The sequence below is a fragment of the Bombus vancouverensis genome, unplaced genomic scaffold, assembly GCF_051014615.1.
Source record: "Bombus vancouverensis nearcticus unplaced genomic scaffold, iyBomVanc1_principal scaffold0045, whole genome shotgun sequence".
Lineage (NCBI taxonomy): Eukaryota > Metazoa > Arthropoda > Insecta > Hymenoptera > Apidae > Bombus > Bombus vancouverensis.
Window position 1 is genome coordinate 1 of NW_027468936.1, and position 144179 is coordinate 144179.

Here is a 144179-nt window from a genome sequence, read left to right on the forward strand (position 1 = left end):
GAAACCTAAGTAGAGATTTGTTTTCTCATCAAGTATAACGAGTTTTATACTTTGGATAGATTGCCTCGTTGCGAGAAGGTCTTAATCGTTTATAATTGCGATTAAGTAATTGCAATAAGTCATATTTTTAAGAAACGTTCTCACATGCTGTCACACACTCTAATTAGAAAAGGATCATGAAACATTCGGTTTATGATATTATTTGTTTGTAAATCTTCCTGCTTCCGGAAACTTTTCTAAATATGAAAATATTTATATACAAAATTAAATATTTTTTTCAATATCAACACTTCTTGCGTTTATGTTGTCCTAGTCAGAATTATATTATTTCGTGTATCCTGTTGCTTTTTATATGATAGTCCTCCCGTTGGCCGCGGAATCGTTATCAAGCCTGAGGCCCTCGTCACTAGTGTCACTATCGACAATAAAGGTACCCCACCCGCGACCGGACGATGGAGAACTCCAACACGGAATCGCAATCTCCCGCGAGCCCTGCCCGGGAGGGCGCCTCGAGCTCGGACTCGGAATGTGACTCGAGCTCGGATTCGGATTCAGACTCGACATCAGAAGTGGCATCCGAACACACGTTGTCGGCACGGGATCGTAAGAGTATCGTGCGCGCACTAAAGCGGTCGCTAGGGAAGAAGAAGAGGAAGAAGAAGAAGAAGAAAGGACACCGGGCAACCTGGGTATCGCTACCGCGCTTCAACCCCGAAGCCGCGGACGCAGATCCAGCCGCCTGTGCACAGCCGTCGGCCTGCTCATGAGGGACCACCGCCTGAAAAACAGCGCACTGTATTCTGCCCTAAACCGTGCCCTAGAGGGTCCGGCAGCGTATTGGCTTACGCAGATAATGAACGGCGACGAGCTCACCTGGCCAGATTTGAAGGAACAATTCGCCGCGCACTTCGGTGGCCAAGAAGTAGCAGCCGCGTCGCTAATCAAGGTAGCCGAGGAACTACCGCGGGACGGCGAAACACCAGGAGCGTACGGAAATCGTATCATCAGCCCCCTGGGGTCGAAGTGGCGAAATTCAACCAGGGAAGAGGTACTCGCCGCCACCGCCCTCCATCTGCTGGGCTCGCGCGATGAACGTTTTAAACGACTAGCGCTCACGAGTGACATCATGTCGGTGAAACAATTCCAAAGAGAAATGAAGCCCTTCCTATACACGGAGTGGCCAACGCCCCCGCCGTGGAGGTCATTAGCGAGCTCCGGAAACAAACGAGGCAGGACACCCGCCCCCTGGACCAGGTGTGGCCACTGCGGTATTTACGGACATCCGACATTCGAATGCCGCAAGAGGGCGAAGTGGTAACCGAAGGAGGACCCCCGACGCCCGGAGGAAAGCCGACCGGCTGCACCACCAAAAGCGTTGTGCTTTCACTGCCACATGCCGGGACACATCGCGTCTCGCTGTCCATCGCGGCGAGAAGAAAAACATTGCCCCGAGGACGAGCGCCGGGTCGATGCCTGCGTGGTGGAAGCCCCGACGGGTAGACTAAGCCAGCAGGCCGCACACGAGGACGTGTAAGTGTCAGGATGGCCGAGTCGGAGACGAAAGGACGCCGGGGCCCCTCTGGAACTTCAGGACAACACCCTAACCTTGCAACCTAGAGCCTAATATAGCCATAACGAAACAATCGCAAGTATCCAAACCGATAGCAATCGTACGTCGATCGGAGGATCGTGTGTACTGAGACACTCGACCGGAGTCTTGTTTCGGTGGCGTCGTTGGGATGACGAGCTGTCTTGCTAGAGAGCTGATCGGTGAAGGAAGTCGAGTGCCTTACGAGCAGGGAGTGGTGCACGTGTGAGTTAGAGCAAGGGAACCTGTCCTCCTGTTGGTCACGGATTCGTTATCAAGCCTGAGGCCCTCGTCACTAGTGTAACTATCGACAATAAAGGTACCCCACGCGCGACCGGACGATGAAGAACTTCAACGCAGAACCGCTACCTCCCGCGAGCCCTCCCCGGGAGGGCGCCTCGAGCTCGGACTCGGAGATTCAGACTCGACATATATATTATTATATATATTATATATACTATTATATCTATATAATATATGTATTTATATCTATAAATATACGTATAAATATATCTATTTAAAAAAATAAAGTTGACCTTCATATATCGCCAATAATATCGCGTGCGTAAAAAGAAACTAATTACATTTAATTCTTTTTTTACATTTATTTATTTTTTATTATTATTTTTTTCACAACTAATTACATTTGATTATTACATTTACATACATTTAACTATTATTACATACATTTACATACATTTAATTATTATTTTTTTCATAATTATATCTCGTTTGAAATATTTTTCGACATAATTAATTGTTTCAAAAACACATACTCCAGCCTTCTAAATGATTTATTTTGCGTATCATACGAATTATTCCATCTATAAATAAATTGTTCTCTATACACACAAACACGCACACAGTCTGTTAATTACACGAGTTAATTGTATCATTTTTCTCGATAAGTTGACAGAGCAAGGAAAATGAGCGACGAACCTACCTACAAACTAATCTACTTCAATGCCCGTGGTCGTGCCGAACATATACGGTACATATTTGCATATACTGGCATCGAGTATACCGACGAGAGGATCCCCGAAGAACTCTGGCCTGAATACAAGGATTGTAAGCGTGAAGAATCGATTTTTACTTTCATCGTTCAACTCTCAGGTATCTACCATTTACTCAAACTTTTCTGTATATAAAACTTTCGTTTCACGTGCAGGCTAAACTTACTTAAAGTAAAATTTCATACGGAATAAAGTCGAACTTTTCATTAAGTTTTGCTTCCGTAATATCGTGTTTATCGAATACCAACTTAATTCACTTACGATTCTCGAATTTTTGTGTTGCAATCTTTATTGTTTTCAATGAATCGAAGCATTTCGAATATTTTGAGAAAACCGTAAATAGGTGACTTAAAATAGGAATACAAAAATACTTCTACGTTTCTCGTTAATTTAAAAACTTTTTAGGACTTGTCGGAAAAAAAGGATAAAAAATTGAAATCAGTTCGGAAATGAACAAGAACACAGCTAAAAAGCCGAAAGAACAAAGCAGACATAAAATTCGATCTTCCGTTGCGACATTTCTATCGTAAATAGTATAATAAAAGTTTTACGCAGCATAGTCTTCGATATAATCTTATATGTCGCTTGCAGATAGAGAAACCAAAAATCAACGTAAGTCTGTAAATCAATCCTGTCGGTGTAAAACACAAAATTACGTTCGCAAGAGACATTCGATTTATATTCCTTGCATTTCAATTTTCATTACAAGAACCGTGTACATTTTCTAATATTTTTTCCGTGTCTGGTATTATGCGACGTGAATTTTTTATTCGCAGTTGTAAGTCCACTATCATTGCATAAGGTCTTCCCGCAAAACGATACTGATCGTTCCTCGTACATTCAGTACACCGCATCAGACAGATTCGTTCCTTTCCGTGAGAATTACAAATTTTATACTCGATCTTTTATCCTTGATTTTAAAAACTTTAGATTCTTCCCAACAGTCAAAAACACGCGATACCCTGTCCATCGTAATCGTAAGAAAAGAAAAAAAGGAGAAAGAAGACATTTCTGTATTTCTTTACTAGGCCATGTTGATTAAAACCGAAATGATTTCGATTCATCTATTCACAAGAACGCAACGGCCTCGGAAGCTGTGTTGTGATTTCCTATCGATCGTTTCCCTCTACACAGTGTTCATATGAGCCATGTTTGTTCTTAGCAATGCCTTATAAAATGCTGCCTGTGCTGGAGATAGACGGGAAACCGGTAGCGCAGAGTAACGCTGTGGCGCGATACTTGGCGAAGAAGTACGATCTAATGGGAAGGAACGAATGGGATGCGATGATATGCGACGTGCTCGTCGATACTCTTGGAGATTTGAAGCAAGGTGAGTAACTGATGAGATGACTTTGCATTTGTCTCACCACAGAGACAGACGTTCAAGAATTCATTGTGAAAAGACGAGTACAAACAAGATACGTATGTCTTTCCGTTAAGCGAATGTTACAGTTTGTTTGCAAAAGTCAGTTTTTAGATTATAGAATCGTAGATAGAATTTAGAGGATAGAAACTTTTAGTAGTCACTTTTAGTTTAGTAAAGTCCTATCGACAATAAGCAGACTACGTTATGATACAACGATTCCAACTGAAGATTTCTATCGACATCACGAATTCGATGGCTTCCAAATTTTCTTCTCTGCAATCTCAGACGCTCAACTCGAAAGAATCTTTTAGATCCCCCGACAAACACTCGACTCAGGTTATCTATTATCGTAATCTTCCTACGGGATTTTTTTTTAACTGCGTTGCGTTAACGAATAACGGGATAACATCACGTTTCTCTCAACGCCTTTCAACGTTCTACAACTTTTATTCTTTGCAGATCCCTGTCTCTATATGATAAACGCTGGTTATCCGCGGAATTTACGATTTCAATTTCTTTAACGAGATATTTATCATATTACACAATTCCTGTAAATGTATTTGTAATTATATCGCCGAAGAATTGTATTTAATTAAGCTATGAAGTTGTGGAATCGTGAGAAGGATTATTTTTATAGAACTGTCTAATTTCCATTCGACATTGATTCAGGATACACATTGCTCTTTTTTACATAATACCAGTTTTGTCATTTTTAATTAACAAATACCTCCAAAGGTTGAAGTTTCTAAAATTATCCATTAAATTCTGACAATAAAATAAAAATCCAAATTCTTCCTAAAAAGCTAGTGATCTTTAGTTAAGAGTTCGATTTTTCACATTTTTCAAGGTAAATTAAAAAAATTGTTTAATAGAGGAGGTACAAAATAAATGTATACAAACCTTTTTTCAGACGACATGGGCGGACTTCGTGTTTGCAGCGGCCCTTGAAAATTTCGAGTATATGTTTGGGGCATCAGCTTTGGATAAATATCCAGCTCTTCGAGCATTGAAGAGAAGGATTCATAGAATACCGGCTATTTCTGATTGGCTGATTAGGCGCCCATACACAAACAGCTAAAAAGCTAAAAACGTGTGGAAAAAAGATGACCAGTACACCAGTATATATATATGTAGTATCGTGGACGAAAGGCCTAAGAAATATCGGGCGAACTATGAACAATGTCGCGAGAGCCGAGGCGCCGTCGGGCCCATCAATGTGTCATCGGTTTTTTCAAGTGCATAGTTTCGTGGAAAAGACCTACGTGACCCTGGCTACGAGCGTCTGCAGAACACGTGTGCGGTGGGCCTAGGAAAAAGGCAATAGAATGCGACAACGGCCAGAGTGTGAGTCGAGAAACAGAGTGTGAGTCGAGGAGCCGAGTGCGAGTTGAGCGGAGACAGAGTTTGCGAGTGGCGTTGCCGAGAGAGTGTTGATTGCGTTTTGGTAAAAGTCGAGTCGCTATCTAGTTATTTAGTTGCGCTGTTTTCTGTACGTTTGGCGTGAATAGTTCAGGTTGAACAACAATCGTCTTTTTCTGTCTGATTAACATCTCTATTGTCCATTCCTTGTAAATACATTATATCACGATATTACATATTTTTGGGGGCTCGTCCGGGATTGGACAAGACAGAGAACGAAACGGTTTAACAGAGCTATTCGAGCTAGTTGTGAATTTACCGGTACGCGGTGCGGTAAAAGACGATATCGTTGACTGTTTAAGTTTGTGTAGTGTGAAAAATGGCAAACGTTGGGGACGAACGATTGTCGGGTGAAGAGGGTTCGACGCTGGAGGAGCTGAGGAGTAAGCTCGCGCGAATGAACCTCCCTATATCGGGTGCGAGGTCAGTGCTGATTGCAAGGCTGAATCGGGCGTGTAGGGCTGGACAATCGTATCCTAAGGGATCGACGGGCGGTGAAGAGCTAACCGGTCAACGAGATTTAGGAAACGTACAGAGAGCTGAGCGTGATTGTAACGAAGATGAAGATGTTGAGAAAATGAATACGAAGGAGTTGAAGGAGCGCCTCGCTAGTTTGGGTTTAAAAACGACGGGAAGAAAAGTAGAGTTACGCGCACGGCTACAAGCGGCCATGGTTGGTAACGACATATCGTCGGAAGAAGAAAGCGACGACGAAAGTGAGGATGAAGATGACAAGAAAAACGCAAGAGGATACAAGAGAGATACGCGAAGGGTGTATCAGGACCGTGATGAATATTGTCGAAGGGCATGTGTTGGTTCGACACTGAGTTTTGGAGACGTCGAAGATGCATTAGAGTCGTTTAGTGGCGACAAAGGTGAAAATGTCGAACGATGGTTCGAGTCGTTCGAGGAAGTCGCTGATACGTGCATGTGGTCGGATGGGCAGAAGGCAGTCTACGCCAGGAAGCTGCTGAAGGGATCAGCGAAAATATTTGCGAGCTTCGTGTGTCATGCCAGGACTTGGCATGAGTTGAAGAGGGGGCTAGTGAAAGAATTTTCGAGGAAAGTCAACTGTAGGCAAGTACATCAGAAACTTGAAGAAACAAAAAAGGAGAGTGATGAAGCATGTTTAGCTTACATGTACCGCATGCTCGAAATAGCCAGCCATGTGGACATAGAGGAGGAAGCAAAGGTGGAATACATAGTGGATGGAATAATAGACGACGAGAACAATAAGGCTATATTGTACGGTGCTACGTCAATCAAAGAGTTGAGGAAGAGGTTAGTGATGTACGAAGAGCAGAAGAGTCGCAGAGCAAAGTCGATTGTGAAGCCGGCTAAAACCCAGAAGAACGGGAAGCCCAGTCAATCTGTAGATGCAATGAAGAAACGATGCTTCATTTGCGGTAGTGAGGATCATCTAAGTGTTAAGTGTCCGGAGGGGGGAGAAGGTGTTAGGTGTTCCGAGTGCAGCGGATTTGGACATATTGCAGCGAGGTGTACGGCACGACCGAAAGAGACTTGCGTAGTGTCAAGATCCGAAAAGGGGAAGTATGTGAAGGAAGTAATCGCAGGAATTAAGCTTCTATTCTCTGAAATTACTCTCAAATCTCAGAGTCAACCCTTCAAATTCTCCACACTGGATCTTCGATTCTTAATATTTGTAATATCGTAGAATAGCTTTGATTGCAGATCGGCTGAAATTAGAATACACCGTGTACGTCGTCTTTCGTGGTTTGTTTACATCCAAGAGCGCCTAGTAACAGTGACGCGAGAAAAGATAAGCAGCGTCAAAACAGAAGTACGGTTCCACATTTCAAGGAGTGGCAATCGAGAGGCCAGAGTATGTGAGCCGAAAAGTGTGCGTGTGTGTGTGTGTGAGAGGACGAGAGCAAGAGCGAGCACGACCGAGCAGGAGAGTATTGGCGAAGATCAGAGCTAATTGAGTCGTCGAAGAGTAGAGTCGTTAGAGGTTTCGAGTCGTCGAAGAGTAGAGTCGTGAGAATTGATAGAGTTGTTAGAGAGAGAGAGTGTGTGTGTGTTAGATTCGCTGTGACGAGAGTGATCAAATAACTGTAAAGTTATTTGATATAGATACGAGTATTGCATTTAGTTTCCGTTAAATAAATATCGTTCTCTGTCCAATTTATATTTGTATATTCAATTTAATATTAATAAATTGTAAGTAATCGGAAAAAAATTTCTATCCTTATTTTCCGATATTACATATTTGAAGCATAAATTAAAAATCGACACATTGACTACTTCAAAGAAATTAGCCCGAACGAGACATAACTCGTTCATCGTGGTTTTCGCGCGAAGTAAATCGTAAATTCTCAATCGTTGTGAGATTCCAACGACGTTAATTCTGTCGAAACGGCGACGCGCGACGACGATCGCACATTCTGTTGCTAGCGAGTGCTTGCAAATCGCGACGATATCGAGCGTAAAGACTAAGCGCAAAAATGGAGGACACTCGGCGGGGAATTGGAAATGCTCGATGACGAAAGGTATTTCAAGGTGTAATTACATCCACATCCAATTGGATCGCACCTTCGTTCGGTTGCTAGGTCAACAACCTTCGATGTTATTCAAATAATGCAACGGCTGGAGCAGCCGGTAGCGAGTCGTAAAAGTTTCAATAAAACACGTTCCTGCTAGTGAACGTATGTTAAGACTTACACCGAGTTTTATTTCGCTACGCCGTTTACTAGTTCGAAACGATCGATTGCATAATAGTAGCTGTTTCTTTCATCTCGGAAACACGATCGTAAACGGTGACAACGATCCAGCTTATTCCTGATCGTGTTAATTTCCACGCAAACGTTGTAAACATTATACGTCGCGACACTCTCGTTAACGCGTCATTCCCTCCAACTCGAAAGTCTTGCAACTTTAGTGATCCGTTTTCTGTGTAAAATTGGTTACGAGCATCAGGGGACTTATCGTCGTAATCGGTAAATTGTTTATTAAGGATCTACAGCTTTTAAGGATTTCTCTCTAGAGATTTAGAGATTAGAAGTTTCATTAACGCGTTATCGTGTCCCTAACTCGATCTTTTTTCGTGTAAATTGGTCACGAGACTTACGAGCTTCGTTGTAAATAGAAGATTAGTAATATTTCGTAGTTTCGTGATAGTATATAGACATTTTAGTGCTTAAACGCGCAATTTTTAGTTCGCTTTTCGCTCGCATCGGCGCTATGAAACGGATCAATATCTCAACACTTTCCTTTAGTTCTACGAATCATCTTTCGACCGGCTTTTCTTGGCCTACCGTTTCCTAACGCTGTCCTAATACTATCGTCTTGCTGAGATCCTTTTTCCGATTGTATCTTCTGCTTATTTTATTATAAATCCGAACTTTCATTCACGTCGTATGTTTTACAGCGTAAAATCCGTAAAATCCTAGAGCGTTCCAATAAATGTAACCAGTAGGTGCTCTAATACTCAAACGCACCTGTGCGTATCTCTGCATATTTGCTGAAAAAAAAGATGAATCTTACGTTACATTTTCAATATGCGTAATAAGCCGAAAATTTCTCTGATGCTAAGCCTTCGTAACAAAAGGATGGCATCACTATATGCATGAAAATAGCATTTGGCAATCGTTAGAAACACAATACATGGATATATATGTAGTTGCCAAATTAACCTTCGCGGTGTTCAAAGTGAACGGCTAGAAACGATTGCTTTTTGCTATACGCGCATGGTTCGATTGCACCATAATTCGTTATTAAGACGTTTCGAGAGAGGCAAAGGATGTGGTGTCGCAACGTGTTGCGCTCGCACAATGCTCCTTGGATAAAATTCCCGGAGCGCGTATTATCGCGTACGCCGCGCGAACGCGTTGAACCTTCGCGCAAACAATAAGAGCGTGAACGCGAAAAAATAGCGTTGAGCACGTAACATTCGGCCTGATATCGTTGATTGGCCGCGAATCGTCAACATGCACGGGACAGTTTTACGTAAAGACATTCGATCCGTACAATTATGTTAAGACGTCGACCATAGAACGTACTACGTTGATGCAATTAAAATTTCAATGAAACAGGAGAACGCGCTAATAACTAGTCACCCCGTTGTTGACCATAACGTACAAATACTTTTGTTTAAAAGCTGCTCGTTAGTGTTTACCGCGTGCAGCGATTAAGTGACGAACAAATTACGTTCAAAGGGTATAGAGCTCGTTCTCGATTAAAATTCTCCTAACTTTCTAATGGTATTAGAAATTATAACTTGAACGTATGTACGCGACTGGCAATAAATATCAGGACAGCCGCGGATATTTAGTATAAATCGAATATGTGTTCCATTGTCCTTAATTTCTTTTATTATCGATTATTATTATTATAATTTTTATATTAATATTAATATTATTTAATATTTTAATATTAATATTATTTAATTTATTCTATTATTGATTCGTTCCATTCCGTTTACGTCATAATACGTAGCCTGCGGATTTTTACGCATATTTTTCAGAATATAAAGGAAGCGAAAGAAAAAACTAGAAGCTGGATAAAAAATTGTTTTACCTCGATTAAACGTTACAAAGCGTGCTACTTTCCGATGTTTTATATATTTCCACGTGTCACACGTGTACTTTGCAATTTTGCCCTTTCAGATTTCACAGAAATGCATAAAACTTCCGTGACCTAATTTTTTGGCACGTGCACGTGCTTCAAAATAAATTCGATGATATTAAATACCAGATTATAGGAACCCGAAATGAAGAGTTCTACAACGATGGAATGGGTAAATGATTGTCGATCAGACGAAAGACAATAGCAAACAACGATATAGCGATGATTAATTAATGGAAGATTTTTTCCTTTCAGCAAACAAAAATAGAACTTAACGAACTCAGTAATTGATAAATGATTACGTATAAGATAAGTGCATTTTCCAACTGTGAGTCATAGTTAACGTTTAGTTTAGCCTAGGTAGGATCTTAGCTTTGGAGTAAATAAGTATAATAGTAGCAAAAAATCGATAGAATTGTTAAAAGGCTGTGACTAATCCTGGTCGACTGGTCAGTTATCATCTGAATCTATTGTTATTTTGCTAATATACTTTTCGAATCATTTTCAGCTATTCTATGGGCAAGCATTCGTTTCTTTCGCGCATGCCACGTATCATTCGCTCATTAACTCGTTTTTGAAAGCTTTTACCGGCGAATGAAAAACGTAACGTACACTTGCATAATGCGTTCGAAGTGTTCGTTCGTTCAATATTCATGTAAAGGTTAGGCGATACGCGTGATAAGTCGCGATGCTACGAGATGTGATTAGATGCGGATGTTAATATCTTGTAAATACCTTTCCTCGACTATGATAATCATCGAACACTAAGAATTTCGCAAATCGATGCAATTAATCGGTGATCTTGTGGGAAGAAATTTCGATATCACGATAATGTTAACGATAGTATGTTAATTACGACTAGTACCGTTACTGTTACATTGTTTCATAATTAGTATTAGTTTAATATAGTCAACGACTCCTCCGCAAGCATCCGTGCAAGTGTTATTTATTATTATGCTCACCTTCTATTGGAAAGTTCTTGCCTTGCTCAGCAAGTCTTTTTGATTTTTTTCCTGTAGAACTTCAGCGTGTTACCGATTTTTATGCTATGTACGTGTTTGTAGGAGAACTTTCTCTGAGCCGCGAAGTTTTCTTTCGACGATTCAACGATCGAAAATCAAAGAGAACCAATGTTCTCTCTTTCGATAAAGTATGTGATGATAGCCATTGCCAAAATTATTGATATATTTATCTGGTTGAAGACAATCTAGCAAATTATACAGCAAGCCTAATGAAATAATAATAATCTTTATCATTAAATTGCGCCATTATTTCATAATTTCATTGAAGGATAATAGAAATTCACGAAGCCTTCAAATTGGATTTCATATTATAATAATGTAAACATCGTTTGACGGTATTATCTGGTTGTGAATAGGGTTGATTTGATTCAGACAGCGCCAGTCATCATGACATCGACTTCCTATCTCGTTATGTAACATTTATCAGAATAACAGACGCAATTACCGTCACTGAATTATCTTAATGACATTCGTTATTAATGAGTAAGTGTTTTCGACATACGTCGGAGGTCGCAAATCTTGGATCATCTTTCTTTATTATCTGTTTAGATCCAACCCGGTTCCTTCACAGAACTTCTTTCCCTTCAATTTACCTAATTTAATAATTCTTCAAAATTTTCTCATTTTCATTTCTCATTGCATTGTTTATTATATATTCTACAAACCCGTATGAACACAACGCAATAAATTGACACGATAAAAGCGTTGAGATAATAACCACGAGACAATACTCGACAATAATAATACGAGACAATAATAATCGAAAAGGCTGATGAAACAAAGGAATGAGTAATTTGTAAAGACAGGAAAACAGCAATTAACGTACATCCAGCTACAATTGAAAATAACTTTCTTCGCTTTAAATGAAATTCCAATCAAATACGTTTTATCAGACTCGACTAACAATCAATATTATTAGCTCAACAAATACTCGAGATTCCCAATGTTTTTTGTCGAGTTTCAAATAGAACGTTAATTACTCGCTTGTCGGAACGTCCATCGGCATCGAAGACCGTGAACCAATCTACGTTATCTTTTCCTTCGTTTCAGGCTGTCGCTGGCGATACCAGTCAACCGCGAAGGTTACTCGAGATGCAGCATGTACGATGTAAATTACACGGAAATTTTGCTAAATGGAAGCCACGTACCGGACCCATCGTGGCCAACGAAAGATTGCCAACAAGGATGGGAATTTAATTATACCACCGTCCCTTATGCGTCTGTGGCATCCGAGGTGACAGAAAATGTTCGACTTGTAATTTCCTGCTTTTTGAATATTTTATCTGTTCCTATCAATCAATCCCTTTATACTGTGTATGTCGTATTCGATTATTTGCATGATCTATTTCGATAAAAAATAAGCGTAGTGTACAATTTTTGGAAAGAAAGAAGAACGATGAAAAGGGTCGAATAAACGTTTGTGGAAAGATCGACAGTTCAGGAGTGGGAAAATTAACAATGTCGATTTCCACAGAGGAAAATTATAGTACGTAACAGAATTACTAGTACATATTGCAGTAATAATTAGTGCATGTAGTGAAATTACAGAGTACATTCTAAATTCAAGCGTTACATTGCCAAATAAAATACAATCTGAAAATGAAACTGAAAATGAAAATACCGGATTGAAAAGAAACTTTAATAAAACGTTATAACGAGCAACAGCGCGAACACACAGATTTGTTCGACATAAATTGCAAGACTTTTTGCTCCAGTGGATTTCCATGAACTTTGCGTCGCTCGTCAGGAGGAGAATTATTCATCGAGGGGTAGGAAGCATCCAGAAGAAGGACGCGAGAACGCGCAGGGTCTTAAGCTTCTCCTTCTTTTTTCCTCAAAGGGAAAGGAAAAAGGACAGAGGCGCGCTTCATTAGGAATTTCGAAACTTTGATCGAAAATTCGTTTAATCGAGGCGTTGAAATTGCTATAAGATTCCCGTGATGCTGATCGTGATCAGAAGTAAATCATTCGACTGTAGTTTTCTGTTGCAGCTGGGATGGGTTTGTCAGTATGATGCACTGCCAACCATAGCTCAAAGTATCTTCTTCATCGGCGCTATCTTCGGAGGATTAATTTTTGGATGGGTTGCTGATCAATATGGAAGAATACCAGCTTTGCTCGGAGCTAATTTAATGGGATTTCTCGCTGGGGTGGCTACTGCGTTCACGGGTAGCTTCTGGCAGTTCACTTTGTGTCGTTTTTTCGTTGGATTCGCCTTTGATAATTGCTTCACTATGATGTACATATTAGGTAACCGTTTTTCAATAATTTCTTTTTTGCCCTGGAATTGAGTTTGAAAGCCACACAGTGGCTACAAAAAGTACTTGTACGTATGTATCCTTATTTCCCAATGAAGCGTCTCTCTTCCTTTTTTTTAAATCAGTTTTTACGTTTCATTTTGATAGCATTAATTATTTATAAGCATGTATGAAAGTATTACAAATGATACGAAAGCTAATATTTTAATCAGTCTTATCTTAAGACTTAGTCTTAATTAATCGGTATATATATAAATGCTGTTCTAAATACGATGGTGTACAGTTACTTTTTGTAATTACTGTAAGCAGAAAGATCTCTAAGTTTAAATAACAAAGTAATCTCTACAACATACTGTAAAACTGTTGTTATGCTTGATTTACGACTGACGTTTCTACAAGTATATGAATTTTGCAACAGAACTCACGTTGCCATGCAACAATTTAAATGAAATTGAAAACCATTCAAAGTTACGAAGAAAGATGCTTAAATACATATGAATATACATGAGGTCATACATATTTATTTTTTAACTGCGGCGTTTATATCAAAGAGAGGGAGAGAGACAGAGAAAAATTAATTTTCCTGTTTTATAAAAATTTCATGCAAGATAAAAATATGAAACTTTAAGATATTTGGATTTATATATACCATTGAATATTTATAATATTTAAAGGTAGTTAGTTCGCAATCATTTTCTATACTAATATTTTCCCTCTATACTCGCGATCAATTATGTTTTCGCGATCAGTTATGTATTAATTTTGTTTTCTCTTTTAACGAGACAATATTCTGATTACAAAGGATTAGTTGTTCAAAATTGCTTTTCATTTCTGGACAACTATAGCATACCAGGGTTTTCATAAATTTTCACTTCCCAACGGAAAGCGAAGGTAACGAATGAATGGTTCTACAACGAACGCTTCCACAACTATAAATCTATGTATATATATACATACATACATGTATATGGTTTTAATTAAAATGAACATCTTCTTCTAGCAAACTTATTTAAAATTCGTAAAAATATCACATAATAATATAAAACAATCAAGTAACATTTTAAATATTCCATTGAAAATTCTAATAAATTGTTTAATATAAGATCGATATAATTCATGCTGAATTCATTGTCTGATATCCATAATACAGGCAATTTATAATACAAAATTTTATTATAACTCTACATGAAAAAATTTCAATTATAATACTGTAGAAATATATTTTCCAGTTATTGTTCTAATATCAATATACTGAAGAGAAAATCTAGACTAGTCTCTGTCTTGAAAGATATTTTATACCCTGAAAGTACAGCGTTAAGACCCTGATTGAAACTTTTGAAGAGACTCTGTTGAAACGTAAGAACGCTGATTGAAAGTTCATCAGACGAGTCATTGAAACGAGTTTTCTTGATCGAATAGCAAGTTTGTCCTGCAGAAAGCATTCCAATTGTGAAAATCGAGACCAAAGAAACTCAGGTGACGTGCATTAACCCTGAATCGATGACTCAAGCCGAGGTTGGAAAAATTTACAATTTGTTCGACAAAACAAGGCCAAGTTGACGAGATTCGTGAGCAAGTGGCTGGTTCGTTAATGATTTGGCGTTCGAATTTTCTTATTTCTATTCTAATTATCAAGGTCGATTAAACGATTGATCACGAATATTCGACGGAAATATTGAGAGAGAAGGCTCAATCTGTACGAGTGTAAATCGTATTTTAATCAATGACTTGAGAAAGTGAGATATTGATTGAAACTAAGATAAGTGATACTAATTCGTTTCGAGCGCGTAACAAATTACATCATCGGATTCATTGATTTGCAAATAATTCTATATTCAGTTCCGTATTTATAATCGAGCGTAGCGAAGATAAAATGAAAGGGACGTGATTATCCGAGGGTCTCACAACTAGAGGAAAATCGATGGGAACGAGGAAATCCTTAATTGTAGAAACTGCGTAGAAAATACCGTGGAAAATATCATATATATTTTAATAGAAATATTTTTGTACTTTTTTTTAAACATTAAAACTTTAGAGCTTTAGAAGATTTATGTATTAATATACGTATTTATACAGACTTTGAAATTCATAACAAATTTCTCTAGATAGATGCGAATTTTTTGTATTGTTTCGTATGTATACCTGTGTCACTTTTCTTTCTAACGATATTTAGTTAAAAAGTTCGTCTATATCATTTATAATAGATTTTGTTTTTATTTATATTAATGTTAATTTTATATTAATAAAAATCACTGAAATTTTCAGTATCATCATTATTTAGTATCATCGAATTTCTTTCTTCTTTATGTTCCATATTATTATTAAAATTCTCTAATAAACATTCAAATATCCTATAGAATATTTCCATTATTTTTCACGTATTATTTGCAGTCATATTTTCCATATTTTATTATCGATAAAGTTTGAGTTGGTTCTTTAAATTCCTATTCAACATTCCAGCTAACCAGTCGATATCAATAACACGTGCCTTTCTTCCTGCCAGGATTTATAACTTATTCAAGCAGAACCTCACTCGACCAGCTCGTTGAAAGCGTAGAATTCGATCAACTTCATACAACTCACATACAAACTGCAGATAATGCTAACAGTGGGAGGAAAATATGAGACTGCAAAGCGTATAAACCTAGTAGTTTATAAAAGCATTTACATATTTGCCACAGAAAAATTATATGTATGTAGAATATGTGTTATATAAAACATTCTGAAATTTCATTAGCATTGTAATGATTATATTGGTAAAGTTTGAAGCATTTCTGAAGATGCACATAGAAGTTACGAGATATTTAATGCAAACATTTATTTAGTACAAATATACAGCATAAATAGTTATCTTAAACATGTAATAAATGGTTATCAAATATCGGGATTTATTAATATAATAAATGTTTGACTATTTTTATAATTAAATATTTTTGTAATTACTGTGAAATATATAATTACGCTAAATAATTTTGTATCTTGTATATAGATTTTTAAATTTACTTAATTGAAACTCTGCATTATAATAACCGTATTTATAATTCTGACGTCATATTCGATATAATTATTATATGACTTTATTACGATCCTAATGAAATTCCAATATATTCATGAATATATAACAGAAACGTAATAATACTTTGTTGTACTAATTATGATACCATCATATATAATAAATATAAATAAATAAAAAATGTCTATAAATGCTAAGATACTTTTACGAGCCAACAGGCGAGAAGGAAGAAACGAAAGAAAAGAAAGAAGAGAACGAACGTTAATCAGTTTCGAAACGTTAACAACGTCCTTGCGTTGGACGGTGCTCGCGTTTATCGATTGGTCGCATTGCGAGATATCGGTCAGATTATTATTATTAATACGATCGTCTGTAATTTATCTTTGCTAACTGTGCCGCACGGAATCTTCGTTTACAATAAATGAGTTGTCGCTTTTGATCGAACGGTAACACGATATGAAATAACAGGGTGACGGAAACAGCTGGGAGAAAAGCGAATACTTTTTCTGCGCGAATAATGTAATGTTAAAGGCAGTAAACCTTGAGAGGCGAAGTGATGAAACGAGTGGTCTCAGAGAAGCTTCTTTACGTCTTCTTCTCCTTTCTGTATCCTTTCTATGAGAATAATATCTCGTCTTCAGAAGAGATCTCCTCGCCCTATCTACGCGTTGTAAAGGCAATACAAACTGAATGATACATATATTTAAAAAACGATATTTTGTTGGTTTTATGAATGTTGATTTTTATAACGTGAGGTTCTTCTACTCTTATTTTCTATTAAATTAATGATACATATATTTTAGAATGGCTGTCGCAATGGTGATGATGATGATGGTGATGATGATTTGCGAAAGAAGATGTTGAAAATTACAGACAGCATAAATAATATTTAGATTTCATGGAAGTTGATTTTTGTAATGCGAGGTTCTTCTATTCTTGTTTTTCATTAAATTTCTATGTAGAAAATTATTAAACATTTGGATATAACTGGGAGATTATTTCCGTTCATGCGTACCGGAGTTACTCGATGGTCTCGTACCGAAGCTGATAACCAACCCAGATTTTCAGGAAAGCGATTAATAGCTTAAAATTTATTCGTGCGAGATAATAATCCAAAATGTAGTTAAAGTTTTTAAGCATTGTTTGTTAGGATTACGAGAAAATGATGAATTAACAGTTATGTATAGACACGTTATATATATGTAGGAGGTCCAGAGCGTATTGGGAAAATTTACGGCGAATTAAACAGGAAATTCCGAGATATTTGCTCAAAATATCTGATTTGTGGAATTATCCTATAGCTATTTTATTTAATAAAAATTAATTCAGGTAATTTTAGAGAATAGAAATATCTGAAACTCGTGATTTAAACGAACGTTCGTCATTTTGGTTTATTATGAATTATAAATTGGTTCATTATGAAGCATGAAAAGTAAAAATCAATGGTACAAAGTGATCTTAAATAAGGAAGCGAGTTCCATGGTAAACATGGTTCGAGCATCGCAATTATAATAAAGCAAAAAAAAAAAAAAAGAAACAACCACTGAGCGGTAATTATCAGGAAGCCACTAGTTACAACTAATTGAAGGTGATTCCGGATTAGAAGCAAGCCACTATTAAGTGGCTAACACGGTTGCTTCATTAAGAGCAATTACTCCCTATTTTACGGCAACTACAAATAGATGTTGTTCACTATGATATATTTCCACGTGTTTATCGCATCTTGTCCTGTTATGCGATTAAAGAGTTACAACCTTGCGTTTCTAATTTATTGGACGTATACGCACCAGACATTAATTTCGTCTACGTATTCGTGAAATTGCGAGATTCATTCATCGCGAAGGTCAGTTCAATTGTTCAAGATAACTTCTCATCGTTTTAATCTGTTTTCTTGTACGAAAATAGAGTAATATTTACTTGTCATTGCACTGTGGATATATATCGATATGTTCGTTCAGGAAGTCAATTGTTTTCATCGAATTAGACTCGACTTTCCGTAGAGAATGTTCGTTTCGACATAAATATGTATCTCAGGCTTATCGATCTTTCAATATCTACCACAAATAGCTTAACAAGGTAACACACGCTCGTGTTTGAATTATGTAAATGATCCTTTGACTCTAACGATCCGTTTATTCACAGTTAATTTATGATATTGCTAGTTACGCGTGATTCTACCTTTTGTATCCTTAAGAAATACAGGGTGATTGGTAATTGGCGGTACAAGCGGAAAGGGGGTGATTCTACGCGAAAAAAGAAGTCGAAAATATAGAATAAAAATTTAAAAATTTAAAAATTTAAAAATTTAAAAATTTAAAAAATTTTAAAAATAACGTCAATTGAGACAACGATCTACAGTGAGATCCGTTATAACGAGACGTGATAAAGTGCACGCGTACCGAGCGAAAATTCAAAGTCGATTTTCTCGAAAACAAAGCCTCAAACGAAAAATTTTTATTCTATATTTTCGACTTCTTTTTTCACGTAGAATCATCACCTTTCCGCGTGTACCACCAGTTACCAACCACCCTGTATGATTCGTAAATAGAAACGTATTCTTGTCGATAAGTATCGAAACACTTACGGAAATTTAAATGGGCTCGAACAATCATCGGGAAATTATTAAAGTCCTTGTTATTAGATCTAAACACGATTTAATCGTAGAACTAAACACGTTTGTTAAATTAATCTATATATTGTATATCTACTTTTTATATATTTGTAACTCAAATTTTTCTTCTTCATATTGCGTTAAGTTGCCCCAAAAGTTTCTTTCGTTTTATATTATTTTATTGAATTACGTGTGATCTATTTTGTCCCAATGAATATAATTCAATAAAATAATATAAAACAAAAAATAGTATGCGTCTATTATCTCCTTACGAGACGAAAGAAATTTCTGCGACAACCTAATATATTGTTCCATTCTTTATTCACAGAATATTTCTTTCACAGATGATTCTTCTAAATATTATGTTTTTTATTCCAGTATTAGAATACGTTGGACCAAAGTGGAGGACATTCGTGGCGAATATGTCGATCGCAATATTCTTCACATTTGCAACTTGCATTCTACCCTGAATCGCCTATTATTTGGCCGACTGGAGGATGACCTGTATTGTCACCTCAGTTCCTCTTGTTCTAGCTGTAGGTACGCCATGGTTGATACCGGAAAGCGCTCGATGGCTGGTCAGCCAAGGTCAGATAGACAGGGCCATTAAAATCCTTGGTAAATTCGAGCGAATCAACGGCACCAAGGTGCCCGATGACATCTATAGACGATTCCGGGTAAATAAACCGATTACCGCAATCTTTTCCGTATTTTCTACTTTTATGATCTTTCCTGCTTTATGTGCGTTCTATAAATACCAATTTATATGCCTTTAAGCATATCATATAATCATTTTCTTTGAATAGAAGTCTAATTGGGTCTTTTACGTAATGAAAATTTGTTTACAACCTAGTAATTTTATATCTTATTCATCACCTAAATTGCCAGCGATAAATTGCTGTCAATTTCTGTTGTTGTCTGTTATTGTCTATTTCTGTAATGTTATTTATTGAATTTGTATATTGTTTTTATCTTTGAAAATTTTTATACAAATAGATTAAACATTTGGAAACTGCTCAGTCTATGAATAGATCATGACAATATTAACATTAATGTACGATATAAGGAGATAATCGACTTTCAGAGGTTTGATGTTTTATAAAGTAAAATGAAAAAATTTGCGAACGTCCAAGTAAACTATTTCGAAAGGATCGTCTCATACAAATATAACATAAACTTTCTTCCGGATTTTATCGTAATCTTTGTACACATAACAGATTCACATAAATTTGTAAGAAAAACAGACAAACGACATTAACTAGTTAAAAATTTGCTAATAACAGGAAACCTGTGCCAGAATCTGCAAAGAGGAGGAAGCAGACAAAACGTACTCCGTGTTGGATCTATTTAGAACGCCACGACTACGGAATATCACGATTCTATTTATTGTTATTTGGTTCGTATCGCTATTAAACAGATATCAAATAGATTGACGTAAAATCGGAATTGTATCTTGTAAAAATCTCACGAACAGTTTTATATCTTTTGTCTAAAAATACTTCATTTCTGAAGCAAGGAATTTGCTTCTCACATGAAATATGATAGCGTGCATTTCTTTATCATATGAAATTGTTTTACGAAATATAGGATGGCGATTTCTTTGGTGTTCGATGGTCACGTACGAAACGTCGATAATTTAGGCCTGGACGTGTTTGTTACGTTCACGATTGCTGCAGCAACCGAGCTGCCTGCTGACACGTTCCTCACGCTCGTTCTTGATCGATGGGGCAGAAGATGGCTGGCGTGTGGTTCCCTCGTCATTTCTGGTATCTTCAGCATCTGGGCTTCTGCCGTTTCCAATAGTTCGTACATTTCGTTTTTATATATTCACCCTTCTATATTACTGATCAATCTTCTAAACAACCTAAGTCGATAATTCTGACTTAATCAGACGAATATTTTTCATTCGTATAACATTGTGCTTTTTGAAAGGAAGAAAATGTATATTTTGGAATATTTATAACATGCAAATGCTTGTAGATTATTTGCTACATTGCTAGAATAGTTTCCAAGCCCTATCATGTATCCGTTGTATAGATATTTTATTTCCCCTTCTACTGCTTTGATCATAAGATCGCTTCGTATTTCCGCATATATCAAAGGGCGTTGGCAATAGTCCTCAAAATGATGGGCTTCAGTGCTCCAGCAGTGCTATATGGCTTTCAGTAGCCGTAATCCATAATACAATCCCTTAGATTCAAATTGGCTAGATTAACGTTTTATAGATAAGAAGCTTATTGCTTATGCTTAGCTTAGAGCTAAGCACGCTTATATTAAGCTTAGCAAATGCTTGTATCAACTATTGCAGACAACCAGACAAATTACAGACAGATAAAATAATTTCTTCCCTTTTTATTCCTTAAAATTTTCTAAAATTATTTCATGAAAAATTAGAATTAAAAACTAATGCTAAAATTTTTTCTTCAGGTATATATACAGCTTCTCTGGCAATTCTCGGTAGATTTTGGATAAACATTTCATACAATATCGGTCTCCAATATGCGGCTGAAGTATTACCAACTGTGGTTAGAGCTCAGGGTGTAGCTTTGATACATATAATGGGATACGTTGCTAGTATCCTCGCACCCTTCGTAGTCTATCTCAATGTTGTGTCCTCGTTCCAACCTCTTCTTGTGCTGGGCACACTCGGAATTATGGGCGGTCTTCTGACTCTCTTTTTGCCGGAAACATTGAATAAGGATCTTCCGCAGACGCTGCAGGACAGCGAGGATTTTGGAAAAGATCAGAAGATATGGGATGTACCTTGTATCGGAAGGTAAAATCACATAAAGGAACTTTCGGTCTCCTTTTTTCAAAGATATTCACAGATCTTCAAGCTCGAAGTTCAAGATTCTCAAGCATTCTGTTAGATCTACATCTTCGTATGCTTTCGTATTACTTTCTTCTTAAAATCTGTTAAATCTCTCAAAAGAAAACTGGACTATCTTCTTTCTTCAAATGCTTTTTAAATCTTTTGAACAGAAGAGAAGGATCGAGTTGGGAAGTTATTCAAATCTTTAAGCGATTGGATTCAATATTTTTAAACGCAATGTTTTGACAGGAAACGCGAGGACGAGGAGACACCACCGGTCGCCATGTTCCGATCATTTTCTAGATGCAGTGCGAGGAATTCGATGAGAGCGTCGCTTCGCGGTGAACCTTTAAGGAGTAGCATGCTACGGAGATCGAGTATAAAATCGAGGAAAAGCGAAAACTCGATCACAGAGGTCGAAAGGCTGTAGCGAAACGTTCACCACGAAGTACAATATTTGTCGCGTTGATCTCGAGCAAAGAATCTTTAGTCTTCCAAAAACGTGCAATACATGTATTAGAGTAAGACAAGTTACTGAATCCAGGGATCTTAAATTCCACCGTCATTAATATTCATTATCACAAAACAGCGGATTTTTATGCAATTATGGGTGATTCGAAGATACGAAAATTTATAGAATGCGTATGACGCAAAATTTTGTAAAATATCCAAAAGTACAGCACTATCGATGATATTTAATGGATAGAAACATACTTTTGCCCAAGTCCTTTCGATTGTATCAAATCTTTCAATTGTATTATTGTATCCACGAAAATATGCATTTGCATAAAGATCCGCAATGCAATTATCATCGCAATTTTTCATCAACAATGATTGATTAAAAATTCAATCATTAGGCGAGCGAATAAAAATTAGAGTAAGAACGTAGGTTAAAATAATTGTCGTAAATTGTCGTGGGTAGTTAATGTTAAAAATTAGTACTTTCCTTTGTTATAAAAGTTCCTGAAATTGTTCGTACAAAAGCTCCATCTTATAGAATATAGTGCAATAATCGTTATACTAGTAAAATAATAACATCATAAATGTAATATCGTGATGTAATATGTTTACAAAAAGTGGACAATATAGAGATGTTAATCAGACAGAAAAGACGATTGTGGCTTAACTTGAACTATTCACACCAAACATACAGAACACAGCGCAATCCACACTCTCTCGGCAACGCCACTCGCAACCTCCGTCTCCGCTCGACTCGCACTCTGTTTCTCGACTCGCACCCTGTTTCTCGACTCGCGCTCTGCTTCTCGACTAACACTCTGGCCGTTGTCGCATTCTGTTGTCCTTTTCCTAGGCCCACCGCACACGTGTTCTGCAGACGCTCGTAGCCAGGGTCACGTAGGTCTTTTCCGCGAAACCATGCACTTGAAAAGACCGATGACACATTGATGGGCCCGACGGTGCCTCGGCTCTCGCGACATTGTTCATAGTTCGTCCGATATTTCCCAGGCCTTTCGTCCGCGATACTACATTCGGCCATCCTGCAATAACATCTGCCCTCAGATGTTGCCTTCTATCTCGCTGTCATCAGATGCGTCACTTTCGGCGTTTATGACCCAAGGTTTCATAAAATCGAGGTGTGTGTGGGTCCTTCCTTCGGTACTGCTTCGCACGCTTTCTTCTTTTCTTGTAATTTCGCAGGTTCCCTTCTAGCTTACCTATGTTTCGTTGGGTTAGGCTACAGTCAAGGCAGTTGGATACCACGTGTTCGACCTTTTCGCGTAACCCCTTGAACCAGAAGTCCTTCTTGACCATAGCTTCTGTTTTGGTAACCTCGAAATGCCCACGCTCGTGCGCTTGCCTGACTACCTGAGCCCGCATCGCCTTCGATACTACTATTAGCACATCGTCCTCACACTCCTTATACAAAATATTGTTTCTTACTACCTGCCCATCGGCCTGACTGCACGTTGCGGCGTCCAAAATCCTACGGACTTCAAAGTCCTTGTTCTGTGCCCTTCTCAACCGTGCAATCAGCCCGTCTTCACTCTCCGTTACATACATAGTGCTCGGCAGGGGGTTCCTACTCGGAGCATCTACATACTGCATACTTTTCCCCGGCCGATGACACGCCTGATACTTAAACTCGCCTAGTAACAAGGCCCATCTAGCCACACGCACACACAAATCTTTCTTTCTAATTACACCTATCGGACTCGCATACTCCGAGTCTGACGATTTGATGACACCCTCGTTTGCCCACGCTTCCATCAAATCATCTTCTTCCTTTCTTTCCGACGGCGCCAGTCTTCGCGGTCTTCGCGCTACCGGCTTGTCGCTTTCCAAAACTACTTTTGCGGTTATTCCGACGTCTCGCTTCTTCTCCGGCCTATACCCCCTAACGATATCTCGAATCGCTTCACGATAATGCGGTTCCTGTACGTGTGTTAGGTCTGTTTCGTCGGTCTGTTCTACCACGTTAACTCTAAACACATCCGACACGTCTTTGTTAGTCTGTTCGTCAAGCCGCAAGAAAGTCACTTCGCCTCGTTTAACCCGTAACTCTACCTGATCCAGAAAAACAGTGCCTAACAACAGGCCGTGCTTCGTCAATATTTTGTTTGAGACAACGTGCAAAGTGATTGGCAGTTTACACCCATCAACCGTCATTACCTTAGTGAATTCACCCCAGGTCTCATTGCCAGCGGAACCAACACCGTCGAACTTAAGCTTGCATTTACCTAGCGGTGGCGACCCTAACCTCGCATACTCGTCTGATCGAATGAACGTGAGATCACTACCCGTGTCCACTAGTGCCACAAACCTGCATTCATCTATCGCCACTTCCTTCACATACTTCCCCTTTTCGGATCTTGACACTACGCAAGTCTCTTTCGGTTGTGCCGTACACCTCGCTGCAATATGTCCAAATCCGCTGAACTTGAAACACCTAACACCTTCTCCCCTCTCCGGACACTTAACACTTAGATGATCCTCACTACCGCAAATGAAGCATCTTCTTTTCTTCATTGCATCTACAGATTGACTGGGCTTCCCGTTCTTCTGGGTTTTAGCCGACTTCACAATCGACTTTGCTCTACGACTCTTCTGCTCTTCGTACATCACTAGCCTCTTCCTCAACTCTTTGACTGACGTAGCGCCGTACAATACAGCCTTATTGTTCTCGTCGTCTATTATTCCATCCACTATGTATTCCACCTTTGCTTCCTCCTCCATGTCCACATGGTTGGCTATTTCGAGCATGCGATACATGTAAGCCAAACATGCTTCATCACTCTCCTTTTTTGTTTCTTCAAGTTTCTGATGTACTTGCCTACTGTTGACTTTCCTCGAAAATTCTTTCACTAGCCCCCTCTTCAACTCATGCCAAGTCCTGGCATGACACTCGAAGCTGGCCGTTGTCGCATTCTGTTGTCCTTTTCCTAGGCCCACCGCACACGTGTTCTGCAGACGCTCGTAGCCAGGGTCACGTAGGTCTTTTCCGCGAAACTATGCACTTGAAAAGACCGATGACACATTGATGGGCCCGACGGTGCCTCGGCTCTCGCGACATTGTTCATAGTTCGTCCGATATTTCCCAGGCCTTTCGTCCACGATACTACAGTTATATCTTGATATTCTTAAATCGAGTTATACAAGGTGGTTGGTAACTGGTAGTACAAGCGGAAAGAAGTCGAAAATATAGAATACAAATTTTTTTTTTAATTCTTCCATCGAGACAACGATCTACAGTGAGATCCGTTATAACGAGACGCGATAAAGTGCACGCGTATCGAGCGATAATTCAAAGTCGATTTTCTCGAAAACAAAGCCTCGAACGAAAAATTTTTATTCTATATTTTCGACTTCTTTTTTCGCGTAGAATCACCCCCTTTCCGCTTGTACCACCAGTTACCAACCACTCTGTATATTCGTTCGAAATGAAAATTATCACAAAATTTTCAACACGTAATTCGTTTAAATACGTTAGAAGCAAAACACGTGCATTATGTAGCGCTTTTTGTTATACGGACCAGCTCAAACTCGGAACATTCACGTTTGCAGAGTAAACGGATTAATTTAAAATCGGAATTATATTTATAATCTTACAATTATCCTACAATTATGTTGATGGTATCGTTCATTCGGCTCGTCATCAATTGCTCCATATTAATAATAACCGGTTTCACTCGATAAATCTTCCATGTTCTATTACTGCAACATAAAGAATAATCGTCGCTAAGTATCTTGATATAATAATCAGTTATTCCGAGAGTCATCGACGATCAATTATCCCGCAGTGCTCGAATATATGGCTGTTTCGAAACGAACGTTGGTCGTGAATATCGCCTTTGGCGTATACTTCGCAGTGGCCAGTACAATTTTACCATGGATAGCCTATTATATCGCGAACTGGAGATATTTTACTTACGTTACTGCCATACCGCTGTTATCTGTCGCTATCACACCGTGGATTCTTCCCGAGAGCGCCCGGTAAGTAAACTCCTAATCGTTCGATTATTCGAATTCTCAACTTGCGCTTTGAGATTTATGCAAATTTACTTATCGATCCATATCACTCGTATTTGCTCTGTTCAAGCTGGTACGTTTCCAACGGGATGATGGACAAGGTTGTTGAGAAACTACGGAGAATAGCTAGGATCAATCGCAGAAATCCAGACTCGCGTATTTGCGATATATTCGTCGTAAGTTCGATCAAATAGAATTCTAGAAAGCTTACGCAAAATCATACGGTACAGTACTTGAATCTGTGCTGACAGATATATTTGATTCACGTCGAAAACACACAGACTCGCGAATGTATTTTAACATGCATAGACAGGTTTTAAAAATGAAACGCGATGAAAAATGAAATATGAAATGAAACTTGACTGTCGCGATTCCATTGTGGTATTATATCGATCTCGTACAAAATTTGAAGTAAATCTGGGAATTTATATAGAAATTATAAAATATTTACAATTTACAAGTACAATCGGGGATAAAAATAAGCTGCTATAGTTAATGGAAATAGATGTGAAGAAAGTATAATCAAATTAGTATCAGCCTCATATACTTGAGTTTTATTTATTATATTTCCTTCTAATAATATGCGGATAGTTCAGCAAATGATTGAAATGAATTTTTACATTTTCTCCACTAATCCACTTAGTTTTGTTCCCGACTGTATTTCGGATCAGAAAAGTATTTAATCAACCAACCACCCATTATATTAATAAATCTCGATATCAAAAGCCATGCCGACTAATTCCATAAAACAGAATGCAAAGTGCCACTGTTCGTGCTATCTATTAATGACGAATAAAATGAAAATAAAATTTCTTTTCAGTGTGTTATGAATTTTGAACTGTGTAAGGGCTAAAGGCACGACTCGTATTATATCTTTCGTTAATTATTCTCGAAATAAATTCTTGCAGAGTAACATGGAGGCACCGGACAAAATTCAAGAATCAGCGACGCTGCTCGATCTGTTCAGAACGCCACGGTTGGCGAGAAACACTATTCTTCTAGTTGCATTCTGGCAAGTATAAGATACGAGTTCATGTTGCGAGAAAACCTTCATAAATAACCGATACAATCTTGTAGGTGTTTCACCCTGATCCCGTTCGACGGTCACGTGTATTCATTAAAACTTATCCAGAGCTCGGTGTTCGTGTCGTTCTCGATCGCCTGTGCCACAGAACTTCCAGCTGGGTTATTACTCGCCCTGTTGCTCGACCGATGGGGTCGTAGACTCTGCGGATTTCTCACGATGGCAATGACCTGTGTACTCAGTATCGCTGAACTTATGCTGCATTCCAGTAAATATATCGATCTGTTTATTAAAGTAAAATTAAAACGATTATAATGACGTATTATTGAGAAAAATCTGAAATTAAGTTTATGATGAATGTAAAAGAATTTTGGCAACTTCGAAGGTATTAATCTTGGAAAATAATTATTTTGATGGAACTAGAATTTAGGAATTATTAGGAATTAATTTAGTGGCGAAATTGAAAGAGGTGTGCACATTTTAGAAGCAATAATTTTCTATATGTTGGTTTTCTAGAATTTGGAGATTTATAGAAGTTTAAAGTTTGTGTGAAATTTTAATTTGATTTTGATTAAGCTTCGATCGGACTATATTTTTAATTAAACTTACAATCAAGTATTGTGTATCCAGGATTAATTTTGTATTTTTTAATTTATTCCCCAGTGCTCGCGAAATTAGTAATGTCAATATTGTCGCGATTCTGTCTGAACATGGCAGCCAATGTTGGTCTTCAGTATGCAGCAGAACTTCTGCCCACGCCAGTCAGATCGCAGAGCGTATCTTTCATTCATATTTTCGGAATAGTTGCACACTCTTTGGCGCCATATATCACTGACTCGGTAAATAAATATTTATACTACTATTGTTGTTACAACATTTTTGAAACACCGCTAAGCACATCCACGTTCAACTTCTCTTTAATTTATTCCAAAAGATACAATAAGCGCTATTAGAAATTATGAAAAAGCTCTCATGTAAATTTTCTCATGAAAATGTAAAATAGTTTTTTTCTTACCTTAAAACAAGTTGTTTCTTGAAGAAATTAAATATTATAAAAATCTGATCAAAATATTTCTCACTTTCTAGAAAGCCCGTTTTGGAAGTTGCAACCAACGCTTTTCTTTAACTGATCTTTACAGGTATCGTTTTAATTTATTTTATGGCTAGAATCATTTGAATATTATACGAATAATTATTTCCATTCGAACGATTAATAAATCACGTACATATAAAAGATATATTATGAAAAAGACGTGACGAAACAAAAAAATATTGGAAATTCCGTTGTCATTAGATCAATTATTTTTGCAATGATTTTTATTTCCATGTAATTACATATGAAATGGGTAATTCATTAACATCTCCTCGAATCGAATATAATTCGTTACACTTCACAACGATTCAAATAATGGACGGGAAATATATAATAACTTTCCTGTCCTTGCGTTAAAATAGTACTGTACAAATCAGATGATACAGGAAATACCCAAAAAACCCAATTACATCCACATTGCATGACAGCACACTTGCAATGGATTTTTGTGATTTCAATGTCACAGACAATGACACAACTAATCAGAACACGTTCGAGACTATAGACATTGAAATTACCGCGTGTTTAATACGTTTAAAGCATAAATCTAAATTTCACGCGATTATTTCTTTGTACATTGTGAAACTCTTAAATTATCTTAATCGAATAAATAATCCTAATGTAATAAAACATCTTGAAATAGACCTAGATATCTGAAACAGAAACTCGAAGGATAAGAAATCCTAAAAGGTACTAATCCTAAAATAACAAACTCCTAAATAATAAACAAGTGATAAAACCTGTTATAAATAATAACGCTTACCTGGAATAATCAAATCCTAACTAATCGAAAATAAAATAAGGCAAGCAATTCTTAATCTTTCAAGTAATTTTTCCGAAAACACAGAAAGATAGAGAAATTAAAAAGACGCAGCACAAATTGCAGCACAATGAAAGTTTCAGAGCGATGAATACGATCGTATTAAACTAAATAATTTTCAAAAGTGAAATTACACTGAAACGTATATCGATGATATTTGTCATTTCTACGATCTGTTTCGCTTGATCGTGCTTCTTTTCTGATGTAAATTCAATTTATAATACGAACTAAGTTTCCTTTATTATTATTAGTCCTGCGTCTTTTTAATTCGTCACTTCTTTTATTTCAGAACAATGACGGGATCCAAGATGCTGTTCGGATGTTTGGCGTTAATTGCTTTTCTGCATCCATTAGTTCACGTTTGTACTTCGAGTAGTACAGCTCAAGGTTTGTACTTCGAGTTGTCTTTTTCCATGCACTTCAAATTCCAATACGATCTGGTCACGTGGCCTTCGTACAATTTCGAAATTTTACCTGTTTGGTAATCGTCAATGAAAAAAGAAGTTATGCGTGACCTCAACACATTGAAAGAATTTTTATGATTTTTTATTTGCCGGTTGGTCAGCAAGTTAATGGAAAAATTTCACTTAACTATTCGCGTTAATTTCTTCGGTTTAACTTTTGGGAAATGCTTCGTTAGCTTCGGGAATATTCCAACGATTCGTTTTACGTACAAAATAAGCATGATAAATATTACATCACGGTAATGAAAACTATTGGCGTAATACCTAAGATAAAGATGCAGAGACATTCTTAGAATTTCTAATGACACCTTTATAGATTTCTCGTTTAATATCGCTATTACATTTGAATCACTTTTACCTAACGGTGTCACATAGTCTCGTTGGAAATTTGTCAAATTCCTTAAAGTGATCACTGAAAATTTTCCTAAATTTCCAAGAATTTATTTATCACGAGGTAAAGAAAATGTGTATTAGAAAGATGAGATCGAAGGTTTACCATTTTTTCAATTATGGCGAACGCAATATGTAATCAATGAAAATTTTATATTTTCACGTTGAAAGTTTCTTCAGATAATTATTATCCAGATGATGACTAACTCTTACGAATTAATGCGTGTCTGTAGGATAATCCGGTAGACTTGATCCGCTTTTTATATCGAAAGTTGAGCAATCGGTGACGCGTTCTTATACACCGAACCGCGAAAAGCAAAATTTCATATGATCTCACCAATTTCGGATGTCAGTCAAATCAGTCAAATAATAAGTTCGCGTTAATATACACGTTCGATTTTTGAAAAGCTTGTTCAATTTAATAAGAGTTTTGGTAACAGGCTTATGTTTTTAGACCTAATTGGTTGTTTTCATTTACAAGTACCTCGTGTTAAAGTACTCATAAAATGACATTAAAATCAGAAAACTAATAACTGAAAGATTATCATTTTTCCTCTGTGGTAGTTTACATATAACATAATGCAACTAACATGTCACGATTAATGCAAAATAAATAAATTACTAATATAGACATTTTTTTAGTAATTTGTATAATCGTGCAACGAATTGGACTTTCTAAAGGCAAATATTAAAGGAAACATGGAATTGATGCCAAATCTATCACAAATATTATTTATACTACTTATTTGCGCAGTTTGAAGCGAATCAAATTGATGAAGGTTTCTTTGTTACATGTTAATTTACATTTTAAAAGACATAACAGGCACGCTAATTAGTTTGCTTAAGATACTTTCGAGATACCAAGTTAGACGCGTTTCCATGAAATCATATCAATTTTACGATGATATTTTTCTATCAAGCATGCAATTATAACCGTATCGTTGATTAGTGCATACAATTATCCATGTACATTCGTCTTTCCGAGTACCGCGCTTCAATATTGCTAATTTCAAATTCGTACATTAATGTTCGTAAATGCTTGAAAATGCTATATAACTGTATCAGCTTCTGTTAAAAGCATTTTATAGTAAGATCTCTATAAATTTGTAATATTTTTTAGACAATTTGAATTCATTATATTATACATCATTCTAGTCATTTCTAATTAAGTTACTTTTGCGATGTTTAATTACATTTTATGTATATTCTTATAACTCTCTCTGTTACGGCGCGTACGATGGTCCGTGCGCCGTCTGAAACTTATATCTATATACTATATACTGATCTACTACATACTATATACTATAAACTGAATCCTTTGACGTAATCTTAATAGCTTGAAGGAATCTCTAACCCTGTAAGTGTTTTCGGTTTATGGATGGTCCTTAGAACAATGCTTAGGTTTATTGCGCACTCTTACAAATAACGGAGAAAGCGGGTAGTTATTTTTCCAATAAACAATGTCACCCACGAGCCACGTTGGTAGGAGGCTTCCTCCTCCTATCTTCATTCATTAACGTTGGCTATAATCAATGGGCACCCTCACTTTCCTAACGAAAAGTGTGAACAACGAATCCGCGTTCTTCGTTCAGAAAGCACACCCACACTGAGATTTCCTCTCGTGGCGGCACACGAGAACGCAAATCTCACCACTCGAAACCAACTAGTGTCGGACGACGGCAGCGCAGTGGTTAGCGCCATAGAGTACAAACGTTCGGATCCCGGGTTTAAATCCCGGCGCCTCGTACTTTTCCAAAGTCCGATTTTTCTTCCACGACATCTAAATAAGAAGGAAATACAGCAGTACTACACCCCGGCAAGCGACATCTATAGCCAGCAGCCTACAATTATCACGGATATATGAAGGAAGACGGAGAAAAAGAAGAAAAAAAGTGTGTTTCGTCCAGAGCCTGCTAGTGGACTCATCGGTAAGGCTTACCTAGCAGGCCCATGCCTTAGACACAATGGAAGGAGGGGGAAACAAAGCTATGTACATGGCAGAGACATTGAAGACGGATTCCTCCCTCCCACGGCCGGACACTGTATCCAAGGCCGGTCGGATCTCCTACCCTCTCTTGCGACGTATCCCAGTGGAGCGGCCCCACTCTTAATCTAGTTTGGTGGGAAAGGTTCGCGTACACACCGTGTGTAAGAACTATTAAAAACCACACAGTGTATCGCAACTACCTTTCTACTACTTAACCCAAGTCCTATATTATCAGTCTTAGGTCCGAGGCGGCTCCTGTCACGTAAAGTTGGTACTTGGGTGGTAGTAAGAAGGCTGAGTCGTAACCCAACTACTTATTATTTTCCTTTATAAAACTTTATTATAAACACTTACAAAATAACACCGAACCGGAGAATAGGGGTTGTATGAGTACAGCAACTAGAAGAGGAACAAGAACTGCCCGAGCTGGGTGAAGTCTCGGTTTATATACGTTTTGGTTTTAGGATGTTGAGGGGCTAGGATAAGGTGGTGATGTATCCAAAAGTGTCCAAAGGTCGGGGGTCCATATCCTATCTCTGATGTGGACTAAGGTGCGTCACAGTCTTGGTGTATGCTATGATGATAAGGTGGTGATGTGTCCAAAAGTGTTCGAAAGTCGACCGTCGATGTATTATCACTGATGTAGGTTGAGATTTGATTGATGTCACATACCCCCCTCTTTAGATTGATTTTGGTCCTCCAAAATCTTAGTGTTTCCTCAGTATGGAGCGATGGAATTGGACTCTGACTGGTTCGACTTGTACTTGTTCTTCTTCGTCGTGGTATATGCTTTTGCTATTTCAACCTGTGAAGGTTGTTGGCTGGTTAAATTTCGACTACGATTAATAGGGATAATTTGCTAAGTTTGACGAAATGCCGCAGTATCACGTGTTGAATCTTTTGTAGACTTTCTAACAGCCTGTGATATAGAATGAGTTAGTGGTCTTTGAGTAATGGTTTTATACTATCTTGTTGTTTCTTTATAGTTTGATTGTTATCCAGTTGTTCCTTTGATACTTGCATTTCTTTGTTTTGTTTAGCAACTTCTAAAGCCTTTTCAGCATCTACAACTGGTTCTTTTTCCATGCATGTAATTTCTTCTTCAACCAGTACAACTGTGCTTTCCTCTATAGTTCGTGTTTTTGTGTCATTTAGTAAACTTTTCAATTCAATTTCCACAGTATCTGGAGCTTTAGATACCGACTGACTGTCATCTTCTGCATTTTCAATGCCCCAATCATCAAAGATATCCTGAATGACACTTCTTTTGTTAGTTATGCGCACTTTATCTGCTTCACTTATAGATTTATTCCTTCCTTCTGTATTAGCAACATGTATAAGTACGACAATTTTATTATGAATAATTTTCTTTTCTAAATTAATTTTATGTGAACTATCAAAAGATCAATCTTGCCATTTCCATTTGTTGTTTCTTGTTATTCTTTTCTTTAATATCAATGTCATCTGCAGTTTCTAGATCACTAATTACTCCTGAGGTAATAGGAGTTATAGAATCGTTTCTTGTCTTTGTATGATTTAATATGTCCTAACTGTATTTCTGGCTACAATTTTCAGAAACTTCTTGAGCCACAATTTCTGTTGAAATTACTTCTATAATTGTTCCATCACTTTCTCGTGCTTAACCTATCGAATTAAATTCTTCATTTACAATTTCAGCGTTCTTCATTCCTTTTTGTTCTGCAGAAACATTTTTTTTTCTTCATTGGAATTTACAACAGCATCCTTTTCATGTACAGTTAAAACAATATTTTCTTCTGTACTTTCATTCATATCATTAATATATAGTAGTTTCGACAGTCACTACCATTACTTCTGAACTACTATCAACTAGTTTAGACAAATCTGTGTCTGTATCCGTGACATGCAATGTTTGGGCTTTATCATCAAAAGTTTCACCAAGTGTTTTAATTAATACTTGACACTGAGCATTAGTAACACTAACTGTATCTATATTTAACACTGTACAAACGTTGTGTTTCTCAATGTTTTGTTCACCCTCATTTGTATTAAATATTTCAACATCGTTCGTACTTTCTTTATCTAAAGATGTGTCACCTGCATATCTTGAATGATCTCCAATCTCAGTTGTATTCTCTGCTTGCTCTTCTTGAAATTTCTCATCTTTTTTTTTTTTTTTTTTATATTGATCATCAATTTGTGGGTCCTTATTTATTATTTCTTGTTCTACTTCATTAATCGCAGCGTTCTTTATGCTCTCTGTCTCACTACTTTCCTTACTTTAAAAATTTTTTTTTGTTTTTATTTAAATCTGTTACATTACATTTATTTACTACTAAACCATCTTGAATTGTATTATCTGTATATTCCTGTGACTTATTTTTTTTTTTTTTATTTTCTGGAATATCATGCACATTCTTTATAATATCAGTCGTTGATTCTGATATTAATGAAGAAGATACATCTACTTTTATCGATGATTCTACTTTATTAATGTCACTGTGCACTTCATCTAGTTGTTCCATAGTAAAACATCAAGATTGTTACAATTACTTAAGAAGTCATGGATTGTTATTTAAATATTTACTGCACTTTTCCATCAATGTAACCCTTTATGGCAGTTTGACATTCTACAGAACACCAATGCTGTATCAGTTTATATTTTTCTTCATCATGAAGTTTTATTATATCACCTAATTCTTCCTGATGTTTTTTTTTTCTTTTTTTTCAATTTTCAAATAAGAGTGTGTTTTCTATGTGAATCTTTTAATTCTTGATTCGTCTCGAGTAAGCGATTATTAACATCTTTGGAAAGTTTTTGGACGTTTTCCAGTTCTTTTCTAAGAAAATTATTTTGTTCGTTCATATCTTTTACTTTACCTTCAATTTCTACCCTACGCAATATTTCAAATTTATTTTCATTGACAAGGATCATTTTTCTTATTTTTCAAAATCCAGTTTCAATTTATTAGTTTCTTCTTCATATTTATATCCAAAATCACCCACTTTTTCATATTCACCCTTTAGTTCGTCTAGTTCACATTGAAGGGCAGATTATTTGTCCTTGTGGTTCAAGAACTACATTTTATCTCTTTTGCATCTTTAGCTCCAGCTTCACGTTCCTCCATTGAATTACTAACACATGAATTAAGTTTGGCCTTTTTTTTTTGTTCCAGCAAGTCAACTTCATATTTGTGACTTATGTTATTTCTTCTAATTTTATTGTTAGTTCTTGAATTTGTATTCCAAAAGATTGAACTCTTTTTACGTGCGTGTGTGTGTGTGTTTTTTTTTGTAATTCTAATTTTGCAATTCTAATTTTTGCACTTCCTCCTTCATGTCCTCTATGTGCTTCTCGAACTCTTGTGTCGTCCTGTCTTAGTCGGAACATTCTACTTGAAGATCAGCGAGTTGATGCTCGGGATCGTAATTCAATTTTTGGTCGTTAGCAGTAATAAGCTCACGTAACTTCACTTTTGAACTTGATCTTGTTTGGTCTGATTGTGTTTTCGTGGTGCTTGTTGTGTTCTAAAAGTAATCGTCACGTTGCTTGCATTTTTAGTGCACATTGATACACTGCACTCTGCACAGGCAATGCTTTTGTTGTCATGAAATCTCTCTAACTTTTCAGTAACAAAACCTTTTATTTTATTATTTAATTTTGGATCATGCGCCCCTGGTGAAGATACATTATGTGTTCTCTTTACCTTTATTATGCACACGTTTTCCTTTTGCTCTCAATTTTTCGATCATCTTGTGCTGTTCTATATATTGTGTTCTTATGTTCTTCGCATATAAATCCTGTCGATTGATTTTATCTTTCAGTTGAGGTACATGTTTAATTCTTTACCTTTTTTTTTATGGATTTCTTGATAATCTTTTAGAAGTTGCTCGTTATATTTGGAAAGCTTTCTCACTTCGTCTTCAGCTGTTTCCTAACGGGATTTTTCTTCTTCAAGTTTTTCTGTAATCATTTTTTCTAAACTTCTCCATTTATTCTGTTCTTCTTCGAGTAATTCATTACGTTTCGGTATCTGGCTATCTTTTCCTTTAAAACATTTTATTTTATCAGAGAGTTCTCCTATTTTCAAACTTGCTTCATTTAAGGTAACTTTATGAATTTCCGATTGATGCTTTAACATTTGATGTAAGTCTTCTATTGCTGTTTCACGTTCTTTCAACTGTTCATTAAATTCGTTGTTTAGCATATCCACTCGAGAAATTTCGAGTTCTTGAGCATCGTTTCTTCTTTTAGAAATTTGGCTTATTTTCTCTCGCCTGCTGCTACATGTTGCTGTCATTTTATCAACTTCTTTCTTCTTTTTTTTCTTTTTTTTTTTTTGAACTTAAAATCTTGATTTAAGGTTTGTGTTTCACTATATGATTTATTATTATTAACTAGTTCAACATTATTCTCAGTAGATTTTTTTTTCGCGTGACTTTTATACTTATTTAAATAGTTTAACATGAGCAAATGCATCGTACGTCAGATATACCATTTTTAATAAATTGTCGCCTTTACAACTCGAGTTACCTCTGAACGAGTCGCATGATTGATCAATAAGCCATGAGTAATTATGCAAATTCAGTATTTTTTTCATCTATCTATCTGAATATTATAACAAAGACTTTACATTGAATATTTTATTAAAATTGTAAGTTTTTCATAAACGCTTCAAAATCCACAGTCTATTGATCAACTCCTCTATCCTTTCTCTTTCTCCTCACTAAAATAGATAAATTCCTAATGTAGTTTGTGGATAATATTTTTTTTTTTTTTTCTAAAGCAAATCACATTTATCATCTGATATATTTTTTGAAATAATTTCTGTCTGTACATTTTCTTCTTTTCCCTTACTCCTCTTTCTCTTTCTAATGAATTCTTTTTATTCCGTAAAATAGTTTTTGTATATTCAATTTTGTTAAGTGCAATCCTTATTTCTGATAACTTACTTTTATTAGATAATTCTTGTGAATCTTCTACTACATCTTCCATATCATTTTGAGTGCGGCTTCTACCTTCAGTAAATTTAATATCTTGAACCGTATCATTAATTTCAATAGCTCTTTCGGTATCAAGTAAATCGCACTTATTATTTAATATACCTTTTGAATTGACTTCTGTCTCTGTAGTTTCTTCTTTTGTATCTTCTTCGAGTTTTCTTCGTTCTTCTAATCCACCCTTCTCATTTTCTAGGATCTTCCTTGTTGTTACGCCGCCTAAAACATCTGCACGCCAGCCCGCGCCAGCTCGCGCCACCGGACAACAACCAGCCTGCGTAACGTCACTTCGACCCTCAATAAACCTAAGGACCCACCATAACTTTCACTTCCCTGTATTGTTTCGCCATGTGTCTTCAATCCGTTTGTCTTGAAGAATTTCTAAAGCTTAAAAATATTCTCGAAACACAGTCGGTTTTTAGAGAGGTCCTTGGGTTTATTAGGCGTACTTAAAACACGGAGAAAGCGGGTATGCACCCATTAGGAAAATCCGAATAGCCCTCTAATAAAACAAGCTATGTTTTCCTCACGCACACAGTCATCTATCCACCACGATGGTAGGAGACTTCCTACTCATCCCTTCGAGCAGTAGTGCAGGTCATGACCAATCGACACCGCGGTTCGTTACCCTCACTTTTCCTAACGAAAGTGGGAACAACGAATCCGCGTTCTTTAGGCACAGGGGCACACCCACACCGAACTTTTCTTCCGTATTAGAAAAAGAGCGACAGACAGTCTAAAAACTAACGCCTAACGCGGCAGTCTACACATAGCGCGAGAGTCGCATACTTCACGAAAATCTTTTGTCGGTTCTCGGTGTTGTCGAACATACATCTTCTCTCCTAAATATATTATAGTGCTAAGTCCATTAATACATTAATTTCCATTATAAGAGCCCTGCTCTAGCGTACATATCTATCACATCTTCGTGCGACAAGTTGTTAACTATTTATTTCTCTACGTCAGTGTAATCTAAGTGTTGGAAATATATAATTTATAATTCAGTGAATCACAGTGTTATACAAACTCAATCACCCCTATTATCTCAACGGAAATCAGTCGCTGCTTTCAATCTTAAATTGTTGCTGACAATCTTAAATAGTATGCCTCATATTTTTAAAATATAAAATTATATACTATGTTATTCTATAATGTATTATGTACAGTTATATATATATATATATATATATATATATATATATATATATATAATAATTCTATATTGAAAGTTAAGAAAGTTGGAAAGAAAACCCACGCTGTCTCGAAGATGTCTTGTTTTTCAGATGCTGTAAATTGACAAATAACTAGATATTAGTATTGACATTATTTGATGTCATATCTGACCTTAAAGTATAAATAAAATCAATCTAGGAATTAATGAAATTTCAAACATTTTTTCTAAGAAAACAGAAGTTTTGTTCCTCCTAATGAGTATCACATGATGCAATAGAAAAATAATTTGACATTGAAAATCGTGTCAAGATGAATTTCGAAGCTATAAAATCGTCTTAAAAAAACGCTGTGATAAAAAATTTTTTGACACCTTGTACAAAGGTGTATATCAACGTAACTGTACCTGTATGTCTATATTCGAGATTATTTATCTATTCAAGATAGCAAAGTAAAAATACTATATAGAGGATTTAATTAATGTGTGGATCAACGTATGTATCACTATATGTAACAATAATATTGACTGTATATGTACGTGTGTAATAAAAGATTTCCGGTTTACAATGTTTACGATACTGATATAAAAATACCATATAGAGGATTTAATTAACGTGTATATCTACGTATATATCATTATATGTAACAGTAACATTATGTGCATATGCGTATAATATTGGTTAAATGTTAAATGTTAATATTGGTTAAATGCGTTAAAGTGAAATGTTATTTACCTATTCAAGATAGCAAAGTAGACATACCATATAGAGGATTTACTACTGTTAACACTCGGTATTCTCGTATTCAAAGTATTTAACCAAATAATTTGGGAATCCAGCGGACGAGCTTGTATTTAATATGATTATATTTAATATAACAACTTTACTCAATATACGCGTAGGATTTTAAATGTCATGAGGGTTGCAGCGGACTCAATTTTAATGTACCTCGATATCTTAGCTTCTTATAATATTCTAATAAAATGTCATTTATCGATTACAATTGTCCTGTCGTATTTTATAGTGTTTGCTTTATAAATGTGAACTTTATTCAAAAAGAGTTCATCGATGATTATCCATTACAGGTTGTTAATAAACCTGAATTATGCACAAAGGAATTGCCGTTAATAACTTAAGATTCTCTGCCCGTCGTACAGGGTACACATAGTAATTATTCTCGACGATCGTAACGTTTAAGTCCAATTCGAGCTTATAGTCCCATGCGAGTTAAACAACGACAATAGTTTGAATTTCTATTTGTTCGTTTGTCGTCTGTTTATACCCGGAGCACCTGCTGTAAACCAATACAAAATTTATTAGATCTATAAATAACACATATAAAACTTATTAATTTATAATTAATATAAAATAGGAGAGCACGAAACTTCCTATTTTATGGATATGTTAAATCTTTGTAAAAAATACCATATCATTAGTATCATTTTAATCGTTCTAAAGGATTTAGCCGCATAAAGCTGTGACCCTTGGAAGAATCGATGTTCACGCGTGACAAATTGAAATTGTGCGAAGGTTCCGGTACGAACATCACAAGCCGAACATCGATACCAGGGGCACAGGCACATGTTCTGGGTTCATTATATATTTATAAAAGGCTGACGATTCAGTAGATGGTCCGGGTAAATTTAAATTGTAAATGAACGCATTGCTGGTTTCAAGTAAAAGCCTGGATAAGAGCGGATATGGTATGAGAGTCTGTCGTGGAAAGGGGAACAGGCCGCTTTTATTTGTAAAGTTTGAATCTCCTCGATATTGAAGATGTTGAAGCTGCAAGTATGTATTTCATTTTAATCCATTCGAGACCGAGATTTAATTGTAAAACGATACCTAGGTGTCGGTACGATCTGAATGTTTAGTTGGAATGATTCTGTGCTTTACTCTCTCCAGGGTATCCTTTTCATACTTTGATTTTAAATCGATGACAATCTTAAATAGTATGCCTCATATTTGTAATATCGTGATGTAATATGTTTACAAAACGTGGACAATAGAGATGTTAATCAGACAGAAAAGACGATTGTGGCTTAACTTGAACTATTCATACCAAACGTACAGAACACAGCGCAATCCACACTCTCTCGGCAACGCCACTCGCAACCTCCGTCTCCGCTCGACTCGCACTCGGCTTCTCGACTCGCACTCTGTTTCTCGACTCGCGCTCTGTTTCTCGACTAACTGTTGTCGCATTCCATTGCCCTTTTCCTAGGCCCACCGCACACGTGTTCTGCAGACGCTCGTGGCCAGGGTCACGTAGGTCTTTTCCACGAAACTATGCACTTGAAAATACCGATGACACATTGATGGGCCCGACGGCGCCTCGGCTCTCGCGACACTGTTCATAGTTCGTCCGATATTGCCCAGACCTTTCGTCCACGATACTACATATTTTTAAAATATAAAATTATATACTATGTTATTCTATAATGTATTATGTACAGTTATATATATATATATATATATATATATATATATATATATATATATATATATATATATGTCGGAGATGAAAGGAAAGCCGAAGCCCTTCCTTGGAAATTTTGGGAACATCCTCTAGTACCTTGGCCTAGATTTTATTATAGTTGTAATTGTTTAAGATTTGTAATAAGCGAGATTGGGTTCGAGGTGACAATCGGTCGCTGAACGTAGCCACGGTCACGGGATGGATGTTTTATCTAACGGAGGTCTGGAGTGGTTGTATGTGTTTTCCGAGAAGTGTGGTTGTGGCGGCATGCGGCCTCGAGAGCGGGCCGAGCCACGTGTGATGTTGCCTCGGAGGTGCCGATGCAATGGGACATACATTGTATTTAGTAACCAAAACTCCAGGCAGAAACTGCCTAGCAACGGCGTTTGGAACTCTCTCGATGCTTCCAACGAGTGTGCCTAGCAACGGCGTTTGGAACCTTCTCGATGCTTCCAAACGGGGATAGAAAACAAAATGCAATCGTACAGGGAGAAAAATCTCCACGAGGCTGGCATTCTTGCGATTGCCTTGGAGAGTGATACATCGAGCGTTTTCGAGGATCGCATTTGCGTCTAAGTTAGTTTCGCTTAGTAAGGAGTTATCCCGGTGACCGTGGATTCGTTTGAACTCAAACATTGCTAATAGTATTATTTAATTTAATTATTCGTAGATCGTATTATTCATTAGGCTTAGTGTTTGTTAGACTTATTATTAGTTGTACTTATTATTTGTTAAGCTTAGTGATAGACCTGTATATACGTGTAAATAAAATCTCGGCTTTGTGAAACGATGGCTAGTCCACATGAAGAGTCGTCGCGCGCCCAAAATTCGAATCCTGATCCGACATCAGAAGTGGGATCAGAACCGTTTAAAGTGCTACAAGGGCAAATGGACCTTATACGCGAGTTAATTCAGACGCTAGCGCACAAAACGGGGGAGCAACGACCGAGTACGGAATCTAAGGATACAACGTTACCACGTTTTGACCCCGAAGGCGCGGGCGCCGATCCATCCGCGTGGTGCTCTCATGCTGATCTGATTTTGAAAGACCACCCGATGCAAGAGAGTGCGTTACTTTCCGCTCTAAATCGCGCCCTAAGGGGTTCTGCTGCGCATTGGCTTTCACAAATGGTGCGCGGTGGAAAGCTTACCTGGCCAACGTTTAAGGAACAATTTCTTTCGCGTTTTGGTGGCAGAGAGACAGCCGCTTCGGCGTTAATAAGGATATCCAGAGAACGACCGTCGGAGACTGAATCTCCGGGAGCGTACGGTAGTCGCCTCCGCTCCATGCTGCAGATGAAGTTGCAAGATCTAACGATGCCCGAAGTGATCAATGCCCTCGCCCTTTATATGCTGAGTTCACAAGATCGACGCTTTCGGCGACTAACGCTCGCGAATAATATCAGGACGGAGGACCAATTTCATGATGAAATGAGGATTCTCCCTTACAACGATCAGCCGACATTTTCGCCAAGAAATTCACTAACGGAACCTGAAGCTAAACGCAGCAGGCTATCAGTTCCTCGGATTAAGTGCTACCGCTGTGGTGCTCACGGACATAGGAGAACGGAGTGTCGCCTGCAAACACAAACGGGGAAGGAGCAGGATATACGAAACCCGAAGGAAAAACGACCAGCCGCATCGTCGAAGGTGACCTGCTTCAAATGCCACGAGGAGGGACATATCGCGCCTAATTGCCCATCATCGCGGAAAAGAAACTACGATTCCATTGACGAACGCCGGATCGACTCCTGTGTAGTAGAAGCTCCGGCTGGTAGATTAAGCCATCTGGGTGAGTCGTATCCATTTTACTTTGATTCTGGGGCCGAGTGTTCGTTAATCAAAGAGTCCCTAGCCTCGAAATTTTCGGGCAAAAGAATAACCGATGTGGTAGTGATGCGGGGGATCGGGAATACTTGTATTAAGAGTACACTTCAGATTTTGTCCACTGTTCGTATTAACGATCTTACATTGGAGATAGTTTTTCATGTCCTTGCTGACGATTACCTAAAATACGACATCATGATTGGTCGCGAGATTTTGAGCCAGGGATTCGACGTAAATATCGCGCAAGATAGCCTCGTTATTTGTAAAACAAAGGTCGTTAACGCTTGTGGTAAAGTCGCAGAAGATGCGGTCAACATTAACGAGGTTGACACTGATGTGATCGGTAACTATAAAGATCGATTAATCTCTGTTCTCGAAAAATTCAAAGAATCATTCATTACGGGTTTCCCGCGTACTCGCGTCAGTACGGGCCAGTTGGAAATACGGCTAATCGATCCCAACGTCACCGTGCAGAGAAGCCCTTACAGGCTTAGCGTGGAAGAGCGAAGAATAGTACGCGAGAGGATAGACGAGTTAATTAAAGCACAAATTGTAAAACCTAGTAATTCGCCGTTCGCGAGCCCTATAATACTCGTGAAGAAGAAGGACGGCTCAGACAGATTGTGCGTAGACTTTCGAGCGCTGAATAAAAATACGGTCGCGGATCGGTATCCCTTACCCCTTATTGCTGACCAAATCGCGAGATTGCAGAGTGCGAGATACTTCATTAGCCTGGACATGGCTAGCGGATTTCACCAGATCCCCATTCACCCTAACTCGACGGAATATACTGCGTTCGTTACCCCCGACGGTCAATACGAATACGTGACGATGCCGTTTGGGTTGAAAAATGCACCAGCCGTTTTCCAGAGAGCCATTTTCAAGGCCTTAGGCGACCTCGCTTATTCGTATGTCGTTGTTTATTTGGACGACGTTCTAATAATCGCCGACTCAATAGATCAAGCTCTAGAAAGGTTGCACACTGTACTAAACACTCTCGTAAACGCCGGATTTTCTTTCAATTTCGCTAAATGTTCTTTTCTGAAGACGTCGGTACTTTATTTGGGATATGTAATTCGTAACGGAGAAGTTCGTCCAAACCCGGGAAAAATACAAGCTTTGAATTCTTTACCTGCACCGTCGACCGTCACACAGCTTAGGCAGTTTATAGGTTTGGCCTCTTACTTCCGAAAATTTATTCCTAAATTTTCGCAAGTGATGAAACCCTTGTACGCACTCACTTCTAGTAACAAGCACATAACTTGGACGGACAGGCACGAAAAGATAAGACAACAGATAATTTCCGTTCTGACCGACGCGCCGGTGTTAATGATATTTGATCCCAATCGGCCCATAGAGTTACATACCGACGCTAGTTCGGAGGGGTATGGAGCTATTTTAATGCATAGAGTCGAAAAGGAAAACAGAGTCATCGAATATTATAGTAAAAGGACCAGTCCCGCGGAATCTAGGTATCATTCGTACGAACTGGAGACACTAGCAGTAGTAAGCGCCGTTAAGCATTTCCGACACTACTTACATGGACGGAAATTCTTAGTAGTTACGGACTGTAATTCTTTGAAAGCCTCCAGCAACAAAGTAAACTTAAACGACCGGGTTTATAGGTGGTGGGCTTATTTGCAAACATTCGATTTTGACATCATGTATCGAGAGGGTAAACGAATGGCCCACGTAGATTTCTTTTCGCGAAACCCCGTAGACTTGAATCGCCGTATGATAGACAAGGTCGCAGAGAAAGAGATTAATCTGGCCGAGATCTCCGAAGACTGGCTATTAGCGGAACAACGTCGCGATCCGCAAATCTCCGAAATCGTTAATAAATTACAGAACGAAGAGCTCGCGGAAGATATCGCGAATACCTACGAACTGCGATCCGGTACACTTTACCGTAAAGTACAACGAAAGGGCAGAACCCTTTGCTTACCCATTGTTCCGAGAGGTTTTAGATGGTCCGTCATCAACCATGTGCATCAGTCAATTATGCACTTAGGATGGGATAAAACGCTCGAGAAGCTCTATGAGTATTATTGGTTCGAGGGAATGGCGAAGTATGTTCGCAAGTTTGTCGAGAACTGCCATGCTTGTAGAGTTTCGAAGGCTAGTTCAGGTAAAATACAGGCTGAACTGCATCCTATACCTAAGACCGGCATACCGTGGCATACGGTGCATATGGACATAACGGGCAAGCTGAGTGGCAAGAATGACTCGAAAGAGTATGTCGTCGTCTTGATCGATGCCTTTACGAAATTCGTGCACTTATATCACACACGCAAATTGGATTCGCTCAGCGTTATCAAGGCACTTAAGTCCGCCGTGTTTTTGTTCGGTAGTCCCTGTCGAATAATAGCAGATCAGGGTAGATGTTTCACGGGCCGGGAGTTTCAAGAATTCTGTGCAAGCAAACAAATCAAAGTTCATTTGATCGCGACCGGTGCAAGTAGGGCCAATGGGCAAGTAGAGCGTGTTATGAGCACGTTAAAAAATATGTTCACAACGGTGGAAACGACCGGGCGTTCGTGGCAAGACGCGATCGGGGAGATGCAGTTGGCTTTGAATTGCACCATCAACCGCGTAACCAAATCGAGTCCTTTAGAGTTATTGATTGGTAGAGCAGCAAGACCGTATGACTTATTACTACCTGATAACATCGAGGAAAAAGAAATAGATATCTCCAGTGTAAGACAACAGGCAATAAAAGAGATGGAAACTAGTGCTAGGTATGACAAAGAGAGATTCGATAAAACCAAAGCTAAAGTAGTTAGGTTTAATCCTGGTGATTTGGTACTACGCCAAAATGAAGAAAGGAACCAGACAAAATTGGATCCAAAATTCAGGGGTCCGTTTGTGATATCGGAGGTCCTGGGAGGAGACCGATATACCTTGAAAACACTGGATGGGAAAAGGTCATACAAGTACAGTCATGACAGGTTAAGGAAAATGCCGGATAGTCGCATTCCTGCGGAGTTGGATGTCTGTTGTGATGACGAGAACAATGACCATGGCGATGTGAGTACCCCGATCCCAGAGGATCGTAGAATTATATGAGCCCAGGTGCGGCCATGGGACGGAGTTCAGTGCGGTCAGGCACTGGGAGTGACGATGTCACGAAGCTGGGAGCCGGTTTAGTACCGACAGCGACGATGTCACGAAGCTGGGAGCCGGTTTAGTACCGACAGCGACGATGTCACGAAGCTGGGAGCCGGTTTAGTACCGACAGCGACGATGTCACGAAGCTGGGAGCCGGTTTAGTACCGACAGTGACGATGTCACGAAGCTGGGAGCCGGTTTAGTACCGACAGCGACAATGCCACGAGGTTGGAGCTGGTTTAGTACCGATAGCGACAATGTCACGAGGTTGGAGCTGGTCTAGTACCGACAGCGACAATGTCACGGATTTGGAGCTGGTCTAGTACCGACAGCGACGATGTCACGAAGCTGGAGCTGGTCTAGTACCGACAGTGACAATGTCACGAGGCTGGAGGCGGTCTAGTGTTGACAGCGATCGTGTTACGAAGCTGGTTATGTAACGAACTTTGAGAGTATGTGCGATTCGAAGGATGAGACCCATTTGGGTGTGAAATCGAGAATGGTCCGTCATGTCATTACGACCCGACTGAAAGCACGCAGAATGCAACTGGCACTTTGAATGCTAATCACAATGACACTAATCTTGTTTCCTTTTGTTTTGTTAACGAAGGTACACCCGAGGACGTGTGATAGTCAGGATGGCCGTGTCGGAGATGAAAGGAAAGCCGAAGCCCTTCCTTGGAAATTTTGGGAACATCCTCTAGTACCTTGGCCTAGATTTTATTATAGTTGTAATTGTTTAAGATTTGTAATAAGCGAGATTGGGTTCGAGGTGACAATCGGTCGCTGAACGTAGCCACGGTCACGGGATGGATGTTTTATCTAACGGAGGTCTGGAGTGGTTGTATGTGTTTTCCGAGAAGTGTGGTTGTGGCGGCATGCGGCCTCGAGAGCGGGCCGAGCCACGTGTGATGTTGCCTCGGAGGTGCCGATGCAATGGGACATACATTGTATTTAGTAACCAAAACTCCAGGCAGAAACTGCCTAGCAACGGCGTTTGGAACTCTCTCGATGCTTCCAACGAGTGTGCCTAGCAACGGCGTTTGGAACCTTCTCGATGCTTCCAAACGGGGATAGAAAACAAAATGCAATCGTACAGGGAGAAAAATCTCCACGAGGCTGGCATTCTTGCGATTGCCTTGGAGAGTGATACATCGAGCGTTTTCGAGGATCGCATTTGCGTCTAAGTTAGTTTCGCTTAGTAAGGAGTTATCCCGGTGACCGTGGATTCGTTTGAACTCAAACATTGCTAATAGTATTATTTAATTTAATTATTCGTAGATCGTATTATTCATTAGGCTTAGTGTTTGTTAGACTTATTATTAGTTGTACTTATTATTTGTTAAGCTTAGTGATAGACCTGTATATACGTGTAAATAAAATCTCGGCTTTGTGAAACGATGGCTAGTCCACATGAAGAGTCGTCGCGCGCCCAAAATTCGAATCCTGATCCGACATATATATATATATATATATATATATATATATATATATATGTATGTATAATAATTCTATATTGAAAAAAATATGAAATTAACATGATATATACATTACTACATAAGTTATATATAAAATATGTATATTATACCCTTGCCTACTGACTGATATGAATTTCTTTCGGTCTCGAATGCGTTAAAAGAGAGCGCAAAGAAGTCGAAATTACTTATTGTAATTAGTAAAACGACCTGAGAGGCAGACAGATACAAGAAAGAAGGAATATTATATTAGCGGCATTATCATGTTTTTGCTCTCTTTAATTCTTTCATCGAGACAGACAATCTACAGGTATTAATCGACCAATTTCTCCAAGCTGATAACTTCGAATTGATGTTTATATATAAGAAGTGTTATGTGTTAATCTGTCTAAATGTTTAAAAGGTGTTATAAATTAAATGTTGTTAAACGATACGTAATTGCCTTTTGATCGTAAATTTTACTATCAAGGGGTCTTTTATGTATGCGTAATCATTGTGAATTATAACAATTTATGTGATCGATATTAAAGGTGTTTAAAAGCATGTATTTTTTTCTATATTATTATTCTCCTATATTATTATCCTATATTATTATAGCATTCCTATATTATTATAATATCCAATTACATGTTGATACACAAGATATACAGATTATTATTTATAACGTTTTAGTTTTCTTAATTGAGTCATTCATTTAGTACAAATGATAAGAAATTAGTAATAATTCACAAAAAAAGGATATCGTAGTAGAAATATTATAAAAAAACATTTTCTGTTTTAGTGTAGAGTTACTCCTTCTTACAGACAGTGTCGTACAAATCTGTACGTCTCTGAGAAAATGTAGGTATCCGAGCCCTTACTTCCTCAACAACTTTTAGATCTGATAGAAAAAAGAAACATACGAAATAATAAGTAATGCTTACTAATAAATTCAACAAATACAAAGGAAGATGGCTAAATCGATAAATTAACGAGACTAAAAATTAATTACATCATGGATCTCTCGCTTTTAATTTTAAGCTGTAAATTACCGATATCGGTGACTGCCATATTCTCTTGAGTTTCCAAATCGTAAAGAATCTTTCCTCAGGGATTGGTCAACTGTGTATGTCCCCATGCGACGTAACTTGCTTAAGGAACACGAGCCGGTGATATGCAGGCAACGTATAATTGATTATCATTCGCTCTGAAACGCTGAAGTAATGACCAGTGCAGTGGTCCAGTGGTCATATTGAATGCCGCTGGATATATCAGCATTTGGCAACCTAACCCAGAGAAGCAGGAAATAACTTCGTAGTTGCACGGTTCACATTCCATCATTTCTGAATATGCGAGGACAGTCCTCTTATTGTGCTTTTAATTCTTTTATTTGTTTCATTTTCAGCAAATATACTGGTTTTTTAAATTAAGCTTCTTTTTATACAGAGTTACAGATTATATTAATTTTATATAGAATATATTTAAGAAAGATATTTAATTTTTTGCTAGTTAAGTATTGATCGATTAAGTTACTGTACCTTTGTTCCGATAAATGCGTGCCATTTCCTCGAATCTAATATCATAGCAAATGCCAATACCTATTTTGCAGCCCTTCACATCGAACGTCGTTAGGGAGTTACCAGGACTGAGTGAATCACTCTCTCGAAAAGTAATCTTATTAGGAATGTCGATGTCGAATAGATGTACCTAATAACATAAAAATGTGGTCGCTAATTATATTGCTGCAACTTTTGTAATTTAATATCAAAGTTACCAACTCCTAAACTTTAATTATTTTTTATTTAATAACTGACAGCGTTTTTATCACTTTCTTTTATTAAAAAATCTTATCATTTAATAATGTTTAAAAAGGAGAAAAAATAAGTATAATAATATTTTAAGTATGTGAAAAATTTATACAACAACAAACACATTACAACAAAAATGGGCGTTTCCCGTATCATAACGTATTTTATAAACCGTAAATTATAGAATTGGTTATAGTATACGTATGTACATATGTATATTCCTAAATTATTCCTAGATAGAGTCACTTTCTTCACCCCGATATTTTCAAATTCAAAGCCATAAAGGAATATATTACTTACCTTTCGGTGTCTTGCTATCAAAGTTCCATCGGGACCCCAAATAGTACAGGTATTGTACAATTTATCGCCCTCTATTTCAGGCATCGTACCACCAACTACATAGATGTTGTTTTCTTTAGCTGCGTTCGATGAAGCAACGCTCGTTTCACCATCAGGAATACTCTCGCCGTATTTAGGAAAGTACTCTGCATTGCAATATTTCAATTAATGAAAAATAACTGTCATTTGTTCCAACCATAAATTAAATTGAAACGTTTGTCAGTTTTTTATTTTCTAAATTATCAAAATAACTAAGTTTTATATTTCGACTTAATTAAATATGCAATTTCTTAGCTAATAGTATATATAATAAATTGTTTCTACAGGTTCAAAATGAAAAATGAATATTTAGAAATATTTAATTACGACAATGCTATTTGTGTTAGCATCAGTGGCTTGTTACTCAACGACTTTGCTAGTATAAGTACCCAATTATTAGTATCTTAAAAAATATATTTATACAAAAATCACGATAATCATGAAAATGGGGAAATCCTATATTCTCGAATCAATTCACAATTTATTTTGTATATTAATTAGATTCCGCGCTCATCAGTACGTACTCACTGGCGACATCGAGAAAATGTATCGGCAATTCCTCGTACGACCAGAGGATCGGAAATATCAAAGGATATTATGGCGCAGCGCGAGTGGAGAAACAGAAACATATGAGCTTAACACCGTAATACTCTTATCATAGAAATAGAAGCAGTCCTCAATTCCCGCCCGCTAACTCCTATCTCCACCGATCCAAATGATTTCCTAGCCCTCACTCCCGGACATTTCCTCATTGGCGATTCATTAATGTGCTTACGTGATCGAGATTTCAGAGACATTCCATCGAACCGACTCTCCAAATGGCAGCATATCCAACAGCTTAAACAACATTTTTGGAACCGCTGGCATAAGGAGTATTTGAACGAGCTAACCAACCGCAATAAATGGAGCAAGGGTGGACACAGCATCCAAAAGGGCACAATCGTCATCCTCAGAGAGGACAACGTTCCCTCCATGCATTGGCCTCTGGGCCGAGTTATCAAGGTTCATCCAGGCGCCGATGGTGTCATCCGGACAGCTACAGTTCAGACGGCAAAGAGCATTTTGGATCGGGGCGTCAAAAGGCTTGTCCCACTGCCAATTCAACCCGATCTCGAGAAACCCGAACAACTAGCCACCGAGACGAAATAAGATGGGAACTTCAACCACACCTCGCTAGTTTGATCGGTACCCTCTCAACGGGGGGAGAATGTTACGCCATGCGGCTTACCATAGGTCATATTCTTAACTATCGATCGCGGCACTATAATGTCGCAGACGGATCGTCGCGTCTGCCCGGCAAACAAACATTGTAGCGGCAAGCGCGTGGTTCATTAAGCAGGGCGACTTCCAGAAACGTCGACTCGTGGCCCGTATTTTACCTCGCAGTAAAAGAATGTGGCGTGATCCGAACGTAGTGGGGGTCGCCTTCCAGAAAAAACGAAAAAAATCGAAAGGCGTTCAGAACTTTTCGAGAAGTCGAACCGTCAACACATGTGGTATGTCGCGCATTACTTATCAACCAAAACGCAGTTACATTTTTTTTGTTCCTTTTATATCTTTCTAGTTAATAAGTTGTTGAAATAAACATTAATTTATTTGTGTTAATTCTGTGGAATTTCATTGAACTACCCTTATTATCATAATCGAAATAAGGGGATCGATCAGTTCGTGGCGTCGATTATTTAATCGTAACGGGAACTTACAACTCTCGTTGACGTGCTATCTCGCGATCGCGTCTCTCCGCGAACGGTCGAAACAAAATGATTCACTAAAAACTGTCCTGAATTCCTAAGAATTTATTTACCGCAAAACTGACAAAGTGTTTATTTAAAAAATGAGGTTGAAGGTAGTCCTTTTCTTTCATTTCATTCATTTTCATTTTCTTTCTTAAGTATGGCTAACACAATATCTAATCAATTAAAATTTTATATTTTCACGTGAAAAGTTTCTTTAGATAATTATTATCAACATGATGACTAACTCTTACGGATTAATACGTGTCTGTAGGGCAATCCGGTGGACTTGATCGGCTTTTTACTTCGAAAGTTGAGTAATCGGTGTCGCTTTCTTACGCATCTTTGAACTGTATAAATGTTTTAAAATTGTTTGATCCAGAATGTACCACACCGGACAATCAAGAAGGCAGGTGCCTTGACTACAGAAAATGTAAACCTCTGCAAGAAATATGGCAGATACAGTACCGTACAGCCACCGATTTTTATAGACGATCAGTGTGCAGATACCAGGGCAATGTTACGATCGTTTGCTGTCCGGACGATCCAAACAAAGAGAAGAGAGAAATTTTAATAAAAACTGTGTATAAGTATAAGGCTTGGCGACCACCATACTGTGGTTTTAGCAACGTCTCTCATACCAGGGTGGTCGATGGTAAACCAGCTGAACTTGGTACGTTTTATGTCTTTCTTTCCGATTAATAATAAGCCATTTACTGCAAAGAATGAACTTTAAAGGCATTAAACAGCACATCAATGTACATTTCAATTAGACTAAATAATAATGCTATGATTTTATCGGTAATAACTTTACTTATTAACTTGAATTATTTCTTTCTTCTACTCCATGTTAGGAAGAGTATCTTTTTGCTTGAAATAAAAAATTGATATAGGAGTAATAATATAGATAGAGATCAAAAACTGTTAGGGCAGAAATTACACGTTTGAACTTTATAGTTCAGTATAGTTCAAATAGAAATTATATAGAATTATTTAATAATTTGTATTCCTCTGGAATAAAAATTTAATTTCTGTCTTTATCAAATCTCTATTTCAGAGTATTTGTACGTATGTACTTATCGTCTGCTGTATGATCGAATATCAAATAGATAATAATCGTTGTTACTCATTATGTGAGAAAAAATTATGTATATTCACAACTATGACTATTGCATTTTAGGCGCTTGGCCATGGATCGCTGCATTAAGTTTTCATAATCCCCGAAACCCAGACAAACCACTATGGAAGTACGGAGGTTCCCTGATAACGGCTAGGCATGTTTTGACCGCAGCACATTGTGTACATATGGATGGAATAGAAAACATACACAATCATAATATTGCCATTCTTAGATTGGTGGAGGAGGTGCCATTTTCGAGTAAGTCCTCAAATATATATATGCTATTGAGTATTAATGAAGTATCATATCCTGAAATTTCTTACTGTACACATATATTGTGTCATAAAGCGTGTACAATTCTTTCTCATACTTTTGGTCATTCGTTTTCTGCATTTTCATTTATTTTTTTATTTTTCAGGGTACGTATATCCCATTTGTACGAAAGAGCCCCTACGAAAGAGCAACTTCGTCGGCTATAACCCCCTTGTTGCTGGATGGGGAGCGTTAAGATATAGTAAGTGATATCAATTTTATAATAAAATTAAACAGTTCCAGTCTTAAATATCTTTCTTATTTTCTTCGTAGGACGACCACGACGTAATGCATTAATGGAAGTACAAATGCCAGTGATTAAGAACGCCGAATGCAAAATAGCTTATCCCAAATTTCCTAATGCACCTGATATCACTGATGGTATAATATGCGCCGAACATGCTCAGGGTGGAGAGGATTCTTGTACGGTAATTAAGTTACAGAGTTACTACAAACTATACGGTATCTGAAGACACGTCAATTCGAATTAACATCAAATCGACGTCTTAAACATTAGAAATAATAGATAAACACAATTTAATAGTCTTGCCCACTTCTCACACCTCATTATGGTATTTAATCTAATTTCCTTCTAATCTTAGTTTTGCTCAAAATACATATAACATGTACATTATAAATTGGAGTATTTCAATACACAAATCAATAGAAGATTATTACTGTATATAAGTATAATTTCAATACAATTCGATCGATATATTTCAGTATCTTTGATTAAAAATTTAACGATCCTTTCAGGCTGACCGCGGCGGACCACTGCTCATACAACATGAATGAACCTCGTATTTAATAGGTATTGTGTCTTATGCTTATAAGTGCGGCACAGCTGGGTATCCCAGCGTTTACACTAGGGTCACATCGTACCTTGACTTCATTCTCCAAGCGATGCAATAATATGATATTACTGTTCCATAAATATCATTGTGTAAAAAACGTAAAGTTGGATTTTCTTATTGTGGAGATAAGAAACAGCTCAAATTTACATTGTTTTGTACGTTACAAATTATAGGCTTAAAATGTACGAAATGTAACTTTGAAACGACACTAATTTTTTACGCACGATAAACCTCCACGACTTAGGTATGTAAAGATGATAAACGTATATTAATTCTATTAATTTGGTAATAATAAACCAACTTTCTGAGAAGTTCTGTAAATTTCGTTTCTGTTGTATCAAGAGAATAATGGAATATTCCACTTAGATCGTATACTTCTTGTATGTACATACAAAATTTTCCGGCTAATCTAAAACACTTCATAAGATAGAGAGCTTCTGGAAATTCGGACACAGAGAGTACATAAAATACAAGATAAGTCTCGTGTCTTTCAAAATTATTTTTTATTCGCTAAAAACGTCCTGTGTACTCATGCAAGCACATGCAACCTCGAAACTTCACTTATTTTTTATCACTTTCCAATTCAATACACTGTTTCTGCATTTTTGACTATATGTAAGAGAAATTTCCATTCAGCCAAAGGTGTACTTACAGATTATAGATTCCTATACGACTCTCGGTAAAAATTTATCCGCACTCCAGATAGTTAAAACTTCTGTCGACCGTATTGATCCATCTGCACTCTTCGTATGACGTCAATATCTGTTCAGTGCTGCTGCGTAGGTTTCATTGTGTTACGTCAATTCGTTTGTGACCGTTGCGCGAGTAATGGCGCTTTGCAATGGTGATTTGCAGGAAAACAGTGCAGGATGCTGTGATTCGTTTCTTGTGGTCGGAGGTTATGTTTGATGCCTATATTTATCAAAGATTTAATGCACATTATGGAGAAAGTGTTTTGTCACGAAGTGTGTTTGAATGGGCACAAAAGTTCAAAGAAGATCGCACAAGTGTTATGAAAAAACAGCTGGACGCCCGTCCACATCCACGATGACAACATTGAACGTGCTATCTATGGAATAGACGAGTGACACTGGATAATGTGGCAAATCATTTGCAAATCAGCCACGGCTCTGCTTATGCAATAGTGCACGACAGATTTGGGTTTTAAAAAGTTTGTGCGAGATGGATGCCGAAAAAGCTGATGAAAAGGTGAAGACGACGATGCATTCGTGGTTCGCAGCTCAGCCCAAAACATTTTTTAACGAGAAAATACGAAGGTCCTTCAGCAAATGGACAAAGTGTATACAGAAATTGAGTGATTATGTCAAAAAATGATGTATGTCTTTTTTGACAATTGCTTAAAATAAATTCTACACCGACAGAGCGGGTAACTTTTTACTCACCCTCGTAAGACACTTAAATTTCCAATCTATTATGATGAATAAAAGAGCTTATACTATTAAATCTAATTGTATTTTGTTGCATGAGAGTACACGTGTATGTGATGTACATTACCTTTATATCCCCTTGAACGCTTCAATATTGCGCATATATACTATATTTTGTACAGCTTCTATAAAATTTTGTATGTTTGTTTAGGCTGTTAATCTAGAGGCTGGAGTACAAAGAAGTGGCACAATGATGTGGGCTGATGACATTTATAATTATCAAGGAATCACCCCTACATTCGCTCAGGTATATATCGTTGACTATAATGTATTTAACATATATGATTGTTAGAATATTAATAATTAATTTTTAATTCTATCAGAATTTTAATGAAACTGTCCCTTGGGAAGGAAGAACTGATACCTTGATATCACGGTTTATACATCCTATATGTACGACAAATTTTAGAACATTATATAACGAAGAACCAGATCGTCGTGGCCATGTGATGTGAATAAAAGGACTTGAATTTGATGATATTTTTATAATGTTAGATAACATAACTAAGTATCTTCACAGTAAGATAGGATGACATGGTTTACATGATCTTAATGTTGTTCACTTGAGTGATGATATTATAAGGAAAAGTGTAATATCACAGGTAGGATGATTCATAATTTAGAACTACTAACTCATGTATGTATTAAAAATTAAAGAAATATATTAAATTTTATAGGATATTTATGTTTAGTAACCAGTAATTCAGAGATTGGTATTCATGGTTACTATAACGAGGCTGTAGAAACGCACCCTTTCTTCTTTGCAAATGGTCCTGTATTTATGTCTAAGCCGAAACTGGAACCTCTGAATAATTTAGATTTATTCTTGTTATTTTCTAAAATACTTATCTACAGTATACCATAAGGAATGATACCGTATCGCACCTAATCAAGTGCCGTAAGAAACATCAACAGGATATCACAGTAATCCCTTATCGACTGATATGTAAGTAAAAGTTATGTGTCATTGTTATACACAGTTATGTGTTAGTGTTATACACAGTTATTTATCATTTTCTATTAATTCAGTTGTAGCCACTACAATATCTATGACACCGGTAGTAATTATAAGAACAATAATGATGTTCTATAAGAGGAAATGATGATTAGGAACAAAAACTTACAGGTAAGTCAAAGTATATGTTATTTGCCATTTGAAAAGAAAGTTACTAACTTAGAATTTTTTGATAAATAACAATTGTGCAAAATATATTGGATTTCAAATTTGTCAAAAATTGAAATTTAAGAAGCATTGTAATAATATAACATTAATATTTTGATTTTTCAGGAGATATCATGCGGTGGATGGATAATATGTAAAAAATATTAAGCAGTATATGAATTTTCATATTGCGTAGAGATAACAAAATGAATTTTAAAAAATGTCGACATGGTAATAAGAAATAGCATCATGACAAAGAATATATAAACACAGTTTCATTTTTTATAAATAAAAATTTGTTGTTCCAGATTTTGAAATATAGTGAAACGTTTAATTAGTATCTTAATATATTTAAATAATTATTATTTTAGAATCAATTGTAATTGTATCATACGTACTTTTGAATTTGTGCAAGAACATATGTAATTTTGAAGTAGTTATTATTAGGAAATTGTTAGACGCGAACAGTATGCGAAAAGTTAGTATGCAGTGTAATAATTATCAATCAAAACACAAGAATTAAATTCTTGAGGAAAAAATTTCCGGAATTTCTTATTTACATGATTATAAAGAAATCCGTAATAAAAAGGAGCTGCTTTCTAATACTTCTCTTCCTTGTAATGCCTACGTTAATAATAACGAGGTTCGACTTTTTGTTTTTAGAGGGATACTGGAAAATTTGAAAGTACAGTACCATTGGGAAGAAAATCACGATATTGAAAACGATATTTGCAAGTAAATTTCCAAAAAATCTGTTTTCAAATTTTCGCTTTCTATTTCACATTAAAAGAAAGGGCTGCCTTCTTTCTCTGCAAGACAAAACAAACATTCTGAATCTCGTATCAATGATGATGAATGATAAGTTATTTTTCTTTTCAGATTGAACAATATTCCAGATTTATTCATAATTTCATACTACGCGAAGAATAGACTTTCATAGGTATATAAAGGAAATATTAAGTATAGGAAAACTCTTTTTCGTTGTAGGTGACATATGCTTCACGGTTGAACACATGTATTTTTGAACACATATAAATGAAAAAGTACTCTTATGGAGAAAAAGAATTGATACCTTCGATTGACATTAGATAATGTATATAAACTTATGAACAATCACTATCAGTTTGTATTTTAGGTGCACACGCAGATTTGTTGGAGTTTTTATAAAATGTACATCCTGTACGAAGGTTTTATTCTTCCAAATTTTACGATACTATGTCTCATATAATAACTATATGGATTAAACGTAATATAAATGATCCGAAAATAGACTCGAACGACATTAATTGTCTTTCTATTTATACCAATATCGAAAATACAAGTAAAGCTGGAGCAATAGTATGCAAGAATGGACTATTTATTATTTTAAACCAAATCATAGCATATTCAGAATGCACAGTATTATCATGAAATGTAAATGAATCAGTTGTAAACGAACGATTTTACTGTAAAATCATTGCCTCCTTTTTTTCATCTGAAATATAGCAGCAATGAGTACATTCTTTTAATATATAATAAAACGAGATATCTTTATAAAGTTACATATGTCATCACTGGTAACTGTTATCTCGTATGACACCAAATATACCGTTAGTATGGAATGATATTTTTATGAAGATGTACTTTAATGATAGATTTTATGAATGAAACGTTATATAAGAAAAATTATCTCTTGTTATTCTATGAAGTGTAGTAGCTAATGAAGATTAATTTTACGAAGTATTAGAGCAAAAGAGAATTAAAAAATTAAAAAGATCTAAATAAGATTGTTCGTGTGGCTTAATTATCTCAATTCTGGTACACCACTTGTTACATTCTAACTAATTAGCGCTAAACAATAACTTGCAAATATTAAAGATATTAACACCTTAATATTAACACCTAAAGGTTTTCAGGAAATTTTATAATATTTGATTATTGTATATCTAGTCATTGATTGATAAAATTTCTTGTATAAGCATAGATCGAGGTTGACGTCATACGCAGATTGCATATCATTGACAGGTATCGTTTTAATTTATTTTATGGCTAGAATCATTTGAATATTATACGAATAATTATTTCCATTCGAACGATTAATAAATCACGTACCTATAAAAGATATATTATGAAAAAGACGTGACGAAACAAAAAAATATTGGAAATTCCGTTGTCATTAGATCAATTATTTTTGCAATGATTTTTATTTCCATGTAATTACATATGAAATGGGTAATTCATTAACATCTCCTCGAATCGAATATAATTCGTTACACTTCACAACGATTCAAATAATGGACGGGAAATATATAATAACTTTCCTGTCCTTGCGTTAAAATAGTACTGTACAAATCAGATGATACAGGAAATACCCAAAAAACCCAATTACATCCACATTGCATGACAGCACACTTGCAATGGATTTTTGTGATTTCAATGTCACATACAATGACACAACTAATCAGAACACGTTCGAGGCTATAGACATTGAAATTACCGCGTGTTTAATACGTTTAAAGCATAAATCTAAATTTCACGCGATTATTTCTTTGTACATTGTGAAACTCTTAAATTATCTTAATCGAATAAATAATCCTAATGTAATAAAACATCTTGAAATAGACCTAGATATCTGAAACAGAAACTCGAAGGATAAGAAATCCTAAAAGGTACTAATCCTAAAATAACAAACTCCTAAATAATAAACAAGTGATAAAACCTGTTATAAATAATAAAGCTTACCTGGAATAATCAAACCCTAACTAATCGAAAATAAAATAAGGCAAGCAATTCTTAATCTTTCAAGTAATTTTTCCGAAAACACAGAAAGATAGAGAAATTAAAAAGACGCAGCACAAATTGTAGCACAATGAAAGTTTCAGAGCGATGAATACGATCGTATTAAACTAAATAATTTTCAAAAGTGAAATTACACTGAAACGTATATCGATGATATTTGTCATTTCTACGATCTGTTTCGCGTGATCGTGCTTCTTTTCTGATGTAAATTCAATTTATAATACGAACTAAGTTTCCTTTATTATTATTAGTCCTGCGTCTTTTTAATTCGTCACTTCTTTTATTTCAGAACAATGACGGGCTCCAAGATGCTGTTCGGATGTTTGGCGTTAATTGCTTTTCTGCATCCATTAGTTCACGTTTGTACTTCGAGTAGTACATCTCAAGATTTGTACTTCGAGTTGTCTTTTTCCATGCACTTCAAATTCCAATACGATCTGGTCACGTGGCCTTCGTACAATTTCGAAATTTTACCTGTTTGGTAATCGTCAATGAAAAAAGAAGTTATGCGTGACCTCAACACATTGAAACAATTTTTATGATTTTTTATTTGCCGGTTGGTCAGCAAGTTAATGGAAACATTTCACTTAACTATTCGCGTTAATTTCTTCGGTTTAACTTTTGGGAAATGCTTCGTTAGCTTCGGGAATATTCCAACGATTCGTTTTACGTACAAAATAAGCATGATAAATATTACATCACGGTAATGTAATATCGGAATATATTAAAGGTGTAATTTTGTCCGATTAATTATAATTTATTAATAATGGATTGAAAATACAGATATTAGTTAGACAGAGAAACGATGTTTGTATTAACAGGAAAACTAAATGCAATGCTCGTATTTTTTATATTTGGTAACTCTCTCTCTCTCTCTCTCTCTCACTAGCAACTCTAACACTCGACAATTCTAACGACTCTATGCTTCGACGTCTCGATCAACTCTGACCCTCGCCAATGCATTCCTGCTCGGTCGTGCTCGCTCTTGCTCTCGTCCTCTCACACACACACGCACACACGCACACGCACACACTTTCTGGCTCACATGCTCTGGCCTCTCGATTGCCACTCCTTGAAATATGAAACCGTACTTCTGTTTTGACGCTGTTTATCTTTTCTCGCGTCACTGTTACTAGGCGCTCTTGGATGTAAACAAACTACAAAAAGACAACGTACACGGTGTTTTCTAATTTCAGCCGATCTTCAATCAAAGCTATTCTACGATATTACAGAATTATATTTCCCCCTTTTTAATTAATTATATATATATATATATATATATATATATATATATATATATATATATATATGTCGGGTTTACATTAGAATTAGGGTTAGGGGCGTGAAACGAATCTTCGTTTGGGTTACACGTTGTCGTTATGCAATAGAGAAGACATTGACAAGTGCAAATACGATTATTATAGAACCGGACAAGTAACCGTGGTAGTTAGGTACTCGAGAAACTAATGACAATGATCCTAGGTTCAATAACGATTCCGCGGTCGACGGGATGATAGATGAACGTGCTCACAAAATCTAAGTTGGACGCGTAATATTCACTGGTCGTAAAGGGTTACTCTTTTCATCGATGAAATCGCGAGCGAGAATGACTTTCCCGTCCTGATGATGCCACAGAGGAAAACTATAATGGGGTGTGTCTAAGGACACGAGATCATCGGATTCGTCGAGAAAAGCCTTCGTTCAGAAAGTAAGGGAAATTGGCGTTGCTGCTAATTGGTCAATCTCCATATCGGTGGTTAGAAAAAGATGCTAGCCGCCCTCGAGGGAAAGTTGCTAGTGGGAGACGCCGCTCGTTGAAAAATAGGTCTCCCCTATTTTCCCGTAGGTGGGACAAAGACTGTTTGTCTGTTTGAAGGACTTTAGTTGACTAAATCTTAAGATTTATAACGGGCCTTCAGGCTAGCCGAACATGTACTGCGGAGACGCATCGACATCTGGCAATAATCTTACTCGGAGAATAGGCTCTGCGTGTGATGAGCTACAGGACAGAGACCGTTGGAATGTTTACCGTCGCGTGCCGTCACAAATATTTCTTTTAAGGAGGGCTATAGAATTACTCCATACCTTTGTTAGACAAAGCGTTCATCCCTTGGCCGCGACTACGTTAGGCGACGGACTGTCGCCTCGAGCCAAAGCTCACTATCACTAATCTCGAACAATTACAATCGGATTGAACAACTACAATTGTTTAATTACAGCTATAGTAGACTCTAGGTTATAATGTTGCGGGATTATCCAAAATTCCAAAAGCTCCGGTGTTCTTTCATCTCCGACAAATATAAGTACTGTCGAGCGACGCTCGTACAAACGTATTCGTAAAAACAGTGTATGATTGCTCGCATATGACTCGATAACTCGTATAACTCCGTTAATTACCGTTAATAACTCGTGAAACTCGAATTATAACTGACTCGCTCGCGACTGCTTCCTCTTATTGATAAATGATTTTTTGTCTATTACACGCCTGTCAGATTTCTTTACGAGCAGAACTGTAGCAAGTGCTATTGTAGCAGAATACAAAAAAATGATGCGTGCCTATGTGGGTGTCACGTTTATCTGCAGTTACGAAAATCTGAACTTTAGAAAGAGAACGTTGTTGTGGAAGTAATGATAAGTAAAGTGCGAGTGTTTGTGTAAATTCATATTTTTATAAATTGAAAAAATTAAATCTGAGCAGACGATTGTTTTATTATAAATGTTATAAGGAGTACTATATCTTGTATATTTCATACCTCGTTCGGTCTAATACTTCATATATGAAACCTATAGTGGTCATTGTTATCTATATTCATTCAATTAATATTTATTATTAATATTTATATTGAAACAATTTATGTTTATGTCTATGTATGAAGCATAAAAGTTTCAGCAACTATATGGTACGTGGTATTAGCATTATGCTAGGCATTATTTTACATTAGTCTTTGATTCCCGCTCTCTCGCTTGCGCGAATGAGAAGGATTAGGTTCTTACTTCGTTGGAATTGAAACTTATAACTCAACTTAATATGCCTTCGCAATTACTTAACTTGTGACTTAGAGAGTACACGTAGATACCCCGACCATTACACTAAACGATTGTATGTGCCAGTTTATAAAATATGTACGTTGTCATTTACTATATAACATTTAAACCTGGCGACGTGGTAAATGTAAAGATTACAAATATTGATAAACTGAATGATTTCGTTAATGTACAACTTGGTAAATTTAATGTTCAAATTCCACCAGATCATATATCTGACGAAGATCTAAGTCCCTTACAAAAGCTGAAAGTCGACAAAGAAGTAGAAGCAAGAGTCTTGTTCCTTTATATAGGCCGAAAAAAGTATATCTCACTTTGAAAAGGTCTTTAATAACGAGTGACTTGCCCATTTTAGGAAACATACAAGACGCGAAAATTGACTCGAAACACCACGCAACTATCGTTCAAATACATAAGCGTGGAATATTGGTAAAGTTTTTCGGGGATGTCAAAGGTTGGATTCCACATACTGCCCTCGAGCTGGAAACATCTAACGTAAATTGAAACTATTCAGCTGGACAAACAATTTTGGTAAAAATTCAAACAGTGAACACAGATTCGGGAAAAGTAGTTCTAAATGTGGCTAATCAAGACATAAAAGTTGAAGAAGCAACATTCGATATTGGTGAAGAAGTAGAGGGCACAATAATAGAATCATCCGCTCAGGGATTATATTTAAGAGTCAGTAGATATAAAGGACAAACTGTTAGTACAGGATTTTTACTAGATGGTCACATGTCACCTTGTATGGAGATTGCAGCTCTACTAGCATCAAAATATGTTCCTGGTCATACACTTTCAGCTCTTCTATTTGCTACAGTACCTAATTTAATTTTAACTGGGACTTTTGCAACTCAAGGAAGGTACAGGAATTTTGAAAAACTGAAAATAGGAGACTGTATACCTTGTACGATCAAGAATATGGGTATAAGACTGGTATAAGACTTATTTTTCCAGTTGCAGAATATACGCCATTTGGATATGTGTCCCATAGTAACGTTAGTAATTTTAATCTACTGCACACAAACCAAATTTTATTGGCAAAAATATTTTCTATTAACAGGAAAGAACAACAATTAAGACTAACATTACCGCTAAAGAAAATATACATTGAATCCATTGATCCTGTATTTTAATAAATTAGTAGAACTTTCAAGGAATTCATATTACAAAAACAGACCCATTGCATCTGTCAAATTAGGGCAGAGAGTTACTGGAGAGATTGAAAAAATTACGCCTGATTGGTTGGTTGTTCAATTGCAGAATAACTTGCTAGGTATAGTGTCTAAGAATCATTACTCTGAGAATAAAAAAATAGGGGACAAAATTTCTGGGACGATTATATGGAAAAATTACGTACACGAGCTTGTCCAATCGACCACGTTATCGTTAATAATGCATAAGTGCCAAAATAAGTGCCAAACAAAATAAGCAAATACAATTTCCTGACGGTAAATTGCTACGTGGTAGAATCTTAATGGTGACAAATTGGTTTATCCTGATGCTCCTTCAAGGTATTGGCAACGGAACTTTAGCTGCGATACCTGTACGTCGTCACATAAATAGTTTACTGCCAGATCTAACACCTTATACTATTCATTCTAAAATTAAATGTTACACCTCATTAAATTTCAAAAAATCCGATATTATGCCTCTCAGCGTCATAAAATCTGCATTTGAAAAGAAGTGTTGTGTGAGAGAGAAATCGGATGATAATAATAACTTAAAAAGAAAGAAGCAAAATCAAGAGTACGTGGCACTCGCCAAAAAAATAAAAATTGAAAAGTTACGGGAAGACGAAACATGAAAAACAAAGGGAAACGAAACAGAGAAAAATCAGAGAAAGATTTAGAAAAGGAATATTCAAAGAGAATGTGTGTTGAACAAACAGGAGAAGAAAAGATTAAACTGGAAGATACCAAAGCTTCCGAAGAAGATTTGAAATATGCTGACTCAACTCTCCTTCAGGATAAAGAGTCATCTTGCGATAGTGAAGATGAAGTAGAAGAAAAACCAAATCTGAGAAATAAGAAATTATGTGCCGCTGAACGTCAAGAACAAAAAAGACAGGAGAAACGTGAAATACGTCAAAGAGAAGAAGCACTCGCCAATAACCAGTTACCAAATTCTGTACATCAGTTCGACAGATTAGTTTTAGCTAGTCTAGACAGTTCAATATTATGGTTACAGTATATGGAATATCATTTACAAACAACAGAAATCGAGAAAGCAAGAGCAGTTGCAAGAAGAGCGGTGAAAACGATTAATTTCAGGGAACAGAAGGAAAAATTAAACGTTTGGAAGGCTTGGTTGAATTTGGAGTCTAAATTCGGATTTCCTAAAGCACTGAATGATGTTTTTCAAGAGGCAGTGAAGTCTAACGATTCACTGAAAGTATACAGTCACATGTTGACTGTTCATGTCGAGGCTAGCAGGCAGATGGAACTAGAGAAAACAATTAATACCATGATTGGAAAATTTAACTGTATTCCCGAGATGTGATTTAATTGTGGAGAAGGGTTGCTAAAAATGGGTTTGAGGGACAAATCGAGGCATATTATGCAGAGAGCATTCCAATCTTTGCCAGCATCTGAACGTATGTACACTACAGAAATAAAGAGAGAGCAGTAACTCTGTTTGAGCAAATTCTAAGTTCTTATCCGAAACAGGTGGATATATGGTCTTGTTATGTTGATTCTCTAGTTAAATCTAATGATACTGATATAGCAAGGTAAAAATATTTTTTCAACTATATTTTGTCTTTTTAATTTCATACAGAATTTATCTTCTAATAATTTGTATTTACAGGAAAGTTCTAGAGAGAGCAGTTGTTCAGGCATTACCGCCTAGAAAGGTAAAGATCCTCTTTAAAAAGTTCATCAATTTTGAAGAACGAGTTCTGCCCGAGCAGTCGAGCTATGCGTACGTGAAACATAGTGCCTCCGACATTGTGCGACAAGAGTAGAGCAACAGAACCAATCGAGGATGGAAAAAGTACCATCAATAAGAATACTAAACAAAGGAGAAACATACACTATAAGCAGGGCAGTAGACCAACAGAGCCCAATTAAAACAACAAGAGAAGTACAGGACTGCGCAAATACAAAAGAAATAGAAATGGAAATAATACAAGAAGACGACGTAAAGAGCAATACTAACAAGGATCTACCACAACATAACGAAAGTTGGAGAACTGTAACTCCCAGCAAAAAAAGAAAAATAAACACAAACACAAACGATAGGAGGACCACAGAAACAGAAAGTCAACAATGGCTACAAGAAATTCCTACACAAAACTCCTTCAGCTCACTGACAGAAGAGATGGACACAGACCCTACAGAAAAACCAAGAACACTCACTCCCAAGCCACCACCAATCTACATAGACGCAAAAATAATAGATCCCCTCATTGATCTGCTAAACAGCACGGCAGGAAAAGAAAACTGCACTATCAAACAGCTCAAACTGGACCAGGTAAAAGTACAGACTAATACCCCAGAAACCTACAGAAAAGTAACTAAAGCGCTAAAGGAAGAAAACGCTGGGCATCACACTTACCAACCCAAATCCGACAAGAGCTGCAAAGCAGTAATCAGAGGTCTACACTCCAAAACAAATACAAACAAAATATGCGAGGAATTGGCCAAGATCGGACACCAGGTAAGAACGATCAACAATTTAGCCAGATTTGACACTAAGCAACCACTACCGCTATTCCTAATAGAGTTAGAACCGAAAAGCAACAACAAAGAAAAATTTGAAATTAAAAAAATCTCAAACACAATAATCACAGTCGAGCCACCCAGACATAGAAAAGATATACCACAATGCATGCGGTGTCAACAATACGGACACACAAAAAACTACTGCAACAGAAGCCCGGCGAACACAAGCCAGCTACAAAGGCTGCGTAGTCAGAAAACAACTACAAAGCAAACTCTTCCCGCCGATTCGAAACAGGACACACAACAATTTCCACACGCAACAAGACAACACAGAATCTATGTCAGCACCAAATACACAGCATGTAATGAACAATAACCACACTAACACCAATACCGTCAAAAACCGAAGCTACGCGCAAATAGTCAACCGGTCGTCACCCCTAGATAATCAAGAATAGAACAACCACAGCAACGACGCTACAGAAATCAAAGAGTTAATAAAACATTCCATAAAAAACACCGAAATACTCACAAAAATGATAAGCGAACAAAACGAACTCCTCAGACAGCAAACACAGCAGATAACAGACATGTTACAATTACTTACTAACGTGATGAGCAAAAAATAAAAATAGACACGCTTAAAATAGCAACCTGGAACTCTAACGGCCTACAACAAAGGGCCCTAGAAACTAAAACATTCCTGTATAGCAACAACATCGATATACTACTCGTTTCAGAAACACACCTCACAATGAAAAGCTATATAAAAATACCGCACTACACCATATGCGACACCAAGCATCCTCCAGGGAAAGCACACGGAGGGATGGCAGTAGTAATAAAAAACATTAAACATCACCTACACAGTCAGGTCAGTAAGGAACATATACAAGCAACCACCGTTACCGTACAGACTAACAGCAACCAACTGCAGTTGTCAGCAGTATACGTACCGCCGCGACACAAAACTACAACGCAAATGTGGGAAGAGTACTTTCGACACTTAGGTGACAAGTATATTGCAGCGGGAGACTACAATTCAAAGCACACACTATGGGGATCAAGAATCACTACACCTCGAGGTAGAACCTTGGAAAAATACATTAGAAACAATAACCTCAATATATTATCCACAGGAAGACCGACATACTGGCCGACAGACCTGAGCAAAATACCTGACCTGCTAGACTTTGCAGTTACAAAGGGACTAAACGCAAATAAACTAAACATAGCACCCAGCCTCGAGCTTACCTCCGACCATACGCCCATAATAATTGAATACAGAAACAAACCAATACTTTACAGCAGCACAGAGAAGCTATGCAATAAAACCACCAAATGGCAAATATTCAAAGAAATAATAGAGAGCAAAATCAGCTGCAACATCCCACTGAAAACACCTGAACACATCGATCAAGCAGTAACAACATTCACAGAAACTATCCAAGAAGCAGCAAGGGCAACCACTATACCTGAAACAACCAACAGACAAACAAAAACAGTTCCACTAGACATCCTCGAAAAAATTAGAGAAAAAAGAAAAGCGAAAGCAAAATGGCAAAAACAAAGAACAAAAGAAAACAAAAAACACCTAAACAAACTCACAAAAGAAATAAAAGACAAAATAAAAGAGCACAATAACAACGAGTTCACAAAGTTCATCGAGTCACTATCTGCTCACGAGAACTACAACTACTCCCTATGGAAAGCCACAAAAAAAAATAAAGAAGACAATAAAACTGGTACCAGCAACCAGAAGAATGGGCAAGAAGCAACGAAGAGCAAGCTGAAGAATTTTCCAACCACCTATGCATCACATTCACCCCACACAACATCAACAACAGCAACCACAATAGCCATACGGACGAGGACGCGCTAACTACTAGTACACCAACTGACAATCACTACACCATACCCAAAGCAACAGCACAAGAAATCAGAAACATAATTGAGAAAACAAAAAATAATTAAGCACCAGGAATCGACCTAATTAACGGCAAAATCTTAAAAAACCTTCCGCCAAAAGCAATAAGACAAATCACAATAATAGTTAACGCAATACTAAGAATACAATACTTTTCAAAAACTTGGAAACTGGCACAAATCATAATGATACCCAAACCAGGCAAGGACCCACACGAAATCAAATCCTACCGACCAATCTCACTACTTCCGATGTTCTCTAAGATACTAGACAAAATAGTTTACTATTTGGGGATAAACCCCATAATAGAGAAGAATCAACTAATACCGGATCACCAATTCGGATTCAGAAACAAACACTCCACAATAGAACCAGCGCACAGACTCGTCAATGAAATCTTACAGGCGCTGGAAACAAAACAATACTGCACGGCACTCTTTATGGATATCGAAAAAGCATTCGATAAAATAAACCACACTAGCCTACTTCAATCAATCAGGAAACAGTTCCCGGAGCAGAGATACCAATTAATCAAATCATACTTAAGAAGCTTCATAGTAAAAATCAAAGACACATACTCTGAAGTTAAAGAAATCAAGGCAGGAGTTCCGCAAGGAAGCGTCCTAGGACCAATTTTATACACATCATACACGGCCAACATACCAACAACTAACAATAGCAAAATACTGACATTCGCGGATGACACAGCTGTACTAGTCAGGCACACTAACCCAGAAACAGCAGTCAAATTACTACAAGAACATATCACAAAAATAGAAAAGTGGCTGCAAGATAAACAAATAAAAGCAAACCCCGATAAATGCAACCATATTACATTCACACTGCGAAAACAGAAACCACCAAACATTGTACTAAATGGCACACACATAATACAAACAAGGCAAGTCAAATACTTAAGACTCCACTTAGATACACGACTCACATGGAAACAGCATATTAAAGCAACAACAGACAAAATACAGATGGCAAGGAGACAAATGTACTGGCTAACAAGTCGAAAATCCAAACTAAGCATAGAAAACAAACTAAAAATATATAAAATGGTCATAAAATCAATCTGGACGTACGGAATAGCACTATGGGGAACAGCAGCAATGAGCCATATAACCAAAATAGAGGCAACGCAATCTAAAATACTCAGAACAATAGTAAACGCGCCATGGTACGTTAGAAACGAGAACATTCGGAAAGACCTGGGAATACCAATGGTCAAGGAGGAGATTAACAGAAGTGCAAGAAGGTACAGAGAAAGAATACCCAAACAAATACAACGCACCCAAACCGGCTGGCAGCGGAAACGGTCGACACATCAAGCATAAAAAGAAGATTAAAAAGGAAACACCTAACAGATCTCACAAGGACATAACCTAACAAACACGATAATGGTACCCCGCTGGGGGTAGCCACCCACATGTTATATTAGTATACCGCTATAATATTTTACCAAATGTCCTACTGGACAAATTGTAAAAATTTAAATAAATAAATAACAAAAAAAATTTTGAAGAGCAGCATGGTACTGAGGAAGACATGACTCGTGTTCAAGAAATGGCTGTAGAATATGTAGAGAAGCAGTGTACAAAATGATTAAAAATAATAAAACATTTTGACACATATTTCATTACATCACGTGAGCAAAACCTATGTTACGTGGCGCAAGATGATCCGTGCGACGTCCTTCATTGTCGGACCGTCAAAACCCAAGCACCATTAAACAGGCCCTCAATAAATCTAAGGCCCCACCATAAAACTTTAACTTTTTAACGTCATTATTTTAACACATGTTTTAAGTTAATCCTTTTGTCCTGGAGGACTTTTTAAGCCTAGAAAGGTTTTCGGTTTATAGAGGGTTATTGGAAAGGTCCTTAGGCTTATTAGGCGCTCTTAAAAATTACGGAGACTGCGGGCAGTGACCTAACGGAAAAAGTGGATATTTATCTAACGGAAAATCCGGCTTTTTCCGGATTTTTTGTAAACAATGACACCCCCTAGCAAGGTTGGTAGGAGGTTTCCTTCTCCTCTCACCACTCATTAACATGACTGAAACCAATAGGCATCACATATCGTTACTCTCACCTTATTAACGAAAAGTGTGAGAAACGAATCCGCTTTCTTCGTTCAAGAAAACACACCCACACCGAGCTTTCCTCCGTAATTGCATGAGATCGGAACATCAGTCTCCTCTATTGCTACGTCAACTACAACAAGAAACTCAACTGTAAGGGCCTTGCTGTATTACCAAAGAATACTGTGCATGTGTATCGCATCTTCATACGCCAAATCGTCGTCTACGACATATATCATACGCAACGGCGTAAGTTCGTTGTATCAATTTGTTGAAAATATATAGTTTATAATCCTGTTAATCGCAGCGCTATATCACCTCAACCACCTCTATTATCTTAACGGAAATCAGGAGATCGATCTATTCGCGACGTCGATTATTATAATCGTAACGGGAATTTACGACTCCCGCTGATGTGTTTCCGCGCGATTACGTCTCCCCGCGATTGATTGAAAATACAACCTTAATTACACAATACCTAAAACAGTCCAGTTATGTAAAGTTTTCTACCACATATACAAAATACTATTAATATTGATACAGATAAAAATGAAAAAAGTAATAATAAATTGACATATTTACAATTTCTCTGATCTCAAGTGCGTCCTTTTTATTGATTATTCTGTAATGACAAAAACAGGAATATGTCTAATCAAAAATCTTTTAGTACGTTTGGGACGCAACTGCTCCATTGTGCAGCAGTAGTTTTAGCTAATCGATCGTTACAACCACGTCCGCGCTATTGACTTCTTCAGAGGTCTCGGCGACATTTGAATTGTGCCTGAAATTGTACAATTTGGTTTTGTAGGTACCCAGGTAAATACCCTTGTCCAAGAAGTCTTCGTTTTTGTACTTCCCGTTCGTGGTTATTATGTTTTGCGTCTATCTTCTTAAATATATTTTTTGAGGTAATCCATGCTGCATCATGAAGACATTAAATAATGTAGATTTATATTGTTTCGACTCGAGATCTCTACCGATTCATTTATGTGATGCTCTGTATGAAGTGTATCATCGATCAATTTGAAGAGAGACACGATTTGAATTTTTGGACGAACTACAAATTTTTAATAGTTAGTAGCCAAAATTGAGAAGCTAAATCAAAATCCGCGCGGTCACCGTCTACTTCTTCATAAATGTAGTCATAGACTATGGACATAAAAATATGGATCGTACCATAGGTCTATGATTTATTCATCTCTGGATATAATGTTCTTGATTCGTGATGTAGTCGCGCGTGGGTTGCCTCGTTGCTTATTGCCCCGGTGTAGCTGATTCCTCCATCTGGTTTAGGATCAGTTGCCTGCAGCTTGTGAAGCAAAAAAATCAGAGACTGTTGAAGAATTTTGAAGATAGATCTGTCTTATACTGTTCATTCTAAAATAAAACGATATATTTCATTAAGTTCCACAGAATAAATTATTGCGCCTATTTGCATGGTAAGATTTGCTTTCGAAAAGAAATACTATGTAAAAGACAAGTTGTGCGATAATAATAACCAAAAAGGGTTGATATTTCTAATTTCATAGTGTGCTTACTTCATAAATGAAATTTTGGGGGTGTCCTGGAGAAAGTACTTGTTACGTTCGGATACTGGCAAAGATTGCAATGCTCTCTGCATAATGTGCCTCGATTTTTAATAATCCTTCTCCACTATTAAATCATGTCTCGGGAATATGTTTAAACTTCCCAATCATGGTATTGATTGTTTTTTCTAATTCCATCTGCCTGCCAGCCACGACACGAACAGCCAACATGTGACTGTATATTTTCAGTGAACCGTTAGACCTCACTGCCTCTTGAGAAACATCATTTAATGAGTCAGGAATTCCAAATTTCGATTCTAAATTCAACTAAGCCTTCCAAACGTTTAATTTTTCCTTCTGTTCCCTGAAATTAGTCGTTTACACCGCTCTTGTCGCGACTGTTCTTACTTTCTCTATTTCTGTTGCTTGTAAACGGTATGCCGTATACTGTAGCCATACTATTGAACTGTCTGGATTAGCTAAAACTAATCTGTCGAACTGATCTACAGAATTTGATAACTGGTTATTGACGAGCGCTTCTTCTCTTTGACGAACTTCACGTTCCTTCTGTGTTTTCTGTTCTCAACGTTCAGCGGCACTTAATTTCTTATTTCTCGGTTTTGGCTTTTCTTCACAATCGCTAGATGACTCTTTAGGCTGGAGGAGAGTTAAATCAGGGTTGTTATCCCAGTAAAATCCATACGCAAATATCCTTGGCTTCCGCTCGTTATCGTCACCATTATTAACATTGTTAAGCGCATATCTCAAATCTTGTTTGGAAGGTTTGGTATATTTCAGTTTAATCTTTTCTTCTCCTGTTCGTTCAACACACGTTCGTTTTTCTCTGTTTCGTTTTTTATCTTTGGTACTTCTTGTAACTTTTCAATTGTTATTCTTTTGGCGACTACCATGTTCTCTTGATTTTGTTTCTTTCTTTTTAAGTTATTAATATCATCCGATTTCTCTTCCACACAATAATGGAAGATAGTGTCACGTAGAAGACACAGGAAATCACGAAATTAACGGATCATGTCTTGTGAATTTGAAGTGTGTAGGACGTAATAGATGCCAAAAAAAAAAAACACTCGGAGATATTTAAACAGTATATTTATTAACAATTCTCTCTTTCGACACTTTGCGTAGAACTCGCGATTACACTTGACGATTCGCAATTCTCGGTTACAACTGATAGACGATGAGTTAAGGTGGCGATTGAGCAAAGTGCGCGATATAAATTAAGATGATGACTACTCAAGGAACGTAGAGGAACTGTCCTTCTGTGACGATGACGCTGCGGAGGTGTGACTAAGGGTACGAGATAATCGGATTCGTTAAGGAAAGTTTTCCTTAGGAAAGTGAGGGAAATGAACGTCGCTGTTAATTGGTTAATTTCTATGTTGATGGTTGAAGAAGGATGCTAACCGCCCTCGAGAGAAAGTTGCTAGCGGGAAGCGTCGTCCTTGAGGAAAACAGATTTCCCGTATCTTCCCGCAGTAGGTGTTAGAGATTTAGGGACTGTTAGGATAAAGACTGTTTGTCTGTTTGAAGAACTTAACTAGTTAACTAAATCTTAAGATTTATAACAGGTCCTCAAGCTAGCTGAACATGTACTGTGTAGATGCATCGACGTCTGGTAATCGTCGCACCCGGAGAATAGGGTCTGCGTGTGGCGAGCCACGGGACAGAAACCGTTGGAATATTTACTGTCGAGTACCGCTACAACTATTTCTTTTTAAGAAGAACTATACTATTACCTCATACTTTTGTCAGGCAAAGCGTTCATCCCTTGACCGCTGCTACGTTCGGCGACTGGTTGTCGCCACGAGCCCAAGCTCATTATCACAAATCTCGAACAATTGTAATCGAGTTAAGTTATAGAGGCTAAAATATTGAGGGTTTTCCGATGAATTCCAAAGGAAGGCCCCGGTGTCCTTTCATCTCCGACATATATATTTTGTGGCATGCTTGTAAAATCTAGACATCATTCTTTTGGTAGCTTTTTATGATTGTATCACAATTTTAAGATTAATTAAACGAATATTTAATAATGATTTTAATATCGAAAGTAACGATTATTATACTACGAATTTTTATATGAATAGAGTATGTTAGAATATGTGAAACATAAGATCCGGTCAAGTAATAGGAACAAACGAAAAACAGTTTTGTACGAAGAAAAACAAGAAAGATATAAAGAATAACAGGCTTTGTTTTCGAGAAAATTGATCTTGGAAATCTGTTTGAAACATGTAAATTTGGTTAGTTACCGATTAAGCAGAGGGAAGTTATTCGACGTGCAAAAATAAGAGAAAAATGTGGAATAAGATCTTTCCATATAAAGCTTCATTTTCAAGAAAAACGAATTTCTTCGTGCTCAGTTGATAACACTGTTCAACACGTAATTTTGCAACCTTCAATTTCTTTTACCACCGTTCCTGGTATGCCATCTACACCAACCGCTTTATTCCGGTTCATCTCAGCTCCGGCATCCAGTAGCGCTCCCTTCGTGATCAAGCCCTCGCTGACACTAATACTCCCGTGGGTTCTACTTATATTTCCCCTCGGTCTCGTTAAGAAAAGCTACGTCATGATAGCCCTGTACGCCCTTCGCTATGGATCCCTGCCCAACGAGGCACAGAACTCCTTTCAACCCTTCTCCTTGTTGGTTCGAATCAGTTTCCTCATCTGCCTCTTCTTCTTCCGCAACTCCTAAATCCACTGTGCCGCGTCTCCAGTTCCTCTCGCCATTGCTCTCTAGCTCTTCTTCTCGTCGTCATCACCTCCTTTCTTAACTTCATCGACTGTTCACTCCGCCAATAATTATGATTTTTCTTGCTCATCGGAGGATAAACCCTTTTTAATTCGGAGGTACATGAGGTTTCCACTGTAACAGCATACATCGAGCCCTCCTGCATAGATGTCCCTCGGTACATGTTACTAAGCTTTCCTAATTAACCATTGCCACCAGGTGGCCCACTTAGCCAGATTGACACATACCATTTCATATTGAATAATACTTCACTTCATACATGTAGATGGCACCACTCCTTAATGTATCATAAAGCCCCTAAAGAAGGGGCCCGCTTACCTATTGGCAACCGTATGACACGTGCGCGTCTCATCACGTCGTTCAAATTATTATGTGAGCCCTACTTCCTACACTCCATTGCATATAAGCATTTGCATTTGCATTTCCCCTATCCCATCAACTCACAGTTGACCCTAGTGACAAGAAAACCTCACCTTGCCCCAATGCTACCACCCACATGTATCTTCTTCAATTCATCGATCTACTAATATTCATGTGCCAATCCAGCAGGTATTAATCGTGTCGATGCCACCCAAAGGGCAGTGTTAGTGTATTATTGTGTTCCATCGTGTGCAATTGCATTCTCTATCATACTTCATAATCTTACACCATTTAAATCTATTATATTAATTATCATCTCGAAGCCAATATTAAATACTGTTGCGTTGAAAATTAATACAAAACCATTCTCGTTATTCAATTAAAAGTAAAATAAATAACGACTAAAACAAAAACAAAACACGATAAACAGACTTAGCATGATGAGTTATTGTTATTAAAGGCGTTTTTAATCTTTCCATTCTTAACCATTAATTTAATAGTTTGTAATTAATTAATTAATTAATTTGTAGTTATGAAGCTATAATAACTCATCAATAAATGCGAACAACCAACGTCCTTTCGAATTATCTACAACAACGTACTCACGCATATTAAACATTTACTAATACGTTATATACATTAATTTATTACTTTTTAAATTATCTACTGTTTCCTATTAATTCCTTTCTTTCTAATTCCACTCTCTAATTCTTTCACTGTTTTCCATTATGAACTGACTTTATCTGATGAGTCATTATAGTTCCAAACATATTTATCCTAAGCTATTGTATTTAAATTACTTAAGGTTGAAAATAAATTTCTTCTTAAAACTTTATATTTATATAGTTCTTCAATTATATTATGTAGTATTCTACGTAATACTCCTTCATTATATTACCACTCTTTATTATATTTTATTGAACTCTGGCTTCTCCTAATTCAATTCTAATTTTATTTCCTTTTAAAGTTTTATCATTTAAATTGAGATTCGTAATTGCATTTTCTATAGATACTCGACTTTACCAACTCCTCTTCATATTTTAATTCAATAATTCAATAATTTATTGCCTTATATTCTTTGATATTGTTCATCTATGACTCATCACGCCACGATTATCGAGCATTACACTTCTTGTTTCTCTCACATTTAACATTAGATCCTCCAATTATTCCATTTATTTTTGTTCAGCGAAGATATTACCATTTAATTATACCCAAACATATTGTAACTCACTCACTCGATCATAATCCACGTCGACTCCCTTGTAATATACACCCTTTTTTTTTTATTAACGTGGAGGAAATCCGCACTGACACCAGGTCGCTTCTGGGGAAAAGCGGCGTGGTAGTGCCGGACTCCAGCCGACTAAAACCTCCACGATGACCGCCCCGGCTGCGATTGAAAGGGGCCCGGGAATTGGTGTGAGCGATACACCGCACCCCCCCCCCCCGCCTAATACCACCGCTTGATGGAGCCATGTATCATACACCCTGATATTCACTTAATACTATTCCACTCACACCAATTCTCCTATCACCTCATCCCACTTCACACCCCTTACAATTTATCGTAATAATTCATTGCACTTCCCTCCCCCTTTGTAATCCATTGTAACCCATTGCAATTTTGTTGAAATTCGCACAAGCATACTGTATTTTCGACCAGTCGTGGGGAGACGCTTTTGCTAGGAAATGCGTCAACGGAAGTCGTAAATTCCCGTTACGATTGTAATAATCGATGCCGCGAACAGATCGATCCCCTGATTTCCATTGAGATAATAGGGGTGGTTGAGGTTGTATAACGCTGCGATTAACAGGGTTATAAAGTATGTATTTCCAACAACTTTACACAAGATAATAACGCCGATGCGTAAGAGGTAAGTGAAGAATAAATGGATTGCTCTTAGATGAGAGAATCAGTGTAGAGACGATGATTGATCTAAAGACAGAGCTCGCGTCCTGGTAGATATGTTGTCGTCGACGAAGTCTTGAGATGTTGGGTATGTTAGAATGGAGAGTTAACTGAACTTCCGCTCTCATGTAATTACGGAGGAAAGCTCGGTTTGTAGGTATTTTTTGAACGAAGGAAGGGGATTCGTTGTTCACACTTTTCGTTATGAAAAGTGAGGGTAACGGTCCGCGATGCGGCTTGATTATAACCCACGTTAATGCATAAAGGTATGAGGAAGAAGCCTCCTACCAACGTGGCTCATGGGTGACCTTGTTCATGGGAAAAACCAGCTTTGTCGTTAGACAAACATTCGTTTTTCCCATTAGGTGACTACCCGCTCTCTCCGTAATTTTTAATAGCGTCTAATAAACCTGACGACTTGTCTAAGAACCAGCCATAAACCGAAACACTTATAGGATTAGAAAATCCTTCCGGATAAGCACATTAACTTGAAAACATGTGCTAACAGTTAAATTAAAAAGTTAAGGTTTATGGTGGGTCCTTAGGTTTATTGAGGACCGGAATGACGGTACGTGGACCATAGGCTGCCAGGCATTGTCGTGACCAGTTTCGACCATTTTGTTTATTGACGGTCGGACGAAATGCGTCGTCTCCAGGTTTTGCGTGGCGCGTATCCCAGGATGGGAAAGTCCCTGGAGCGAATTATATACGCTGTGCCGCAAGGGTTTCAATACAAACGGTCGTACAATATCGCCTGATACGTCGTAATCAGGAAAACGTATCTTCCTTAATTGTAATGCGGATGTATCGGACTTGATGATGTTGCGCAGCTCGGTGTCGTTTTCTTGCGCTGCGGCGAGAGTTTTATGGTCCACAGATTTCCCTATCGCTTCGATGCGAGATAGAGCGTCGGCTACATTATTGTCCAAACCTTTAATGTATCAGATGTCGGTCGTGAACTGTCCAATGTAGTCAAGATGGCGAAATTGTCGCGGTGAACATTTGTGTAGATATTGATTGAACGCGCACATGAGGGGTTTCTAAAACGTTTAACTGCGGTGTACAGAGCAAGAAGTTTGCGGTCATATGCTCTATATTTTTTCGCTGCGCGGAGGTCAAGGATTTTGTAACAAATCTTAACGACTGCCATTTGTCGTTTACGCGTTGTTGTAGTACTGCTCCTATGGCGTAATCGGATGCGTCTACCGCGAGGCTGACGGGCCCGCCTGGTATCGGATGCGCTAGTGTCACACGCTCAGTAATGTCACATGTTGAGAAGCAGTAATAGGGTGGACAAAACATACTGCATGCCACAGCTATCGATACAATAACCAGATAGTAACGGAATAGCCGTCTCTGATATACACTCGGGGATAATCCCTACAGGGGGACTAAAACCTCAGCATAAAAACCTTTCCAAATTAGCGCTCGATATCTTTTTTATTATAGCACTCTGAACCCTCACTATTTTGGATTCGTACAATAAATTTTACTACTGTTAGGTAGATGATACATTTACACTGTACATGTGAATGTGTGTGTAAGCGTCAGAGGGCGTCCAGGTATCAGTTGAGACAAAGACGATTCGAAGCTGTTAGAAGAATCTGGTGGGGTCGGTTGACAACAAGCGTGCGTACAAGAGGGTTATCGAGGTCTTCGGAGTGTAATATATGTCGGAGATGAAAGAACACCGGAGCCTTTGGAATTTTGGATAATCTCGCAACATTGTAACCTAGAGTCTACTATAGCTGGAATTAAACAATTGTAGTTATTCAATCCGATTGTAATTGTTTGAGAGTTATGATAGTGAGCTTGTGCTCGAGGCGACAGCTAGTCGCCGAACGTAGCCGCGGTCACGGGATGAACGCTTTGTCTAACAAAGACATGGAGTAATTGTATAGCTCTCTTTAAAAATGAAATAGTTGTAACACACGGCAATAAACATTCCAACGGTCTCTGTCCCGTAACTCGCCACACGCAGACCCTATTCTTCGAGTAAGATGATTGCCAGATGTCGATGCGTCTCCGCAGTACATGTTCAGCTAGCCTGAGGGCCCGTTACAAATCTTAAGATTTAGCTAACTAAAGTCCTTCAAACAGACAAACAGTCTTTGTCCCAACTACGGGAAAATAGAGGAGACCTATTTTTCAACGAGCGGCGTCTCCCACTAGCAACTTTCCCTCGAGGGCGGCTAGCATCTTTTTCTAACCACCGATAGGGAGATTGACCAATTAGCAGCAATGCCAATTTTCCTTACTTTCTGAACGAAGGCTTTTCTCGACGAATCCGATGATCTCGTGTCCTTAGACACACCCCATTATAGTTCTTCTTTGTGGCATCATCGGGACGGAAACTCACTCTCTCGCTTGCGATCTCATCGACGAAAAGGTTGACACCTTACGGTCAGTGAATATCACCAAAGAATCTGACATAGAGTACGTACACCTACCATCCCGTTGGCTGCGTATTTGTTAGTTAACCCAAGACCATTGTCACTAGTGTTGCAAGTGTGTGATCATCGTCAGTTTGCGTCAACTCTGTAACCTTTCTGTTTGTGTCAATAAAAGTCACTTCCGTGGTCTAAGAAGATGGATAGCTTCAGTGAAGAATCATTACCTACCCCAAGTCCTCACCGTGATAGCGACTCGAGCCCGGACTCGGATCGTGACTCGACATGTCAATAGGAAAGGATGTACTTACTCTTAATAGGTGTGTACCCCTACGAGGTAAGACTTGGGCGAAGTGCGGTGATGTGTGAAGAAGGTTTCGATTTTAGGAGGTAGAACAGGATATCCTGAGAAGTGGAGTTTTATATTAAATTATATTAAAGTTATATTAATTTTATAATAGTAATATTATTATTATGGCAATAAACATTGTGCAGGTACGATGAAGTTTAGCATTTTTTACCTATTTAACAGCAGATAGTTTATTGTAATTGACTATAGAGTTTATACGATTAATTGTTTACTAATATCGACTACAGAAGGAGGTTTTTAACTCTCCATATATCTATCAATGTTTATGTGTTTTATTAATTATTACTTGGTTGTAAGCATATATGAAGGAGGTACTTACTTGCTTTTACTAATGTACTTACTTGAGAGGTAAGTCTTGGCTTGCGTAGTGTTTAGGGAACGAGGTTTTTGATATCTAAAAATTGACTTTGAATTATTATTCATGAAGTGGATCTCGCTAGGATATCTATGCTCATTTTAATAATGGACCATTGTTACTTGATTTGTAGAGAGAGTTAGTTTATATTTAGTTTTTATATGTCGGAGAACAGTCAGGAACAGGGTTGTGGGCGTTTGATAGACCTCCCTTGGAGTTGGCCATCGTTGTGTGATAACGAAGATACGGCCTGATGCTACGAGTATGGACATTACCGATTCGACAATCAACAGCGGTGGTTGGGCACTTGTGATGTTAGTGACGTTGGTCTTAGGTCCGATGACGAATCCACGGTCAACGGGATGAAAGATATACTTGCTCTAACTCAAACTCACTGATCGTCAGGCGCTGCTCCCTTCGTCGGTGGGATCTCAGGAAAGAATGAATTTTCGTTTCAATGATGCCACAGAGGAAAACTATGATGGGGTGTGTCTAAGGACACGAGACCATCGGATTTGTCGAGGATAGCCCTCGTTCCGAAAGTAAGGGAAATTGACGTCGCTGTCAATTGGTCAGTTTGGGACAAAGACTGTCTGTCCGTTTGGAAAATCTTAATTGCCGGAAAAACCCAGGTTTTGTAGCGGGTCCTCGGGCTAACTGGATTTGTGCTGTGTACGTGCCTCAACATCAGGTATTCATTGTCCGAAGGAACCGTTGGAATGTTTTACTGTCACGTACCTCTATTGGTATTTCTTTTAATGAGGGTCATACTATAACTCCACACCTTTGTTAGGCGAAGCGTTCATCCCGTGACCGCGGCTACGTTCGGCGATTGACTGTCGCCTTGAGCCCAAGTTTATTATCACAAATCGCAAACAAGTACAATTGGGCAGGATGACAGCAGATTGTTTAATTACGACTGTAAACTTTAATTACAATTTTACGGATTTTCCCGAAGTTCCAGAGGGAAGGCTCCGGTGTCCTTTCATCTCCGACATATATGTTTGATTCTACTTACTATATAATGACAATAAATTTATATTTTATGTATTTATGTATATGAGGTACTTACTTTGAGTGATAGTGATAAATTGATGATGGCATGTGTCTAGCGAAGGAGGTTTTGATGCCTGTAAGCAGGCCTCGAGTTAGTTTTGTTAAGAGGATTATTATATTCTCTTGTTTGATTTTGACTATGTGATTGTTATGTTACGCTTTATGCTTTATATTTATTTTGTCTATTCAAATAGATGTACTAGGAATGATGTACTTACTTCTAATAAGTGCGTGCTCCTACGAGGCAGAGAATTGGGTGATGAATGTGTTGAGGAGCAAAGAAGGAGCTGATCTTAGAAAGTAGAATGAAGAATTATCCTGCGAAGAGGAGTTTATTTTAATTATATTATTATATTAATTGACATTGAGTAGGTATTATGGAGTGTAGAGTATTTTTACTTATTTATTAGGATACTGTTATTATAATCGACTTTTGATTTTAGAGTTGTACGATTAAATTGTGTTATTAATAATTGACTAGAGAATAAGGCTTTAACTTTCCATATATCTATCAATGTTTGTGTGTATTATTAATTATTACTTCGTTGTAAGCATGTATGCAGGATGTACTTAGTTGCTTTACGTACTTATTCTTACTTGAGAGGTAAGCCTTGGCTGGCGTAGTGCTAGGTGAGCGAGATTTTTCGATATCTGAAAGTAGATTTGAATGATCATTTAGTAAGTGGACCTCATTATCATATAATATATATGTCGGAGATGAAAGGAAAGCCGAAGCCCTTCCTTGGAAATTTTGGGAACATCCTCTAGTACCTTGGCCTAGATTTTATTATAGTTGTAATTGTTTAAGATTTGTAATAAGCGAGATTGGGTTCGAGGTGACAATCGGTCGCTGAACGTAGCCACGGTCACGGGATGTATGTTTTATCTAACGGAGGTCTGGAGTGGTTGTATGTGTTTTCCGAGAAGTGTGGTTGTGGCGGCATGCGGCCTCGAGAGCGGGCCGAGCCACGTGTGATGTTGCCTCGGAGGTGCCGATGCAATGGGACATACATTGTATTTAGTAACCAAAACTCCAGGCAGAAACTGCCTAGCAACGGCGTTTGGAACTCTCTCGATGCTTCCAACGAGTGTGCCTAGCAACGGCGTTTGGAACCTTCTCGATGCTTCCAAACGGGGATAGAAAACAAAATGCAATCGTACAGGGAGAAAAATCTCCACGAGGCTGGCATTCTTGCGATTGCCTTGGAGAGTGATACATCGAGCTTTTTCGACGATCGCATTTGCGTCTAAGTTAGTTTCGCTTAGTAAGGAGTTATCCCGGTGACCGTGGATTCGTTTGAACTCAAACATTGCTAATAGTATTATTTAATTTAATTATTCGTAGATCGTATTATTCATTAGGCTTAGTGTTTGTTAGACTTATTATTAGTTGTACTTATTATTTGTTAAGCTTAGTGATAGACCTGTATATACGTGTAAATAAAATCTCGGCTTTGTGAGACGATGGCTAGTCCACATGAAGAGTCGTCGCGCGCCCAAAATTCGAATCCTGATCCGACATATATTTTATTTATTAATGTACTATTAATATGGTACTATGAGATTTATTATATATTAGGCTATTTTACTATAATAGGTGACTATGTATTAGGTATAGTTATTATGTTTTAATAATTGACTAGTGATATAAAAGTATGGAGTTTGGTTTTTGTCTATAGTATTATAAGGAATGTACTTACTTTAAGAGGTTGTGATATTAAGTGGGTTGCTTACTTACTGATTTAATTTATTTAATGGTTAACTATTGATATATAAGGAGGTACTTACTTCAAGAGATAGGGTTAATTCGAGGATGGTCTAACGTCATGCGAAGGAGGTCTTGATGCCGGTAGTGATAAACTAGTTTGCGATCGTTAGTGCTTTTAGCGGTGATTGATATGTTTATTAAGTGGTGAATTGCTGGTGGACGTGAGCGCACCAAGCCTGAACCTCACCGAGGGGCGCGGCGGGCCTAGCGCGCTTCGCCAACGCCACACGGAGTTCCCAGGCGATCACCCATCCAAGTACTCTCCGTGTCCGGCGCTACTTAACTTTCGTGATCTGACGGGAACGAGTGCACTCAGCGCGGCCAGGGCGTTGGCATTTCTATTTTTTACTTAACATGTTTGTAAGTAGTTGTAGCATGACTGTAATTTGTTGTGTTTGTTGTCTGAGTACTGCATTTTGCTCACATATTTTTGTTGACTGCAGCGTCGTTATTGTTGTTGTTTTGATTTTGGTTGTTTAAGGGTGGTGTTTAGTTAGTTACTTGTGCATAACTTCGGCTACCAAAGGTGTTGATGGGGTAGAACTGATGCCGATGGAATTTGACGAAATCGTTATTGTGTTTAAATGTTACATTCGTCCATTAATTGTCGTAGAATATCGAGACTACGTGATAAATAACACACATTTTGAGTCGATCCGTTAATTTTCCCACGATCAATCTATCAAGTTACGAGACGAGAAATTTTTAATTTATAATAAAAATGTATGAGATTACGCTTTTTCGATGTACGCTTTTTCGAAGATCTGTAGCGCAAAGAACAATTCTCTCTCCAACGGTTTCTTTGATACATATTATAGCATCGCCGGAACACTGTTTACGAAAGGCCGACGAAACACATACAGTGTCGCGATAAAGCGTAGGTGCCGACGGGCCGAAAGTGTCGGGAAACTTCAATAGGCCTAATGGCCCACCGATATCCCTTTGGTCCTTCCGTAAAATAATCGGAAGAAGGCGTATATAACCAAAATAGCAGACGGTTACGAACACGTGCGTAGCGGGGATATTGAAAGATGACAAAGGGAAGAAAATTATTACTGGACGTCTAGGTTACATCATCGAGAACACAAAAAGGAAACAAATATGTCCTGACCATACAGGATCTATTGACCAAGTGCTCCCTTAAAATTCCTACTGTAACGGTTCATGGCCATAAAGAAAGTTCCAGGGCTCAAGCGCACGTGCTGGCCTGTGAAATGTGACGTCCGAGGTCAGGACGTCGTCAAAGAATAGACCCTATGATTTACAATAAAGCGCAAGTGCTTTCGATAAAGGAAACTGATTCCCTACCCCAGAAGAAAACATTCTGTTTCAGGCACCTCGGTATCCTATATGAATGGCAACGAGGAAAGGCTAGAGAGACGCAGAGAGATACAACTGATCAGTGAAGTCGAGTAAACGGTGAGTATTCGAAGAACAATACCAGTACGGCCCAGGTAACGCGTGCTGGTGAAACTATCAGGTCTTCCACGTATAATTAATAAACTCATTGTTAAATCAATCCGCGGAGTATTTCTTTGGCACCGTACACGTCCTACCACCTCACTGATAAAATCGAAAATAAAATCTAAGGAATATTACAACAGACGGATCAATAAACAAAATTTCAAAATGGTAGATTTGTTACATTTAATGAAAGAACTTAGTAGAGGGAAATCTCAAACGGATATACAGAACCTCATAAAGTTCCCAATATTTTCAAGTACCATAATATTGAAATCGAAGTAAAAGGAATGCCATGGTCAATACATATAAATAAATTAAAATTAACGCGCTCGCAATAGATAGTGACGAGCATTCAAACAGGCGGACCAAACACAACAAACAAAAGCAACACGTTAATAATGAAAACTTTTCCTATTATATACAGTACGGGTATCGTTTTTTATGAACAAGAACAAGGAGAGGAACTCTACGGTCCTTGGGATGGAGAACTTCCAGCCTATCACCCGGAGGTGTATGGATAATTACTCACTTACTGTTACCAATTACTCCAACACGCTTATTAAAATATCTTCGACCGTATTGTCAAATGGTCATTTGTCAAAACTGTTATTACAATGTAGATGAAATGCCAAAAGCAAAAAGGAATCGTAGACGTAGAGGCTATAATCCAGAATGATCGAGCTCTGTATACGACTGTTAAACTCGATATTTTGTTATCGAACTCACGATAAGAATAAATATAATGACCGAGCCCTTCTCGCTGGGGCATTCGATTGTTGCATATTCACTACCGTAATCTCCAGGTCGCATTGACAAATTTTGAACAGATGTTACGATAATAAAATGAGCCGTGACACTTTAACAATTTATGATTTTACAATCCGCGGGAAAATAACATACTCAATATTCTGATTTGTGACTCAACAAAAATAAAGAAACACATTTATACGTCCTCTGTACTGCATATCTCGTTGAACATGTGGAAAATCGCTAGTAGCACATAGATTATGAAGATACATTTTGCTTGTTATGATATAGTAATCCTACTTTTTCAGCACTGTATCATATTTGGATTTAGGCTTGAAGAACGCTTCTACTTTACTAGTGTTGCTGTTTTTAAGATCTGTTTCTCGTAGTAGGTCTATAGAATTGTACTATATATTCAATATTACTTTATGAATATATTATGAAAATTATGTAAGAAAATTTAAATAAAAGGCAAATTTGAGGTAACAAACTGATAGAGCATGTTATATAAAATATGTTGTAAAACGAATAAACTCACTTCACTTCACTTTTCGTTCACTTTTTATAACACTTCGTGCTTTGCTTTTTTGTAAAATGTTTCGACGTATTCATTTTTTTATTATTTTTATGCAAAATTATGTTATTCTGCCAGAACTTTGTAATTTAATTCTCTCAAGTTAACTTACTGTTTGAAACTGACTCCCTTCTGCGAAAACATTTTTTGACTAAATTTACCCAGATATTTTCTGTATCCAATACTCAGATCCGATGAATATTCGGAGCAGTTCAAGGCTTGAATTTCGAAAGAGGTCCCGGTGCACCTTTATTAAGCGTCAAGTAGGCCAAGGTGAAGAAATTTACCTTTATATATGATAATAGAGTTTATTATGCAGATCTAACAGAGTAACGGTACAAAATGTTACAGAATGATTCAAAGTATTACAAGAGACTGCGTCAAAATATTTTAACAGATTGATTCGAGCGCTTATTTTGGGGGGTTTTTATATCGTGCTTTCTATACTGTGTGACACTATCGTGGGGTTTTAGTCGGTAAGTCCGACACTACCCCGACAGTGTCCATGAGGATCTCCCCACGAAAAAAAAGTTCAAGGCTTGAATATTTTTAGAAAAATAATAATTTCACTGATCTTAGTATTAATTTCAGTGATTTCAGTAAAAATAAATGTAATTTTCAGTATTACTAACAATTTGTTTTATCCTCTTCCTACCACATTTTGAAATACAAATTTTTAAACCTAAAGTTCAATCTAACAATGAAGGTCATCATCGAGGTTGATACATGTTCCAGTTTCGAATATACATCAAAAGAAGTATTTCCTTTCTTAAGTTGAGGTCACAATAAGCATCTTCAATCAGCATTTTATTCTTTTGTCTTAATGGTGAAAACAAGTGATCGAAGAGATAGTACGCATCAAAATATAATACAATATGCTCAAATATACTACACAACCTGCTACAATATACTGCAAGAGTAATTGAGACCGAACACGGAAGACCAGGAACGATAGCGTCATAAGCAGCTTGTTCCTTTTTGTTCTTTATTTGGAGTTTTAGATTTCTTCCCTTACAATAAGTAGCTCTTTGTGATCTATCTGTTTCCTCTCCTTTTTCCATCTACTTAGGGACTCATTTTTTGGAATCCGCGGACACAGTACGTAATTGATCTTCATCGAGCAATCTTGTCAATACGCATCGTCATTTGCCACTCCCTCATTTGAAGAGATTTGATGATAGTATTCCTATTACGGCATGTATATATTTCATGATATGGAGCAATATCATATGATGGTAATAAAAATTTCTCGAACGATAATCCATTTATTTATATTTTTCAATATCTGTCCTTACGATTGCGTATTTATTTGTTCCACGTATCATATTTATCTATTTGCATAACTGTAGGTGACATTTTTTTAAACAATTTTGCTAATATTTCATAACTTTTTAATTCATATTTCAAAGTGGTAACAGGTGTTTCTTTCTTTTCAAGTCTCCTCCATATCGGGCTTATTTCTAGTAGCCACGCTTGCTTACAAAGCAATTTTATATCTGCACAAGAATATCTTTCAGTACATTTTACTATGTGGTTTACAATATCTGTATTTTCTAATAAGTGGTTGCTAAGGTATAATTTGAATATACCAAGTCGAGCAACTTCATTGGGTAATGATACGTATATTTGCTTTTCGAGACGCCTGAGTAAAGCTGCATCAATGCCCCTAATAACATATTTACAATAAATATTATCGTTCTATTATACTAATAATAATGAAGGAATACTTCAAACAACACAATAACATATTTGGAATTTGGAGAAATATTACGATATTTTCTACTTAGAAAACATTGAAATAACGTGATATACGTACCAAGGGGAATTAGTTGTAGCCAGAAGAACTACATTAGAATTCTCATTAGACACTAATCCATCCAATCTAGAAAGAAGTTCTGACCTGAATCTCTTTGCAGGTTCAGACAATATACAGTCTCCTTTATTTGTGGCGATCCAGTCAATCTCGTCGATAAAAATAATTGTAGGCGAATGACTATAGGCAAGTTCAAATAAAACCTGTTCAGTTTAACAAATGTATTATTCATTAAATATTATATTCGAAATTCCTTAAATTCATTGCCTCATCACGAATATGATATCATTTCGTTTTCCAAACAACTATTCTATTTATATATAAATGACGAAAAATAAAATCAAATCTTTTTATACCTAGAATCTCTCCTTCATAGACAAAGGAACAAAGAAACTTACATAGACAAAGCAACTTACACGTATATACTTCTCGGAATCGCCTCTCCATTTGCTGACCAATGAGCTGGCAGTTATGTTAAAAAAAGGTGCAATGGCATTCTGTCGCGACTGCCTTCGCTAACTTCGTTTTCCCTGTTTTGTATATTTCTTGTAAACACGTACAGAAATGAAAAGAATACGAGTATCTTACCTGTACCAGGTGGGCCGTACAGCAAAATACCTTTCCAGGGGGAAAACGGGCCATCAAAAAAGATATGATACTTAAGGGGATACACAACGGCCTCCTTAACAGCGGTTTTACATTCCTCTAGGCCTATAACGTCATCCCAATGTACATTTAATTTGTTTACTATGATCTCCTGTGACGATACAAAGATAAAATGGCGTCTTCTCTATATTAAGTAAGTGTTACGTAATTTGATATTTGAAGCGTTACTGAAATCACGTCATTGTCGATATACGTTGGACGGTTTATCGACGGGAATTTTATCGTTTAAAAGCTTTACGATACGTATATTAATCGAAAATAACTTACGCATGAGATGTCCTCAGCAATCTTTCGTAATTCCGGATTATCTGAATAAAGCTTTGCAATGCATTTCAATATCTTCGATTGCATGGATTGTTCCATTGGGACGTTAAATAGCTCTTCTGATGAACGTCCATCACTCTCATTGGGGAATATTGACGTCACTGTCATTGCGAGATTAATATGATTCGCATTGTCATCAGTTATCTTCTGCTGTAGATTCGTCTCTTTCACAGGCTCACTTCTCGCTTGTTTACTAACAGATTTGGCTTTTGTCTCAATACTTCTACAAACACTGGATCATATTGTAATACGATACGTTGAATACGATACGTTGAATACGTTGAATACCGTTTAATATCGTTAAATAATTTAAATTCTTACGTTTTGCTTGCATTTGTCACTTCCCTCGTCATTTCTCTTCCAGTTATTTTCTTACACAATATGGGATATTTTTGAAATTTCATCTTGTAATAATTTTCATACTCTGCAACGATAATTTCCAAATCGATGTTGTCGCAAACCCGATGTTCGGGAGATAGACGAGCTTCCCGGAATAATACATCGCTAACGTCTATATACATAAAAAAATGTAGTTTTTAATTAATTATAGTTTTTAACTAATTAAAAATATTTTTCGCAATGACTGAACACTATAAGATAACCATCAAACAACTGTTTTATCTCTAGGTAAGACAGGCAAAAGAATGTATTTACTATATAAATCCTCGAAGATAATTTCTTGTCTTCTGCTTTTTAATTTCCAATTTTTAGATGGATAAGAATAATTTGAATTTATACTTCATATATTTGTTTATAACTAGTTAATCTACATAATCGATTGAGTTATTCTTAACTACTGAATTACCGATGTCGAATTTTCAAATTTGGTTTCGCCTTCTCTTTCCATGATGTCCACTGATTTCTATTTCGATTGGTCACTGACACTATTCAAAAGAATTGGAACTAGGAATATATTTTAATTATAATATACTCACCCATTGTGTTCCAAATAATCACATACAAGGTATAATATGTTCCGATGACGTTCCGAAATACGACTCTCCTCCTAATGCAACATGGATATAGAAAGATGGATGCAACATGGAAATAGAAAGAGAACACCATGTATAGATACTTCCTGTCCATGTTTAATCAGGCATGCACACTAGTGGACACTGACGCTGCTCGTATACCGCTGTTACATATTTCCTGTACAAGTGCGCGTCATTAGACAAGGACGGAACATCCTCTCTCTACTTCTCTATCGCGTTTTTAGTTCGCTCACGCGCTCTGTACTTATATCTATTACATTTCCACCATAGGCAGCGGCCGTGCAGTGACTTACAAAAGTTCCGAACGGTTCCATCCTGGGCGGACGGTTAATTGCGTTCGGTACTTCGAGGCAGGAAGGTGAGTACAGAATCGCTCCTCTTAGTACTCTTATTAGAAGTGTTATCATCGAATATAAGTTTTTTCAATAAATTCTTATCGTTTTACAATCTTTCTAGAATACAATGACGTCAGCAATCGATCATTTTCGCGAATTTATTGTAAATTAATTGGGGGAATATCTGGAGTTCTTTATCGGTTTCGATTGTAAAATCAGCAACTATTCGAATTTTTCATTCATAATTGTGACATTTTCGACACTTCCGTTGCCAAGACCCTCTTGAGAGATTTTTGGCACGTTCCATCACCCTTGTTAAACGAGTGCACATTGGTGGATATATTGATTTTAAAAACCAATACGTGTACGAGATTTATTATCTCACTGGGACAAAGAAATCCGTTTTATTCGCGAATTTTCCGTGTTTCTTCTTAATTTTCGTGAGTGTCTGGCGCGGAGCATTATTTGAATGAACTTTTCATCGTTCAGATTATATTTCGTTTAAAAAGATTGAAATTGATGTCGAGAAGAAATGAAACAAGGTGCTCGGGCATTCCATCGTTTCCCGGGGAAAGAGAAATATGAAAAAAACGGTCGTTCTTCCTTCTGCCATTTTCGTCCATTACCAAAATGGTATGACCCAAATGTCCCGGGCCGTGAATCAATCAAGCGAATTTTGAATAATTTTTGAATAATATCCAGTTAATAATTTGTGAAACAAATTAATTTCATTTTATTGTTGGAAACAAATTAGTTGGATTTTTCTTTCTTTAGCAGTTTTCGCCGGAGTTGACCTGACGTGCTACTTCAGTTTCCATCATCGCTTCTCGAAACTTCCAACGTCCTTGGTGTTGGAGTCTCCTTGACCAGGTGAGTACATAGCTTCTAGATACTCGTCGCTGTTCATCCTTACGAGCCTCTCGAGAAAAATCCGCAGTTAATATTCTGCTAATCCCTGCTGCTTTTAAAGACCATAAGTAGTCGTCCGTAAGGTTTAAAAGATTTCGAGTAGATTTGTATTACGTATTTTATCTTCTAATTTTTAAAGAGAGGGTCGTGTTTAATCAATTGAAAATGACGAAACTGTAATGGGACATTATTATCAAATATTAAACGTGGTTCCATTGGGTACTTTTATGGTCTTTGCGAGATATATATGCATTATACGTTGCTACTAGCAACGCGTAGCGATGAACGATGGAGAGCAGTACCTTCGTTATCTCGTCTCGGTTGTGTACATATCAGTAATGCACAGTACTCGTACTAAATATCTTACAAATTCCATACAGATTTTCAGATTAGTTTCGAATAATACCAACACGACCATGATAGTCACAGTACAGTATTAAATGGTGCCACTATGCATAATACACTCCTAAAATGTTTCTACAAATATATTTGTCCGAATATTTTTGTCAGCTACTATATCCTAACCACGGTTTATTAAACAATATATAGATTTAAAAAAGAATATATAACGACATTACTTGTTTAGGCTAGATTGGTTTAACTTGTATAGTTTTAGTAACTGTGTAAGATCAAACAAGAACTTATCGTTAGTTTGGCGAGATCTGATTACACGAAGCAACATAATTGCTTTGAAACTCAGGACAGAAAACAATGTCAACCGGTAGACGCGTTTGTCTGGTGAACGTGTAACGCGTGAATAATAGATAGCGACAATCACGCGAACGCTAGTTACAGCTGACTTGGCTTACATTGTAGCATTCAAACTAGAGTATACGAGCCGTAAGCACTATTGAAAGTTCAAAGGCCGACTAGTGAGCTTCATCCTATCTCATTTTTTAATCAGGCGATGGATCGACGAATCGTATTGATTTCGAGGATTATTATAGTTCTGTGGAAATTTTAAAGCGTGGTTTGTCTAATCTTGTCTCGTTAGCTACAGACTCTTTGGCGAGCAGCCTGAAACTTGATCCAGTTTCGAGAAAATGAAAAATTCGTTTCTTCTCTTTGCTTCCCTGTTCCTTCTTTCCTCCTTTTTCCCTTTTTACATCGCGTTAGGACCCGTTAAATAATATTGACTGCCGTGGACGCTGGCTGAGAAGTGCACTTTATAACTAGCTTTAAAATCACTGACGTCGATGAGGACAAAGGTAAGTTAGAGGGTCATTTATCTGAGCTGGTGTTATTCGACCTGAACCCTGCAGCTTTTCAGAGTTTCTTTCGTTTTTCTTTTAAGAGCAGAGATGTTAACTGGTCTCTTGTTACGTGTAAGAAGTATGTACTAAAGCTTATTTATCACCAATTGGTTGCTCAAAGTCGAGATATACATACCTATATTATATTAATACGTTACAGAAGATTACGCGTTAGTTAGCTTATGAGAATTTATAGTGTGTCACAGATCACAAAAGCAGAATGACTACTTTTTCATAAACGATATATGTATATGAATTGAAAGTTTAACTATTACGTCACATACTTCTCTCGATAAAGGTCGTCGAGTGCATATTTTTAAAGAATATTAGCCATTTGAATTCAATAGTTTCGAAGATACTAATGCTTCTGTGAAGTTTTTGCAGGCTGTTAATTTTTTATTGAGATACTACAAATTTTAAATAACTTCGATTAGAAATAAAAATCACATTACATTAACGCGTAGAATGTAACGTAACGTAGATAATGTAAATATAAATTATATTACAAGGAAACAATACGGGTAGGTAATGTGAAACATTCTGGTTAAAATTGCATCCTTTGAAGGCTAGGACACACAGTACTTACGAAGTAGATTAAGTACCAAATGGGGTACTTAAGAAAATTCATGTTGTCATTGTTTAATAAACATCTTCAGCTAATAGCTTTCTGCAAAAGCTGGTTTAAGTTATGCTAGCTTGTTCCTTATTAATTGCAATTATATTGTTCGTATCTCCTAGAGGATTAACAATCCATTTTTATAATGGATAATAAAAGTAAATTCCTATTAGGTTGTCCCAAGTTTCTTTCGTTTTATAAAGAAATGACAGTTATGTTATTCTATATTATTTTATATTAAATTGGAAAAAGGTGGATCACACGTAATTCAATAAAATAATATAAAACGAAAAATGTTGTACATCTATTACTTTCTTATAAAACGAAAGAAACTTTTGGAACAACCTAATATTTCTCTACTACGATGCTTCTACAGTGCTAAAATATTTGATAAAAATGTTAAGAAATTCTAATATTGATTTAAGCGTATCGATTTATCCACTCTTCATATTTGATCAAACAGAAATTGTTAATTATGATTTACACTTAAAAGCGGATTGCATATTATGAGGATAAATTATCAAATTCATCTCTAATATACACATTAGAGAATCATTCATAGCCGCAATCCTGTTTACCGCTAACATTCCTGGTACTCAATAATTCATTAGGTGTCTGCTTTAGCCGCACAGAATACACCTGTAAATAATTAATCGCCATTAATATTCCATCGACTTTTGAAAATCCCTCATGTGATCTATTTCATGCGATGAGAATATGTATAAATTGAGATTGCGATCGACCATCCTCAGTCGGATAAATCGAGTGATTCAAATTATAACACAAAAAAAAGTTAAAACTAGTTACATTATCTTTTTCAATTTTTATGTATTATTTGGCGGAAGAAACTTTGGTAATTGGTAAGTAAAGTTCACCTCCTTAATGTTAATGATTTTAATATGTTATTAAGCTCAAAGTTCTAAGGAATTTTCTATATATATATACATATACATAACTGTGTGCGTATATATATAATATACGTATAACAGCCAAAGTTCAGCTCTCAAGTGTACGCAAAACTTTTATGTTCATTTTACGCTATACCAGTATGTTTCATGAATTTGTTTGCTAACAGTATCGAAACAAATAACAAGCAGAGGACGAGCTATTCATGAATTGTTTTGCCAGCGTGTACGCTCCCAATATTTTCTATTTGAGAAAACATACTTGTTGCTATTGCAACTACAAATATCTTTACAGTCGACGCTTTTGCCGCGAATCATTGGCTAACATGTAAAATCGAGAAAAAACATGGTTTATTGTGATGGAAATGTGGAAAACCGCAAAACCGATATAGAAGGGAAAATAAAGGAAAGGAAGGTAGGGATCAGTAGAAGCTTGGGGCCAAGTTTAATTCACTGAAACCGAGCTGCTTGTATTATCGCAAAACAAAATTGCCAGTACGTCATTTCCGTACTCTCGTCCTCGCGAAAATGGTTTTGCTCGTTAAGAAAAAACGAAGAGACAGGGAAGAGAGGAAAAAGCAAACGGAGAGCGCTTTTAAAAAGCTGGCGAACCGTGTGTTACCACAACGAGATACGCGGTGCTATTTGTCGCTTTAAATTGTGTCGCAACTCGTTTTTGAGATCTTTGCCAGGGACGCGTTAAAACACGCTGCAAATATATTTCTGGCTTTTCTGGGGTTTAACTGAAATATGACAAATAACGTTGTAAAACATATGTACTTATGACTTACAGAGTAATTGAGTGTACAAAATATAATAGCCAGCGATTTAGGGCTTTAAAAGATCAAAAGAAAAGAAAAGAAAAGAAAAGAAGAAAGATAATATGTTGCGGCAGTTTAAGTCGATCTAAGAAAATAGATAACGGGAGGGGGGGGGAGGGCAAAGCTAGTTAATCTGGAAAGAATCCAAGCGTCAATTTCAAGCATTTACAGAGAATCAAGCGGGCTGGTTAAGGTCGTGAGTTGAGCAATTATCCCGCGTTAGGTTCAATCAGGTTAGTCCCACGCGAAATTGATCCAACCATGCGAAAACGAGTGTATTCTGATTTCTGTCGCAGATACTTCTGGCTAGTGCAGTACCTACACGGTGGTTGTTGAAATAGCCGCTTCTCATCTATTTTCCGCAGCGCGGACATCATCCTTTGATCCCTTACGACTAACGAAGTTTTCAAAGATGTACGGCAGTTTGAGATTCTACTTGAAAATGATCATGATTGCGGTCTGTGTACCGCCTGCCCTTCTTTTTGTTCTTCCGTTAAAGACTGGTAAGTTGATACTGATTAATTATGCGATCGAAATCCTATATAATGGCTACAAAAAATATTTGCATCATTATTCTCGTTTCCTAATGAATCGCTGTTTTAATCAAGTTTTATATTGCATCAAATTTCTGTAGTTACACGAAAGTACTAAATTATAGAAAACTTGATATACACGGATTTAATTAATTGATAAATTAGTCGATATATAGGCATTATTATTTATTATATTATATATTATAGGCATTATATATTAGTAATGTATATATACACTTTTGAATTTTAGCCTTCTATTATTCTTATATCCTTTAAACGTCATTTCAAGCTACAAGCGACTTTAACTCAAATAGCTCGATTTCAAGTTCTAACGTATACTGTAAAGCACACTTGCGAAGTGAAACAGTAAACACGATATGAAAACTCTCTCCCCAGTAAGAAATCGAATATCCAATTTCAATCGTGCTTCATCGATAAAGCATCAATGCTACGTAGAAGCATCGTGGCAGCCGCAATGCGGATCCGTTGATCAAAAATTTCCTGGCACGATCGTTTTCGTGACACTATTAGCCGTTTCAGTATCAGGGATGTTTTAAAAATCCGTATCGGATTGTACCATGAAGCGCAATAGCGCTTCGTTTATTTATTTACGAGAAGTGCCGATCAACTCGATTGCACTGCTCCTTTTTTTTGTCGAAACATACCTTTCAACGCGTTCACGCTTCACTTCATCAGCTATATCAGAAACGTTACACTAAAGAGTCAAAAGGTTGCCAAATATTCGTGCTTTACCTTTTGTTTGTGTGACGTTCTGTAATTGGTTTTCCAATTCAAGAGGTAATTTATACATTAGTTTTTTCTTTATTTGGTTTACGATTATTTGAAAGAAAAGTAATTACGAGAGGAAACTCTGATAGACTAGCGACAAGCTACGTTCGGAACCGAGCGCGCTGTGAATTGACAATCGTAACCAAACATCGCGACACAGTTCACCACACTATGCGTACAGCATGATCACGCTGAGTGGCGTTGAAACGGTTAAGGTAACTGCGCGTACGACCGTCGAATGGCAAAGATATTCAAGCTGAGAATCGTTTTCAGATGCTATAAACAACCGCTGTGCTGACTTTCAAGGAGAAACCATTCGACATGATCTTACGTTTGAGCCGGGGCCTTCGGTTTGCAGTTTCTGCGTCTGCTACAATTCGAGGCTGAAGTGGTGCATATCGATCGTATGCAACCCGCCCGTAGTGAGTATATGCTCATTACTTAAACACTTAACACAACCAGAGAGAAACTAAAGCACACCGTTAATGCGAATAGGGTACACAGCGATTCATCTAACTTGCCTTGAATTACTTTTACAAAGAGAAACATGGACAGGAATAATTCTTTGTTACGAGTCGTTTAATTTATTCGTTCGTTAGAACGATTGGTCTGACAAATTCAAAGTCTTGTTCCGTATAAATATTTTTAAACAAGCACGTCATAAGCTTTGTATATTTTTTTTATCGCAACGAAACTGTTCAGAGAAATGTTGAAATTATTAATTACAAAAGAAGACATTTACGTTGTAAAAATGTTAGCGAAAACATTTGTGAAAAAGTTACTTTGTTATAAATTCTACAAAAGGAAATATTGAAAATCACGCCCCATTTATTCAGTTGCACGTATGAAAAGTATTTTGCATTCGCGCAAAAAAATCCCTTAAGGATACATATTTTATAATAATTGGAGTGTCAAAGTTATTACGCGGATTGGCGTACACGTGCCTTTTAATGAAACTAGGTTATTCATTTGTTATTCGTTCCTAACTTTCAACTTTATGATTTTTGCGGAATAAAATTTTATATTCCGGTTCAGTTTATAAATGATTCATTTTGAATTTAATAAAATTAGAGTTACAGCAGTGTAATTTAACAAAGAACAAATAATCATTTGTACTTTATTAAAATGTTCCTTTAGCGTCTCGTTTTAATATTTCTCTAATAATATTTTGTTAACCGTTATATTTAAATGAAGGTTTTCAAAGCAGAGACGTACTTTAACGTAGGAAATGGACGTACATTTATAATGAGAATTCAGAAGCAAAAATATTTCATACAAAAATAAATATTCCCCATGTGTAAATAGCTACGTTATGACTTTTATATGTATCTAACGTTTTTCCATGCAAGGTAACGTATATTTGCTTCTTCGCTTCTTCGCTTCTGAGTAGTAAAACCTGGCATTCATGCGGCTGATAGGTAGTTACGCGCTGACAACGAAAAACATAAAATGAATAAAAAACATGAGCCATCCTATAAAAAAAATAAAGCTGCTTTTATCTTTCATTACATATTCGTCAGAATATTGTTAATAAATATTTAAGTTCAGATTTCAGCTTAAATAAATGCATAGGATTGGACATTTATTTATATATGTATCTGCGAACGCTTTTTGACATAAAATTTTTATAACGACTAAAATGACATATTCCGATATTAAATTAATTTGATGAGAATAAAAACTGAATTTTTTAAACGAGATTTTGTATGAAGTTACATTTATTGGGAAAAATTCATTCTTTTATAATATGATAAAACGAGACTCATAGTCTGTATAAATCATTTCATGGAATATTATGTGTATGTACATGTGTTCTACGCTTTTATTATAAAAATGCTAAATGAACATAACGATCAAATGCATCGACAAATGCATTGAACATATCGATTGTTATTTTGAAAAATTGATTATCTTTTATTTGTTTCGAACTACAAATTGATTGAGACATTCGTGTTTGCTAAATTGCGAATTTAACGCAATGAAGTCGTCTGAATCCCTTGCGAGCATGTAAATATAGCGTCGAATTAACAGGTCAATTACTTGAGGTTGGAACTGAAAGAAAGAGAAAGATGGAGGAGGTCTTGCCTTTGAATGCTGGACACTTCTAAAGCCCACAGTTCGCTGAAATTGCCAGAGAATTCAATTAAATGGCAAATTAAACCATTGAACTGAATCTGTTTCCAATCGTGAGCTTGGAGGTTCTACCCTTTGAATTTTTAAACCAGTCAACCTTCTTTTGTACGTATGGTAACGAATATAATTCATAAACTAATGAAGTGTGTAATTCAATTGAAAGCTCTTTTCACTGAATTCAGTTTAGATTAAGAAAAATGATATAATAACGAAATTATCAATTTACAATTTATAGAGCGTATACTTTATTCGAAAGTGAAGTTTATTACTGCAAATATTAGTTGGCTATTTATAGCCTGTTTGAAAAGGTGATTTAATTTCGATTGATTTTCGATAAGTTTTTGTTGGTTTACTCAGGTTAATTAATCTCCAATAAAATAGAAATACCAATCCGGTAGTATAATTGCTTTCTTGCTTATTACTTTTTTACTAATTAGCGATGCACGATTCCAGACCAGTAAATATTTTTCCATCGGGAGAAGTCAGGTCGAGAGATGCAAGATTTATACGCTCGTTCTGTCAGTTATCCCAGTGTCTGTTACGCGATAGAAAATGAACGAACTGAATAATAAATGCATTATCGGCATGAAGATTGCTTGATGTAGGCCACCGCTTTTTTTCTATCCTTCCGATACCATTTTTCTTTACTTTTTTTTTTTTTTTTTTTTTTGCGAAACACTTTGCTAGTCGTGAGAAGCAGCAATTCCCTTCTGCGAATCAATTACGGTTCACGAGAAATTGTATTATAGCCTGGAACGTATTCAAATTATCTTCAATTATTCTCGGCTGTTTCCATTTCCATTCGTCTCTTACGTAAGTACTCGTTTGATGTACGTACATAGTGAGACAATAATCGTTAACACCTTTAATGTCTTCAGTATTATAGAATAAGACGCGAAAATACGTTGAAACCTGACTTTTAGATTCGCGAGACTCTATAAGGCTTCGAAAGTCTCTTGTTTCAGGCCGAATAAAAAATTGTAGATGAAGAATTACATTGCGAGGTCTGTTAAGGAAAATTTTAAATCGTATCGTTGTAATAGGATTATTTCAGCGAGGGAAATTACGTGTTGCGTGCGAAGCCACGAGCTTTCTTTCAGGCTAATATATATAATTGTCCTATCGAACTTTCCATCTAAACCATTGCGCTCACACGTGGATTTTGCATTTCAATTTTCTTACTTACAGTCCAGTCCAGTGAGACCAAGTTAAATTTTTCAGCCCTCCGAGGTAGAATATGTTTTATAGAGAGACGTACAACGCCATGAAAGGGAGACAGATCAATAAATTGGGTTATCTTTAAATTACTGACAATCATTTCATCGACACGGTTTCACCGACACCGAGTCCCCCGGCAACGTCTGTCAAAGCTTATTTACCGATACACTGAACCACAATCATTTTACCGACCTCTTCCTTTGCTGACAGTTATTATACTCGCTGTCATATGTTATCGTTGATTATACATCTTTATTTACAAATTCGTTCCTGTGTATAACGAAACAAAGGAAGAAACGAAAATGATACGTTTCATGACGCATTGTTAAATTATTAATTAACGAGAGTTACATATCTACATGAATGCTTTGAAATGTCAGTTATAATTCATGAAAATGGATACAAGCCATTTTACTATACATAAATATAGGAATATAAGATGCTAAGTAATCTTCCTAAGTAATCTCCTCCAGCTTTTTCTAGTTTGATCAATAATTATTAGTACATGTTAGGAAAATAAATAGAATTTTTGTTCTCAAGCGAGGTATAATTTAAATTTTGTATGTACACAAAAATGTTAAATTAATAATGATTATAATAATCAATAAACTATGATTACAGAGGATGGGTTTTTTGATAAAATGACATTCTGACAAATATATATAGATCGATATATATAGATATAGATAGACAAATATATAGATTCTTACAACAGTAGTTATGAATGAACAGTAGTTATTGTATCAATTCCGTTCTTCAGAAGCTTCATTTGTGAAAAGACAATTCGCCAGAATATGGATTCACTGTAGTTATAGCTATAGGATTTCAATCTAGTTGACAGACTTGCTTTACGTAGAGAATATCTGTCTCTTGTTCTACCTTATCGCGATTCTCTCCTCATCTTATACGCTTTGTCGAGCAAAGTAATATTGGCATATATCTCGGCTCTGGTTACAATCATTAGTTTCCGCCTAAACGGTTAGAATCACATAGCTCGCGCTCTACTCTCGTTTATTCAACATTCAGGCCATATGGTCGCATGCGACGAGTTTTATGTTAATTCCGACCGATTACAATACCTTTCTTTCGTTTACAAGGAACGACGAGACTGGCAGTTGCGTGATTTGCAATGCAAAAGCCGCGATATCTGCACGATAACCTAACCTCAACCGATTTTGTTGTACTATTCTTATGTGGACTTCGTTTGTACCACTTTCGTAACAAAAATAGAATACGTAGAACACAGCATTCCGTTATGCGATATTGTCGATTCCTAACATCCGAAAAATCAGAGATAATTTTTTCCCTACAGTTGTACATTTGTGTGAAAAATTACGAACGTAAAGTTGTTTGGTGCATGCACAGTCCTCCCCTACCCTGCATTTGCGTGGACATGCTAGAAAGATTCACTTTTCCACGGTGAAACTGTATGTATTATAATTTCATTTTTACAAAGGTCGAACATCCTACTATGCATAAATTTAATATTAATATAAGCAGGTTTCCTGTTAAGTATTACATCTGACGTATAAGCACACGTGTGTACGAGCCTTGGTTTTAAATGTCTTATAGTAGACACCGAAAAGATTATTCAGTTGGATATCTGACTCAACATCAATATTTTACTAGGAGATAACATGTTAAGAACACGTTGGTGGATGGCATGGGAGATGATGAATGAAGACATACTTCTGTGAGATACATAAAATAGTAGTCAGAACGTATTTTGGCGCTTGGGGACAGCAACAGCTGGTGATACTGTCATACACCTCCATTTATAAACTTTCGAAAATCGATGTGACCTTCGAACTTTAGTGTATTCTGTTTCACAGCACAAAATGTTTCCGAAACGTACGTTTATTGTTACAATGAACTTGACTAATGGCTCTGAAATACTATCCTTGAAAAAACAATGGGGGAATTGGAGCAAAAAAAGAAGGAAATAAACAAAGACCTTGTTGGTTCGTAAAAATAAAATATGCTACAGGAAAAACTTTTTCCAACTGATTGAGATGCGACAAGCTTTAAAAGCTATGACGCGAATCGAGCGTTTGTCTACAAGAGCGCATTTTCGGTGGATACATAGATATACATGTATATGTGACGAAATATACTAAAGCAATATTGACCCTTTGTCGCTGAAAGTATCAAACTACAAAACTTCCTTTCAAATTTTCAGAATAAGGAAATCAGGATCATGATAAATAATTGGAACATAATTAAAAATAATATATCTTCTCTATAAGATAATGAATACATTGGTTCATTTAATTTTTATGGATATTCAAACGCTTCTGTGAAATAAAACGTCAAGATTATAGAGTATAAAATTCATAGCTATGAAATAACTAAAACTCTGATGTATTATTAAAAATATACGTTAGGTTCTATGTAGTGATACATACAAAGATTACATGTACAAACCCATAATTAACACAATGCTACCGCAACCATTCTGCAATCTACCTTGCCCAAAACACTCTTCCAGTCACCTCCAAACTCTTCAATTCTCTCCACCTAACCACCCACAAACCATTCACAAACATGCAATTCTCGACAAAAGAAGAACTTGTCGTCAGTTGTCCTTAACATCTCGTTCATTCATTTGGTCCCTATCCCCCTATTTCCTCCCACTGCGATGATCGCACTACATTTTTCCACGTCTCTATTCTATTCTCTGGATGACCTGAATTCTCGAGCAGTCGAGTGACGATTGATCTGTACAATTGATCGATTTCTGTTTACTACAGCCATGCAGGAAATTTCGTCTTGGAAAGCGATGTTGTGATTTCGAATGCTTGGACCATGTAAAAAACATTACCGGAACCGGTGAAATTTATGTCCTTGAGGATGAGAAATCCTCCAGCTCCTCGACTCACCAACAAACGTGATGAGCTCAATGGTGCTGTTGCGGCTATTTTAATTTTTCAACAAGGATCCAGATGGCGCCGTGGACGAAATTCAATCATTATAAACGTCAACGATCAACATCAGCCATCAGGCAATTTCATATTGGTGACTTATTTCTTCTGTGTTATTTCTTCTAATTTTATTGTTAGTTCTTCCATTTGTATTCCAAAAGATTGAACTCTTTTTACGTGCGTGTGTGTTTTTCTTTTTTTTGTAACTCGTCGAGTTGCAATTCTAATTTTTGCACTTCCTCCTTCATGTCCTCTATGTGCTTCTCGAACTCTTGTGTCGTCCTGTCTTTGTCGGAACATTCTACTTGAAGATCAGCGAGTTGATGCTCGGGATCGTAATTCAATTTTTGGTCATTTTATTGCTGTCATTTTATCAACTTCTTTCTTCTTCTTTCTTTTTTTTTTTTGAACTTAAAATCTTGATTTAAGGTTTGTGTTTCACTATATGATTTATTATTATTAACTAGTTCAACATTATTTTCAGTAGATTTTTTTTTCGCGTGATTTTTATACTTATTTAAATAGTTTAACATGAGCAAATGCATCGTACGTCAGATATACCATTTTTAATAAATTGTCGCCTTTACAACTCGAGTTACCTCTGAACGAGTCGCATGATTGATCAATAAGCCATGAGCAATTATGCAAATTCAGTATTTTTTTCATCTATCTATCTGAATATTATAACAAAGACTTTACATTGAATATTTTATTAAAATTGTAAGTTTTTCATAAACGCTTCAAAATCCACAGTCTATTGATCAACTCCTCTATCCTTTCTCTTTCTCCTCACTAAAATAGATAAATTCCTAATGTAGTTTGTGGATAATATTTTTTTTTTTTTTTTTTCTAAAGCAAATCACATTTATCATCTGATATATTTTTTGAAATAATTTCTGTCTGTACATTTTCTTCTTTTCCCTTACTCCTCTTTCTCTTTCTAATGAATTCTTTTTATTCCGTAAAATAGTTTTTGTATATTCAATTTTGTTAAGTGCAATCCTTATTTCTGATAACTTACTTTTATTAGATAATTCTTGTGAATCTTCTACTACATCTTCCATATCATTTTGAGTGCGGCTTCTACCTTCAGTAAATTTAATATCTTGAACCGTATCATTAATTTCAATAGCTCTTTCGGTATCAAGTAAATCGCACTTATTATTTAATATACCTTTTGAATTGACTTCTGTCTCTGTAGTTTCTTCTTTTGTATCTTCTTCGAGTTTTCTTCGTTCTTCTAATCCACCCTTCTCATTTTCTAGGATCTTCCTTGTTGTTACGCCGCCTAAAACATCTGCACGCCAGCCCGCGCCAGCTCGCGCCACCGGACAACAACCAGCCTGCGTAACGTCACTTCGACCCTCAATAAACCTAAGGACCCACCATAACTTTCACTTCCCTGTATTGTTTCGCCATGTGTCTTCAATCCGTTTGTCTTGAAGAATTTCTAAAGCTTAAAAATATTCTCGAAACACAGTCGGTTTTTAGAGAGGTCCTTGGGTTTATTAGGCGTACTTAAAACACGGAGAAAGCGGGTATGCACCCATTAGGAAAATCCGAATAGCCCTCTAATAAAACAAGCTATGTTTTCCTCACGCACACAGTCATCTATCCACCACGATGGTAGGAGACTTCCTACTCATCCCTTCGAGCAGTAGTGCAGGTCATGACCAATCGACACCGCGGTTCGTTACCCTCACTTTTCCTAACGAAAGTGGGAACAACGAATCCGCGTTCTTTAGGCACAGGGGCACACCCACACCGAACTTTTCTTCCGTATTAGAAAAAGAGCGACAGACAGTCTAAAAACTAACGCCTAACGCGGCAGTCTACACATAGCGCGAGAGTCGCATACTTCACGAAAATCTTTTGTCGGTTCTCGGTGTTGTCGAACATACATCTTCTCTCCTAAATATATTATAGTGCTAAGTCCATTAATACATTAATTTCCATTATAAGAGCCCTGCTCTAGCGTACATATCTATCACATCTTCGTGCGACAAGTTGTTAACTATTTATTTCTCTACGTCAGTGTAATCTAAGTGTTGGAAATATATAATTTATAATTCAGTGAATCACAGTGTTATACAAACTCAATCACCCCTATTATCTCAACGGAAATCAGTCGCTGCTTTCAATCTTAAATTGTTGCTGACAATCTTAAATAGTATGCCTCATATTTTTAAAATATAAAATTATATACTATGTTATTCTATAATGTATTATGTACAGTTATATATATATATATATATATATATATATATATATATATATATATATAATTCTATATTGAAAAAAATATGAAATTAACATGATATATACATTACTACATAAGTTATATATAAAATATGTATATTATACCCTTGCCTACTGACTGATATGAATTTCTTTCGGTCTCGAATGCGTTAAAAGAGAGCGCAAAGAAGTCGAAATTACTTATTGTAATTAGTAAAACGACCTGAGAGGCAGACAGATACAAGAAAGAAGGAATATTATATTAGCGGCATTATCATGTTTTTGCTCTCTTTAATTCTTTCATCGAGACAGACAATCTACAGGTATTAATCGACCAATTTCTCCAAGCTGATAACTTCGAATTGATGTTTATATATAAGAAGTGTTATGTGTTAATCTGTCTAAATGTTTAAAAGGTGTTATAAATTAAATGTTGTTAAACGATACGTAATTGCCTTTTGATCGTAAATTTTACTATCAAGGGGTCTTTTATGTATGCGTAATCATTGTGAATTATAACAATTTATGTGATCGATATTAAAGGTGTTTAAAAGCATGTATTTTTTTGTATATTATTATTCTCCTATATTATTATCCTATATTATTATAGCATTCCTATATTATTATAATATCCAATTACATGTTGATACACAAGATATACAGATTATTATTTATAACGTTTTAGTTTTCTTAATTGAGTCATTCATTTAGTACAAATGATAAGAAATTAGTAATAATTCACAAAAAAAGGATATCGTAGTAGAAATATTATAAAAAAACATTTTCTGTTTTAGTGTAGAGTTACTCCTTCTTACAGACAGTGTCGTACAAATCTGTACGTCTCTGAGAAAATGTAGGTATCCGAGCCCTTACTTCCTCAACAACTTTTAGATCTGATAGAAAAAAGAAACATACGAAATAATAAGTAATGCTTACTAATAAATTCAACAAATACAAAGGAAGATGGCTAAATCGATAAATTAACGAGACTAAAAATTAATTACATCATGGATCTCTCGCTTTTAATTTTAAGCTGTAAATTACCGATATCGGTGACTGCCATATTCTCTTGAGTTTCCAAATCGTAAAGAATCTTTCCTCAGGGATTGGTCAACTGTGTATGTCCCCATGCGACGTAACTTGCTTAAGGAACACGAGCCGGTGATATGCAGGCAACGTATAATTGATTATCATTCGCTCTGAAACGCTGAAGTAATGACCAGTGCAGTGGTCCAGTGGTCATATTGAATGCCGCTGGATATATCAGCATTTGGCAACCTAACCCAGAGAAGCAGGAAATAACTTCGTAGTTGCACGGTTCACATTCCATCATTTCTGAATATGCGAGGACAGTCCTCTTATTGTGCTTTTAATTCTTTTATTTGTTTCATTTTCAGCAAATATACTGGTTTTTTAAATTAAGCTTCTTTTTATACAGAGTTACAGATTATATTAATTTTATATAGAATATATTTAAGAAAGATATTTAATTTTTTGCTAGTTAAGTATTGATCGATTAAGTTACTGTACCTTTGTTCCGATAAATGCGTGCCATTTCCTCGAATCTAATATCATAGCAAATGCCAATACCTATTTTGCAGCCCTTCACATCGAACGTCGTTAGGGAGTTACCAGGACTGAGTGAATCACTCTCTCGAAAAGTAATCTTATTAGGAATGTCGATGTCGAATAGATGTACCTAATAACATAAAAATGTGGTCGCTAATTATATTGCTGCAACTTTTGTAATTTAATATCAAAGTTACCAACTCCTAAACTTTAATTATTTTTTATTTAATAACTGACAGCGTTTTTATCACTTTCTTTTATTAAAAAATCTTATCATTTAATAATGTTTAAAAAGGAGAAAAAATAAGTATAATAATATTTTAAGTATGTGAAAAATTTATACAACAACAAACACATTACAACAAAAATGGGCGTTTCCCGTATCATAACGTATTTTATAAACCGTAAATTATAGAATTGGTTATAGTATACGTATGTACATATGTATATTCCTAAATTATTCCTAGATAGAGTCACTTTCTTCACCCCGATATTTTCAAATTCAAAGCCATAAAGGAATATATTACTTACCTTTCGGTGTCTTGCTATCAAAGTTCCATCGGGACCCCAAATAGTACAGGTATTGTACAATTTATCGCCCTCTATTTCAGGCATCGTACCACCAACTACATAGATGTTGTTTTCTTTAGCTGCGTTCGATGAAGCAACGCTCGTTTCACCATCAGGAATACTCTCGCCGTATTTAGGAAAGTACTCTGCATTGCAATATTTCAATTAATGAAAAATAACTGTCTTTTGTTCCAACCATAAATTAAATTGAAACGTTTGTCAGTTTTTTATTTTCTAAATTATCAAAATAACTAAGTTTTATATTTCGACTTAATTAAATATGCAATTTCTTAGCTAATAGTATATATAATAAATTGTTTCTACAGGTTCAAAATGAAAAATGAATATTTAGAAATATTTAATTACGACAATGCTATTTGTGTTAGCATCAGTGGCTTGTTACTCAACGACTTTGCTAGTACTTTTTGAAACATAAAGTTAGTTTTCAATTAACACTTATACTAGAGGCGGAATTATAAATGCAAAATAATTGATAATACTAATTTATAAGTACCCAATTATTAGTATCTTAAAAAATATATTTATACAAAAATCACGATAATCATGAAAATGGGGAAATCCTATATTCTCGAATCAATTCACAATTTATTTTGTATATTAATTAGATTCCGCGCTCATCAGTACGTACTCACTGGCGACATCGAGAAAATGTATCGGCAATTCCTCGTACGACCAGAGGATCGGAAATATCAAAGGATATTATGGCGCAGCGCGAGTGGAGAAACAGAAACATATGAGCTTAACACCGTAATACTCTTATCATAGAAATAGAAGCAGTCCTCAATTCCCGCCCGCTAACTCCTATCTCCACCGATCCAAATGATTTCCTAGCCCTCACTCCCGGACATTTCCTCATTGGCGATTCATTAATGTGCTTACGTGATCGAGATTTCAGAGACATTCCATCGAACCGACTCTCCAAATGGCAGCATATCCAACAGCTTAAACAACATTTTTGGAACCGCTGGCATAAGGAGTATTTGAACGAGCTAACCAACCGCAATAAATGGAGCAAGGGTGGACACAGCATCCAAAAGGGCACAATCGTCATCCTCAGAGAGGACAACGTTCCCTCCATGCATTGGCCTCTGGGCCGAGTTATCAAGGTTCATCCAGGCGCCGATGGTGTCATCCGGACAGCTACAGTTCAGACGGCAAAGAGCATTTTGGATCGGGGCGTCAAAAGGCTTGTCCCACTGCCAATTCAACCCGATCTCGAGAAACCCGAACAACTAGCCACCGAGACGAAATAAGATGGGAACTTCAACCACACCTCGCTAGTTTGATCGGTACCCTCTCAACGGGGGGAGAATGTTACGCCATGCGGCTTACCATAGGTCATATTCTTAACTATCGATCGCGGCACTATAATGTCGCAGACGGATCGTCGCGTCTGCCCGGCAAACAAACATTGTAGCGGCAAGCGCGTGGTTCATTAAGCAGGGCGACTTCCAGAAACGTCGACTCGTGGCCCGTATTTTACCTCGCAGTAAAAGAATGTGGCGTGATCCGAACGTAGTGGGGGTCGCCTTCCAGAAAAAACGAAAAAAATCGAAAGGCGTTCAGAACTTTTCGAGAAGTCGAACCGTCAACACATGTGGTATGTCGCGCATTACTTATCAACCAAAACGCAGTTACATTTTTTTTGTTCCTTTTATATCTTTCTAGTTAATAAGTTGTTGAAATAAACATTAATTTATTTGTGTTAATTCTGTGGAATTTCATTGAACTACCCTTATTATCATAATCGAAATAAGGGGATCGATCAGTTCGTGGCGTCGATTATTTAATCGTAACGGGAACTTACAACTCTCGTTGACGTGCTATCTCGCGATCGCGTCTCTCCGCGAACGGTCGAAACAAAATGATTCACTAAAAACTGTCCTGAATTCCTAAGAATTTATTTACCGCAAAACTGACAAAGTGTTTATTTAAAAAATGAGGTTGAAGGTAGTCCTTTTCTTTCATTTCATTCATTTTCATTTTCTTTCTTAAGTATGGCTAACACAATATCTAATCAATTAAAATTTTATATTTTCACGTGAAAAGTTTCTTTAGATAATTATTATCAACATGATGACTAACTCTTACGGATTAATACGTGTCTGTAGGGCAATCCGGTGGACTTGATCGGCTTTTTACTTCGAAAGTTGAGTAATCGGTGTCGCTTTCTTACGCATCTTTGAACTGTATAAATGTTTTAAAATTGTTTGATCCAGAATGTACCACACCGGACAATCAAGAAGGCAGGTGCCTTGACTACAGAAAATGTAAACCTCTGCAAGAAATATGGCAGATACAGTACCGTACAGCCACCGATTTTTATAGACGATCAGTGTGCAGATACCAGGGCAATGTTACGATCGTTTGCTGTCCGGACGATCCAAACAAAGAGAAGAGAGAAATTTTAATAAAAACTGTGTATAAGTATAAGGCTTGGCGACCACCATACTGTGGTTTTAGCAACGTCTCTCATACCAGGGTGGTCGATGGTAAACCAGCTGAACTTGGTACGTTTTATGTCTTTCTTTCCGATTAATAATAAGCCATTTACTGCAAAGAATGAACTTTAAAGGCATTAAACAGCACATCAATGTACATTTCAATTAGACTAAATAATAATGCTATGATTTTATCGGTAGTAACTTTACTTATTAACTTGAATTATTTCTTTCTTCTACTCCATGTTAGGAAGAGTATCTTTTTGCTTGAAATAAAAAATTGATATAGGAGTAATAATATAGATAGAGATCAAAAACTGTTAGGGCAGAAATTACACGTTTGAACTTTATAGTTCAGTATAGTTCAAATAGAAATTATATAGAATTATTTAATAATTTGTATTCCACTGGAATAAAAATTTAATTTCTGTCTTTATCAAATCTCTATTTCAGAGTATTTGTACGTATGTACTTATCGTCTGCTGTATGATCGAATATCAAATAGATAATAATCGTTGTTACTCATTATGTGAGAAAAAATTATGTATATTCACAACTATGACTATTGCATTTTAGGCGCTTGGCCATGGATCGCTGCATTAAGTTTTCATAATCCCCGAAACCCAGACAAACCACTATGGAAGTACGGAGGTTCCCTGATAACGGCTAGGCATGTTTTGACCGCAGCACATTGTGTACATATGGATGGAATAGAAAACATACACAATCATAATATTGCCATTCTTAGATTGGTGGAGGAGGTGCCATTTTCGAGTAAGTCCTCAAATATATATATATGTATATATATATATATATATATATATGCTATTGAGTATTAATGAAGTATCATATCCTGAAATTTCTTACTGTACACGTATATTGTGTCATAAAGCGTGTACAATTCTTTCTCATACTTTTGGTCATTCGTTTTCTGCATTTTCATTTATTTTTTTATTTTTCAGGGTACGTATATCCCATTTGTACGAAAGAGCCCCTACGAAAGAGCAACTTCGTCGGCTATAACCCCCTTGTTGCTGGATGGGGAGCGTTAAGATATAGTAAGTGATATCAATTTTATAATAAAATTAAACAGTTCCAGTCTTAAATATCTTTCTTATTTTCTTCGTAGGACGACCACGACGTAATGCATTAATGGAAGTACAAATGCCAGTGATTAAGAACGCCGAATGCAAAATAGCTTATCCCAAATTTCCTAATGCACCTGATATCACTGATGGTATAATATGCGCCGAACATGCTCAGGGTGGAGAGGATTCTTGTACGGTAATTAAGTTACAGAGTTACTACAAACTATACGGTATCTGAAGACACGTCAATTCGAATTAACATCAAATCGACGTCTTAAACATTAGAAATAATAGATAAACACAATTTAATAGTCTTGCCCACTTCTCACACCTCATTATGGTATTTAATCTAATTTCCTTCTAATCTTAGTTTTGCTCAAAATACATATAACATGTACATTATAAATTGGAGTATTTCAATACACAAATCAATAGAAGATTATTACTGTATATAAGTATAATTTCAATACAATTCGATCGATATATTTCAGTATCTTTGATTAAAAATTTAACGATCCTTTCAGGCTGACCGCGGCGGACCACTGCTCATACAACATGAATGAACCTCGTATTTAATAGGTATTGTGTCTTATGCTTATAAGTGCGGCACAGCTGGGTATCCCAGCGTTTACACTAGGGTCACATCGTACCTTGACTTCATTCTCCAAGCGATGCAATAATATGATATTACTGTTCCATAAATATCATTGTGTAAAAAACGTAAAGTTGGATTTTCTTATTGTGGAGATAAGAAACAGCTCAAATTTACATTGTTTTGTACGTTACAAATTATAGGCTTAAAATGTACGAAATGTAACTTTGAAACGACACTAATTTTTTACGCACGATAAACCTCCACGACTTAGGTATGTAAAGATGATAAACGTATATTAATTCTATTAATTTGGTAATAATAAACCAACTTTCTGAGAAGTTCTGTAAATTTCGTTTCTGTTGTATCAAGAGAATAATGGAATATTCCACTTAGATCGTATACTTCTTGTATGTACATACAAAATTTTCCGGCTAATCTAAAACACTTCATAAGATAGAGAGCTTCTGGAAATTCGGACACAGAGAGTACATAAAATACAAGATAAGTCTCGTGTCTTTCAAAATTATTTTTTATTCGCTAAAAACGTCCTGTGTACTCATGCAAGCACATGCAACCTCGAAACTTCACTTATTTTTTATCACTTTCCAATTCAATACACTGTTTCTGCATTTTTGACTATATGTAAGAGAAATTTCCATTCAGCCAAAGGTGTACTTACAGATTATAGATTCCTATACGACTCTCGGTAAAAATTTATCCGCACTCCAGATAGTTAAAACTTCTGTCGACCGTATTGATCCATCTGCACTCTTCGTATGACGTCAATATCTGTTCAGTGCTGCTGCGTAGGTTTCATTGTGTTACGTCAATTCGTTTGTGACCGTTGCGCGAGTAATGGCGCTTTGCAATGGTGATTTGCAGGAAAACAGTGCAGGATGCTGTGATTCGTTTCTTGTGGTCGGAGGTTATGTTTGATGCCTATATTTATCAAAGATTTAATGCACATTATGGAGAAAGTGTTTTGTCACGAAGTGTGTTTGAATGGGCACAAAAGTTCAAAGAAGATCGCACAAGTGTTATGAAAAAACAGCTGGACGCCCGTCCACATCCACGATGACAACATTGAACGTGCTATCTATGGAATAGACGAGTGACACTGGATAATGTGGCAAATCATTTGCAAATCAGCCACGGCTCTGCTTATGCAATAGTGCACGACAGATTTGGGTTTTAAAAAGTTTGTGCGAGATGGATGCCGAAAAAGCTGATGAAAAGGTGAAGACGACGATGCATTCGTGGTTCGCAGCTCAGCCCAAAACATTTTTTAACGAGAAAATACGAAGGTCCTTCAGCAAATGGACAAAGTGTATACAGAAATTGAGTGATTATGTCAAAAAATGATGTATGTCTTTTTTGACAATTGCTTAAAATAAATTCTACACCGACAGAGCGGGTAACTTTTTACTCACCCTCGTAAGACACTTAAATTTCCAATCTATTATGATGAATAAAAGAGCTTATACTATTAAATCTAATTGTATTTTGTTGCATGAGAGTACACGTGTATGTGATGTACATTACCTTTATATCCCCTTGAACGCTTCAATATTGCGCATATATACTATATTTTGTACAGCTTCTATAAAATTTTGTATGTTTGTTTAGGCTGTTAATCTAGAGGCTGGAGTACAAAGAAGTGGCACAATGATGTGGGCTGATGACATTTATAATTATCAAGGAATCACCCCTACATTCGCTCAGGTATATATCGTTGACTATAATGTATTTAACATATATGATTGTTAGAATATTAATAATTAATTTTTAATTCTATCAGAATTTTAATGAAACTGTCCCTTGGGAAGGAAGAACTGATACCTTGATATCACGGTTTATACATCCTATATGTACGACAAATTTTAGAACATTATATAACGAAGAACCAGATCGTCGTGGCCATGTGATGTGAATAAAAGGACTTGAATTTGATGATATTTTTATAATGTTAGATAACATAACTAAGTATCTTCACAGTAAGATAGGATGACATGGTTTACATGATCTTAATGTTGTTCACTTGAGTGATGATATTATAAGGAAAAGTGTAATATCACAGGTAGGATGATTCATAATTTAGAACTACTAACTCATGTATGTATTAAAAATTAAAGAAATATATTAAATTTTATAGGATATTTATGTTTAGTAACCAGTAATTCAGAGATTGGTATTCATGGTTACTATAACGAGGCTGTAGAAACGCACCCTTTCTTCTTTGCAAATGGTCCTGTATTTATGTCTAAGCCGAAACTGGAACCTCTGAATAATTTAGATTTATTCTTGTTATTTTCTAAAATACTTATCTACAGTATACCATAAGGAATGATACCGTATCACACCTAATCAAGTGCCTTAAGAAACATCAACAGGATATCACAGTAATCCCTTATCGACTGATATGTAAGTAAAAGTTATGTGTCATTGTTATACACAGTTATTTATCATTTTCTATTAATTCAGTTGTAGCCACTACAATATCTATGACACCGGTAGTAATTATAAGAACAATAATGATGTTCTATAAGAGGAAATGATGATTAGGAACAAAAACTTACAGGTAAGTCAAAGTATATGTTATTTGCCATTTGAAAAGAAAGTTACTAACTTAGAATTTTTTGATAAATAACAATTGTGCAAAATATATTGGATTTCAAATTTGTCAAAAATTGAAATTTAAGAAGCATTGTAATAATATAACATTAATATTTTGATTTTTCAGGAGATATCATGCGGTGGATGGATAATATGTAAAAAATATTAAGCAGTATATGAATTTTCATATTGCGTAGAGATAACAAAATGAATTTTAAAAAATGTCGACATGGTAATAAGAAATAGCATCATGACAAAGAATATATAAACACAGTTTCATTTTTTATAAATAAAAATTTGTTGTTCCAGATTTTGAAATATAGTGAAACGTTTAATTAGTATCTTAATATCTTTAAATAATTATTATTTTAGAATCAATTGTAATTGTATCATACGTACTTTTGAATTTGTGCAAGAACATATGTAATTTTGAAGTAGTTATTATTAGGAAATTGTTAGACGCGAACAGTATGCGAAAAGTTAGTATGCAGTGTAATAATTATCAATCAAAACACAAGAATTAAATTCTTGAGGAAAAAATTTCCGGAATTTCTTATTTACATGATTATAAAGAAATCCGTAATAAAAAGGAGCTGCTTTCTAATACTTCTCTTCCTTGTAATGCCTACGTTAATAATAACGAGGTTCGACTTTTTGTTTTTAGAGGGATACTGGAAAATTTGAAAGTACAGTACCATTGGGAAGAAAATCACGATATTGAAAACGATATTTGCAAGTAAATTTCCAAAAAATCTGTTTTCAAATTTTCGCTTTCTATTTCACATTAAAAGAAAGGGCTGCCTTCTTTCTCTGCAAGACAAAACAAACATTCTGAATCTCGTATCAATGATGATGAATGATAAGTTATTTTTCTTTTCAGATTGAACAATATTCCAGATTTATTCATAATTTCATACTACGCGAAGAATAGACTTTCATAGGTATATAAAGGAAATATTAAGTATAGGAAAACTCTTTTTCGTTGTAGGTGACATATGCTTCACGGTTGAACACATGTATTTTTGAACACATATAAATGAAAAAGTACTCTTATGGAGAAAAAGAATTGATACCTTCGATTGACATTAGATAATGTATATAAACTTATGAACAATCACTATCAGTTTGTATTTTAGGTGCACACGCAGATTTGTTGGAGTTCTTATAAAATGTACATCCTGTACGAACGTTTTATTCTTCCAAATTTTACGATACTATGTCTCATATAATAACTATATGGATTAAACGTAATATAAATGATCCGAAAATAGACTCGAACGACATTAATTGTCTTTCTATTTATACCAATATCGAAAATACAAGTAAAGCTGGAGCAATAGTATGCAAGAATGGACTATTTATTATTTTAAACCAAATCATAGCATATTCAGAATGCACAGTATTATCATGAAATGTAAATGAATCAGTTGTAAACGAACGATTTTACTGTAAAATCATTGCCTCCTTTTTTTCATCTGAAATATAGCAGCAATGAGTACATTCTTTTAATATATAATAAAACGAGATATCTTTATAAAGTTACATATGTCATCACTGGTAACTGTTATCTCGTATGACACCAAATATACCGTTAGTATGGAATGATATTTTTATGAAGATGTACTTTAATGATAGATTTTATGAATGAAACGTTATATAAGAAAAATTATCTCTTGTTATTCTATGAAGTGTAGTAGCTAATGAAGATTAATTTTACGAAGTATTAGAGCAAAAGAGAATTAAAAAATTAAAAAGATCTAAATAAGATTGTTCGTGTGGCTTAATTATCTCAATTCTGGTACACCACTTGTTACATTCTAACTAATTAGCGCTAAACAATAACTTGCAAATATTAAAGATATTAACACCTTAATATTAACACCTAAAGGTTTTCAGGAAATTTTATAATATTTGATTATTGTATATCTAGTCATTGATTGATAAAATTTCTTGTATAAGCATAGATCGAGGTTGACGTCATACGCAGATTGCATATCATTGACAGGTATCGTTTTAATTTATTTTATGGCTAGAATCATTTGAATATTATACGAATAATTATTTCCATTCGAACGATTAATAAATCACGTACCTATAAAAGATATATTATGAAAAAGACGTGACGAAACAAAAAAATATTGGAAATTCCGTTGTCATTAGATCAATTATTTTTGCAATGATTTTTATTTCCATGTAATTACATATGAAATGGGTAATTCATTAACATCTCCTCGAATCGAATATAATTCGTTACACTTCACAACGATTCAAATAATGGACGGGAAATATATAATAACTTTCCTATCCTTGCGTTAAAATAGTACTGTACAAATCAGATGATACAGGAAATACCCAAAAAACCCAATTACATCCACATTGCATGACAGCACACTTGCAATGGATTTTTGTGATTTCAATGTCACATACAATGACACAACTAATCAGAACACGTTCGAGGCTATAGACATTGAAATTACCGCGTGTTTAATACGTTTAAAGCATAAATCTAAATTTCACGCGATTATTTCTTTGTACATTGTGAAACTCTTAAATTATCTTAATCGAATAAATAATCCTAATGTAATAAAACATCTTGAAATAGACCTAGATATCTGAAACAGAAACTCGAAGGATAAGAAATCCTAAAAGGTACTAATCCTAAAATAACAAACTCCTAAATAATAAACAAGTGATAAAACCTGTTATAAATAATAAAGCTTACCTGGAATAATCAAACCCTAACTAATCGAAAATAAAATAAGGCAAGCAATTCTTAATCTTTCAAGTAATTTTTCCGAAAACACAGAAAGATAGAGAAATTAAAAAGACGCAGCACAAATTGTAGCACAATGAAAGTTTCAGAGCGATGAATACGATCGTATTAAACTAAATAATTTTCAAAAGTGAAATTACACTGAAACGTATATCGATGATATTTGTCATTTCTACGATCTGTTTCGCGTGATCGTGCTTCTTTTCTGATGTAAATTCAATTTATAATACGAACTAAGTTTCCTTTATTATTATTAGTCCTGCGTCTTTTTAATTCGTCACTTCTTTTATTTCAGAACAATGACGGGCTCCAAGATGCTGTTCGGATGTTTGGCGTTAATTGCTTTTCTGCATCCATTAGTTCACGTTTGTACTTCGAGTAGTACATCTCAAGATTTGTACTTCGAGTTGTCTTTTTCCATGCACTTCAAATTCCAATACGATCTGGTCACGTGGCCTTCGTACAATTTCGAAATTTTACCTGTTTGGTAATCGTCAATGAAAAAAGAAGTTATGCGTGACCTCAACACATTGAAACAATTTTTATGATTTTTTATTTGCCGGTTGGTCAGCAAGTTAATGGAAAAATTTCACTTAACTATTCGCGTTAATTTCTTCGGTTTAACTTTTGGGAAATGCTTCGTTAGCTTCGGGAATATTCCAACGATTCGTTTTACGTACAAAATAAGCATGATAAATATTACATCATGGTAATGTAATATCGGAATATATTAAAGGTGTAATTTTGTCCGATTAATTATAATTTATTAATAATGGATTGAAAATACAGATATTAGTTAGACAGAGAAACGATGTTTGATTAACAGGAAAACTAAATGCAACGCTCGTATTTTTTATATTTGGTAACTCTCTCTCTCTCTCTCTCTCTCTCTCTCTCTCTCTCTCTCTCTCTCTCTCACTAGCAACTCTAACACTCGACAATTCTAACGACTCTATGCTTCGACGTCTCGATCAACTCTGACCCTCGCCAATGCATTTCTGCTCGGTCGTGCTCGCTCTTGCTCTCGTCCTCTCACACACACACACACACGCACACGCACACACTTTCTGGCTCACATGCTCTGGCCTCTCGATTGCCACTCCTTGAAATATGAAACCGTACTTCTGTTTTGACGCTGTTTATCTTTTCTCGCGTCACTGTTACTAGGCGCTCTTGGATGTAAACAAACTACAAAAAGACGACGTACACGGTGTTTTCTAATTTCAGCCGATCTTCAATCAAAGCTATTCTACGATATTACAGAATTATATTTCCCCCTTTTTAATTAATTATATGTCGGAGAAGCAGGGGGGATAGGGTTGTCGGTGTTGGTCGGTTGGGTTGTCGGTCAAGATTATAGAGTATAAAATTCATAGCTATGAAATAACTAAAACTCTGATGTATTATTAAAAATATACGTTAGGTTCTATGTAGTGATACATACAAAGATTACATGTACAAACCCATAATTAACACAATGCTACCGCAACCATTCTGCAATCTACCTTGCCCAAAACACTCTTCCAGTCACCTCCAAACTCTTCAATTCTCTCCACCTAACCACCCACAAACCATTCACAAACATGCAATTCTCGACAAAAGAAGAACTTGTCGTCAGTTGTCCTTAACATCTCGTTCATTCATTTGGTCCCTATCCCCCTATTTCCTCCCACTGCGATGATCGCACTACATTTTTCCACGTCTCTATTCTATTCTCTGGATGACCTGAATTCTCGAGCAGTCGAGTGACGATTGATCTGTACAATTGATCGATTTCTGTTTACTACAGCCATGCAGGAAATTTCGTCTTGGAAAGCGATGTTGTGATTTCGAATGCTTGGACCATGTAAAAAACATTACCGGAACCGGTGAAATTTATGTCCTTGAGGATGAGAAATCCTCCAGCTCCTCGACTCACCAACAAACGTGATGAGCTCAATGGTGCTGTTGCGGCTATTTTAATTTTTCAACAAGGATCCAGATGGCGCCGTGGACGAAATTCAATCATTATAAACGTCAACGATCAACATCAGCCATCAGGCAATTTCATATTGGTGACTTATTTCTTCTGTGTTATTTCTTCTAATTTTATTGTTAGTTCTTCCATTTGTATTCCAAAAGATTGAACTCTTTTTACGTGCGTGTGTGTTTTTCTTTTTTTTGTAACTCGTCGAGTTGCAATTCTAATTTTTGCACTTCCTCCTTCATGTCCTCTATGTGCTTCTCGAACTCTTGTGTCGTCCTGTCTTTGTCGGAACATTCTACTTGAAGATCAGCGAGTTGATGCTCGGGATCGTAATTCAATTTTTGGTCATTTTATTGCTGTCATTTTATCAACTTCTTTCTTCTTCTTTCTTTTTTTTTTTTGAACTTAAAATCTTGATTTAAGGTTTGTGTTTCACTATATGATTTATTATTATTAACTAGTTCAACATTATTTTCAGTAGATTTTTTTTTCGCGTGATTTTTATACTTATTTAAATAGTTTAACATGAGCAAATGCATCGTACGTCAGATATACCATTTTTAATAAATTGTCGCCTTTACAACTCGAGTTACCTCTGAACGAGTCGCATGATTGATCAATAAGCCATGAGTAATTATGCAAATTCAGTATTTTTTTCATCTATCTATCTGAATATTATAACAAAGACTTTACATTGAATATTTTATTAAAATTGTAAGTTTTTCATAAACGCTTCAAAATCCACAGTCTATTGTTCAACTCCTCTATCCTTTCTCTTTCTCCTCACTAAAATAGATAAATTCCTAATGTAGTTTGTGGATAATATTTTTTTTTTTTTTTTTTCTAAAGCAAATCACATTTATCATCTGATATATTTTTTGAAATAATTTCTGTCTGTACATTTTCTTCTTTTCCCTTACTCCTCTTTCTCTTTCTAATGAATTCTTTTTATTCCGTAAAATAGTTTTTGTATATTCAATTTTGTTAAGTGCAATCCTTATTTCTGATAACTTACTTTTATTAGATAATTCTTGTGAATCTTCTACTACATCTTCCATATCATTTTGAGTGCGGCTTCTACCTTCAGTAAATTTAATATCTTGAACCGTATCATTAATTTCAATAGCTCTTTCGGTATCAAGTAAATCGCACTTATTATTTAATATACCTTTTGAATTGACTTCTGTCTCTGTAGTTTCTTCTTTTGTATCTTCTTCGAGTTTTCTTCGTTCTTCTAATCCACCCTTCTCATTTTCTAGGATCTTCCTTGTTGTTACGCCGCCTAAAACATCTGCACGCCAGCCCGCGCCAGCTCGCGCCACCGGACAACAACCAGCCTGCGTAACGTCACTTCGACCCTCAATAAACCTAAGGACCCACCATAACTTTCACTTCCCTGTATTGTTTCGCCATGTGTCTTCAATCCGTTTGTCTTGAAGAATTTCTAAAGCTTAAAAATATTCTCGAAACACAGTCGGTTTTTAGAGAGGTCCTTGGGTTTATTAGGCGTACTTAAAACACGGAGAAAGCGGGTATGCACCCATTAGGAAAATCCGAATAGCCCTCTAATAAAACAAGCTATGTTTTCCTCACGCACACAGTCATCTATCCACCACGATGGTAGGAGACTTCCTACTCATCCCTTCGAGCAGTAGTGCAGGTCATGACCAATCGACACCGCGGTTCGTTACCCTCACTTTTCCTAACGAAAGTGGGAACAACGAATCCGCGTTCTTTAGGCACAGGGGCACACCCACACCGAACTTTTCTTCCGTATTAGAAAAAGAGCGACAGACAGTCTAAAAACTAACGCCTAACGCGGCAGTCTACACATAGCGCGAGAGTCGCATACTTCACGAAAATCTTTTGTCGGTTCTCGGTGTTGTCGAACATACATCTTCTCTCCTAAATATATTATAGTGCTAAGTCCATTAATACATTAATTTCCATTATAAGAGCCCTGCTCTAGCGTACATATCTATCACATCTTCGTGCGACAAGTTGTTAACTATTTATTTCTCTACGTCAGTGTAATCTAAGTGTTGGAAATATATAATTTATAATTCAGTGAATCACAGTGTTATACAAACTCAATCACCCCTATTATCTCAACGGAAATCAGTCGCTGCTTTCAATCTTAAATTGTTGCTGACAATCTTAAATAGTATGCCTCATATTTTTAAAATATAAAATTATATACTATGTTATTCTATAATGTATTATGTACAGTTATATATATATATATATATATATATATATATATATATATATATATAATAATTCTATATTGAAAAAAATATGAAATTAACATGATATATACATTACTACATAAGTTATATATAAAATATGTATATTATACCCTTGCCTACTGACTGATATGAATTTCTTTCGGTCTCGAATGCGTTAAAAGAGAGCGCAAAGAAGTCGAAATTACTTATTGTAATTAGTAAAACGACCTGAGAGGCAGACAGATACAAGAAAGAAGGAATATTATATTAGCGGCATTATCATGTTTTTGCTCTCTTTAATTCTTTCATCGAGACAGACAATCTACAGGTATTAATCGACCAATTTCTCCAAGCTGATAACTTCGAATTGATGTTTATATATAAGAAGTGTTATGTGTTAATCTGTCTAAATGTTTAAAAGGTGTTATAAATTAAATGTTGTTAAACGATACGTAATTGCCTTTTGATCGTAAATTTTACTATCAAGGGGTCTTTTATGTATGCGTAATCATTGTGAATTATAACAATTTATGTGATCGATATTAAAGGTGTTTAAAAGCATGTATTTTTTTGTATATTATTATTCTCCTATATTATTATCCTATATTATTATAGCATTCCTATATTATTATAATATCCAATTACATGTTGATACACAAGATATACAGATTATTATTTATAACGTTTTAGTTTTCTTAATTGAGTCATTCATTTAGTACAAATGATAAGAAATTAGTAATAATTCACAAAAAAAGGATATCGTAGTAGAAATATTATAAAAAAACATTTTCTGTTTTAGTGTAGAGTTACTCCTTCTTACAGACAGTGTCGTACAAATCTGTACGTCTCTGAGAAAATGTAGGTATCCGAGCCCTTACTTCCTCAACAACTTTTAGATCTGATAGAAAAAAGAAACATACGAAATAATAAGTAATGCTTACTAATAAATTCAACAAATACAAAGGAAGATGGCTAAATCGATAAATTAACGAGACTAAAAATTAATTACATCATGGATCTCTCGCTTTTAATTTTAAGCTGTAAATTACCGATATCGGTGACTGCCATATTCTCTTGAGTTTCCAAATCGTAAAGAATCTTTCCTCAGGGATTGGTCAACTGTGTATGTCCCCATGCGACGTAACTTGCTTAAGGAACACGAGCCGGTGATATGCAGGCAACGTATAATTGATTATCATTCGCTCTGAAACGCTGAAGTAATGACCAGTGCAGTGGTCCAGTGGTCATATTGAATGCCGCTGGATATATCAGCATTTGGCAACCTAACCCAGAGAAGCAGGAAATAACTTCGTAGTTGCACGGTTCACATTCCATCATTTCTGAATATGCGAGGACAGTCCTCTTATTGTGCTTTTAATTCTTTTATTTGTTTCATTTTCAGCAAATATACTGGTTTTTTAAATTAAGCTTCTTTTTATACAGAGTTACAGATTATATTAATTTTATATAGAATATATTTAAGAAAGATATTTAATTTTTTGCTAGTTAAGTATTGATCGATTAAGTTACTGTACCTTTGTTCCGATAAATGCGTGCCATTTCCTCGAATCTAATATCATAGCAAATGCCAATACCTATTTTGCAGCCCTTCACATCGAACGTCGTTAGGGAGTTACCAGGACTGAGTGAATCACTCTCTCGAAAAGTAATCTTATTAGGAATGTCGATGTCGAATAGATGTACCTAATAACATAAAAATGTGGTCGCTAATTATATTGCTGCAACTTTTGTAATTTAATATCAAAGTTACCAACTCCTAAACTTTAATTATTTTTTATTTAATAACTGACAGCGTTTTTATCACTTTCTTTTATTAAAAAATCTTATCATTTAATAATGTTTAAAAAGGAGAAAAAATAAGTATAATAATATTTTAAGTATGTGAAAAATTTATACAACAACAAACACATTACAACAAAAATGGGCGTTTCCCGTATCATAACGTATTTTATAAACCGTAAATTATAGAATTGGTTATAGTATACGTATGTACATATGTATATTCCTAAATTATTCCTAGATAGAGTCACTTTCTTCACCCCGATATTTTCAAATTCAAAGCCATAAAGGAATATATTACTTACCTTTCGGTGTCTTGCTATCAAAGTTCCATCGGGACCCCAAATAGTACAGGTATTGTACAATTTATCGCCCTCTATTTCAGGCATCGTACCACCAACTACATAGATGTTGTTTTCTTTAGCTGCGTTCGATGAAGCAACGCTCGTTTCACCATCAGGAATACTCTCGCCGTATTTAGGAAAGTACTCTGCATTGCAATATTTCAATTAATGAAAAATAACTGTCTTTTGTTCCAACCATAAATTAAATTGAAACGTTTGTCAGTTTTTTATTTTCTAAATTATCAAAATAACTAAGTTTTATATTTCGACTTAATTAAATATGCAATTTCTTAGCTAATAGTATATATAATAAATTGTTTCTACAGGTTCAAAATGAAAAATGAATATTTAGAAATATTTAATTACGACAATGCTATTTGTGTTAGCATCAGTGGCTTGTTACTCAACGACTTTGCTAGTACTTTTTGAAACATAAAGTTAGTTTTCAATTAACACTTATACTAGAGGCGGAATTATAAATGCAAAATAATTGATAATACTAATTTATAAGTACCCAATTATTAGTATCTTAAAAAATATATTTATACAAAAATCACGATAATCATGAAAATGGGGAAATCCTATATTCTCGAATCAATTCACAATTTATTTTGTATATTAATTAGATTCCGCGCTCATCAGTACGTACTCACTGGCGACATCGAGAAAATGTATCGGCAATTCCTCGTACGACCAGAGGATCGGAAATATCAAAGGATATTATGGCGCAGCGCGAGTGGAGAAACAGAAACATATGAGCTTAACACCGTAATACTCTTATCATAGAAATAGAAGCAGTCCTCAATTCCCGCCCGCTAACTCCTATCTCCACCGATCCAAATGATTTCCTAGCCCTCACTCCCGGACATTTCCTCATTGGCGATTCATTAATGTGCTTACGTGATCGAGATTTCAGAGACATTCCATCGAACCGACTCTCCAAATGGCAGCATATCCAACAGCTTAAACAACATTTTTGGAACCGCTGGCATAAGGAGTATTTGAACGAGCTAACCAACCGCAATAAATGGAGCAAGGGTGGACACAGCATCCAAAAGGGCACAATCGTCATCCTCAGAGAGGACAACGTTCCCTCCATGCATTGGCCTCTGGGCCGAGTTATCAAGGTTCATCCAGGCGCCGATGGTGTCATCCGGACAGCTACAGTTCAGACGGCAAAGAGCATTTTGGATCGGGGCGTCAAAAGGCTTGTCCCACTGCCAATTCAACCCGATCTCGAGAAACCCGAACAACTAGCCACCGAGACGAAATAAGATGGGAACTTCAACCACACCTCGCTAGTTTGATCGGTACCCTCTCAACGGGGGGAGAATGTTACGCCATGCGGCTTACCATAGGTCATATTCTTAACTATCGATCGCGGCACTATAATGTCGCAGACGGATCGTCGCGTCTGCCCGGCAAACAAACATTGTAGCGGCAAGCGCGTGGTTCATTAAGCAGGGCGACTTCCAGAAACGTCGACTCGTGGCCCGTATTTTACCTCGCAGTAAAAGAATGTGGCGTGATCCGAACGTAGTGGGGGTCGCCTTCCAGAAAAAACGAAAAAAATCGAAAGGCGTTCAGAACTTTTCGAGAAGTCGAACCGTCAACACATGTGGTATGTCGCGCATTACTTATCAACCAAAACGCAGTTACATTTTTTTTGTTCCTTTTATATCTTTCTAGTTAATAAGTTGTTGAAATAAACATTAATTTATTTGTGTTAATTCTGTGGAATTTCATTGAACTACCCTTATTATCATAATCGAAATAAGGGGATCGATCAGTTCGTGGCGTCGATTATTTAATCGTAACGGGAACTTACAACTCTCGTTGACGTGCTATCTCGCGATCGCGTCTCTCCGCGAACGGTCGAAACAAAATGATTCACTAAAAACTGTCCTGAATTCCTAAGAATTTATTTACCGCAAAACTGACAAAGTGTTTATTTAAAAAATGAGGTTGAAGGTAGTCCTTTTCTTTCATTTCATTCATTTTCATTTTCTTTCTTAAGTATGGCTAACACAATATCTAATCAATTAAAATTTTATATTTTCACGTGAAAAGTTTCTTTAGATAATTATTATCAACATGATGACTAACTCTTACGGATTAATACGTGTCTGTAGGGCAATCCGGTGGACTTGATCGGCTTTTTACTTCGAAAGTTGAGTAATCGGTGTCGCTTTCTTACGCATCTTTGAACTGTATAAATGTTTTAAAATTGTTTGATCCAGAATGTACCACACCGGACAATCAAGAAGGCAGGTGCCTTGACTACAGAAAATGTAAACCTCTGCAAGAAATATGGCAGATACAGTACCGTACAGCCACCGATTTTTATAGACGATCAGTGTGCAGATACCAGGGCAATGTTACGATCGTTTGCTGTCCGGACGATCCAAACAAAGAGAAGAGAGAAATTTTAATAAAAACTGTGTATAAGTATAAGGCTTGGCGACCACCATACTGTGGTTTTAGCAACGTCTCTCATACCAGGGTGGTCGATGGTAAACCAGCTGAACTTGGTACGTTTTATGTCTTTCTTTCCGATTAATAATAAGCCATTTACTGCAAAGAATGAACTTTAAAGGCATTAAACAGCACATCAATGTACATTTCAATTAGACTAAATAATAATGCTATGATTTTATCGGTAGTAACTTTACTTATTAACTTGAATTATTTCTTTCTTCTACTCCATGTTAGGAAGAGTATCTTTTTGCTTGAAATAAAAAATTGATATAGGAGTAATAATATAGATAGAGATCAAAAACTGTTAGGGCAGAAATTACACGTTTGAACTTTATAGTTCAGTATAGTTCAAATAGAAATTATATAGAATTATTTAATAATTTGTATTCCACTGGAATAAAAATTTAATTTCTGTCTTTATCAAATCTCTATTTCAGAGTATTTGTACGTATGTACTTATCGTCTGCTGTATGATCGAATATCAAATAGATAATAATCGTTGTTACTCATTATGTGAGAAAAAATTATGTATATTCACAACTATGACTATTGCATTTTAGGCGCTTGGCCATGGATCGCTGCATTAAGTTTTCATAATCCCCGAAACCCAGACAAACCACTATGGAAGTACGGAGGTTCCCTGATAACGGCTAGGCATGTTTTGACCGCAGCACATTGTGTACATATGGATGGAATAGAAAACATACACAATCATAATATTGCCATTCTTAGATTGGTGGAGGAGGTGCCATTTTCGAGTAAGTCCTCAAATATATATATATGTATATATATATATATATATATATATGCTATTGAGTATTAATGAAGTATCATATCCTGAAATTTCTTACTGTACACGTATATTGTGTCATAAAGCGTGTACAATTCTTTCTCATACTTTTGGTCATTCGTTTTCTGCATTTTCATTTATTTTTTTATTTTTCAGGGTACGTATATCCCATTTGTACGAAAGAGCCCCTACGAAAGAGCAACTTCGTCGGCTATAACCCCCTTGTTGCTGGATGGGGAGCGTTAAGATATAGTAAGTGATATCAATTTTATAATAAAATTAAACAGTTCCAGTCTTAAATATCTTTCTTATTTTCTTCGTAGGACGACCACGACGTAATGCATTAATGGAAGTACAAATGCCAGTGATTAAGAACGCCGAATGCAAAATAGCTTATCCCAAATTTCCTAATGCACCTGATATCACTGATGGTATAATATGCGCCGAACATGCTCAGGGTGGAGAGGATTCTTGTACGGTAATTAAGTTACAGAGTTACTACAAACTATACGGTATCTGAAGACACGTCAATTCGAATTAACATCAAATCGACGTCTTAAACATTAGAAATAATAGATAAACACAATTTAATAGTCTTGCCCACTTCTCACACCTCATTATGGTATTTAATCTAATTTCCTTCTAATCTTAGTTTTGCTCAAAATACATATAACATGTACATTATAAATTGGAGTATTTCAATACACAAATCAATAGAAGATTATTACTGTATATAAGTATAATTTCAATACAATTCGATCGATATATTTCAGTATCTTTGATTAAAAATTTAACGATCCTTTCAGGCTGACCGCGGCGGACCACTGCTCATACAACATGAATGAACCTCGTATTTAATAGGTATTGTGTCTTATGCTTATAAGTGCGGCACAGCTGGGTATCCCAGCGTTTACACTAGGGTCACATCGTACCTTGACTTCATTCTCCAAGCGATGCAATAATATGATATTACTGTTCCATAAATATCATTGTGTAAAAAACGTAAAGTTGGATTTTCTTATTGTGGAGATAAGAAACAGCTCAAATTTACATTGTTTTGTACGTTACAAATTATAGGCTTAAAATGTACGAAATGTAACTTTGAAACGACACTAATTTTTTACGCACGATAAACCTCCACGACTTAGGTATGTAAAGATGATAAACGTATATTAATTCTATTAATTTGGTAATAATAAACCAACTTTCTGAGAAGTTCTGTAAATTTCGTTTCTGTTGTATCAAGAGAATAATGGAATATTCCACTTAGATCGTATACTTCTTGTATGTACATACAAAATTTTCCGGCTAATCTAAAACACTTCATAAGATAGAGAGCTTCTGGAAATTCGGACACAGAGAGTACATAAAATACAAGATAAGTCTCGTGTCTTTCAAAATTATTTTTTATTCGCTAAAAACGTCCTGTGTACTCATGCAAGCACATGCAACCTCGAAACTTCACTTATTTTTTATCACTTTCCAATTCAATACACTGTTTCTGCATTTTTGACTATATGTAAGAGAAATTTCCATTCAGCCAAAGGTGTACTTACAGATTATAGATTCCTATACGACTCTCGGTAAAAATTTATCCGCACTCCAGATAGTTAAAACTTCTGTCGACCGTATTGATCCATCTGCACTCTTCGTATGACGTCAATATCTGTTCAGTGCTGCTGCGTAGGTTTCATTGTGTTACGTCAATTCGTTTGTGACCGTTGCGCGAGTAATGGCGCTTTGCAATGGTGATTTGCAGGAAAACAGTGCAGGATGCTGTGATTCGTTTCTTGTGGTCGGAGGTTATGTTTGATGCCTATATTTATCAAAGATTTAATGCACATTATGGAGAAAGTGTTTTGTCACGAAGTGTGTTTGAATGGGCACAAAAGTTCAAAGAAGATCGCACAAGTGTTATGAAAAAACAGCTGGACGCCCGTCCACATCCACGATGACAACATTGAACGTGCTATCTATGGAATAGACGAGTGACACTGGATAATGTGGCAAATCATTTGCAAATCAGCCACGGCTCTGCTTATGCAATAGTGCACGACAGATTTGGGTTTTAAAAAGTTTGTGCGAGATGGATGCCGAAAAAGCTGATGAAAAGGTGAAGACGACGATGCATTCGTGGTTCGCAGCTCAGCCCAAAACATTTTTTAACGAGAAAATACGAAGGTCCTTCAGCAAATGGACAAAGTGTATACAGAAATTGAGTGATTATGTCAAAAAATGATGTATGTCTTTTTTGACAATTGCTTAAAATAAATTCTACACCGACAGAGCGGGTAACTTTTTACTCACCCTCGTAAGACACTTAAATTTCCAATCTATTATGATGAATAAAAGAGCTTATACTATTAAATCTAATTGTATTTTGTTGCATGAGAGTACACGTGTATGTGATGTACATTACCTTTATATCCCCTTGAACGCTTCAATATTGCGCATATATACTATATTTTGTACAGCTTCTATAAAATTTTGTATGTTTGTTTAGGCTGTTAATCTAGAGGCTGGAGTACAAAGAAGTGGCACAATGATGTGGGCTGATGACATTTATAATTATCAAGGAATCACCCCTACATTCGCTCAGGTATATATCGTTGACTATAATGTATTTAACATATATGATTGTTAGAATATTAATAATTAATTTTTAATTCTATCAGAATTTTAATGAAACTGTCCCTTGGGAAGGAAGAACTGATACCTTGATATCACGGTTTATACATCCTATATGTACGACAAATTTTAGAACATTATATAACGAAGAACCAGATCGTCGTGGCCATGTGATGTGAATAAAAGGACTTGAATTTGATGATATTTTTATAATGTTAGATAACATAACTAAGTATCTTCACAGTAAGATAGGATGACATGGTTTACATGATCTTAATGTTGTTCACTTGAGTGATGATATTATAAGGAAAAGTGTAATATCACAGGTAGGATGATTCATAATTTAGAACTACTAACTCATGTATGTATTAAAAATTAAAGAAATATATTAAATTTTATAGGATATTTATGTTTAGTAACCAGTAATTCAGAGATTGGTATTCATGGTTACTATAACGAGGCTGTAGAAACGCACCCTTTCTTCTTTGCAAATGGTCCTGTATTTATGTCTAAGCCGAAACTGGAACCTCTGAATAATTTAGATTTATTCTTGTTATTTTCTAAAATACTTATCTACAGTATACCATAAGGAATGATACCGTATCACACCTAATCAAGTGCCTTAAGAAACATCAACAGGATATCACAGTAATCCCTTATCGACTGATATGTAAGTAAAAGTTATGTGTCATTGTTATACACAGTTATTTATCATTTTCTATTAATTCAGTTGTAGCCACTACAATATCTATGACACCGGTAGTAATTATAAGAACAATAATGATGTTCTATAAGAGGAAATGATGATTAGGAACAAAAACTTACAGGTAAGTCAAAGTATATGTTATTTGCCATTTGAAAAGAAAGTTACTAACTTAGAATTTTTTGATAAATAACAATTGTGCAAAATATATTAGATTTCAAATTTGTCAAAAATTGAAATTTAAGAAGCATTGTAATAATATAACATTAATATTTTGATTTTTCAGGAGATATCATGCGGTGGATGGATAATATGTAAAAAATATTAAGCAGTATATGAATTTTCATATTGCGTAGAGATAACAAAATGAATTTTAAAAAATGTCGACATGGTAATAAGAAATAGCATCATGACAAAGAATATATAAACACAGTTTCATTTTTTATAAATAAAAATTTGTTGTTCCAGATTTTGAAATATAGTGAAACGTTTAATTAGTATCTTAATATCTTTAAATAATTATTATTTTAGAATCAATTGTAATTGTATCATACGTACTTTTGAATTCGTGCAAGAACATATGTAATTTTGAAGTAGTTATTATTAGGAAATTGTTAGACGCGAACAGTATGCGAAAAGTTAGTATGCAGTGTAATAATTATCAATCAAAACACAAGAATTAAATTCTTGAGGAAAAAATTTCCGGAATTTCTTATTTACATGATTATAAAGAAATCCATAATAAAAAGGAGCTGCTTTCTAATACTTCTCTTCCTTGTAATGCCTACGTTAATAATAACGAGGTTCGACTTTTTGTTTTTAGAGGGATACTGGAAAATTTGAAAGTACAGTACCATTGGGAAGAAAATCACGATATTGAAAACGATATTTGCAAGTAAATTTCCAAAAAATCTGTTTTCAAATTTTCGCTTTCTATTTCACATTAAAAGAAAGGGCTGCCTTCTTTCTCTGCAAGACAAAACAAACATTCTGAATCTCGTATCAATGATGATGAATGATAAGTTATTTTTCTTTTCAGATTGAACAATATTCCAGATTTATTCATAATTTCATACTACGCGAAGAATAGACTTTCATAGGTATATAAAGGAAATATTAAGTATAGGAAAACTCTTTTTCGTTGTAGGTGACATATGCTTCACGGTTGAACACATGTATTTTTGAACACATATAAATGAAAAAGTACTCTTATGGAGAAAAAGAATTGATACCTTCGATTGACATTAGATAATGTATATAAACTTATGAACAATCACTATCAGTTTGTATTTTAGGTGCACACGCAGATTTGTTGGAGTTCTTATAAAATGTACATCCTGTACGAACGTTTTATTCTTCCAAATTTTACGATACTATGTCTCATATAATAACTATATGGATTAAACGTAATATAAATGATCCGAAAATAGACTCGAACGACATTAATTGTCTTTCTATTTATACCAATATCGAAAATACAAGTAAAGCTGGAGCAATAGTATGCAAGAATGGACTATTTATTATTTTAAACCAAATCATAGCATATTCAGAATGCACAGTATTATCATGAAATGTAAATGAATCAGTTGTAAACGAACGATTTTACTGTAAAATCATTGCCTCCTTTTTTTCATCTGAAATATAGCAGCAATGAGTACATTCTTTTAATATATAATAAAACGAGATATCTTTATAAAGTTACATATGTCATCACTGGTAACTGTTATCTCGTATGACACCAAATATACCGTTAGTATGGAATGATATTTTTATGAAGATGTACTTTAATGATAGATTTTATGAATGAAACGTTATATAAGAAAAATTATCTCTTGTTATTCTATGAAGTGTAGTAGCTAATGAAGATTAATTTTACGAAGTATTAGAGCAAAAGAGAATTAAAAAATTAAAAAGATCTAAATAAGATTGTTCGTGTGGCTTAATTATCTCAATTCTGGTACACCACTTGTTACATTCTAACTAATTAGCGCTAAACAATAACTTGCAAATATTAAAGATATTAACACCTTAATATTAACACCTAAAGGTTTTCAGGAAATTTTATAATATTTGATTATTGTATATCTAGTCATTGATTGATAAAATTTCTTGTATAAGCATAGATCGAGGTTGACGTCATACGCAGATTGCATATCATTGACAGGTATCGTTTTAATTTATTTTATGGCTAGAATCATTTGAATATTATACGAATAATTATTTCCATTCGAACGATTAATAAATCACGTACCTATAAAAGATATATTATGAAAAAGACGTGACGAAACAAAAAAATATTGGAAATTCCGTTGTCATTAGATCAATTATTTTTGCAATGATTTTTATTTCCATGTAATTACATATGAAATGGGTAATTCATTAACATCTCCTCGAATCGAATATAATTCGTTACACTTCACAACGATTCAAATAATGGACGGGAAATATATAATAACTTTCCTGTCCTTGCGTTAAAATAGTACTGTACAAATCAGATGATACAGGAAATACCCAAAAAACCCAATTACATCCACATTGCATGACAGCACACTTGCAATGGATTTTTGTGATTTCAATGTCACATACAATGACACAACTAATCAGAACACGTTCGAGGCTATAGACATTGAAATTACCGCGTGTTTAATACGTTTAAAGCATAAATCTAAATTTCACGCGATTATTTCTTTGTACATTGTGAAACTCTTAAATTATCTTAATCGAATAAATAATCCTAATGTAATAAAACATCTTGAAATAGACCTAGATATCTGAAACAGAAACTCGAAGGATAAGAAATCCTAAAAGGTACTAATCCTAAAATAACAAACTCCTAAATAATAAACAAGTGATAAAACCTGTTATAAATAATAAAGCTTACCTGGAATAATCAAACCCTAACTAATCGAAAATAAAATAAGGCAAGCAATTCTTAATCTTTCAAGTAATTTTTCCGAAAACACAGAAAGATAGAGAAATTAAAAAGACGCAGCACAAATTGTAGCACAATGAAAGTTTCAGAGCGATGAATACGATCGTATTAAACTAAATAATTTTCAAAAGTGAAATTACACTGAAACGTATATCGATGATATTTGTCATTTCTACGATCTGTTTCGCGTGATCGTGCTTCTTTTCTGATGTAAATTCAATTTATAATACGAACTAAGTTTCCTTTATTATTATTAGTCCTGCGTCTTTTTAATTCGTCACTTCTTTTATTTCAGAACAATGACGGGCTCCAAGATGCTGTTCGGATGTTTGGCGTTAATTGCTTTTCTGCATCCATTAGTTCACGTTTGTACTTCGAGTAGTACATCTCAAGATTTGTACTTCGAGTTGTCTTTTTCCATGCACTTCAAATTCCAATACGATCTGGTCACGTGGCCTTCGTACAATTTCGAAATTTTACCTGTTTGGTAATCGTCAATGAAAAAAGAAGTTATGCGTGACCTCAACACATTGAAACAATTTTTATGATTTTTTATTTGCCGGTTGGTCAGCAAGTTAATGGAAAAATTTCACTTAACTATTCGCGTTAATTTCTTCGGTTTAACTTTTGGGAAATGCTTCGTTAGCTTCGGGAATATTCCAACGATTCGTTTTACGTACAAAATAAGCATGATAAATATTACATCATGGTAATGTAATATCGGAATATATTAAAGGTGTAATTTTGTCCGATTAATTATAATTTATTAATAATGGATTGAAAATACAGATATTAGTTAGACAGAGAAACGATGTTTGATTAACAGGAAAACTAAATGCAACGCTCGTATTTTTTATATTTGGTAACTCTCTCTCTCTCTCTCTCTCTCTCTCTCTCTCTCTCTCTCTCACTAGCAACTCTAACACTCGACAATTCTAACGACTCTATGCTTCGACGTCTCGATCAACTCTGACCCTCGCCAATGCATTTCTGCTCGGTCGTGCTCGCTCTTGCTCTCGTCCTCTCACACACACACACACACGCACACGCACACACTTTCTGGCTCACATGCTCTGGCCTCTCGATTGCCACTCCTTGAAATATGAAACCGTACTTCTGTTTTGACGCTGTTTATCTTTTCTCGCGTCACTGTTACTAGGCGCTCTTGGATGTAAACAAACTACAAAAAGACGACGTACACGGTGTTTTCTAATTTCAGCCGATCTTCAATCAAAGCTATTCTACGATATTACAGAATTATATTTCCCCCTTTTTAATTAATTATATGTCGGAGAAGCAGGGGGGATAGGGTTGTCGGTGTTGGTCGGTTGGGTTGTCGGTCAAGATTATAGAGTATAAAATTCATAGCTATGAAATAACTAAAACTCTGATGTATTATTAAAAATATACGTTAGGTTCTATGTAGTGATACATACAAAGATTACATGTACAAACCCATAATTAACACAATGCTACCGCAACCATTCTGCAATCTACCTTGCCCAAAACACTCTTCCAGTCACCTCCAAACTCTTCAATTCTCTCCACCTAACCACCCACAAACCATTCACAAACATGCAATTCTCGACAAAAGAAGAACTTGTCGTCAGTTGTCCTTAACATCTCGTTCATTCATTTGGTCCCTATCCCCCTATTTCCTCCCACTGCGATGATCGCACTACATTTTTCCACGTCTCTATTCTATTCTCTGGATGACCTGAATTCTCGAGCAGTCGAGTGACGATTGATCTGTACAATTGATCGATTTCTGTTTACTACAGCCATGCAGGAAATTTCGTCTTGGAAAGCGATGTTGTGATTTCGAATGCTTGGACCATGTAAAAAACATTACCGGAACCGGTGAAATTTATGTCCTTGAGGATGAGAAATCCTCCAGCTCCTCGACTCACCAACAAACGTGATGAGCTCAATGGTGCTGTTGCGGCTATTTTAATTTTTCAACAAGGATCCAGATGGCGCCGTGGACGAAATTCAATCATTATAAACGTCAACGATCAACATCAGCCATCAGGCAATTTCATATTGGTGACTTATTTCTTCTGTGTTATTTCTTCTAATTTTATTGTTAGTTCTTCCATTTGTATTCCAAAAGATTGAACTCTTTTTACGTGCGTGTGTGTTTTTCTTTTTTTTGTAACTCGTCGAGTTGCAATTCTAATTTTTGCACTTCCTCCTTCATGTCCTCTATGTGCTTCTCGAACTCTTGTGTCGTCCTGTCTTTGTCGGAACATTCTACTTGAAGATCAGCGAGTTGATGCTCGGGATCGTAATTCAATTTTTGGTCATTTTATTGCTGTCATTTTATCAACTTCTTTCTTCTTCTTTCTTTTTTTTTTTTGAACTTAAAATCTTGATTTAAGGTTTGTGTTTCACTATATGATTTATTATTATTAACTAGTTCAACATTATTTTCAGTAGATTTTTTTTTCGCGTGATTTTTATACTTATTTAAATAGTTTAACATGAGCAAATGCATCGTACGTCAGATATACCATTTTTAATAAATTGTCGCCTTTACAACTCGAGTTACCTCTGAACGAGTCGCATGATTGATCAATAAGCCATGAGCAATTATGCAAATTCAGTATTTTTTTCATCTATCTATCTGAATATTATAACAAAGACTTTACATTGAATATTTTATTAAAATTGTAAGTTTTTCATAAACGCTTCAAAATCCACAGTCTATTGATCAACTCCTCTATCCTTTCTCTTTCTCCTCACTAAAATAGATAAATTCCTAATGTAGTTTGTGGATAATATTTTTTTTTTTTTTTTTTCTAAAGCAAATCACATTTATCATCTGATATATTTTTTGAAATAATTTCTGTCTGTACATTTTCTTCTTTTCCCTTACTCCTCTTTCTCTTTCTAATGAATTCTTTTTATTCCGTAAAATAGTTTTTGTATATTCAATTTTGTTAAGTGCAATCCTTATTTCTGATAACTTACTTTTATTAGATAATTCTTGTGAATCTTCTACTACATCTTCCATATCATTTTGAGTGCGGCTTCTACCTTCAGTAAATTTAATATCTTGAACCGTATCATTAATTTCAATAGCTCTTTCGGTATCAAGTAAATCGCACTTATTATTTAATATACCTTTTGAATTGACTTCTGTCTCTGTAGTTTCTTCTTTTGTATCTTCTTCGAGTTTTCTTCGTTCTTCTAATCCACCCTTCTCATTTTCTAGGATCTTCCTTGTTGTTACGCCGCCTAAAACATCTGCACGCCAGCCCGCGCCAGCTCGCGCCACCGGACAACAACCAGCCTGCGTAACGTCACTTCGACCCTCAATAAACCTAAGGACCCACCATAACTTTCACTTCCCTGTATTGTTTCGCCATGTGTCTTCAATCCGTTTGTCTTGAAGAATTTCTAAAGCTTAAAAATATTCTCGAAACACAGTCGGTTTTTAGAGAGGTCCTTGGGTTTATTAGGCGTACTTAAAACACGGAGAAAGCGGGTATGCACCCATTAGGAAAATCCGAATAGCCCTCTAATAAAACAAGCTATGTTTTCCTCACGCACACAGTCATCTATCCACCACGATGGTAGGAGACTTCCTACTCATCCCTTCGAGCAGTAGTGCAGGTCATGACCAATCGACACCGCGGTTCGTTACCCTCACTTTTCCTAACGAAAGTGGGAACAACGAATCCGCGTTCTTTAGGCACAGGGGCACACCCACACCGAACTTTTCTTCCGTATTAGAAAAAGAGCGACAGACAGTCTAAAAACTAACGCCTAACGCGGCAGTCTACACATAGCGCGAGAGTCGCATACTTCACGAAAATCTTTTGTCGGTTCTCGGTGTTGTCGAACATACATCTTCTCTCCTAAATATATTATAGTGCTAAGTCCATTAATACATTAATTTCCATTATAAGAGCCCTGCTCTAGCGTACATATCTATCACATCTTCGTGCGACAAGTTGTTAACTATTTATTTCTCTACGTCAGTGTAATCTAAGTGTTGGAAATATATAATTTATAATTCAGTGAATCACAGTGTTATACAAACTCAATCACCCCTATTATCTCAACGGAAATCAGTCGCTGCTTTCAATCTTAAATTGTTGCTGACAATCTTAAATAGTATGCCTCATATTTTTAAAATATAAAATTATATACTATGTTATTCTATAATGTATTATGTACAGTTATATATATATATATATATATATATATATATATATATATATATATATAACTGTACATAATACATTTAATATATACATATACATATACATATACATAATATATACATATATATATATATATAGAATTATTATATATATATATATATATATATATATATATATATATATATAATAATTCTATATTGAAAAAAATATGAAATTAACATGATATATACATTACTACATAAGTTATATATAAAATATGTATATTATACCCTTGCCTACTGACTGATATGAATTTCTTTCGGTCTCGAATGCGTTAAAAGAGAGCGCAAAGAAGTCGAAATTACTTATTGTAATTAGTAAAACGACCTGAGAGGCAGACAGATACAAGAAAGAAGGAATATTATATTAGCGGCATTATCATGTTTTTGCTCTCTTTAATTCTTTCATCGAGACAGACAATCTACAGGTATTAATCGACCAATTTCTCCAAGCTGATAACTTCGAATTGATGTTTATATATAAGAAGTGTTATGTGTTAATCTGTCTAAATGTTTAAAAGGTGTTATAAATTAAATGTTGTTAAACGATACGTAATTGCCTTTTGATCGTAAATTTTACTATCAAGGGGTCTTTTATGTATGCGTAATCATTGTGAATTATAACAATTTATGTGATCGATATTAAAGGTGTTTAAAAGCATGTATTTTTTTGTATATTATTATTCTCCTATATTATTATCCTATATTATTATAGCATTCCTATATTATTATAATATCCAATTACATGTTGATACACAAGATATACAGATTATTATTTATAACGTTTTAGTTTTCTTAATTGAGTCATTCATTTAGTACAAATGATAAGAAATTAGTAATAATTCACAAAAAAAGGATATCGTAGTAGAAATATTATAAAAAAACATTTTCTGTTTTAGTGTAGAGTTACTCCTTCTTACAGACAGTGTCGTACAAATCTGTACGTCTCTGAGAAAATGTAGGTATCCGAGCCCTTACTTCCTCAACAACTTTTAGATCTGATAGAAAAAAGAAACATACGAAATAATAAGTAATGCTTACTAATAAATTCAACAAATACAAAGGAAGATGGCTAAATCGATAAATTAACGAGACTAAAAATTAATTACATCATGGATCTCTCGCTTTTAATTTTAAGCTGTAAATTACCGATATCGGTGACTGCCATATTCTCTTGAGTTTCCAAATCGTAAAGAATCTTTCCTCAGGGATTGGTCAACTGTGTATGTCCCCATGCGACGTAACTTGCTTAAGGAACACGAGCCGGTGATATGCAGGCAACGTATAATTGATTATCATTCGCTCTGAAACGCTGAAGTAATGACCAGTGCAGTGGTCCAGTGGTCATATTGAATGCCGCTGGATATATCAGCATTTGGCAACCTAACCCAGAGAAGCAGGAAATAACTTCGTAGTTGCACGGTTCACATTCCATCATTTCTGAATATGCGAGGACAGTCCTCTTATTGTGCTTTTAATTCTTTTATTTGTTTCATTTTCAGCAAATATACTGGTTTTTTAAATTAAGCTTCTTTTTATACAGAGTTACAGATTATATTAATTTTATATAGAATATATTTAAGAAAGATATTTAATTTTTTGCTAGTTAAGTATTGATCGATTAAGTTACTGTACCTTTGTTCCGATAAATGCGTGCCATTTCCTCGAATCTAATATCATAGCAAATGCCAATACCTATTTTGCAGCCCTTCACATCGAACGTCGTTAGGGAGTTACCAGGACTGAGTGAATCACTCTCTCGAAAAGTAATCTTATTAGGAATGTCGATGTCGAATAGATGTACCTAATAACATAAAAATGTGGTCGCTAATTATATTGCTGCAACTTTTGTAATTTAATATCAAAGTTACCAACTCCTAAACTTTAATTATTTTTTATTTAATAACTGACAGCGTTTTTATCACTTTCTTTTATTAAAAAATCTTATCATTTAATAATGTTTAAAAAGGAGAAAAAATAAGTATAATAATATTTTAAGTATGTGAAAAATTTATACAACAACAAACACATTACAACAAAAATGGGCGTTTCCCGTATCATAACGTATTTTATAAACCGTAAATTATAGAATTGGTTATAGTATACGTATGTACATATGTATATTCCTAAATTATTCCTAGATAGAGTCACTTTCTTCACCCCGATATTTTCAAATTCAAAGCCATAAAGGAATATATTACTTACCTTTCGGTGTCTTGCTATCAAAGTTCCATCGGGACCCCAAATAGTACAGGTATTGTACAATTTATCGCCCTCTATTTCAGGCATCGTACCACCAACTACATAGATGTTGTTTTCTTTAGCTGCGTTCGATGAAGCAACGCTCGTTTCACCATCAGGAATACTCTCGCCGTATTTAGGAAAGTACTCTGCATTGCAATATTTCAATTAATGAAAAATAACTGTCTTTTGTTCCAACCATAAATTAAATTGAAACGTTTGTCAGTTTTTTATTTTCTAAATTATCAAAATAACTAAGTTTTATATTTCGACTTAATTAAATATGCAATTTCTTAGCTAATAGTATATATAATAAATTGTTTCTACAGGTTCAAAATGAAAAATGAATATTTAGAAATATTTAATTACGACAATGCTATTTGTGTTAGCATCAGTGGCTTGTTACTCAACGACTTTGCTAGTACTTTTTGAAACATAAAGTTAGTTTTCAATTAACACTTATACTAGAGGCGGAATTATAAATGCAAAATAATTGATAATACTAATTTATAAGTACCCAATTATTAGTATCTTAAAAAATATATTTATACAAAAATCACGATAATCATGAAAATGGGGAAATCCTATATTCTCGAATCAATTCACAATTTATTTTGTATATTAATTAGATTCCGCGCTCATCAGTACGTACTCACTGGCGACATCGAGAAAATGTATCGGCAATTCCTCGTACGACCAGAGGATCGGAAATATCAAAGGATATTATGGCGCAGCGCGAGTGGAGAAACAGAAACATATGAGCTTAACACCGTAATACTCTTATCATAGAAATAGAAGCAGTCCTCAATTCCCGCCCGCTAACTCCTATCTCCACCGATCCAAATGATTTCCTAGCCCTCACTCCCGGACATTTCCTCATTGGCGATTCATTAATGTGCTTACGTGATCGAGATTTCAGAGACATTCCATCGAACCGACTCTCCAAATGGCAGCATATCCAACAGCTTAAACAACATTTTTGGAACCGCTGGCATAAGGAGTATTTGAACGAGCTAACCAACCGCAATAAATGGAGCAAGGGTGGACACAGCATCCAAAAGGGCACAATCGTCATCCTCAGAGAGGACAACGTTCCCTCCATGCATTGGCCTCTGGGCCGAGTTATCAAGGTTCATCCAGGCGCCGATGGTGTCATCCGGACAGCTACAGTTCAGACGGCAAAGAGCATTTTGGATCGGGGCGTCAAAAGGCTTGTCCCACTGCCAATTCAACCCGATCTCGAGAAACCCGAACAACTAGCCACCGAGACGAAATAAGATGGGAACTTCAACCACACCTCGCTAGTTTGATCGGTACCCTCTCAACGGGGGGAGAATGTTACGCCATGCGGCTTACCATAGGTCATATTCTTAACTATCGATCGCGGCACTATAATGTCGCAGACGGATCGTCGCGTCTGCCCGGCAAACAAACATTGTAGCGGCAAGCGCGTGGTTCATTAAGCAGGGCGACTTCCAGAAACGTCGACTCGTGGCCCGTATTTTACCTCGCAGTAAAAGAATGTGGCGTGATCCGAACGTAGTGGGGGTCGCCTTCCAGAAAAAACGAAAAAAATCGAAAGGCGTTCAGAACTTTTCGAGAAGTCGAACCGTCAACACATGTGGTATGTCGCGCATTACTTATCAACCAAAACGCAGTTACATTTTTTTTGTTCCTTTTATATCTTTCTAGTTAATAAGTTGTTGAAATAAACATTAATTTATTTGTGTTAATTCTGTGGAATTTCATTGAACTACCCTTATTATCATAATCGAAATAAGGGGATCGATCAGTTCGTGGCGTCGATTATTTAATCGTAACGGGAACTTACAACTCTCGTTGACGTGCTATCTCGCGATCGCGTCTCTCCGCGAACGGTCGAAACAAAATGATTCACTAAAAACTGTCCTGAATTCCTAAGAATTTATTTACCGCAAAACTGACAAAGTGTTTATTTAAAAAATGAGGTTGAAGGTAGTCCTTTTCTTTCATTTCATTCATTTTCATTTTCTTTCTTAAGTATGGCTAACACAATATCTAATCAATTAAAATTTTATATTTTCACGTGAAAAGTTTCTTTAGATAATTATTATCAACATGATGACTAACTCTTACGGATTAATACGTGTCTGTAGGGCAATCCGGTGGACTTGATCGGCTTTTTACTTCGAAAGTTGAGTAATCGGTGTCGCTTTCTTACGCATCTTTGAACTGTATAAATGTTTTAAAATTGTTTGATCCAGAATGTACCACACCGGACAATCAAGAAGGCAGGTGCCTTGACTACAGAAAATGTAAACCTCTGCAAGAAATATGGCAGATACAGTACCGTACAGCCACCGATTTTTATAGACGATCAGTGTGCAGATACCAGGGCAATGTTACGATCGTTTGCTGTCCGGACGATCCAAACAAAGAGAAGAGAGAAATTTTAATAAAAACTGTGTATAAGTATAAGGCTTGGCGACCACCATACTGTGGTTTTAGCAACGTCTCTCATACCAGGGTGGTCGATGGTAAACCAGCTGAACTTGGTACGTTTTATGTCTTTCTTTCCGATTAATAATAAGCCATTTACTGCAAAGAATGAACTTTAAAGGCATTAAACAGCACATCAATGTACATTTCAATTAGACTAAATAATAATGCTATGATTTTATCGGTAGTAACTTTACTTATTAACTTGAATTATTTCTTTCTTCTACTCCATGTTAGGAAGAGTATCTTTTTGCTTGAAATAAAAAATTGATATAGGAGTAATAATATAGATAGAGATCAAAAACTGTTAGGGCAGAAATTACACGTTTGAACTTTATAGTTCAGTATAGTTCAAATAGAAATTATATAGAATTATTTAATAATTTGTATTCCACTGGAATAAAAATTTAATTTCTGTCTTTATCAAATCTCTATTTCAGAGTATTTGTACGTATGTACTTATCGTCTGCTGTATGATCGAATATCAAATAGATAATAATCGTTGTTACTCATTATGTGAGAAAAAATTATGTATATTCACAACTATGACTATTGCATTTTAGGCGCTTGGCCATGGATCGCTGCATTAAGTTTTCATAATCCCCGAAACCCAGACAAACCACTATGGAAGTACGGAGGTTCCCTGATAACGGCTAGGCATGTTTTGACCGCAGCACATTGTGTACATATGGATGGAATAGAAAACATACACAATCATAATATTGCCATTCTTAGATTGGTGGAGGAGGTGCCATTTTCGAGTAAGTCCTCAAATATATATATATGTATATATATATATATATATATATATGCTATTGAGTATTAATGAAGTATCATATCCTGAAATTTCTTACTGTACACGTATATTGTGTCATAAAGCGTGTACAATTCTTTCTCATACTTTTGGTCATTCGTTTTCTGCATTTTCATTTATTTTTTTATTTTTCAGGGTACGTATATCCCATTTGTACGAAAGAGCCCCTACGAAAGAGCAACTTCGTCGGCTATAACCCCCTTGTTGCTGGATGGGGAGCGTTAAGATATAGTAAGTGATATCAATTTTATAATAAAATTAAACAGTTCCAGTCTTAAATATCTTTCTTATTTTCTTCGTAGGACGACCACGACGTAATGCATTAATGGAAGTACAAATGCCAGTGATTAAGAACGCCGAATGCAAAATAGCTTATCCCAAATTTCCTAATGCACCTGATATCACTGATGGTATAATATGCGCCGAACATGCTCAGGGTGGAGAGGATTCTTGTACGGTAATTAAGTTACAGAGTTACTACAAACTATACGGTATCTGAAGACACGTCAATTCGAATTAACATCAAATCGACGTCTTAAACATTAGAAATAATAGATAAACACAATTTAATAGTCTTGCCCACTTCTCACACCTCATTATGGTATTTAATCTAATTTCCTTCTAATCTTAGTTTTGCTCAAAATACATATAACATGTACATTATAAATTGGAGTATTTCAATACACAAATCAATAGAAGATTATTACTGTATATAAGTATAATTTCAATACAATTCGATCGATATATTTCAGTATCTTTGATTAAAAATTTAACGATCCTTTCAGGCTGACCGCGGCGGACCACTGCTCATACAACATGAATGAACCTCGTATTTAATAGGTATTGTGTCTTATGCTTATAAGTGCGGCACAGCTGGGTATCCCAGCGTTTACACTAGGGTCACATCGTACCTTGACTTCATTCTCCAAGCGATGCAATAATATGATATTACTGTTCCATAAATATCATTGTGTAAAAAACGTAAAGTTGGATTTTCTTATTGTGGAGATAAGAAACAGCTCAAATTTACATTGTTTTGTACGTTACAAATTATAGGCTTAAAATGTACGAAATGTAACTTTGAAACGACACTAATTTTTTACGCACGATAAACCTCCACGACTTAGGTATGTAAAGATGATAAACGTATATTAATTCTATTAATTTGGTAATAATAAACCAACTTTCTGAGAAGTTCTGTAAATTTCGTTTCTGTTGTATCAAGAGAATAATGGAATATTCCACTTAGATCGTATACTTCTTGTATGTACATACAAAATTTTCCGGCTAATCTAAAACACTTCATAAGATAGAGAGCTTCTGGAAATTCGGACACAGAGAGTACATAAAATACAAGATAAGTCTCGTGTCTTTCAAAATTATTTTTTATTCGCTAAAAACGTCCTGTGTACTCATGCAAGCACATGCAACCTCGAAACTTCACTTATTTTTTATCACTTTCCAATTCAATACACTGTTTCTGCATTTTTGACTATATGTAAGAGAAATTTCCATTCAGCCAAAGGTGTACTTACAGATTATAGATTCCTATACGACTCTCGGTAAAAATTTATCCGCACTCCAGATAGTTAAAACTTCTGTCGACCGTATTGATCCATCTGCACTCTTCGTATGACGTCAATATCTGTTCAGTGCTGCTGCGTAGGTTTCATTGTGTTACGTCAATTCGTTTGTGACCGTTGCGCGAGTAATGGCGCTTTGCAATGGTGATTTGCAGGAAAACAGTGCAGGATGCTGTGATTCGTTTCTTGTGGTCGGAGGTTATGTTTGATGCCTATATTTATCAAAGATTTAATGCACATTATGGAGAAAGTGTTTTGTCACGAAGTGTGTTTGAATGGGCACAAAAGTTCAAAGAAGATCGCACAAGTGTTATGAAAAAACAGCTGGACGCCCGTCCACATCCACGATGACAACATTGAACGTGCTATCTATGGAATAGACGAGTGACACTGGATAATGTGGCAAATCATTTGCAAATCAGCCACGGCTCTGCTTATGCAATAGTGCACGACAGATTTGGGTTTTAAAAAGTTTGTGCGAGATGGATGCCGAAAAAGCTGATGAAAAGGTGAAGACGACGATGCATTCGTGGTTCGCAGCTCAGCCCAAAACATTTTTTAACGAGAAAATACGAAGGTCCTTCAGCAAATGGACAAAGTGTATACAGAAATTGAGTGATTATGTCAAAAAATGATGTATGTCTTTTTTGACAATTGCTTAAAATAAATTCTACACCGACAGAGCGGGTAACTTTTTACTCACCCTCGTAAGACACTTAAATTTCCAATCTATTATGATGAATAAAAGAGCTTATACTATTAAATCTAATTGTATTTTGTTGCATGAGAGTACACGTGTATGTGATGTACATTACCTTTATATCCCCTTGAACGCTTCAATATTGCGCATATATACTATATTTTGTACAGCTTCTATAAAATTTTGTATGTTTGTTTAGGCTGTTAATCTAGAGGCTGGAGTACAAAGAAGTGGCACAATGATGTGGGCTGATGACATTTATAATTATCAAGGAATCACCCCTACATTCGCTCAGGTATATATCGTTGACTATAATGTATTTAACATATATGATTGTTAGAATATTAATAATTAATTTTTAATTCTATCAGAATTTTAATGAAACTGTCCCTTGGGAAGGAAGAACTGATACCTTGATATCACGGTTTATACATCCTATATGTACGACAAATTTTAGAACATTATATAACGAAGAACCAGATCGTCGTGGCCATGTGATGTGAATAAAAGGACTTGAATTTGATGATATTTTTATAATGTTAGATAACATAACTAAGTATCTTCACAGTAAGATAGGATGACATGGTTTACATGATCTTAATGTTGTTCACTTGAGTGATGATATTATAAGGAAAAGTGTAATATCACAGGTAGGATGATTCATAATTTAGAACTACTAACTCATGTATGTATTAAAAATTAAAGAAATATATTAAATTTTATAGGATATTTATGTTTAGTAACCAGTAATTCAGAGATTGGTATTCATGGTTACTATAACGAGGCTGTAGAAACGCACCCTTTCTTCTTTGCAAATGGTCCTGTATTTATGTCTAAGCCGAAACTGGAACCTCTGAATAATTTAGATTTATTCTTGTTATTTTCTAAAATACTTATCTACAGTATACCATAAGGAATGATACCGTATCACACCTAATCAAGTGCCTTAAGAAACATCAACAGGATATCACAGTAATCCCTTATCGACTGATATGTAAGTAAAAGTTATGTGTCATTGTTATACACAGTTATTTATCATTTTCTATTAATTCAGTTGTAGCCACTACAATATCTATGACACCGGTAGTAATTATAAGAACAATAATGATGTTCTATAAGAGGAAATGATGATTAGGAACAAAAACTTACAGGTAAGTCAAAGTATATGTTATTTGCCATTTGAAAAGAAAGTTACTAACTTAGAATTTTTTGATAAATAACAATTGTGCAAAATATATTGGATTTCAAATTTGTCAAAAATTGAAATTTAAGAAGCATTGTAATAATATAACATTAATATTTTGATTTTTCAGGAGATATCATGCGGTGGATGGATAATATGTAAAAAATATTAAGCAGTATATGAATTTTCATATTGCGTAGAGATAACAAAATGAATTTTAAAAAATGTCGACATGGTAATAAGAAATAGCATCATGACAAAGAATATATAAACACAGTTTCATTTTTTATAAATAAAAATTTGTTGTTCCAGATTTTGAAATATAGTGAAACGTTTAATTAGTATCTTAATATCTTTAAATAATTATTATTTTAGAATCAATTGTAAT

At 35.9% G+C, this 144179-nt stretch overlaps 10 protein-coding genes, 3 long non-coding RNA genes and 3 pseudogenes across 18 annotated transcripts; 7 read left to right on the plus strand and 9 right to left on the minus strand.

Annotated features, from left to right (window-relative positions):
- The first annotated feature begins 2251 nt into the window (after positions 1–2251).
- On the plus strand, positions 2252–7586 carry LOC143304645 (uncharacterized). Its single transcript, XM_076627148.1, has 2 exons — positions 2252–3931; positions 4878–7586. Exon 2 carries the CDS (start codon positions 5706–5708, stop codon positions 7059–7061), a length of 1356 nt encoding a protein of 451 aa, XP_076483263.1. The 5' UTR covers positions 2252–3931; positions 4878–5705; the 3' UTR covers positions 7062–7586.
- Positions 7587–20460: 12874 nt separating this feature from the next.
- Positions 20461–26214, minus strand: LOC143304653 (uncharacterized). 2 transcript variants are annotated; one of them, XM_076627153.1, is made up of 2 exons: positions 26077–26214; positions 20461–25859 (listed from the first exon to the last, which is right to left on the minus strand). In XM_076627153.1, the coding sequence occupies exon 2, from the start codon at positions 24915–24917 to the stop codon at positions 23241–23243; it is 1677 nt and encodes a 558-aa protein (XP_076483268.1). In that variant the 5' UTR covers positions 24918–25859; positions 26077–26214; the 3' UTR covers positions 20461–23240. The 2 variants fall into 2 exon arrangements, with proteins under 2 accessions (XP_076483268.1, XP_076483269.1); XM_076627154.1 differs by having other exon boundaries at positions 20461–25853; positions 26077–26167.
- LOC117163163 (organic cation transporter 1-like) lies at positions 21030–22244 on the plus strand. Its single transcript, XM_076627135.1, has 3 exons — positions 21030–21045; positions 21302–21650; positions 21936–22244. Exons 1-3 carry the CDS (start codon positions 21030–21032, stop codon positions 22114–22116), a joined length of 546 nt encoding a protein of 181 aa, XP_076483250.1. The 3' UTR covers positions 22117–22244.
- Positions 25894–28151, plus strand: LOC117162554 (solute carrier family 22 member 3-like). Its single transcript, XM_033344412.2, has 5 exons — positions 25894–26138; positions 26245–26350; positions 27083–27186; positions 27252–27466; positions 27862–28151. Exons 1-5 carry the CDS (start codon positions 25957–25959, stop codon positions 28149–28151), a joined length of 897 nt encoding a protein of 298 aa, XP_033200303.2. The 5' UTR covers positions 25894–25956.
- Positions 28152–47514: 19363 nt separating this feature from the next.
- On the minus strand, positions 47515–53983 carry LOC143304658 (omega-amidase NIT2-A-like). Its single transcript, XM_076627166.1, has 5 exons — positions 53827–53983; positions 49078–49262; positions 48508–48676; positions 48022–48255; positions 47515–47870 (listed from the first exon to the last, which is right to left on the minus strand). The coding sequence occupies exons 2-4, from the start codon at positions 49159–49161 to the stop codon at positions 48122–48124; spliced, it is 387 nt and encodes a 128-aa protein (XP_076483281.1). The 5' UTR covers positions 49162–49262; positions 53827–53983; the 3' UTR covers positions 47515–47870; positions 48022–48121.
- LOC143304662 (venom serine protease Bi-VSP-like) lies at positions 51460–56955 on the plus strand. Its single transcript, XM_076627175.1, has 10 exons — positions 51460–51561; positions 52069–52266; positions 52427–52522; positions 52594–52748; positions 53077–53131; positions 54774–54869; positions 54946–55224; positions 55300–55568; positions 55652–55748; positions 55911–56955. The coding sequence occupies exons 2-5, from the start codon at positions 52194–52196 to the stop codon at positions 53113–53115; spliced, it is 363 nt and encodes a 120-aa protein (XP_076483290.1). The 5' UTR covers positions 51460–51561; positions 52069–52193; the 3' UTR covers positions 53116–53131; positions 54774–54869; positions 54946–55224; positions 55300–55568; positions 55652–55748; positions 55911–56955.
- A 993-nt stretch (positions 56956–57948) lies between these two features.
- Positions 57949–59725, minus strand: LOC143304640 (uncharacterized). Its single transcript, XR_013061311.1, has 2 exons — positions 59155–59725; positions 57949–59036 (listed from the first exon to the last, which is right to left on the minus strand). It is a non-coding gene; the product is annotated as an uncharacterized LOC143304640 (long non-coding RNA).
- Positions 59726–60887: 1162 nt separating this feature from the next.
- Positions 60888–64577, plus strand: LOC117157500 (rRNA biogenesis protein RRP5-like; annotated as a pseudogene).
- A 17430-nt stretch (positions 64578–82007) lies between these two features.
- On the minus strand, positions 82008–82126 carry LOC117165597 (5S ribosomal RNA; annotated as a pseudogene).
- LOC143304639 (uncharacterized) lies at positions 82027–84858 on the plus strand. Its single transcript, XR_013061310.1, has 3 exons — positions 82027–82152; positions 83126–83211; positions 83681–84858. It is a non-coding gene; the product is annotated as an uncharacterized LOC143304639 (long non-coding RNA).
- Positions 84859–84875: 17 nt separating this feature from the next.
- On the minus strand, positions 84876–88918 carry LOC117165596 (katanin p60 ATPase-containing subunit A-like 2; annotated as a pseudogene).
- LOC143302401 (uncharacterized) lies at positions 88633–102883 on the plus strand. 5 transcript variants are annotated; one of them, XM_076627131.1, is made up of 5 exons: positions 88633–88730; positions 89482–89577; positions 93508–93714; positions 94807–94955; positions 100635–102883. In XM_076627131.1, exons 3-5 carry the CDS (start codon positions 93624–93626, stop codon positions 100773–100775), a joined length of 381 nt encoding a protein of 126 aa, XP_076483246.1. In that variant the 5' UTR covers positions 88633–88730; positions 89482–89577; positions 93508–93623; the 3' UTR covers positions 100776–102883. The 5 variants fall into 5 exon arrangements, with proteins under 5 accessions (XP_076483246.1, XP_033204839.1, XP_076483247.1 ...); XM_033348948.2 differs by having other exon boundaries at positions 93577–93714; XM_076627132.1 differs by having other exon boundaries at positions 89485–89577.
- An 803-nt stretch (positions 102884–103686) lies between these two features.
- Positions 103687–110159, minus strand: LOC143304638 (omega-amidase NIT2-A-like). The gene is made up of 5 exons (XM_076627130.1): positions 110007–110159; positions 105144–105328; positions 104574–104742; positions 104088–104321; positions 103687–103936 (listed from the first exon to the last, which is right to left on the minus strand). The coding sequence occupies exons 2-4, from the start codon at positions 105225–105227 to the stop codon at positions 104188–104190; spliced, it is 387 nt and encodes a 128-aa protein (XP_076483245.1). The 5' UTR covers positions 105228–105328; positions 110007–110159; the 3' UTR covers positions 103687–103936; positions 104088–104187.
- Positions 110160–119555: 9396 nt separating this feature from the next.
- LOC143304656 (omega-amidase NIT2-A-like) lies at positions 119556–126028 on the minus strand. The gene is made up of 5 exons (XM_076627164.1): positions 125876–126028; positions 121013–121197; positions 120443–120611; positions 119957–120190; positions 119556–119805 (listed from the first exon to the last, which is right to left on the minus strand). The coding sequence occupies exons 2-4, from the start codon at positions 121094–121096 to the stop codon at positions 120057–120059; spliced, it is 387 nt and encodes a 128-aa protein (XP_076483279.1). The 5' UTR covers positions 121097–121197; positions 125876–126028; the 3' UTR covers positions 119556–119805; positions 119957–120056.
- A 3946-nt stretch (positions 126029–129974) lies between these two features.
- LOC143304667 (uncharacterized) lies at positions 129975–134798 on the minus strand. Its single transcript, XR_013061323.1, has 2 exons — positions 131181–134798; positions 129975–131062 (listed from the first exon to the last, which is right to left on the minus strand). It is a non-coding gene; the product is annotated as an uncharacterized LOC143304667 (long non-coding RNA).
- Positions 134799–135540: 742 nt separating this feature from the next.
- Positions 135541–142013, minus strand: LOC143304660 (omega-amidase NIT2-A-like). Its single transcript, XM_076627168.1, has 5 exons — positions 141861–142013; positions 136998–137182; positions 136428–136596; positions 135942–136175; positions 135541–135790 (listed from the first exon to the last, which is right to left on the minus strand). Exons 2-4 carry the CDS (start codon positions 137079–137081, stop codon positions 136042–136044), a joined length of 387 nt encoding a protein of 128 aa, XP_076483283.1. The 5' UTR covers positions 137082–137182; positions 141861–142013; the 3' UTR covers positions 135541–135790; positions 135942–136041.
- Between the last annotated feature and the right edge of the window lie 2166 nt (positions 142014–144179).

Excerpts from the sequence above, each read along its gene's own strand:
- LOC143302401 (XM_076627131.1), top strand. The coding sequence starts at position 93,624 with ATGTACGGCAGTTTGAGATTCTACTTGAAAATGATCATGATTGCGGTC. Across the intron at positions 93,715-94,806 it reads TGTTCTTCCGTTAAAGACTG|ATGCTATAAACAACCGCTGT; the intron begins GTAAGTTGATAC and ends AATCGTTTTCAG. Across the intron at positions 94,956-100,634 it reads TCGTATGCAACCCGCCCGTA|CCATGCAGGAAATTTCGTCT; the intron begins GTGAGTATATGC and ends TGTTTACTACAG.
- LOC143304656 (XM_076627164.1), bottom strand. The coding sequence starts at position 121,096 with ATGCCTGAAATAGAGGGCGATAAATTGTACAATACCTGTACTATTTGG. Across the intron at positions 120,612-121,012 it reads TGATAGCAAGACACCGAAAG|GTACATCTATTCGACATCGA; the intron begins GTAAGTAATATA and ends TTATGTTATTAG. Across the intron at positions 120,191-120,442 it reads ACGCATTTATCGGAACAAAG|GTTGCCAAATGCTGATATAT; the intron begins GTACAGTAACTT and ends TCTCTGGGTTAG.
- LOC143304653 (XM_076627153.1), bottom strand. The coding sequence starts at position 24,917 with ATGTATCGCATGCTCGAAATAGCCAACCATGTGGACATGGAGGAGGAA.
- LOC143304658 (XM_076627166.1), bottom strand. The coding sequence starts at position 49,161 with ATGCCTGAAATAGAGGGCGATAAATTGTACAATACCTGTACTATTTGG. Across the intron at positions 48,677-49,077 it reads TGATAGCAAGACACCGAAAG|GTACATCTATTCGACATCGA; the intron begins GTAAGTAATATA and ends TTATGTTATTAG. Across the intron at positions 48,256-48,507 it reads ACGCATTTATCGGAACAAAG|GTTGCCAAATGCTGATATAT; the intron begins GTACAGTAACTT and ends TCTCTGGGTTAG.
- LOC143304662 (XM_076627175.1), top strand. The coding sequence starts at position 52,194 with ATGGATGGAATAGAAAACATACACAATCATAATATTGCCATTCTTAGA. Across the intron at positions 52,267-52,426 it reads GGAGGAGGTGCCATTTTCGA|GGTACGTATATCCCATTTGT; the intron begins GTAAGTCCTCAA and ends TTTATTTTTCAG. Across the intron at positions 52,749-53,076 it reads GTGGAGAGGATTCTTGTACG|GCTGACCGCGGCGGACCACT; the intron begins GTAATTAAGTTA and ends CGATCCTTTCAG.
- LOC117163163 (XM_076627135.1), top strand. Across the intron at positions 21,651-21,935 it reads GATGTACCTTGTATCGGAAG|GAAACGCGAGGACGAGGAGA; the intron begins GTAAAATCACAT and ends ATGTTTTGACAG.
- LOC117162554 (XM_033344412.2), top strand. The coding sequence starts at position 25,957 with ATGGCTGTTTCGAAACGAACGTTGGTCGTGAATATCGCCTTTGGCGTA. Across the intron at positions 26,139-26,244 it reads ATTCTTCCCGAGAGCGCCCG|CTGGTACGTTTCCAACGGGA; the intron begins GTAAGTAAACTC and ends GCTCTGTTCAAG. Across the intron at positions 27,467-27,861 it reads TGAACTTATGCTGCATTCCA|TGCTCGCGAAATTAGTAATG; the intron begins GTAAATATATCG and ends TTTATTCCCCAG.
- LOC143304660 (XM_076627168.1), bottom strand. The coding sequence starts at position 137,081 with ATGCCTGAAATAGAGGGCGATAAATTGTACAATACCTGTACTATTTGG. Across the intron at positions 136,597-136,997 it reads TGATAGCAAGACACCGAAAG|GTACATCTATTCGACATCGA; the intron begins GTAAGTAATATA and ends TTATGTTATTAG. Across the intron at positions 136,176-136,427 it reads ACGCATTTATCGGAACAAAG|GTTGCCAAATGCTGATATAT; the intron begins GTACAGTAACTT and ends TCTCTGGGTTAG.
- LOC143304638 (XM_076627130.1), bottom strand. The coding sequence starts at position 105,227 with ATGCCTGAAATAGAGGGCGATAAATTGTACAATACCTGTACTATTTGG. Across the intron at positions 104,743-105,143 it reads TGATAGCAAGACACCGAAAG|GTACATCTATTCGACATCGA; the intron begins GTAAGTAATATA and ends TTATGTTATTAG. Across the intron at positions 104,322-104,573 it reads ACGCATTTATCGGAACAAAG|GTTGCCAAATGCTGATATAT; the intron begins GTACAGTAACTT and ends TCTCTGGGTTAG.
- LOC143304645 (XM_076627148.1), top strand. The coding sequence starts at position 5,706 with ATGGCAAACGTTGGGGACGAACGATTGTCGGGTGAAGAGGGTTCGACG.